We start from the raw sequence: 141,245 nt of genomic DNA, 5'->3' as shown, positions 1-141,245 counted from the left end.
CCTGAAGACCTTCCAGGCATCCTACAAAAGCTAGTTGTGTAACAGATTTGGGCTGGAAGATGGATGGGATGCCCCTGGCAGCCAGTATGTTTCCAGAGCATTTTCATTTGTATCATTACCCAGGTAAAGTAAAATGCTGCTTGCATTTGTTCTTTGCAAGTGGCTGCCTGGTGGAGTTTATTTGCGTAGTGGTATTTTTGTCACTGGTCAGTTAATTTAAAATCTATTTTGTTTTAGAGAGCTCAGACCTTTTAAATGAGCTCACTGTTTTCCTATGTTAAATCCAGCTAAAACAGCCTAGAATGAACTGGAGCACTGGCCTAGAAAGGAAAGACTTCGCAGCCCATTACTGATCCCCTGAGCCATCTCATCCCCTTTACTGTTGTGTAATGTTTGTTTAATGTAAAATTTCCATATAAAGCCAAACAAAATAAAACCCGAAATGCCGAACAGCAGCTCTTTTCCATTCAGATACTAAAATGTGAAGGTAATGAAAATGAGATTTCGTTTCATAACTGCATTAGTGACCGTAGGGGAACCCTCAGTAGGGAAATGCCACAGTGGTGAGAAAAGGCTTAGCTCAGAGGAGAAGGTGGATGAGCCTCTTTTGACACCATTGGCTGGAGTCATTGGGGAGTTTTGTTTTCAGCTTCAAGGGAGAGGAGGCCCTTGTGGGAGCCTGCAAGGACCTCCAAAATCAGTGCTCTCAGCCAGGCTGTCACTGTGCATGTTACCAAGTATATCTGGGCAGGAGTGTGTCACTGACTGAGGATTGCTGCACATATCGAATGCATTGCTGTCATTTCATGAGTCACTGAGGATTTCGATGCATGAGTGACTGTTTCTCTGCTCGGATATGAACAAATAACACTCAGAGCCTCTAGTCATTCTTAAAAGGTTTAATCAAGGCTATTAAATAACTGGATTGTCAAAAAACATAACTTGCTGCATTTATTCATGAGGTTTCAGGGACTAAAGTAAATTCAGCATCCCAGCAGTTTCTCCTGGGTCTTTTAAAGTTCCCAGAAAGATCAAAGGAAGACCTCTAATTAAGATCTTTGAAAATGTGAAGCCCAAATGGGATCACTTGTGTGAAAGGTGGAAGTGATGTGTTCAGAGTGCTGTGCACATTTCCCCTCTTGTGGGATGCTTTCAAGCTCAACAAGTGCCTCTGTGGTCACTGGTGGATCTGTCAAGTTTTGCACAGCAGCGGGTGTTGACTGCAACATTCATCCATCAGTGAGCTGGGGATTGAAGGTACTTGGCAATGAGGAGAGAGCGTGTAAAATGGGAAAGACAGCCTGAACGTACTTGCTGAAGGTGCTGGGAGAAGGGAAGGGACAGAATTTTGGAGCTTCCTCATTGAACATAAGGTAAAGGTACACATTTTCACATGGACCTGCTGAGTCTGGCACTTTCAGCAAGACACTCACCTGGGCTGCCCCTGCGTCCCACTGCCCCCACTGTCACCCTGGCCTCACCCTACCTCTGCTCCATGCTGGCACCCAGGGGAACATTTGTGTTACAGCCTCCCCCCCTTGCAGGTCTGCTGCCACACCCCCGGTGGGGCACAAACGAAGGCAAATGAGGTGAGTGTGTCGTTCTCTGAATGAATATAAAGACATTCCAGGAATGCTATGGAGTTACCAGGACTTTTCTAAAAGGCTATTTTTTTCACCACGAAGTTGGTGAATGAGCCTGAGTTTGACCTTGAGAAGGTCTTGAACAGAATGGGGCAATGGTCCTTGTTAGATAGTGGTACAATTTCTTCATTTCACAGTTGGACAGTCACAACCATAAGGAGTCTCAGGGAATATCTGTGCCCTGCATCTCTTAAAGAGCAGTGGAAGCACTGGAAAGTTGTTCTGAAAGAAAGCTAGAGAAATTACACATTCTTCCCTCTGATTAACCCAATCTGCCATTACATCAGACTTCTCTGGATTCAGCTTCAACAGTTGCTCTTCAGCCTGGTGCTGATCTCACCCAAACGGGTGGGTATGTAGCAGATAGCATTGTTTGCATCTGAGGTGAAGTGGATGTAAAGTTTGGAGTGATTTTTAATTGCTGATATTTTATCCTTGCTGTGTAGCAATGCCCACCAGAGGCTCACAACAAATGCAGTGTGATACAGCCCATCTAAGAACAGAGCTGGAGCCAAGGTGCTAAAATAAAAGCAGTTATTGGAAGCTAGTCAAATATTATCCTCAGAGAGTTTGTTTCCCTATCTCTGTTGTGCAGCTACCCCTCTTGTGGAGCAATTGCAGCTCATAAATAGGGAGTGGGAGTACTACAGAAATCCTTGGGAAAGAAGGATGAGGAGATAAATGCAGGCAAACATAAACTACAATTATCCAGCTTGGAAATAGGTTGCTACACAGCTCTTACTGCCTTTCCTTTGAGGAATTTTGCAGACACAGACTTTCCACTTTCATCCTGTGATAGAAGGTGGCACCTTCCATAGTCTCATACACATTAGGAGCCCTCACAAGTTTTTGTTCATTATGAACTGAAAGACAGCATCCTTGCTGCCCACTCGATCACTGACGGGCAAGGCTGCAAGGTTTGCCCTGGTGGAGGCTTGTTGGCAATTGATGGATAAGAAAAGCCTCTTGGCCAGCCCTAGGTAATCCTGGAGTGTCCCCCCTGTGTCTGGCTCTTACAGGGCAGGCTGTAGGGATGTCCTGGCTGGGCAGCTGCTGGAGCTGGTGGTGGCTGTGACATATCTCTTGGCTCACATTCTGGTGTCTGTCCTGAGCTTGTGGGAGTTGACTGTTACCTTGTTTCTGGTCCTCAGAGATACATCCTTGCTCCAGCCCTTGGCCCTAACAAGTGGACAAGTGGACAAGGACCTTGAGATGAGCCAAGATGGTTGCACAGCTTAAGGTCGGCTCTTCAATCCCCTCTCAGCCCACATATCACAGGGTTGTAGTCCCTGGTCCCTTGTTGGTCAGAATTGTTGGCCTGCACACCTAATCTTTTTTCTGTGTTTTTGGCACTTGCCTTTCCTCTTGTAGTTTTTCATACCTTTCATGCTGTTTCGGAGCTGCTTCCTATAAACTGGAGAAAAAGTAAAATTGCAGTCCTTATTATGCCAGAAATTCAAATTGCTAAATATCTCATATTAGTATTATTTTGCTTTGAAATAGGATCTCGTTCAACAAAAGTGAGCAAAATAAAACTGTGAGAGGAGGGGGAGCAGGAGGGGAGAGAAGGAAGTCCCAAGAATATTCTAGGTGGTTTAGTGCAGTATGGCTGTAACACATTCCCTGGTGTGGTTACACCTGTAAAACTGTATAGTGCAGGAAAAGCTTGTGTAGCTTAAAGAGAGAACCCCAGCTATGCTTTTTGGCTCTTTACCTGGCCATCTGTGGGGAATCAGCAGTCAGAACAGGTAAGCTGAGAGAAGATATCACAAAGGATTACTACACACAGTTACAGGAAAGGCAGTGACTTTGGGTAGGGCTGAAATGCTGGGTTGAAACCATGAGCAGAGAAATTTGGGGAAAGGAGATTCCCATGAACACAGATGGAATCAAGGTTTTTGTGGATACAATATTGCTGTTAGCAAGAATTTCTCTTGCTTCTTTCCCGTCCCGTGAGATATTTTTCTCTCTCACGAAGATAATAGCAGAGTTCTATAAACTATGAACACCGGCGACCTTGCAAACCTTTGTTTATGGTACAGTAGGAAAATATTTTGACAATGGATGTTTTAGGATTTTAGCCAATCACCCCAAGGGGTGGCTGATCCTTTGACCAATTAGACGATGAAGAAAAAAGTCTATAAAAGAGTTTGTAAAATAATTAAATAACTCAATCTTGCTGCACAATTCCTGCCTGTTGGATCTCTCCTCTCCTCCCTACAGCTGCGGGATACTGTAATAGGTTTTGTACGAAGTTTGTGGATAAAAAGGAGTGAAAATTCTTTCATCAATTTTTCCTAATTTCATGAAAGTTACAGGGTATGTTGAACTTTGAGCTTCCTAAAAGGGCCTGGATTTGCTACTGATTGCCCAGTTATGCTGGATTCATCTGTCTGGCTATAAAATAACTGATTCAGCAGACAAATGAAAGCTGGCATGCTGGTGTAACCTGTGGGCATTAATTAATAGAATATCTGTGCATATGCATAATATTATTTAGCAGACGAAGTTCATTTGATGGAAGATATGAAATCTTACATTAAGGCTAATATTTGGTATAAGAATTAAGAGAACTTTGCCTGCATAAAGTATGTTGCAATTTTCATGGGAAATACAATAGAAATGTAAAACAATCAGAGTTGGTTTTTTACTCTACACAAAGTAGCCATAATAAGTTCAAAAATTTTATATGGTATATTTTTATCACTTTCCTCTAGATACAACATAAAAATGGATTTTGTCAGGCCTAGTAATCTAGTTAGAATACTCAGAGTAGTTGAAAATTGGACTATGATTCATGTAGTATAAAAAAATAACTTTCTACACGAGCAGAAAGTCATCTGTTTGGTAGAGATACTCAGTGTATTGCAGTGTCCAAGTGTAAGCCACAGTACAGTGATTTCCTTATACAGTACTTGTGTGCAATTATTAAGAATATTTAACATATTTTGTCTTTATTCTCCCAACATAATTCTTTTTTCAGTTTGACAGTCTGCTTCTCTAATGTTAATTAACATCAATGCTGCTAACAAAAAGTGAGATGAGGACAGTTGTGGATAAAACATGAAGTAAATATTAATTGTGGAATTCTTTATTTAAAAATTAATTTAAAGTACAGTGACATATAAACTCTATATCTAGAAGATTGGCATGTAATATTTCCATGAAGTAATTGAATTGGGTTTCTTTCCTTTTGCAGTATTTGTCCTGCAAGCTTCTAGTATTTCAATAAACTGTAGCTGGTTATGAGGATAGCCTGCAACTGGTGCTAATTGAATGTTCCTGGATTGTTAGGTTTGATCTGTGATGAAGTTTCCATGGTGACATCTGCAGATGATACTATGGCCACTACAATTTATTTGTGCTGATGTGATTCTGAAGTGCCCACCTAGCTGAGGATGAAATCCCAGCTCTGCTGAATCAGTGTGAGTTTGCTGTTGACTTCAGTGAATTTTGTGTTGTCTCTATCGTGACTGGGTCTGGAAACCACTCTGGAATCATACAGGTCACAAGTGAAGGCAGTCTGTAGTCAAGATAATACTTCTGGTTTCAACTGTTCACTGTGTTGCTTGAAACCAGATGGGATTTGCTGGCATTCAAACCCACTCCCAGACTGACCATCCCTCCACATTAAATAAGCTATGCAAGCCATTTCCCTCACAACTTAAGCCCTCTGGGATAATTTGATTCAGTTGCATGGAAGCCCTCTGAATGGAGTGGGACAATATGGTGTAATGGATCATGAAAGTACAGAAGATGGTTCTCTTTTCAAAGAGCTTGCATCTTGATATGGATGGGCTTCTGAGAAAGACTGGGAAAGAAGAGGGAAAGGAGAATTGGCAGCGATCAAAGCAAATCGGTTGCCTGGCTACATTGAGGTTGATATGTTGCCAGTTGAATAATTGACACTGGTTTTAAGGAGGCTTTTGAAGGAAGACAAAAGGATTTGCTCTTCTGTGTGAAGCAGGTGGAAGAAAGCGTGGCAGTGCTTTTTGGGAATTGAGCAGGCAGAGGGTGGCACGGTGGGTGAGGATGCAGCAGTGGCAAACTTGAGAGGGATTGCAGTGCTCATTTTAAGGGGAAGTTGGAAGCAAAAGTATGGCATGAACAATAAGGAAGAGCTAGTGGATGAATATAGAGAAACGGAGGAAAGGGGCCAAGATAAGATGATGATCTCATTTTAACAGTACTCTGAATTGGCCTAAACATGGCAAGTGCCAGGACAAGACAAAAGGAAGCTGATGAGATGGGTGATGAAGCTATATGACATGGGTGAAGCTCCTGTTAGGACATGAGATGGGTTCCTAGGTAAGACTTTTAATGTGCAAGTGTGGTTAAGAAAGTCTATCATTTTCAAGACATTATGTGAAAAGAAATAGCAAGTTTTGGAAGTAATCAGGGTAAGAGAATCTTTGAAGTAAAAAACAGTTTTCAAACTTTTCTACCTTCTTATTCCAGTGAGACAGTCTTGGATCAGATAACAGTAGGTAAGAAGCATTTTTGTAATATTTCAACAGTCTTTTGAAGTTGAGAACAAGACAAGGGACAAGATTGATTGTTGAAGGTCAAAAGATCTCTTAAGGAAGGATGCGAGCTGTGATTTGTACTATCTCTTTTTTTGGACTGATAAGTAGCTGTTTCTCCTAGCAAGAAAAATGTCCCAAACAATATCCCCTTCCTTGATCCCTGTGTTAAAGCTGAACTATGAGCGTGTAGAAAGGTTCAAGAAAGACATTTAAGGAAAGTGAGAAAAGATGTATTAAAGGCACATATTTTTTTAAATTGCTTTGAATTTACTTGATTTTTTTTTTTTTTTAATAAAGAAAGCAAACTATCTCAGTTGTGTCAGTTTTATGCTCAGTTCTATAACTCCTGAAAATATTGGGTAAATCCAGTACATAAGTGAAGACAATTTTTCTCCTAGACTGCAGAGAAAGGGTTCTCATGGAGCAAGGATGACCTCTTGTGGTTAGTTCCCTGGTAAGGATTCAGACTTGGCCCATGCCTAAAGGAGTTTGGATTCTATTGAATGAGGGAGAGTTACAACATACACTAACTATTCCTATAGCAATCTTTTATTTAAGTGGGGAGTATGAACATACTGTCAGAGAGGGTGGTTTTGCCTCTTTGCTGGAATTTCAGTCATGTTGAGGTTAATGTTCCAAGCTGAAATGGCTTTTTTTTTTAATAATCCATAAAAATGAAACAAAAAAGTAAATAAACTTTGTGTAATTAAAGCCTTCCAGGTAAATGTTCCTGTCAGTCTAAATGGGTACAACACAGAAGTTGTGGCACTGTAGTGCTATACAGGAAAGTATCATATTTTCACTGTTTATGCTGAGGGAGAGACTAAATATTCTGCATCAGCTGGAGAAAAATTTATTTCTAAAATGTCTTGCTTATAAGTAATCTAATTTGCTTTCACACTGGCTAGTGTTTTCAATGATACTGCATGCTGAAAAGGTTCTTCTAAAGTTACCACTATCTCTAGTCATGTAAAAACTTAAAGGTTGTATTGTTTATGTTTGACCATAGTCTGGAAATTCAAAATCTATTGACTGACCTGCTTGCGCGTTTGAGAGAGGGAACAATTTGTCTTTTGTAGAACATCAAAATCTTTGCTAGACCTCCTTTTTGCTTCTGCTAGGTAGTGCAGAATGCTGTGAAATGTGATGTGCAAGAAGTCCTCAGTGCCTGTGGACAAACCTGTGGTTTGTTGCTCTCTTTGGGTATGTGTTGCCAATGTTACTGTCAAATCTGTATCTTGAAGATTGGGAAGTCAGTACAAAAAAAATTTCTAAACTCACTATATCAGTGAAGGAGCACATCTAAACTTCTCAATAACCTTGGGAAGGCTTGATTAAAAACAGAGAGACTTCATTACCATGAGATGTCATTGTAACTGAGAGTCTTGGAAAACTCAGAGACTGCAGTGTGAGGTGTTTCAGGCTGCGTTCATCTGATGGTTGATGTTAGCACAAAGCAAAGATCTTACGCTTTGGTATCTAAGCCAGTCATTTCTGGCAGGCAGTGTAGTATGAGCTGGAGGCAGTAATGGGAGGAAAAATCAAGTGCTTCCTTGTGCTGAGGGATTGGCTAGTGTTGTGGTTTGACACTGGCCAAATGCCAGGCACCCACGAAAGCTGCTCACTCACCCTCCCCTGCCACAGCTGGGCAGAGGAGAGAAAAAAAATAACAAAGAGTCCATGAGTTGAGATAAGGACCAGGAGAAAACACTCCAAGGGCAAAACAGGCTCAGCTTAGAGGTACAAAGTGAATTTATTACTAACAGAGTCAGAGGAGGATAATGAGAAGTAAAATAAGCCCTTAAGAAAACACCTTTTTTCCCCCAACCCCTCCCTCCTTCCCACCAACAGTGCAGGGAGATGGGGTGTGGGTGTTTGGTCAGTTCATCACCTGAGTTCTTCCGCTACTGCTGAGGGAGAGGAGTCCTTCCCCTGTGAGACTGTGGGGTGCCTCCCCCGGGACACAGTTCTCTGTGAACTTCTCCATCGTGGGTCCACTCTCACGAGCAGCAGTCCTCCCAAAACTGCTGCAATGTGAATTCCCCCCCATGGGCAAACAGTCCTCCCAAAACTGCTGCGCCATGGGTCTCTCTTTCCACGGGGTGCAGTGCTCCAAGGACAGGCTGCTCCAGCCTGGAAGCAGGACCCTCTCCCTCCACTGTGACTCCCACTGGATCACAGGCTCCTCCAGGCATCCACCCGCTCCGGCACGGGCACCTCCCCCATGGGCTGCAGGTGGATCTCTGCATCCCCCATGGATCCATGGGCTGCAGGGGCACAGCTGCTGCACCATGGTCTGCACCACGGCCTGCAGGGAAATCTCAGCTCCAGTGTCTGGAGCACCTCCTCCCCCTCCTTCTTCACTGACCTTGGTGTCTCCATGTTGTTTCCCTCACATGTTCTCACCTCCTCCTCTTCTCTGACTAGAAAAAAACTGTGCCCCACTTCATTTTGATTTTCTTCTTAAATATGTCATCACAGAGGCGTTACCAACCTCTCTCATTGGCCCAGTTCTGGCCAGCAGAGTGTCCATCTTTCAGAGCCATCGGAGACTGACTCTGCTGGACATGGTGGAAGCTTCCAGGAGCTTCTGACAGAAGCCACCTCTGTGGCCCCACCTCTACCAAAAACCAGGCCATGCAAAACCAATACAGCTACCTACCAAGTACCACAGACTGTCTTAAAAGTTTTAAATATAAATAATTAAGTAAATAACTAAATAAATAAATAAAGTTTTTCATATGCTTACAGAGGAAATAGAGCATTTTCTTTTTGGTATGCTTTCTCTTTCTGCTTTAAAAAAGAGAAGGAAGATGCAGGTGATACCTGCTCCAAGAGAGGCCACTTACCCAGAAGACCTTTCAGCAACATGAGAGGTGCCCAATTAATCTCCTGTTCCTCAACGATGATGATGATGATAAAAATAAGAATAGCTATTATTATTAATAAAAACAGAACATTAGCAGAAAAACACAAGTATATATATCTATCTCTGTAAAAATTGCATGCAAACATATGGATTTCCAATCACAGGATCTTCCACCACTCTCAAGAGTGGAAAGTAATGTTTCTCAGCCACAGCCTTCCTTCCCTTCTGTAGTGCAGAGCCCTGACTTGTCCCCACGTGGTGAGGAGAGGAGGCTGGAGGCTTCTCCTGCCTCAAGATGGAGAGGAAGTCCCTGTGCTTTCTCTGACTTCTCTGGATGTCCTAACAAGATAAAGGGGTGAGGGCTTCATGAAAAATAATTTCAGCCTTTTGTCTTCAAAAACTTGCCTGAAGGCTGCTTTTCTAAAACCTAGAAGGCTTGACAGTAAAATATTTCTCTTAGAACTCTCTGGACTATTTGGAAGCAAGAAGGCATTTGGGGAGAAAACTTCTTGTTGGCTAACATGCAGCAGGACAGGTAGCTGTCACTAGTACTAAACCAAGCACTCTGTTTAGAACTGAAGTATTTAAGGTAGAGAAACCAGAACAAGGCTATGCTGTGCCTAGAGAAAAGAACAAGAGTTTTTTACTAAAGGCATGTTTTGCATGTGTGTCTACTTCTTGTAATCACAGTACAGGTGGGGCAGCTTTGCCACCTACTGAAATATCTTGCTAGTTTTTATTGATGGTGCGGATAGCAGGAGGAAAGTGATTTATAGTGGAAGTAAGTTTTTCTATGTTCGTGGGTAGCTTAGGAGTCAACTAATGAATTTCTGCAAACTTACTTTGAAGATCAAAAATTAGTTTGCAAAATTTGAGAAGCATAGTGAAATATAAACCTCTATATACATTCTTGAGATGCAAACATGTTGAAAATTTACCTTTTTTTTTTTCTTAATGCCTCATAAAACATGGAGCTAGGAATGACACCTGATATTAAAAACAATGTTAACAGTTTAAATGTTAATAACATCATTAGCGTTGTAGGAAATCAGAGTAGGTGATCATAATGGACTCTCTTACAGGAACCCTAATTAGTCTTTGCTATCTGTAGCAAAAACAAACAAACCCTTACTGACTCCAAAAAAGCCTTTTCTTCTCCCAAGGCGATGTTATAATGAACCATTACATTGACTCATATGACAACAAAACTTTCAGTCTCTTCACAAAAAGCAGCTTTTAGACAAGATATTGACTAAGGCATATGCCAAATAAAGGTGTAATGTAATAAAGGGATTTGAGTAATTTAACTCTGTCAGACAAACAGCAATGTTACTGCAAACTGCTGTGCTCAATCCTTTATTTAAAAAAAGGTCCACATCAGAGATTAGAACTAGAACTTGAATAGCAAACTTCCTTGAATGACTTATTTGCTGAAAGTGTACTTATAAATCATTCATCAGTTCTTCCCCTGCATGGGCCATTTCTCTGTCACTCCAGCATGGACCATTTCTCTGGCACTGTAATTGTTGCGCTAAACAGTTTATAAATGTATGAGGTAAGAGGAGGCAATACAAAGTATAAGGCTATTATCTAAACCCAAAATGCAGTGTCTGAAGTATCTGAGTGATGAGTTCAGAACACTTACTTTTGAAAACTAGCCTTACAGGAGGGCAGAAATCTAAAGCACAAAGAGGATGAGAAGTGGCAATAGCCCAAAATCAAAAATCTGAGCTCTATCAATTTTTAAGTAAACACTCTGCACGCTTTTTCCTTTAATTCAGTTCAAAGTCTCCGTAGGCTGTAGTCTGAGCCACAGTCCAGGTAAAAAAATACCCTTCCACATAATTTAAAGAAAGATCCGAGGAAGGAAATAAGAAAATGAGACAGCAAAATCGTAGGCTCTCATTTTTTTCATGGGCTTGGCATCCCTAGGATTCAGAGCCATTTTCATTCAAACTGGTGGTAAAAATACCATTTGAAGAGGAATTTTAATATCTACATATGAAAGTGCTTCCCTTGAGCAGTAGCACTGCTTCTAAGAACCTGTTCAGTCATAGCTCTGACCAGCAAACAATCTTTAATAGCATATGTGGGAACATCATAAATTATGCTTAATGTGCCACAGCATTTTGGCCATAACCTACAGATGTGAAAGTCTGGAAGTACAGAGCTTGTAAAACTCTCTGTGACAGCACCGTCTGGTGTCTTCCAATAAGGCTATTTATGCTGTTTTTAGGGGAAGGAAAGAAATATCCTTACAACCTTTAAAGCTAAATTTGGATATAGAAAAAGGGGATTTCCTGGATCATCTAGTCCAAACCTTGCTATTGCATGCAATCATTTAATAATTCTTTCACATCAGTTTATCACATCATCTTTAATTCCAGTTAGGTAATGAGAAAATTTCACAGCTTTCCTCTTTTTCTTTTCTTCTGTATCCATTTATATATGATTAACTTGCAGTCTTTTTCTTAAGGGCCAAGTCCTAAACTGGTGTTTTCCTTCCACTGCATTTAGTCTTCCTGATATGCCAACAGAGAGTATCAAATCCTGTTCAGTTTTCCCCTTGTTGTCAAGATTTTAACTTTCTCATAAATAGTTCTTTACTCCCTCAGTCTCCTACCTGCCCTTTTCTGCATCTTCTACAAGGGTAGCTCCAGGTGGGTTTTCTTGAGGCCTCACGTGAAAAGGTTTGCATGCCCCCCATCACTGCTGATCCTGTCTGCTAATGCATTTTAAGGCCACATTTGAAGGGGGAGGGGGTGTTAATGGGATCTTTGTGACATTGTCGTCTTCATGAACCAGTATCCCAACCAAGAAGCTTCCAGTTAAGAGCAGAAATATGTGTTTTCAGTCTGTAAATTTATGACCTGGCATTATGCGCTATTGAATTTCATCACATCTCTCTCGGTTGGATCAATAAGGTTTTCCTGTATTCCATACACACCTTTCTATTGCCAATGGCACCTTATTTTATGTTGTCAATTAATTTTCCATTTTGTTTGTAGGCACAGTGGTCATTTACAATCATGTCAACGGTGATCAGTCCCACGAATCTCTCTTGGGAAAATCTGTTAGTAACCTCACACATCTGTTTTCAGGAGAACGTATTACTGTCTTCCACTTGGCCAAGTGTCTGTGACACTGTTTAAATCCTCTGTTTAAGGTCATAAGCAGACTTAGTACAGAATGCCCAATTAATTCAGGTATATGCTTCCTGTTTCTCAAGCAAGACCAGGAATGTCTGCATATATTTGAACTGCCCCATAAAATCCTTCCCACCATTATCCTGGATACACCTATTTTTCATTTTTGCATTCAGAGGCTTGTTGGTCATTGCTTAAGGGGCCAGATGCAGGATGTCTGTTGAGCAAGTAGCTTTGTCTGTGTGACTAGTGTCCTACAGCATATTCACTGATATGTTTCAACAAAAATAGTGCAAAGCACGATTCTGCCACTAATTTGAAAACTGCAGTAATATTTAATATATATTGTCCACAATAGACAGTGTGGTTTTTCTGCACAGAGACTCAGTTCTGTGTTTGTTTTAGGCATTAGAGAATTGCATGAAGCTGGCAACCTCTGTTTCCAAGATTTATCATTGTACTACCACCTAATGAGCACTTAGCATGACCCTCTTCTTTTCAGATCCCATGAACTTCCAGCATGATCATCTCTAATCACACATTTCTCTGCAGCTTCTGCAGCAGGTTCTACTCATTACACAGTCTTGATTAATACATTTCCAATTTGTCTGTTTTTTACAAAAGAATCTCTTTTATTGGTTACATTTTGGTTTAGGTTCTTCACAATATTTCCCCTGGAAGATGATTAAAACACTAGAAACTGCCACCATTTTGGAGCTGTGTGTTAAGATATTCTGCCTCAGCAGGACTGTGCTTCACTCTCTTTGTGTCTGTCAGCACCAGAGCAGTCAGCATAGATTCAGAAATATAAATTTGAGCACCATTCCACACTTAAGCTAAGCGCTGTCTTCAGATGGTCAGGGTGACTGTTTAAGGGAGATGCTCATCACAGTAGTTCCCTCATTTTCTTTCATGCTGTGGACTGTGGAAGATGTTAAGCTTAATAACAGAAGCTTGGGGGGTCCTGGTCAACCTTTGATATTTTTGATTACACATGCTCTGCCTTAGAGGGAGACAAGTAGGAAAGGAGCAGTACGTAAGGTGAGAACTTATAATCAAGTTCCTTGTGTCCTGCAGGAGAAACCACCTGGCCGGGATGGCAGGAAGTGCCACCTTGGCTGCCCTGCAGACCTGGGTCTGTTCACCTTTTCTGTGAGACATTTAAATACCTCTCTTTATAGGAGAGCAAGGGAAATAATCTAATAACAGGAGAAAACTAACATTTTGATATTTTTACATTGCAAAGGAAAAGACAATATTTTGACTAAGGGCTGAATAAGCCTCTAGATGAGATTAATGAGAAATGTGGAAAATGCTGAAAATTTAAGGGAGCTGAATGAGCTATCACAAAGAGAAAGAAATAGCAGAAAGGTGACTGTTTCTTTCAAATGCTGTATATTTTTAGGAAGCTACAACAGTATAAGGAACAGGCAGAAAAGTGTTCATCAGTAGCCATCTCCTGGGGTGTTGTACTTCACCAAAAAAGTCTCTAATGAAAGCAAGACACTAAACAAATATGATGAGACATGGCAGGTTTTGCCTTTGGAACACAGGGAGCACTATCTCACTATGAAAACCTAATAGAGATCTAAGAAGTTAAGGCTCCTTTAAACTCTTTTCATAGTTTCTAAATGAAAATATCACTTTCCCTATAAATGCTATTGAAGTTTTCCTATAGCTCCAGTGAGCAGTTTATTTTGGCTGTAACACAGATCTTTTTTTTCTGGGACTTTACTCGGAAACTTTGTTTAGAGTGTCAAAGCATTCTCAAGAACACTTCAAATTTACCTAAGTAAATGAAACCATAACTACAGTAGCAACTGTAGTAATTCAGAGAATATTACAGTAGAATGAAGCAGAATCCCAATCTAAGGCAAGATTCTGGAATAAAGTGACAGGTAATACAGCTATTAGCATATGAATAGGAAGATGGATGGAGTATTATCAGTGTCAGTTAGGACAAGAAAAGATATATTGCTCAATTAACTCTCTAAATGAACTGACACAGTGGGGTTTGTAACTCAGAGCACAGTATTGGCAGCAAATGGGTGAGGGGATGGTACTGCTTTATCCTTTGCATTGTCTCCCAATGTTAACATCTACTCTTCTCCAGTAAAAAAATAATCAATTTCAGTCTCATAGCCAGGGAAGGCAAAAGAACTTCTTTTCCTGAGCACCTGCAAAGAGATCATATTTCAGTCAGCTTTCCTGCTGTCCATCAGCATCAAGAAACCTTCAGGCTGCACTGAAGTTAGCACTAACCCCAAGCCTCTCCCAGTCACACCTGCTAGGCCCCTAACCGCGTGGGGACTGTCACACCCAAGACAGAGGGAACTGACCGGAACCTCCTGAGAGGAGCGAGAGGAGGGACTTCTCACCTACCCTGTGGTGTGTATTTTCCATAAATTTTGCTATGCCCAGTTCAACACAGAATCACTGACTCTATTTTGGGACTATATAGGTCCTATATACAATAAGGCATCAAGTTTGCACGCTCTGTATTGCTGCCTGGATTATCTTCCCTCTAGTGATAAAGAGAGCCAACACACCTAATACAGGCTTTTTCAATATCCTGCAATGCCACCTTCAGTATTCTTCTGGATAAAGAATCCTAAATTCCAGGTAAACTGCTAATTCACCGGAATTTAGGCAGCCTAGTCTTTTAATGCCTACTTTTTAAACCTTTTGCCATTTTACCTCTTGGTGATGACTGTGCCAAGAAGCTCAGATAGAGGTCCACAAAACACTATGGGATTCCATAACAGAGGGGCTTAGTAACCTGGTGGAGATTCCTCACTTTAACTGAAGAAATTTCTGCTATTTCCTTTGAGATCATTTGGGATTTGGTACAGGCACACAATCCAGCACAATGTAAGCATAGAAAAAAGGGTATAAACCAAAAAGGGTATAAACTAACAAATTTTACATTGTGAAAGGGCAAACTGTTGTGGCATATGCTAGAGGTAGTCATGCAGTGAATTTCAATGTGTCCTTTGCTCATTATCAGCTGTTGCCTAAATCCAGCTTCTGAGTTTCTATATATCAAGAATCTGGAGCTGGAGTTCCCCACGTGCCACTTCCGTTCTACTTATTAACCCTATTTCACACACTCAAGTTTGAATATGATGGTCTTGTAGCTTTCTGCAAGGTATAGTTCAGCTGGAGTTATTGTCACTTCAGAAACATGGAAAATGGGGAGGAGAATTTGTAATATGTTGTTAAAGTCATAGATAACATTCCAAATCCAGAAACACACCCCTCATACCAATGCTACTGATACTGTAAAATTATTTTCAGTAGCACATAAAAGTAGAGATTGTGCTTTTCTCTGTGTTCAGGCAACGAGATTTGTGACAATGCCTTGTATGCTTCTATGGGTTTGGGTTCTTTTGAAGGAGAGAACATAGGGTAGAGTGGTGGCAAATGTCTGGCTGGCCTGATGTCCTGGGTTGCAGTGTATTCTATTACCATCCTCATGAGCCATTGAATTCAGGTGGGGCAGTGTTTCCTTGCCTCCTGGCCCCAGACTATCTTTCTGTTAATTGCCCATCATTGTCCTGCCACATGACTCAGAGATAACTCCCTCCGGACTATCTTCTGTTAATGAGCCTAATCAACACTTGGCCTCATGACTCATTACCCCATTGTGAGATGCTCCACCCAGAAGAGGGAGGAATCAAGCATTCCATCGTGGATATAAACTGAGACTCTGAACACCAGAGGCAACCTTCCCACTGGATTTCCAGAGGACAGGAGCGACACAGCCACCACTGGACCTTCTGAGGAAGAGCAGACCCTTTTTCTACAGGATCACCGCTTCAGGAGGACTGCAGCCACCATTCTACCCGACTGCTACCACCACTCTAACAGGGTGTCAAGTTGTATCTTGACTCTCAGTTTAACCCAGTGTTATCCACCTTTATTTTTTTTCCCCCCTCCTTTTATTTCCCTATTAAATTGTTATTCTGACTTGGTGTCTCCCACTAGTTTGTTTTCAAACTAGTACACCTGAGAAGAAACATTTACAGCTGTTCTTGAAAGCATAGTTTTCTTGTGCCAGGACCAGAACAGAACTCTGGGGAACCTCAGGTATTTCCATGAACAGAAACAACATGGGAAGAACCACCATCAACTATGACACCACACTGGGTGATTTTAAGGCAAAGCACTGACCTAGTTAATTGTAGTTCAGCTTTCAGCAACAAAAGTAATCAAGTATTCTTGGGGTTTTTATTCAGAAGTATTTTCAAGGTGAGACGTGATCACTAGATTGATTGTGAAGAATTTCACATCTTGCACATGAAGCATGCTTTCGATCGGTGTTAGTTTGTTTAATTTGAATGTAAGAGCAGTTTGTCTTTCACTTCCCAGGACCATCTCACTTCTGAATTTTCTCCCGTAGACAAGTACTGTTTAATCAGCTACTTTTTCTCTGAGCTACACTGTCTAGTTTAAACTTTGTTTCCTGTTATGTTTTATCCACTAGCTTAAAGAGCCTATTAGTACCTGCTGTTACATCCCTGTGATGGTACTTACACAACATAATCACATCACCTCTTTTCTTGAAAAGCTGGATAGATTGGGCACCTGAAATCTCTCCCCAGAGAGGAACTACTTCAAATTATTTCTAGGGTTCCTTTCTTAACCTTCTCAAGCATTTCAATATCTTTTTTTAAAATGCAGATACCAAAACTGGACAGCTTTCAATATTTGTTTCACTGCTGTTTCAGGGAGAGCAAAAATCTACTACTTCCTACTTGTTGCTCCTCTGAAACATCCAAGGATAGCTGTATCCTCTTTAGGCCCCTTTTCCCTAGGAATATAGGACATTTCTTTCCTACTCTGACTCCCAAACCCTTCCCTGTGTGCAGAGTAAACCACGCACTCTCCAGTACTGCTCCAAAGTGGCTGGCACTTTGTCACCTGGAGATGTGTTTTTACATTAAGCTCTATTAAAGCACATTCTGTTTCAACTAAGTTCATCTTATCTGGTCCCTAATAGGTTACAGTGTAATGAGAACATATCATTTAATAGCACACTTTTCAAAAACTTGTTATGGACATGGCTGTGTAACTTTACTAACCACACTGATAACTTCCTCACAAAAACATGAATCATGTTTGCTTGGCAGGCCACTTCCCATAAAAACACTTTGTCCATACATTGGATTTTTTTCTCTCTTGTTTTTCTTGGGGTTGGTTCATGTCAGCCTAATCAGCCTGCAACTAACTGGTCGCCATAATTAGTTTTTCTGGATCTTATCAGGAAACTGAACACTAAATCTTTCAAGATTTTCCTGTTATGCCAATATTTACTTAAAGTAGTGTCAGAAAGATAGCTACTCTCTAAGTCTTCCTGCTGATGCCTTTTCCTGGTCTTAAAATCAAGAATCAAACGTGACTAGAAGGGAGAATGGGGATTTACCTCTATTTATTCTAAGGATCCTCAGGTGTGCCACATCCAGGTGGAATGCGCCAAAATGCGCACTCACAACAGATCGGGTATAACATTATAGGTCTTACTAATTAGCATATCTCTCAAAGATTCCCCAGTGAGAGGTTTGAGTGACCCCCCCCCCCCCCCCCCCCCCCAAAGAACCTTCCCCTCAATGGTTCTATCTTAGTTAACAAAAAGTGTTCTGGAGAGGACCTTGGTGTCTGGGGCTTTCTGATCCCTAACTACAAGATGTTTAGTCTCCTAGCTTGACAAATAAGTCTAAGAATGTAGGCTAAAAACCACTAAGAATACAAAGAGTTATAAAAAGGTATATAAAAGGGGTATAAAAGAAAAGGCAAAAAATCATCATGGCCCATTCTTTTGGTATTGTATTGGTACATGTGTGCCATTTTTCTGGGTCTGCTGTTTTTCATATGTCCCTAGGAGATGCTTCTTCTGAGTCCATTATCTAGCAAACATGTCCTCCCTTTCTTTCCAAATACAATCCTGAAGCATTTATTAAAAATATGTACTTTTGTCCTGGGTTGCAGTGTATTCTATTACCATCCTCATGAGCCATTGAATTCAGGTGGGGCAGTGTTTCCTTGCCTCCTGGCCCCAGACTATCTTTCTGTTAATGGCCCATCATTGTCCTGCCACATGACTCAGAGATAACTCCCTCCGGACTATCTTCTGTTAATGAGCCTAATCAACACTTGGCCTCATGACTCATTACCCCATTGTGAGATGCTCCACCCAGAAGAGGGAGGAATCAAGCATTCCATCGTGGATATAAACTGAGACTCTGAACACCAGAGGCAACCTTCCCACTGGATTTCCAGAGGACAGGAGCTACACAGCCACCACTGGACCTTCTGAGGAAGAGCAGACCCTTTTTCTACAGGATCACCACTTCAGAAGACTGCAGCCACCATTCTATCGGACTGCTACCACCACCCTGATTAACAGAGAGTCAAGTTGTATCTTGACTCTGTCAGTTTGAACCAGTGTTTTCTGCCTTTATTTTTGTTTTCCTATTAAATTGTTATTCTGACTTTGTGTCTCCCACTAGCTTGTTTTCAAACTAGTACAACTTTTTTTAGCCTTCTCTTCTAATAATACTCCTTACACTTCTAAGTATACAAATGCTTTATTGCCCATAGCCCTTCCAGGCATGGATTTTCCCCTTAGGGTTTTTGCTTCCCAGATGAAATCTCAACACTTCCTAATAAATGTTGATTGCAATCTACTTTTGCCTTTCAATGTTAGTTCTACATGGTAATATTTTCTTCTCATTTGCTGACTTTGCTTTTTCAAGAATGGGCTTTCAAGGAAAGTTTTCCTCTTGCTTGATGTAAAATTACCGTATTTCCCTGTAAACTTCTCTCTTTTTTTTCCCCTATTCACATTTTTCTCCCAAATGCACTTTTTTTCAGCTTTGGGGAATTAACTTTTTCAAAGCAGCAGGTGTGTGTGTAAAACATGGTTAAGGCTTGTTTGCTTGAATCATGGGCAGCTATGAACATAAACTGGAAAGAGGCAAATATTGACGCCAGTGAGATACTCAGGTACAATTGAATGAAAGTGAATGGCATTTCCAGCGGCAGGTTTTACTCACGGGCTAAAATAGGCACTACCTATAAACCTTGTAAGAAATTCTTCTGTTACTGAACAGAAGTGATAGAAACATAGTGATAGGAAAGTGGAATTTTGGCCATCATTTGCACTAGTATGGACAGACATAGAGTCCAGCTGTGTTTTGATCCTTCTGAAAGGTGTCAAGTCATGGCCAAAATTCTTTTGGGGTGTTTCATACACTAAAAATCCCCAAGTCTGGGCTTTCACCGAACCAAAATTAAACACATAGTTTAACTGCCTCCAGGGAGCAGCTCCATCGTTCTTTGAGGCTTTCTGTGCTCCTGTCAGTCACACCTGATTTTATTAAACGCGCCTGTCCTTTCCATTCCGGAAAGTACAGCCGGAAACGCACTGGGTGTGTATTTAAAAACCTCTGTATAAGCGAGCACCCCTCTGAGCCGCGCCCCATAGTTACACTCTAACACTGACATTTGCAAATTCCTTAGCGTCGCCTGCAGCACTCAGGAAAAGTGGGAAAACCAGAGCAAAACAGTTGAAGCGGGCGCTCACAGGTGCCAGGCTGCGCTCCTGGGAGATGCCGGGATCCCGGCACGGGCGGCCCTGGGACCGGCCCCCGTGCTCCCGCCAGGTGGCGCCGCCGCGCCGCTCCCGCCGCCGGCGCTTCCCCCTCCGCGGGGCCGGGCAGTGCAGCCCCTCCGCCAGGAGCCCCCTCCGCCAGGAGCCCCCTCCGCCAGGAACACCCTCCGCCGGGAGCCCCTTCTGCCAGGAACCCTCACCGCCGGCAGCCCCTCCACAAGGCCGGGGAGGGCAGCCCCTTCCGCCGGGAACCCCCTCCGCCGGCAGCGCGTCTGTCCGTGGGGCCGGGCCGGGACCGAGTCCGTATTGGGAACCGCGCCACCGTGTGCGCGTCTGAACCTCCCCCCGCACCGCGCCGCCCCCTCCGCGCCGTCCCCGGCCGCGCTGCCAGCAGCGGGGGAGGCAGCTGTGCGAGCAGGCCGAGGGAGGGGAGGAAGGGGCAGGAGGGAGGAGGGAGAGGGGAGGGCGGAGACGGGGCCAGCCCGAGGAAATCAAACGGCCCCGACATGAATTAGGCAGCGGCTGCAGAGGGGAGGGCCCCCTCCCCCCTCGTTCGCTGGTCCCCGCACGGTGCCGGCGGGAGCAGCGCCGCCCCGCTCAGAGCGGCGGCTCGGGGCACGCACACACACACGGACCGGCGGCGGCCGGGCGGGGGGGCCGGCAGATGAAGATGGCAATGTCTGTGATCCAAGCGTGCCGCAGCCTGGCGCTCTCAACATGGCTGCTGTCCTTTTGTTTCGTGCATCTGCTGTGCCTGGACTTCACTGTGGCCGAGAAGGAAGAGTGGTACACGGCCTTCGTCAACATCACCTACGCCGACCCGGCGGCCGGCAGCGCCGAGCTCCGCAGCGAGAAGAGCGAGTGCGGGCGCTACGGCGAACAGTCGCCCAAGCAGGACGCCCGCGGGCAGGTGGCCCTCTCCGCCTCGCCCGCAGATCGCTACGCCTGCGACCCCGGCACCCGCTTCAACGCCCCGGCGCCGGGCAAGAGCTGGGTGGCCCTAATCCCGCGGGGAAACTGCACCTACAAGGACAAGATCCGCCACGCCGCCGCCCAGAACGCCTCCGCCGTCGTCATCTATAACTTGGGCTCCAGCAACGCCAACGAGACCATCACCATGCCTCACGCAGGTGAGCCGCGCCACCCCCAGGGGTGTGCTGAGGGGCAGACAGATGGACCCTGTTTTCCAGCCCGCTCTGCCGTCCCACATTCTTGGGGTGGGAGCTACTGCGGGAAGCTGTCCTCGCACCTCCTGACAGGGAGCGGATGGGCTGTAGGCGTCACTGAGTGGTGGGTGCCCATTGTGGAGGACATGGAGCTCCTCTCCATGCGGCTGTGGCAAAGGATGGATGTGCTAGCAGCACATCCATAGCAATGCACGCCGGTGCTCCAGGGGTGAAAAGTTTGGAATATGTAAAGTTTGGGTCTAGAATGGGATGCTGATCCCACTGTGAAGCACCGGTGTTTCATTGTTTCCTGAGAGTCCTCTGGCAGGTGCCGTGTGGGATCGAGTGTGATTGAGGGCTTCGGAAGAGGAGAAGTTGTAATGTTGTGGTGCAGGCTTATCAGGAGGTGCAGTAAAGTAGAGAACACGGTGTCCACAGTCTTGGCTGCGATAGTGTAAAAGCTGTGAGATCAAGTAGGAATGTCGAGTATCTGATTTGGTGAGAACATGAGATATGTCGTCCAGGACTGGGATGGGGACAGTGTTTCACTCTCCCAGGTGAATGTTCTGGTGGAGTTTGTGCTTGCAGTGTCAGCACATGCGTGGTCGGGTCCCAATACTGCTTGTCAACTAGGACCCAGTCAAAATCCAGTCATTTGAAACAGCCTAAACCTTGGCTTATGACCACAAAAAAACCCCCACTGCTTTTGTACCAGCGCTTGATCTGAAAAAACGTCTTAAAAACAGTTCGCCAGATTTATATTTAGGGACAGTGTTTTTTGCCAGGGGTCACTTGTCTTTTATACCAGCTCTCTATGCCATGAAGATAAAATGCCACCTATTGTGAAATCTCAGTTTGGTTTCTCTCCAGTAACTAATCATGCCCAGCTGTTTCATGCCAGTAGAATCTTAGTAGAGTTGGAGTAAACTGAAACACAGAAATGCTGCAAAACAGGATGTTATTCTAATGACATGTAAAATTTCCACAGTAAACTAGCTGGCTTGGATGTGCTGAGAAGCAATTTGTTGCCTAACTATAATGCTAAAATACTGCTGATGCAAAAGCAGGACTTTTGGAAGCTCTTATGTCCAGCCTGTTTCAGAGTTTAACCATTTGTATTGAGCAAATTAGTGTTTCTTTGGTAGGGTTGGTGGAAGCTGGGGTTTTTTGTATTGTTTTCCTTTGGTTTTGTGAGACAAGCAACTCATAAGCTCTTGAGCTTCTTAAAACTGTGCTTTATTATCTGCCCATGGTTTAGCAGTATTCAGATTACACTTCTTCCTACTTTAGGTATCACAGATTATATACTAAACAGTATAAAGCAGGAGGAGCTTGGCATACTTATGCACCCTCAAAGTAAAGCTCAGGCTGTTTTAAAACTTAAGATGCAGCATAGTTTATTCTTCTCTAGTAATTTTCTCTAAAACTGCCAACATGTTGGATCAATTAATGGTTTGGCTGTTTTTAAAGTATGCACTAAGCTGTTTTCCCACACAAATGGTGTTTTATTAAGAAACAGTGGGAGTAAAAAATGTGTCTAACCTTTTCAAATGTTAGAGTTTTAGTTTGTTTTAAAGTCTAAGATGAAGTAGGGAAGGTGACTTTCTTACTAAAGTGGCCTCCGATTTAAAAAATATACTATCAGTTGTCCTGGGAGCAGCTTCTTTTATGTCATATGACTCCAAAGGATTTGTTCTGAGAATCCTTTCTGAGTACTGAATTGATACCTAGCAGTGGGTTTGTACAGCACCGGAGGCTGAAATGAAAGGAAACTTGCAGAAATTAATCTGTACTTGTGGAACATGATCAGTGAAACTGACGGACTTTGCTCATTGATTTGAGGAGGTTGTCCTCATTCTAAGGATTTTTGTTCAGCGAAGTTGAATAATGGTTGTTGGGCTTACCTTAGAGAAGACCTGTCCTCTGCACATAGTCAAAACTGAGAGGAGTTTTAGAGCACAAGTCTGATGGAACAGAAGGAAAAATAATTATTCTTAGGTATTTAGCAATCTAGCAGGGATTCAGAACTTTACTCTCCCTCTGGTACGACTCTTACTCTGGGACAAAGCAAATGTTCAAGCTGTGTAAAATTGTGGCTGCAAATTTCTAACTTGCAGCCTTTGACATTTGCTTGTTCCTAGTCTAAATGATAGCACAAGATTCAAGGAAAAAATGAATCAGTTTCTTGGTTTCTGAGTTCAGCAGCATCTGCAGTGCTCTGCCCACGCCAAATCCTGGAGTGGGAAGAAGAAAATTCCATCCTGGAAAATACTTGGAGGTTGAGAGAGGAGGGTGAAATATGACCAAAAAAGCAATTTAAAAGTCAAAAGAAATATGATGTTACTCACTTTTTTATTTTCCTCCCACAGATTTTTTTGAGGTTTCATAGATGCTTAAACAAACTCTTCCTATACAGAAAAGTGTATCCTGTTGCATAACAATGTGGCTTCTGCCCTTACTAAATAACTGTTACTCCTAAGAGTAATACTACCCCTAAGACAGTTTTTTTTCCCTTACATATGTTCTTCTCTTCTGTATGCTTTGCCTTCTTTCTCTTATTGTCACTTTACCTCTTTGTGCTGCTTTTTCTGCTCCTCTCACCCTTGTTTCTTCATCTCTACCCCTGTGCTTCATTCCCTGCCTTAATCACGTTACTTTGCCATTTCATAGTGCTTTGCCCTTGCCACTTTCTTCCCCATGGTGTCTTTCTCCTGCCAAAGAACTTACCTCATGGCTCTGTGTTTAATTATATTTCCTGTTTTCTGCTACAGTGCATGCCAATGACCCTTTGCTCATGTGGTGCCTCCTGATTTTAAAATCTATAGGCAACTCTAGCAAGATACTGTGCATGAAGTTGAAGGAGGGTCCATAGATCTCCCTCCCACCACCCCCAGATCAAAACCAGGGTAGTATTATATCAAGGCTTGTTGCGGAAATCTTAAAATATGACTCTGCAGGATTTATTTATAGAGCCCCATACAACACAAAGTGTGCAATTTGAACCAGTTCCATCACCCCATGGAAAGCCTTTGCTTTCAGGGAGCTTGTACTGAGGTCACTGCTTGCACACCCAGAAGGGTGAGGTGGAGTTCTGACATCTGCATTCACAGGGAATGCGGAGCTCTGGGATTCCCCTGCTGGGATGTCCCTAGCTTGTATATCATTTGCTACAGCCTGTGCAAACTGGCATCTTTATTTCTGTTGGCTTGAAGGATGGTGTAGGAGCTGTGAGTATGACTTCGTTTGCTTTTTGACTAAGTAGGATCCAACCAGAGAAGGAACAAAAGCATCTAGTATTTCTATTTCATGTGCTTTGCACTTCTACAATATCAACTTCCCTAGCAGAAAAGTACTCTAATAATATAGAGGATGTTCTTTTTTCTTCAGAAGAATAATCCATGGTGTTGGCTGGAGTTTCTCATTGAAGTTTTTTCTTATTCAGACCAAATTAGCTATTATCTAGGTTTGAAAAGGCCCTAGTCACTGTGTCTACATTTATTAACTTAGTATTAATTTGAAGTAGTCTTACTACCTGTTGTAGCATGTCCTAACATTTCCTCTGAGCTCTGAATAGAGACAGTAAGAGAGCCTTCCAGAAAGTGATTCAAGGTGAGAAATTCCTTCTCTACAGTTCATATTTGAGGGAACCTACATGGACCACTTCTAGCCTGGGAACCTGTCAGGTGCTTGGGGTGAGGGAAGAATGTTAACTGTGACGGTACATGATTCATGTATGGGTAAAAATCAAATCTATAATATTCTACGTAGTTTGTAACATTCAGTTGGAATTCTGAGGTGCATCAGATTATCTCACAGAATGGATACTGTTAATATGTGAAGTAAATTGCATCCTATGTATTTTCCACCAGGAACATGCGTTAGTCAGGCAGTTTTGCATTCTCTGTATTCTGCTTCTCCAGTGCATCCCATGAAAAATTTTAAGTCACGTGCCTCACCTATGACAGCCCCTTAAGGGCAGATGCCTCATTTTTTTGTAATGGCTCATATACACAGCAGCAAGTAGCAGCTGTACCTTTGAGACATGAATCTCATAAGTGGTCTAAGATGATTCTGACTTCTCCCCTCCCTCTCTGGCCCTCAGGTGCAGTGTGTGCGTCCTAGACTGCATGAGGAAGGCATGGCCATCCCACTGCAAATTCAGATGTGTCCTTCCACATGTGCTGTGAAGGGGCCAGCCTCAACCTGGGAGCATTCAGCTCAATAAGAGTTTCTTCCTTTGTACTCAGATTTTTGTTCCTTGATCAGTGACTAGTCTTACCTTTTACATATTTTAAGATGGTAATAGTTTGGGCTTTGGGCTACCCTGTAGATTTGTAGTGATGTGCAAATTAAACACCAGAGTTGAAGATTTCTCTCTTTACAAACTTGATTCAGTACTGTAGCTACATTACATTTGTTTCCTTATTAAAACAATTGTTTTCCTAAACTTCTGTGGAATTCTAATGAGGAAAATGTGCTGAGAGCATTCACACTGAATTTACATATGGATAAGTGTGAATTAATTGAGGGCTGGAGATTTCAGCCTTCCAGAGTCTGCCATAATTTTTTTCTGTTCCAGGCACCCAAGATTGATTCCTAATAGAAACTCAGTGAGGGAGGGAGATGGAGATTAGTGCATCTCTGAGCCCTATCCATTGAGGCATTGCTGGGATGTGCTGCCATCCTCAGGAACTAGAAGGGCTCCTGGATCCATCATGTAGGCCTGGCTTTCTGCAGTTTTTGAAAACCTAGTTCTCTGTGTTTATCAAAATTCAGGATTTATAGCTGACAGGCTGTCCCACTGCATTCCCTAGTGAGCCACACTTCTGCTTGCTAGTTCTGCTCTGGTGAGGTTCTAGACTGCTTTACTGCCCATGTGTTCAGGTATGCCAGGTGGAGGGGACACTTGCTGTTAGGTAACTAGTTTAGCTTAAACTGAATTGAAAGGAATGAATTTGACCTTCACGGACTAGAACAACAAAATACCATTAGTCCCTGGTACTACTTGGGACAGCCACTTCAGCTGGGGCACTGAGTTTTGTCATTAGATGAGATGCTTTTTTGTCATGTTGAGTCTACCATCTTTCACCCTCATGGCTGGGTCATGTACCTCCTTCGGAGCCCACTGCAGACAGTGGGAAGAAAGATAGTGGAAGGACACAGAGTCCACTGAGCTTTGGATCAAGTCATAAAGTACAGCTTTCCCTACAAAGAGGTGAAGTATTGATTCATTGAAGATTTCATTGATCCTCCAAGCTTATTGATTGCAAAAGCAGTTAGATTTCTGCTTTGGTTATCGGCAACATTTGTATACAGTGGCATTCATACAAATGCTGTCCTTAGATCTCTGCAGTAAGAAGTGACACAGCAAGAAGAAAATCTTCCTCAGGAACAAAACTGTGTCCATATCCACACTAACTGCTGACTGGTGATCTGGAGCACCTCCTTTTGATATATAGTCCTTAGGAGAATGGCTTGCTTTTGAGAAAGCAGTGGTTTGTCCTAGTTCCATTGGTATTTTGTCTTTAAAATGGTAATGTTAGCTTGGGTTATTAGAATATTGTGGCAGTCTGTGGCTTAGTGTAACACATTAATTGATGCAGATATATTTCTGTGCTACCTCCCTTCACTCCACATCACAGAGGACAGGAACATTTTCAGCAAAAAGGGAGAGAAAACTAACTAGTTCAGTGTTGGCACTCCTAAGAGTCTTTTCCTGGTGAGAGAGGAGGACACTTTCTACTTTTCTCATGTAAGCAAAGGCCTAAAAGAACCCATTATTGTGCAGCACTTGTTTGATGGAGCTCATGGTGCTTTGTCATGTGAGATGACTGAGTTTCAAGTGACGTCTGCCTCCGTACACCACGAGCCAGGCTGGTGAAGAGTTAGGCATTTATGAAGAGATAGGCCAACAACTTCTTCACTTCCCAATAATTTCTACATAGCTAACCTGCACAGAAACAGCATTCATTTCAAGAGAAGCCCCACTTCTGCCCTTTCAGCTACATTTGAGTAACAGTCACTTGATGACTCCTTTGGTGCAGAAGGGAGTGAACAATACAATCATTGACTCACAGAAATCAGATATGGAAAAGATTGAGTAGTCCATGTAATCTGCCACCTTACTAATGCAGGGCTGCTTCCTATAGTGTTACCATCCAGTATCATCACAGTGCTTTTTGCTTAGCATCTTGCAAAGGAAAGAATTTCGGGGTGCTTCAGAAACAAATGCAGTCTGTGTAAGGAGAATGGTTCTGAGGCAAGCGATACAAAATGTAGGAAAATGTTAATGAGTAATTCTATACCTTGCAGTAATATTAAATTCTCATACCTTCTACAAAGGCATAGCTGCTAAAGGATAAATAAGGTTTAAAGCCAACTGTATCCATTGTGCCGCACAGTCTAGGGGAGTTATATGGCAATTGTAAGAAGAAGGAAGTGGCAAAATATTTTGCAACTGGTTGTGTCCAAACAGGCTTTACAGTGCTATGTCTTGATTCCTCAGTGGGATGTGATCCTGGACTTTGTTCATGACCAGCGCTCTCCTCATTTCACTGTGTGGTGTTTTGGTTTCTCTGGAAAAGAAATCTGGATGGTTCAGCGTCTGGTCAGGCACTGCACAGTTTGACCAGGTCCTCGATGTGGATGAGCAGGGATCAAGGACCCCTCAGAGTATCCTGCTTTTCATGAGTGCATTTGGATGTAGTATCTCAGAATGTAATTCTCTTGAGAACTACAATTTCTGTTACCTGGAGAAGAAAACCCAAACCTGTTAGGTGAAACCTTAACTTAAAAAATTCACCATATTAAATCTACCAGCTCTATATCTACTATCTGATGCACTGGCCATATTAGTGTAATCAGAAGTAATTCTTCAGCCAGGCTAGGCTGAAAATTACTGAGTTAGATTCTTACCACCTGCTGGAAACAATGGTTTTTAGTTTAAAAACGGATGGGAGGGAAACACCTTTTACCAGTTCTAATAGATAGGTTATAAATATCGTTTGCATATGAAACAACAATACTATGCAGCTGTGTTTTACAGGAGAGGCCTAACAAGGGCATTCTTTACTTTCTGACTCCTATAGATTATTTGAAATAACCCTTAGAAAACTGAACTCAGTAGAAATGAAGGAGACAATGAAAAAATTAAACTGTTTTATTGCTATTCCACACTGAAATATGAAAAGCTAGCATACTTTATTTTGTGTTACTCAAAGATAATAGCTTTAAGGAATAATTGTTCATTTCTTTTCCCTCTCAAGAGTGGCCAATAAATAATGTCAATGAATTTAAATGCCTGTTCGTTTGCCTCTGACAGTATAATCATAGTGATATTCAATTATACTGCTAGACCTGAGGGTCTTGTCAGAACTTTGGTCTTGAATTTGATGTGTTTAACTGTGTTTATGTACATAAATTGCTGTAAATTGGAGAGGTACTTTCAGCTTGAGACAAAATTAAAAGGAAAAAAATGTTTGTCTTTTTAGTTCCCAAACCCCAGAAACGAAAATTACAGCCTTGTAACTCCATAGAGTCCTGGATTGAGTATGTCTTGCATACTTCTTAAACCCAGATAGAAGCAACATAGATACATCTGCACAGGAATGCAGTTCCTCCAGGGATACATGGAAGAGGGTGGGTTGGCAAATGCTCTCCTGTGCTACACACTTAGTGAGACATAGCTTTTTAAAATTAATTTGTATTCCATAGTATTGTGAGCTTTTATCCTGAGAGAGGACCTCAGCAGTGGGATGCTCCATTACAAAGCAGTTCTTGTTGTATAGTTTTCTGCCAAGACAACCCCTTACTACTGACATATTTGTCTACAAACCATCATCGTTTGTCACTGAAATGGACTTAATGATACAGGATTTTACTCTTCCTCGTAATTTGTTCTGTATCTTGGGCTTCCTCCCTTCTTATATGCTCTTTGGTTTGCTTCTCACTGTTCCAGACTCTGCTTACAAGCCATCTTTTTTCTGAAAGTCATTGTAAGAATATCTCACCAGATAATATATGTATTTTAAAGGGAATTATACATCACATTAATCTCTGGCTTCCAGCTTTATAAATCACACATCGTTAAACTGTGCTCCTCTATTTGTTGTTTTCATCTTGCAGTCCATGTCAAAAAATTCTTATTTTTTTTAGCATGGCCACTGTTATGTTACACTGAATGTGCCTGACATTACACAGCCGTGTTCAGAATGGACTCCAGACCCTAGTGGGTAATTTAATCTTTAATTAACGTATATGCCTAATCTTAAGATTGCTGTAAAATGTGTCAGCATTAGCTGAATATGTGTTGTGGGTTGCCTGGTTTCAGACCCAGCACGATAAGCTCTATGGTTTTATTGTTTTGGTTAAATTGATTTTGGAGCACTTCAGAAGCTTTTGCACCTAATTGTTATTCTCATAGCAGCAGAGCATTTCCAGGTCCTCAGGATCGAAGCTCTGGGTGTCTAACAAGTTTCACTATGAAAGATTTCTTGCATTTTCTAATTAGGCAGGAGTTCTCTATCAGTATCTGATAAAGATCTCTCTGGTGTTACATCCTGTGATGCTAGCTAAAATGTTCCTATTCTTTTTCCTTTTCCATTTCAGTAGTTTCTGTTAGAAGACAGAAATTGTTTCTGCTTTTCCTTTGCCCTTTTGAAAATCTCTGTGTTAGAGAATCTTAAATCTTCGGCCATATTTCTAGTACATGTCACTGTTTGTACTCAAAAATAAATCAGTCTTTAAAACAGGACAGTCTGATGCTGCAGTCACATTCATGATTGCTTTTTACACTTGCACGGAGTATGCTTTCCCCTCTTGTGCCTTTTTAAGCTTTTGCTATATGCTTGCTGTCTCCTAGTTTTACCTGCCACTATCATGCTCCTTGACAGAGGCAGCTTTTGCAAGATTACACAATCTCTGTGCCTGGTCTCTTATTGTTCTTCATGTGTCCATGTGTTTGGAAGTACCATCTGGTTGTCCATCAAATTCATACCTTTACTAAACACTTTATCAAAATTTCTCATGCCGGAAAATGAGGAGCTGTCTGAGTAAAATACATTATGTCTTTTTATAGTGCTGCCTTTGATATATTTGCCTTGCCTTATCTTTCCTTCAATCATATACCCTCTTTATTTTCTGCCTAATTTTTTCTCTCCTTTGGTTTGTTGGGTTTTTTTGTTTATTATCCCTGCTTCCTGTAAATCTTTTCCATGGACTTCTCACCCTTTTTTTTTTTCTTGCCTTCTTCCCTTTCCCTTTATGTGCTCTGCACCTGTTTTTCATCTCTTCTATTTTGAATTTTTTTTTTTCCTTTCTGCCCACTCCTTACCAGGTTGACAAAAGGAGCCAAATGCTATTTGCTTTGCAAAAACCTTGACTGTAAGAGGAAGCAGTGCAGGATTATGCTCTTTGGGTGGTTTTTCCTTTGCAGCTGACTCTGGTTTTAAAGAGCATCTGCTGTCTGCTGCTCAGGGTGGGCTCAGAGGAGTGGGACACCAGCAACTGGGAAGTCATCAAAAGAGGGACAGGCATAGCACATTTGTTGTGCATAGAAGCATTTGTGCTGAGCACTCCTAAGTCTTTTTCATGAATTCTTAATGGACTGAATTATGGTCCCCTTTCTTTCATGCTTTTATGGAAGAAGATTAAGTTCCCCCTCTCCGGATGCTAGAAAAACTGATGGGATTTTTTTCTATCAGAACTGTTTTTCTTAGGTAGTGAAATGGATTTTCAACAGAAAACTGTTTTGGAAAGTTTTTGTTCTCTGGAAAAGATCTTACAGGTCTGGTTTGAATAAAAATTTTATTTTAGTAAATATTTTATGTTTCTGAATTTCAGTTTCAGAAGCAGTTTGGTTTCCCTTTTCCTTTTTTTGATGATACATTACATTTTAATCAGCTTCTACCAGCTTTAGATACTAGTTCCAATCCAGAGCACAGACCTGACTTTTTCCCAACTCACTTTTCTCCAGGAATCAATGCATGCATCTGATCATCATCAGTTTTATTTAAAGATACTGACCTCAGGTTTGCAGTGCTGAATTTCTTTTCCCTGTGACTGTGTGACAGCAGCTTTCTGTCTTCTCACAGTGCAGTCCCTAAGCTGTGTAGAGTCTTTAGCCCTTGCTTTGTGTCTTCACTAGCAGATTTCAGCACTGTGTCTAGATGCACACGGGAACAACACTCAGTGTGAGATAAAGATTGCTCTCACAAAGGCATAACAGGGATCAGTAGCTGTCAATGGAAGTGAGATAAATTCAGGCTTGTAGTATGATGCAATTTCCTAAATGGTTGCCCATACCTTAATGTTATTTGCATGGGACTGGATAGTTCTCTAAATGTCAAATCCTGGGAAAAATACCCCATTCTCTGGGAAAATTATGGTGGCATCTGTACAAGGAAGGTTAGAGAAGGTGTTCATAGTAGTTCTTACGGTTTTAGGATACTTCTCTGGAACTATGACCCAGCTCTCTTCCACGCTTGGAGACTCAAAACTGCTCTGGCAGAAGCTCTGCACTGTGGGCAAAGATAAACCCTCTGGAGTGAAACATCAGCTTTTCACAACAGGATCTCTGCAAAGCCCTTAGCTGGGTGACAGTGATGAACCAAAGTCAGCTTGATATTTCTTTGTGACTGTTGCTCATAGAGGAGGAAACTGCAAGAAAAGGCACTTGCAATAAAAACAGTCCAAGCCACTTCTATTTTTTGTGTCTGAAGATAGCTAACAAATGCAGAGAGGTGTCCATAAGCCTCCACCAACTGACCAAGCTTGTCTTGCAGCATGAGAGATGTGAAAGCCTTTATATTCTAAAACTTTTATTTAACTGTTTAATGCCAGCACAAGGGAATATTGTGATGGAATGCAACCTAGAGCAGCAAAACTATCACAGGTGAGGATGAAATAGTTCAAAAGACAGTAGTACCATCATTTGCTTTGCCAGAGAAACAGCTGAAATAGCCATTAGATAAAAGTCATGTGGATGAACCTGAATCCTGGAGAGGTGAATTCATGTTGATAAGAAAAGACGTTAAAATAGGTGGTGACCCCTGTGGTCTCCCCATCATGTGGGAAGTTTTCCTCTCAGAGACTGTGAAATGTCTTTGACTAACCCATATATCTTAAACCTCATTTCAGTTCTGCACTGATTCCCATTTCTCACTGGCAACCACTGTCATGATCTTTGACATTTTCTTGTCTGCTGCCTCACTGCTGTTTGTTCCAGTCCTTGCTTGCTGGCTTCACAGGTGGTGGGATCATTCCTTGAGATGACGAGGTTCTTGGTCAGCTCTGGTTTGAGCTTGTATGTTTTTCTCTCGTTGCCATTAGCAGTTTGGGAATGGCGGGTTGCACTGCTCCCAGAGTGCTGCCCAGTTGGATCCACAGGTGAATTAGATACGGAAAGCTACCAAACAGCTGAAGTGCAGGTGAAAGCCATGAGCTCTGTCTAAGGCAGCCGGGATCATCTAGTGCACATTGATTCTTCAGGGAGCTCCTCTGTCATCTTTACTCCCCTGACCTACTGACCCCTGCTTAAGAAGATACATAGGAACATTTCTTTGTTCAGTGTTAGTGGGGTTTTGGTTTGGGTTTTTTTTTTCACCTAGAAACATTCTCTTTTCTTTATTGAATACCCAGACAGCCTTTTTTCTCCCCCCTTTTTTTTTCCTGTCCTGGTCTACTAACCAGAACTTATCGAGATGCAAGTTATGAGAGTCCACAGACAATTTTTAAAACAAAAATATGACTGCATAACTATTTATTTCCAAAATTATGCTTTCTAAGGGTTGTTAGTTCGAAGAAATTTTTGGTGCCAGAGAGTTTATGTTATCTGGTTTCTAAATATGCATGACATCACTTCTTTCTGCAATAATTAAGGGCTTCATTCCCATTAACTAATTTATGTAGCCATCTTTCTTCTGTTAGACTTGCAGAAAATAACAAAGCAAGCACTGAACTTTTAGTGTAGAACATCTCCTGTTGAGTACCTTGGACATTTGAAGTGTAGAATCTATTCTTAGTTCTTAACCAATGTTGTGTTGAATTAGCACAATGATTACTGTTGTCTTTTCATTTTCTAGCTGCAGACCAGGAGTATTTCTTGCCAGTGCAAAGACAGCTCTACAAATTCTATCACAAAGCTGTTGTCTTTGGCTCTGACTAGCCAAATCTGTTGTGGGTTAGCCCACAAAACAGGAGCTACTGTGCGTATGTAAAGCAATAGACTCCTTGGTAGTAATAGCAAGGAGGCAATTTTAATGGGGTCTCAACTGGACTGATACAGCAACTCCTAAAATGTCTTCCTTGCAAATGAGACCAATACTTAAAAACCACTTCTCACTTTGCTAAGGTAGTGATTTGGCTGTCTTAAAACTCAGTAGTAGGTATTTTTAAATTATTTCTTATGTATACATTACATTAAATTAATTCGGAGAACAGTTCATGTCCCAGTTGAGGAAAATGTTTGCACAAATGGTTATAGTTAAGCTCACATTTAGTTCTTGCTGAGAATGGACTAGAAGTTGAGCACCTTGACTAAATGTCACTGAAAATGGTTCTGTGAGGAAATGTCATCTGTGAAAGATGTAGAAGTGTCTGACATAGCCCAGAGGCTTTTTATTAAGAATGTTACTGTGGTCACCTCAGGTGCAGCTTATGCCCTCCTATAGCACTGTGAATACTCAAGATCCTTACAATAAGCACTTCTATTTGGAATTGTAAAAATAAGATACATACACTTTATATATTTAATAAAAGAGATGCTTAATAAATACCTATTAAAAGAGATGATTTAATTATTTTTCCTTTTTCCACATAGTTTGACTAAGAAGCAAAGGTGCCTCTTAACTTCCAGTGAACACTGTGCCCCTCCCATCTGTGGAAAAGCTGGGTACCCAAACCCTTTAAAACCCAGCTGCTGTCTGTTCTCCACTGTGTTTTACTTGTTGTGTGTCACCATTGCATGCAGAGGAACAATCACAGCTGTGGGAAGCGTGGACAGCTGTTTAGATATTTGCAGATGGCTTAAAGATGTGTATCAACCAGTCATTTGTACTTGCTAGGTGAGCTAGGGGAGTTTATGTAATTTAGAATAGCCACACAGCATTTCTTTGCCAATCAGGGAGTTGCCTAATTTGGAAATACATATATATCTGAGGCCAATCTGATACACAGCAGCTCCTTACCTTACACCCATTCCAGTTTGGGAATAATAATGGTAATGTTTTTCAGATTTGGTTCCAGGAGATAAAATTTTGCATCCTCCCTTGTGGCCTTATCAGTCTGTCAGCTTCATTTTGTTTTGAGAAATTCAGGAGAGGTTTCCTTAATGTTCCCAGTGGTACATATCAATTTTGGATAGGAGTTTTAGCCATTTAGACAGTTGTTTGGGTTATGTTGAGATGATGGGAAACTGTAACCAAGGAGGAGGGAAGTGTAAAATTAACAGATGTTCCTCCTTTAGACATTCCTAAAAAGCTAACTGCCATATTTAGTTAAAGGGCTCTACCTGGAAATAATGCAATTATTACTTTTAATAACCTTTAAGTACATACGGGTGCCCCACAACAACTGTGTTAATGTCACAGAAAGACTTGCTAGACCAGGCAAATATTAATGTAGGATACACAAGTACTAATGAATACCTGAGGTGACTCAGTTGTTGCTGCCTGTTACGAGCTTCCCCTCCCCCCTCCCAAAGACATGTGCTCTGAGCTCCTTTGTTCCAAGCACGGGCAAAACCAAATGTAACTCAGACTCTTTAGCAGTGTCTGATTGGCCGCTCACCCCGGGTCCGCCCCCAGTCCTCCCCTTTCCCCTTCTCCTAAGAAAGATGGTCGAGGGGAGGCAAACGCCGTCTCTCAGCTCAGCGACTTTCCTGTGAACATCTCTGGTCGTCTGTCTCATTTGAAAGCTTCTAACTGCAGGGAATTGAGTGAGCAGGGAGCTATATTTCTCCCTCTTTGCTTCTGCTGATGGTATTTGCTCTGCAGCTGATTCAGGTACCGATTTTAGAGCTACCAAAGTGCTAGATCGCCTGTGCTACCTCTCAAGGCTGCTCGAGGCTTTCTAAGGCATTGAAATACAAGCGCTAGCCGGTATAAAGCTGAAAAGATACCTTCCACATTTGGCGCCCAATGAAAAGATACCTTCCACACTCAGTAGTGTCTTGAGTGCTTTGCAAACCTGTATTTATCACCACAAACCTCAAAGATGTTTCATAATCCATAAAGTGAATGGCCTGCATTGTGAGTGGAGGTGATTAGTATCTGTTTGTGAATGCTGTGCTCTTCACGGGCCTGGGCCCTACTTTACCTTCTCCTGTGTCTCCTTGTTTAATAAAACAGAATTGGAATCCATCCATCAGTGAATTACTGCAGGTTTGATTAATTTGTAAATAAACCTGATGTTCATGCTGTTACCCAACAGTTGTCTCCACTTGTGGGCAAGAGTTTCAGGATCTGAGAAAATGCATTAAGTCTTTATTCATAAAGTTCATGATATTAAGTCAACTTAAAAAAAAAAAAATTACATTTTTATTTTCGTTTCCATCTTTAATAATGAGAATGTCCCTGTCACTGAAATGGATAATACTCACAGCCTGCAAGCACCTCCAGACTCTAGCACTGAAGAGATTGTACCTTGTTTTGGGAAAGGGTGCTGCTCTGTACAGCCTTGGTAGCATGAAAACTGAAAGAATTTATGAAATTTTAAATAGGTTGGTGAATTTTAGGTCCGCTTTCCTTGATACTTTGAAGAAGCACATAAATGACTTGGCTGGAAAAGTCACAAGAAGTTCATAGGAAGGAAAAATTTCTCCACCCACGATATTCTGATCTCAGTAGTTCATACATGGAGAATTGGGATTAGACCGGGCTCTAAGCTGACTTTTCACAGGCCATACTTTCCATATGCAGACTGCTTTCAGACAAGCTCAGGTGCTGATTTCTGAACTTTGAGGTTAGTCACTATTTAAGGGTCTCCAACGTTCCCATTTAATTTAATTATATTTTTGCATGTTATGAAAAGAATTCCAATAACTGTCCTGTAAATTCCAACTCCCTAATCTTTCCCTTAGAAAAAGCATTCTGAGATTCTGGCTGATTTCCAGAAATGCACTTACCTATGCCACTAATTTGTAGCCTCACTTCTGAAATCCTAACCATGCTGAAGTCAATGCCAAAACTTCCTAAGGATTTCATCGCCAAATAGTTAAATCAGGAAAATAAATACCTGAACTCATTGTAATATCTCCTGCTGCCCTCATAGTATTTAACACTTTGTCAAGTACAGAAGAGCCACCAGCAAACATAATACCAGGCTTTCACCAGCATTGCCAGTGAAGTATCAACAGCCAGCATTTCATATGAATTGTACATATCTGTTGGATTCCATCCAGGCAAAACAGTAGACAACACCAGGGCTTCATTAAGATTATTTTGTAATTGAGTAAAATGATGGGTCAGCCTTGAACCTGTAAATATTAAGTGGCAGTAGTTCTCCAGCACATTTTAAAAAGGGTCCACCTGGCATCAAGTGAATGTATAAAATAGGTAGTCATTGTTATATTTATTATATAGGTAGAAGTTAATTTTCTTACATTTTGAAGAGCTTGAGAATAGTAGGTCATGTCTTCTGTGTATTTCTGACAGTGGGCTTCAAAACATTTTTTTCTGAAATCTACTGACAGCTAAAATTTGGTACCTACAAGGCTTATGGCTTTCGTATGAAGTGAAAGGAATTGGGTGGTGTGGTACTGTTAGAGCTGTGTTTGGAAGAGGCTGAGAAGCTTGGTGTGCAAGATGCACATCCCTGCTAGCTTGTCTCCAAGGGCAGGGAGAGAGGGTGCTGCCTGACAAAAGTCATAGTAAAGATAAAATCTCCTGAATCTCAAGCAGGTACTGGCTGGAAGCACTGCAAAAATACCTGCTCTAAATTTGGAGAGAGAGAACAGTATGGTTTTCACACCTTTCTTCACTAACTGGTATACTAAGAAGGAATGGCAATGATGACAGCCTCATCACGAGGGGACTGCTTCCGTGCTGGTTGTTAGGAGAGTGCTCAAAATTAGCATTCACAGTCTCCAGTGAAGGAGTGGAATCTGCGTTTTATGCCATCCATCTATATACCAAATAAATGTGGACAGTTGTCATAGAAATAGTTACAGAGACAACGTCTCTCCACAATGAGCCTAGCAGAGGTCATTTCTAAACTGTTTCCTGTCTGACCAAGTTGAGATGGCATTCAATATGGGCTGAATTTGTTCCAGACAGAGGATTAGTTATTAGATCTTCAAATACATGGCTGGTTGGTAATCTTTTTTTTTTCTTTTTTTCCTTAAGTTTTCTGGAAATACCATTCAGCTGAAGACACCACGATGTAGGCAATACCACATGGTGATTTCAGTGCCTTCATCCTGGCACACATACTGTGTTTTGAGTGATGCCGATCTGTTTTGAGAGCTTGTGGGATTTTCAAAACCACTGCTATGTTAATCTCATTTGGGTTCTCTAACATGCTTCAGATCACCCTCTCTTTTTCAGGGTCTGATTACAAGATACTGAAGGATGTTTTGTACTGAAAATGAGTTGTTTTCAGTTTTCACTACACCTTCATTTTGGAAATCTGTAACTGTTTAACCTCTCTGTAAGTCTTCAGCATGCCATATTACAGTGAAATTCTCTGCTAATCAAGGTGGTTGCTAATGAGAGACTCTCGCTCTGTAGAGGCACTGCTGTATCCTAAAGACATCTTGCCTTTTGATCTTCTTGATCCAGATTAATTGTAGGAGGCTGAATTCAGACAGAAATACCAAATGCACAGCAATGCTTAACAGAAATGTTACAATTACATAAAACTATGAGAAATCAAAGGAGGGTTTCAGATAGGTGATTGAGCATGGAAATAACAGGGTAGCTGAAGTTCATTATTTCAGCTTGTAGTTCTGATCTGCTCATATGTAGACACTGAGTCATCCAAGACAGAAAAGTAAATGAGGAGAGAGAACATAAGCCGTCATACAAGAACCAAGGTAAATAGAATTACCTGCCTTTTATGTCCTCTCACATATGGGCTGAATTCATCTCTGATGCAATCCAAACACAGAAATACATGAGCAGCACTAATATTACCAGCAGAGAAAAATTTTCAATAGTTATGACTAGCATTCCTCCCTGGGAGCCAGCATGTGTTTTGTTTGTTGTTGGGCTTTATTGGGTGTTTTTGGTTTGGTGGGTTTTTTTGTTGGGTTTGGTGGTTTTGGTTTTTCAGTTGGTTTGGTTCGGTTTGTTTTTTTAACATGAGAGGAAACAGGCATGTGAAATAGCATGTAAGTATCTGAAACTGCATGATGCAACATCTGATACATCAGGGAATAACTAGAAGCTACCATTGAAGATTGGCTTAAAACAAACCTTGCTTTGGAATCAACTGTGCAACTTAAAAATATGCCTTGATATCTTCAGCTCTGTCTTGTATACTAAAACTTGGTAAATTTGGGGCAAGATGTAGTTTCTGAACATCTTAGATCTGAAATGTTTCATATTAAATTCTTGTTTCAAGTCATTTAAAGAGTTAGGAAATTCATATTCAAACTCTGAACCTTCTGGCTCTGGTATATGTTCAGATAATGAGATTTCAGTAGGGAAATACAGCCTTTGCCTTATCTATTGCAGATAGATCCAGCATGGAAAACTCTTATAATCAGTAGGTACTGTAAAAAGATCTGCATGGGTATTCATTTGAGCATTAAAAAGCAAGAATCTATTAGCAATGGACTATGGTATCAGCATTAGGTTAAGTGCTTTTGTTTTCATCATCCTCAAAGCATGCCTAAATCTCGGAGAGAAATGAGGAAAACGATATAATCAGCCATAAAATCAGTAACAGCTGTACAAAATGTAGTGTGGGCAAAAATGTACTCTTTGGTGAAGCCTGAAAATACTGACAGGTAACTCTGACAAAAGCTTTGTTGTAGAAATGTGAGCACGTGCAACACACGCTGAAGAGATTGTTTCAGCAGAGTATCATGAATTTGCCTGAGAAGTATGTGCTAAGAGGAATGTATTTCTGACTGAAGAGGAATTTATTTCTGAATTTATTTCTACATTGCCATGTTCTTGTAAAAGTACAGAGGAAGGACTCTGCCTGTTTAAAGCAGATTTGGACTCATTGATGCATATGACTCCCATGCAGGCATCTAAATACCTTTACTTAGGGGTAGATAGCATGAATCCTTTGCCTGTGGGTACAGATGTTTGTCTGTGTGTCCTTATTCACATACATGTATCTAAAAAAATGGTAACTTCCTTCAGGGAGATCAGCTACAGCAGGTAACCCACACCTGGTATTGAACTCACAGAAGAGCCAAGGGTGTAGAGATCCCATGTCATTATTTGGCCAATGAATGATCTACATAGACATAAACAGCCCTATTTTTGAGTGCACATGGCATGGTGGTAGTACTTTTGCTGGTTTGCTTTGGGGTTCATTTCAGTTGCAGTTCTGGAGGACGTGAAAAAAAAAAAAGAAAGAAAAAGAGCTTTTAAAAATGTCTAGAGAGTTCTAAGAAACCCCTCTTCTGTGCAATTCTCTGATTTGGGGGGACTCAGGAGAGAGGGAGGAAAAAAATTGTGTCTCAGCCAACTCGAGTCCTTAACCTTTCAGGTATTATAATGCAAATAAAATGCGTTGTCCTGAAATGTAAATAAAATATTTGATACAGACAAGTCATAATGCAATCCTGCAGCTTGTATATGCACAGGTGTAACAGATTGGGGACAGGAACTTGTCTTCTACTCATTAGCTTTTCAGAATACTAAAAGCAAGAGATTCCATCTGGAGAAGAGTTTCTAAGTTTCTGAGAAGAAAAATGAAATAAATGTTGTTCCCATTTTGTTCCAACTGCTTGAATAGAAATGAGTCAGAGAGCAATCTCTGTTCTTCTTTGTCTGGACATGTGTACTCCCTAGTAAACTCAGATATGAAATTTAAAAATTCTGTTAGACGTGTTTAGATCCTTAGCTAAAATCCTCATCTAAAAGGACAAGGTTCCTTGTAGGAAAACAAGAGAGTAGTTTTACAGTTGTAGGCCGTCATGCTGAAAATACTTACGCGGGCAAGTACCATGGATGTAATGAATTTGCTTGATCTATTTATAGCTTTACTCAGTGTATGTTTTTACCCAGGTGGTGCTCCTTAAATTTCACTGGACTGTGTGTTTGAGCAGCAGTTCACACTAAAGATCACAGTGCAGGACAAGAGTCCAGGTAACAAACAAATATACTTAATTAAGTAGACATTTCACAATTAATACAATACTTACGACCTTTTTATGGTGTCTCTCTGCAAGAAGGATTTGTAACTTTCAAAATTGCTAGTAATAGCTATTTTGTTTTTGTTTTGAATAGTTTTCTTTACAAGGATAAATAAATAACATTCAATTTTGAGAATGGAGAAACATGCAAAAAGGGTGGAGTAGCCAAACCTTACCGTGTGCCAGGAGTGAATTCCAACCTTCCAGCGTCTTCTTCACTCTGTAGGAATAGATCCTTCCCATCCCTACAGCACGTTGCTCCTCCAGGCTTCCTATTTGCTAGTTTTGGTTCCATATGTTTACTCATTTCATATGCTTGAACTCCCACCAAGACTGGTTTGGTTTGGTTTTCTTTTCTAATAAGACTGAAATTTTCCTCCATTTTCAACTGAAGTCCATTTGTATTCACTTCTTTCATGAGCTATTCTTGTAATTTAATATTTTAAATGTTATCATTTTCATATACATTCTGAAATTCTGCTTTAATCTACCAATTCATAGTTTTGTAAATCTCAAAAAAAAAAAAGGAAAACATACCTCTGAAGGGGGAGAATAATCCAGGCAATTACATTAAACATGCTTATATCAAACTGTAGTTGGACCAAATGTTGTTCCCTGTGCCCCTTCCCTCCTAGTGAAATAATAGATTTCATGTTAAATACAATATTTTAATAAAACTTTTTTTTTTTTTTTACATCCCCAGCCACTGAATGGTGTTTCACCTGCTGATATCCTGATACTTGTGCAATTTATCTGGTACACATGAACTCACCTAGGATGGCTAATTTTAAGGCCGGCTGGGACAGAGATCATGACTGAGTGTGAGGATGCCTCCAGGTCTCTTTGGGAGGGTTATAAATGAAAGCTCAATAAGTCCAGGTTAAAAGTACAGGGGTTTTTTGGTTTGGTTTGGTTTTGTTTTCCTCTGCAGCAAGTGTTAGGAAGCTGGCTTCCCATGTGCAGTTTGTTACTTTAAAAGCATTTGAAAATACAAATGCAATGATTTAATTGGGCTCAATGATTACAAAGTATTTTCTGTGACTTGTAACAGGTTCAATTACTAGATTGGGATCACATCAAAGGAACTGCAGGATTATTAGCGTTACGAATCTGCTTCCTGATCAGAACTACTCAGCCCATTGAGTTTAAGGAGGGGAGATTAATATATTTCTGTAATGTGAATGAAACCACCTCAGGTGCCTCTCGTGCACTTCATAAAACTTCCCTCTATAAGGAGCCAGGTGCTGTGAGGTGCTGATTGTCAGTTTTAAGCTAATGGTTCTAACTTTGGAGGCTCTACAGAGAAGCAGTGAAGATGGTAATAGTGCCCCATTCTCTCTTGTTCTCTTCCTTCCTTGTCTTTCTTCAAGCTACTTGTTTCCCACTCCCATCTTGCTGTTTTCTTCCCTTTTAGCTCTTCCAAAATGAGTTGGGCTTCAAAAAGACTCTTTTAAAATTAAAAAAGAAACTAGTCTTGTTTGTTTTCTAGACCCTATCAGACCTGATACACCTTGCAGTTCAATAGTTCCATGCTGGCCTAGCTGAAGGCTTGATGAGTGGCAGTGCTGTGGCAGAAATGGCATCCCTTGGTGAGGAGGGCCAAAACTCTGTAAAATGGCCTTGTTCCCGAAAAAAAGCGGAGGGTGGAACTGCATATGGATTAAGTCTTATGTTGAGCATCAAGTGCAGCTGTTTTTATTACACCATCTGCAAAATAGAGCAAGCAGTGTGCAGGCAAAGCTCAAAAGCCCCTTAGCAGCTTCCTAATCTGAGGTCAGATGAGAAAGGATTCCCATTCCTGGGTTCAACTTCCAGTTTAGAGGAAGGGCCTGTACCTAAATCCTCTGTACACTGAAATGTTGTTTGAAATGGTTTGGGCTAAAGAAAACCATCTGATGTCTTTGTTAGAGGACCAAGGGCCTGGAATTAATGTAAATAACTTACATGTGGGAGCGGGATTGTCATTGTAATGTGTGTGCCCCAGCTTTCCAGCCTCAGACTGTTGACACAGTCCTTTCCTGCCATACATCCTTAGGCTGTTTATACTGGTTTTTTACAGCACTTCTGTCACATCAGCTGCAGCTTCCCACTCTCCAGGTCTTGGCATGCCCTGTGGATTGGCTGGCCCAATGATATTCCCTGTTCCCACAGAGCCATTTCTTCCTGTAGAATAGCTATCATATCCTTGATGACTTCCTGTCCTGTTAGCAGTTCACCCTCACTTTGTCTCTTTCCTCTCTCTTCTGACTGTGATTTCAAGTCATGTCACAGCCACACTGTTCCAGGGCATGCATTTTCTCTTTCTTAGCTATGTGCTTGCCTGATCATGTTTAATTAGTGGTTTTCCTAAGGGTGCTCTCTGGTCTTCTTGCACAGTTTCATTAGCTGCATCTTCTTGAAACTGCTGTAATATTCTGACATGTGGTGGAACTAAATGTAGAATGTCCGTCTCTCTATCCAAAATGTTTTAAGGGGCAGGGGAGGATTCTCAAAGAAAGACAGCTGAGGTCAGGGAAGAACAGTTACTTACACTGGAAAATCTGTGAACACATGTTGGGTAAATCTGCCTGTGGCTTCTTTGTGGTGGTGAGGATGTTCATAATTCTCAGGAGCACATACAAAGTTCATGCTCATTCTTCATGCGACAGCTGCATGACTGGTCATCTCCTGTCAGATGTGAAGGAGCTAGATGTGCAAGTCTTCTCAAGGAAGCTTTTCTCATCAAGGCTAGAAGCTGCATCTTTCTCTCTATGCATCTTCCTTCTGTACTTTATGACTTCAATGAAAAATCAGAAACAGGCTTTTTCGACATTTCTTTTGTGTACATAATTACCTACTTCACCATTGTAGCTTCAAAGAACCATTATGCTTTTCTGCTCCACCCTCCTATAGTCACAAGGCTTTCAGATCATCAGATGCTCTTCAGACCTAATCACAGAAACTGAACATTGCAAATCATGTCCAAATTGTGAAGAGCTTGAAACTCAAAGTCCAGGTTAGTACTAACCTGGAATTGTTAGCTTTCTCTTCTGCAAAGACCCAAGCAGGTATAGTTCAGTCTTTAAGATAAAGGTAGACCTTGTTTTATGGAGTTCTATCTGATAAGTCTAGTTTATGAGTACCCAACTGCACATCTCTCAATGGCAATGAATTATCTAATTAAGTTTCCATTTGTTTCACACTGTCTAGGCTGTGGACAGCATCTTCTTATCATTTTTCACATCTCTGTGTATTTTCTTGTACCTTAATGGAACTGATATTAAATCATTGCAAACAAATAGGAACTCAAACCTAAAGTAGTTACCCAACTTTGAATATGACTTCTTTGAATAAGACTTGGTGAATAAACCTGTCTGTGTTAGGATTCTGGACATTTTTAATCCTGTGTTGTCTCCCTGTCACAGTTGTATTGTAATTCATTAATAGCTAATTATTTGTAGCAGACTTGGCAAAGGTGAAGATTGTAGCAGTTGGGAGATAAAATGAGAAGGTATTCACTGATTGCAGTAAGAATGGGAAAGCATTTTTCTCAGCAAATGAAAAGGTTTTTATTCTATTTTGTAGACGGGAGATGGAATATGCTAAAAATGGAACTTAATATGCTTCCACATCTCATTTGAATAGTCATCAAGCAAAACAGAAGATCTGTGTGGCATCAGAGTACTTGGTCTTAGTATTGCATAAACATGGATTGTTATTTCTTTGGCTGTTTGGGTCTCTCACAGAATCCAGTACATATTTCAGATTTAAAATATGTGCTCATATTGCATTTAAGAAGGGACCTTTTTGTACTCAGAAAACTTACACAAAGGTCTGTAATGGACAATGGAGAACAGCAGACATCTTCATTAAATATTGCTTTTAATACATCAGATGTTACAGAGTGGGATGAGATGCCTTTTAGGTCAGTGAAGATGGATGAGGAGTTAAAAAGCTGGTAATACAGTCTCTAATATCAGTATAGGCTTATTGTGAGGCTCTCCATCACCAGCTGGAAAGCAGTGTTAGTAAAAAAAAAGGCATAGTGTACAGCTCAGGTATCTACTTGTCAGAGAACAATTTATGGCTCAGTTTATGACAGTTGTTTATTTTGTTTGTTTAAACTTAATGAGGAGTGCAGTTTACTGTCCAATACACATACCTTGGCTTGGGATGGCTCCCTCTGGAACGGGATTGAAATGGTCCTGCCTCAAGTCAAAGACAACTTGTTTCTAAGGCTGGGCATAAGACAAGTCAAGCTGGTCACTGATCAAGTGCACTACTGTGTGAGGGCCTTTGACAAGAAGCCTTCAGAAGGAGGCTAATAACAAGTTTCCAGGTTTCCTCATTGTGTAGCACATTGTCTCAGAATTACATGTGCTGTGCCATCATTTCACACAGTTTCATTGACTCATCAGAGGCTGGTTGCCAACACTGTGCTTCGTCTGTTAATGCCAGGAGAACAATCTCTTGGAAAGGCAGGCGTGCATGTTCTGGAGCTATTCAGAGCTCCGAACAGGATGAGTGCTGCAGAAGAGGAAATAGAAATGACAAAAAGCTACAGATGTTTGGAAAGCCAGAAGACTAGTGCAGGAGCTGCAAAAGAAAGAACACATAACAGGAAAAAGAAGTGGATGAGAAATACAGGAGTGTGAGATGTGGGAGAAAACGTTATGAAGGGAAAAAACTTGCAATATTTGTCAATACAGGAATCATCACCAGACCATGAGTAGATTATGGTATTTCTTGAGGTCTTTTCTGTTTCACCACGATTTAATTATTTGATTTTATTTGATAGGGTAATTTTACTTCTGTTCATTCTTATTTTCCCACTGAATGCTTGTGATCTAGCAAAAATATCATAGGTTTATAGCCTCATATAGGTCTATCTCACTGTAATGTTTGATAATGTTCAGTAGAAAAGGAAAGCTGATGGTCTAGAGTAGCTGAAATATAATTTGTGGTAAGTATTTGCTACAAGTATTTTGAGTGGTATTTTTATCAATATTTTTAAAAGAAGTACCTGTTCATTCCTTAGACCTGTGTAATGAAGTTCTGCTCTGTGGGTACAGATGTTAACATTGTATAATCAATACGCAGTGACAAATCAGGGCCAAGCTTCCTCCCACAAGCCAAGGAGCGCTTAGCTAGAAAAGAGAGGTGTGCTTTTAACACAAGTAATGCAACTCTGCGTTGTGGATCCTGTCTATGGTGTTTTTCCTTCTGCATTGTCAGTTCTCTCCATGCCGCAGGAGAATCTTGTCTAGCTCCCACTGAAGTCTTCACTGAGGACTGTGGTGCAGTCAGGTCCTCACAAAAAAACCTTTGGAAGGCAGGCATTGTCCTCAATGAGGGAAAAAATGGTTCAAGTTGCATTTCCATGAAGTGAAAGCAGAATCCTAAATAGCAGCTTCTCTATGTAAAATACCAGAGTAGGGCAATGTCAAACTCCTCATTTTCTGCAGTGCTTGTAAATACAACATCATGCACTTGTTAGTAAGATGAAAATGAGATTGAATTTCCCTGTGAAATACAAAATGAAGGTAATAACACAATAGCGCAGAGGTGGAGGGCTCTGAGATGTGTTCTAATGTTACAGCTGTCAGCATCTCTGTACATGCAGATGTCATACTGTCAGAATTTAACAGGGTGAAATAGGTTTTCATTTTAGATGAACAAGAACTCCAATTATAACCTCTTACAATTCCAATTAGTGTACTCTGGGTGAGTGTGTTTAACATCAATTCAGCCTGTGGCACAAAACTCCTTTGCACGTTGCCTGGAATGACAGTGTTAGTTGCAACACTGTGCTATCTGTGCAATAGGGTGGACAAGAGACTTCCATAAATCCCCCTGTATTTGGTTTTTGTAACTTTTTAAAATGTGTCTTTTAAGCTTCAAGTTGTCACTGTCAGTCCAGAACTCAATTTCTCTTGATGATGGGTGAAGGTCCCACCTGGCTAATTTAGAGCTCTATGATTGTTTAGAAATGATGGTTTATGATTAGCTAAAGAAAAATAGTCTTGTTCCATGTATTAACTTTTCTGAAATACATGAGATCAGAGTAGTGAGTATCATGGAAGAATTGTGGTAGCTCTAATTGTAGGAATAAAATTTCAGTTGGCATTTTTCTTGTGTTTCTGAAGGCAATTATTTGCTGAAAAAATTATGTAGCTGGTGGCAAAGTCAGTAAACTTTTCTACATTGTATATGTGACCCTGAAAAAGTCTGTTTTGCAAATAGGTCCTCACAAGAGAATGTTCATGCACTGAAGTTTAAAAAAACGCTGCCAGGTCTTATGTATCTGTTTTAGTATTGAGATAAAAACACAATCAAAATATTTTAAACAATATAGTTTCTAAAAAGAAAGTATTTCCATTATAATTCCCTGTTGTAATAATTTGGAATCACAATTGAATTCCATTATCTTTTTATATTTATGACCTCATGCAACTTCCTGTATTATTGTGCAAAAACTTTGCTTTTTTAGCCAGATGTGCTAATTTGTTACATTCAAATCTATGCAATTTAAAGATACAAAGTTTTTATCTTGAAATCTGTGCATTTGAATATATTTTCTATCCCCATTTGATCATAGTCCTGAGCTTTACAAACTGTGGCTCAGTCCCAGGAACACACTGGTGCCTGGAGTGCAGGGTTCGCTGTCAGATAGGCAGAGGAAGTATTTAATTTGCTTTTCAGAGGAAATCTCTGTTGTGTGAAGCTGCTTTGCTGCAATATCTTTTATTAATGACATCTTCCCTGTATACAGTCAAATTAAGTCATGCCTATTGTGGTTTTCTGCAAGGATCTGGAAAGCTAACACAGAGGTATTAATTGTCTGTTAGTACTAAGCTCACTTGTGGCTGCCTGTGTGCTTAAGTCCATGTCTGTTATAGTGGTAGTGAGCAGTTGTCCTTTGAAGCCTCATGTAAAGATGAAAGAATACTGAAGGTGCACCAAGACTTAACAGCTAGAGCAGTGCTCACCTCATTCTTTGGCTTATTTGCTAAATGTGACATCACAGAATTTTTCTTACAGATTAAGAATATTTGATATGCAAGTTATTGAAAAGAACTAGTTAAAGCTTCATCTGTCTCTCCTCTCTGAAAGCGCCTTGCAGAATAAAGCTGTCTGTAAAAAAAAGTCAGTCACTGCAGTTGGAAATGTTAGTATTAGCATTAGGATATATTTCTGTTGTAATAACCAAAAAAAGCAATTTATTTTGCAATCTCATCTGCCTACTATGGCATATACATTTCTATAGCCTTGCAGTCTTTTGTTCATGCAAGTGTATGGTTTGCCAAGCATTTTCTATTAAAAAAAATTTTAAATATGTGTAGATTAAATCAACACAGTTTATTGCATATATCTCCATCTTCTGATCTACTTTTTGAAAAATACATGAGATGTAATACCTACAAAATAATACATAGCTCTAATAGATTAAAGTATGTAAGAGTATTATTTATGAGACATTTCGTCAAATCCAGACCTGAAAAAATAATCCATATCTGGGCTCTGTGATAAAAATAACAGTCGGATATATTTTGATCATGAACTAAAATGAAATTCAGCTGTCTGACAGCACTGTTGATCTTTTCCTGTGTGCCATTTAATCTGGTAATGAAAGATGCGCTATCTCCCTCCCCCATATGTTTAACTGGAACAATTTTTTCAGGTGCTAAGCACCTGTGGCTCCAAATCAAACTAAGTGCTTTGTGTAGCATAAATTGAGAATTCTGTTTCAACACAAAATGCTCTTCAACAGGTCCTTTTTATTGCTGAGATGACTGTCTGCCCTTGTAAGCTCTTGACAGTGCTATTTTGGGATGGTTTCACTAGTGAGCTCTGGAATGATCAGAACACAACAGCAGCAAAAAATCTGATGCAAAACAAGTGCACTTAACTCTAGCTCTGACATTCTGGTAGATGATTCAAAATCGTATTATATTTGCTTCAGGGGAAAAACCTTTAGAGAAAATAATGTGAATGAGCAGTGGAAGTGGCATTTAAGGCACGCTTGCGGAGTTTAATTCCAGATTAAGCTTCGCTGTCTGAATGCCAGTGCACTCACTCCCTTGCCATAAAAAGATCCTGTCTATCTCTTCACTTTAGTTGATTGCTAGAATGTAGAGAAAATGCTCACTGATGGAGTGAGATACAAAATTCAGTGCTTCAGATTAGTGCAGTCAGAATTTGAAGTGCATGGTGACTTCTGTCTCTGAGAAATGGTCCTTTCGGGCATTTAAAACAGAGCTTGGGGCGGAGAAACTGCTTTTTCATTTTGTTTACTTAATGACAAATAGTATTTTATTGATAGAGAAATATATTTGAGAGCAGGATATGTTTTTCACAAAACGAGTTTTTGCCGTGTCCCATAGTAATCAGTGCTTGGCTTGACTGTGTTGTCTCTCTAAAATTACTGGGAAAAATGCAAGTGAAGTTGAGGGCAGAACCTGCTGAAGATTTACAATCCTTCTTACACCCCCAACTGGGGCTCTCAAGAAATGAATATACTAGAAGAATTTGAACAAAAAATAGTAAAGAAAGAGCCAGTCAAATGTAGAATGTGTCACAGAAAGTTACTGGCGATGTCTTTTAAGAATAGCTGAAATAACAGTGAGTTATGTTCAGCACAGAGAGCTTCAGGAGGAAAAAAAAACCTCCCAAAGCTGTATCATATACTTAATGACATAAATTTGTGTTTTCTAGTTATACTGTAGGTTCTTGTAAGTGCTGTTCCTCACCAAAACCCATGGAAGCAAGAATTTATTCTTGAATCTCCTAGAGAATGGGGATAGTTTGACAGGGCATACTGTTCCCAATGCAGTGCTCCTTGGTTATCCCTTAGAAGGGGAAGTAAGATGCATGCAGCACACATTATCACCACAGGTGACGGAATGGTACATTTTGGGGGCTGAACCTGCTTATGCTAATAATAAGTGTTATTTTTGTTCAGTGCTGAACTGAATCATCATGAACACCCTCTTTGCTGAACTGCTCTGTCCTATGGAACTGCAGTCAAGTAATGAGGTGTTTGAATTACCTTGGTTTTGGTGTGGCCAAGTTCAGCTAAAAGTTTGGTAGTTCTCTCTGTTTGTTCAATGCTGGTTTAAAAGAAAAAAATAAATGCAACAAACTTTACACTTTAATGACACGTCCTTTTGCATAGGTGGCAATCTTTATTTGCTTACTTTAACCTTGTTGTAAATTTGTTTCATTGCATATCACTGCTGCAGATTGTGTCCCTTTTGGTGACAAGATTTACTTCATTATGCAAACTCCAATTTGATATGAAAAGTTGCAAATAGTTAATGGCTATGGCCTTCAGGGATTTAACTTTGGTCTTTTTTGAGGAATGCTAAGCACCTGCAACTCTTCCATTAGCAGTAACAGTGGCTACTCAGGACCTCTGAAAGGCACATCAAAAATCTGTCTGTTTGAGAATAGCCCTGATCCTCAGAAGCCCATATCTTGGCGTATTTCAGAGCTATTAAGAAAGGTTATCTCTGGCCAAATTAAGTGTATAATTTAGGCCATAGTTTTGAGTGTTTCAACAGTCAGAATGATTTTGACCCTGAAATATGCTATAGCATATTCCCAGGCTGCCTTCTCCTGGAAAGCATCACATGAAGTTTATTAAAATCAAACCTTGAGCAACAAAAGCATTTTAAATTTGAAGTTTTTCTAGCAGGTCCTTTGTGCTGTTTGGGTTGAACGTCACCTTTTCCCCATCCCTGTTCGTGTTTTTCCTTAGCACTACTTACCTACTATACTATAACACTACTATAGTGATGTACTCACTGATTCAGGCCTATTAAGCAGGTTATTACAGCAATGGAATCATTTTCACTTGAACCTACTGTCTTGGTTTGAAAGACAGGTGCCTGCCAAGGAAGGCGGGAACTTCCTTTGAAATGGAAAATATGACCCTCTCCCCTAAAAATTATTATAACTTTGAAATTACAGAGCTTTCAGGCAAAGATATGGGAAAAGGAATAACAGTTCTTTACTAAAATATACATACTTACATACATACATATACATATACATACATACATATATATATATATAAAACAAGGCAAACAAAAACAACAACAGCAGCAGCAGCAAGCAGAACCAGAAGCCAGTGCCAGCCTCTCTCGGCCGCGGGCCCTTTCCCCTTGGGTGCAGTTCCGCTCACAGCCGGCAGGGGCGCTGGTGGCTCCCGGCCGGGCAGGGCAGCTGCGATGATTCCCCCGCGCCTGCAGGGGGCGCTGTGGTGCGAGTTTCGGCCGTCTCTCTCCACATGGCAATGGCAGCTCTGCCACTGGGAGGGGAGAGACAGAGAGAGAGAGAAGGGGCTTTCCTTTGCAAACCCACAGGAAGCAGCCAGTCTCAGTGCCCCTCTGGGTCATGAAGTGGACTGTAGCAGGAACTTTGGAGCAGCAGGCTGGAATGGCAGAGGCAAGAACAGCCAGGGTGGCAAACACAGTGTAGGGAAAACACCAAAGCCGTGTCAGGAGCCACGGGGGTCGGGGGGACATGGGATGTCAGGTTAAAGTGTAGCAAAATGCCCGAAGCAGCAGCAGAAACAGCGGGGCTGGGCAGCAGCAGCCGGGCTCCTGCAAGCGACCAGGAGACATTCCCTCTGCAGGGGGTCGGGGTCCTGGATTTTCCCCTGAGGCACCCAAGCAGATGGTGAGGGTCCTTCCCAGTGAGGTCAGGTGTTGAAAAGGTCCCAGTACAATGGCTGTTCTTACGAGCAAACAGCCTTTCCCAAGAGAAAGCCTCCCATCTAAGAGACTGCAGCCAGGTGCACCACCTCCCCCCATCTTGGCCACATCATTTGTCTCTCTTAAATATTCGTTGTTCCGGTCTCTTAGGCAACAAATGGGAGAAAAATTCTCTAAGAGAAAGAAAATTAAAAAAAGGAACAAATCCTAACCTCCAACACCTACTCAGAGGTGAATGCAGATACCTATAAATAAGCAAAACTCACTTTCTTCCTCTGTCATTGCAGAAGCGTCTAAAAAAATATATCAACAAGAGTTGATGATAGCAGATAAACGATGGTTATGTTTACTTAAGTTTAAAAAAAAAAAAAAAAAGAGAGTGCAGTTAACAGTAGACCAGAATGGGGATAGAAAGCTGGAAAATGAACTTGACTAGGTGCATGTCATTATTGGAAAAGTTTCTGTAATCACCAAGTCATGGATTGTTTGAGTCCTTGCGTTGTCCCTTCTCTTTAATATTGACCAAATATGCTTTAGCAGGTCCATGGAATGTGCAGTGCCTATTCTGTCTGTGAGAGCCGTTATTTAAGATGCAGCAAGGCTTGTTTGTATGGAGGCCTGGGTACCAAGAGCACTTGTCAGATCATAGCAGTTGTAATGAATTGACCTGCATTCCCTTCCCAGTGGAGCGAATACCAAGAGCTTCCCAATACTTACTGATCTCTTTTTGGAGAGTTTCCAGTGGAATAACTTCGTTCCATTTTCAGAGTACTTTCTGTTGCATACTGAGGATTTGAGTAACATGTAAAGTGCCTGAGTTATCGCAAGCCCCCAGAGGGATAAACTTAAGACTGAGCTTCCTCGTGAGATATACTTCGTAATATTAAGGATGAATATGGAAAAGATTATCAGCAGGACCAGACACAGATGAGATGAGAACTTGGACAAGAGATGTATTGATGGTCAGGAATAATTGGTTTTGGTGTATTAATAATCTGGTTTTGTAACACCCTTTAAACATTATTAAACTGGATATATAGAAGTAAATGATCTAGCGTGTTCCATATAAACATGGAAGGCATGCTGTCAGGTTTTAACTGGTGGGTAATTTGTCTGATTGCAGTGTTGGATCCTCAATATGCTCAATGGATTAATTTTGCACTTTGATAATTTCTCTGAAGAGTTTCAGTAGTGCAGCAGCAACCTGTAATCAGAAGCTCACGAAGCAACAAAAATCAAGGAGATTGTTCTCAGGATAGCCAGTATTCCTTACTTGGAGTTGTACTCCACACGCTCCCCAGCTGCAAGTAGGGAGTGTACAGTTGCCAGTGGTGATAACTGGGTGGAAAATCAGACACATACTTTTATTTATTAACACTCAAGTTTAAAAAAAAAAAAAGTCACTCCATTATCTCTATTAGTGGGAAATGTGCTGCATGTGGATCCGTTGGAAGTCCTGAGTGCTGCATAGCTCATGGGAACTTAGTACTTCAGGAGGATGCGCAGAGAACAAGACATTTCAGGCTGTAGTTCTGGTAAGTACCCAGATTTTGAGTCCAAAAATACAATTTAGATTATGTTGGTGAAGTGGTATCTCTCATCCTGGACCTCTGTTTTCATGTCACAGCTCACAGACTTCCACAGAGCTTCTGGTGCAATCAGGAGGCTTTCCTGGCAGACTGTGATGTGCAACTGCGACAATAGACTCAGATACTGGCTGTGGTTTGTCTCTGTGTTTGTGCTGTTGGGAAATGTTTGAATTTCATTGTCTATTCAGCAGTTCAATAGTAGGGTTACTGGAATGTTTCAGTAGGTATCCTTTGACAATCTTTTTTTTGGGTTTTACTTTTCTACTGTTCTGAAAGTAGATAAAGTATTTCTAACCAAGTCTGAATTCTAAATTGTGATGAAGATGACTGTGGTCAAAAAAGATGTTGCATATTTCTTGGAAAGGCATTTACGTTGAGTGAGGGTTTAATCTGAGTTGATGGAATTAAAGAGAGATTATTTGGTACTGCTTAACAAGCAAAGATTGATTGGTCAGGTATAACAATACTCTTCCTTTCTCTGAAAGCCTGTTTCAGATTGAATTCCTATTTCAGTGTCAAAGATAACTTGATCAGCTTGTAGTGAGCTGTGGCTGAATTGTACATAGTGAGACAGAGATTTGTGTGATGGGAGCATCTGTATGTGTATGAGCAAGAGGGGAAGAAGGGAGGGATTTTAGCTTGTTTAGAAAATAAAATGCATCAGTAATCTAAATATGACAGTAGCATAAGCTGTGAGGACTGTCTTCCAGACAGCATGCCATGAGCCTGCTTTTTCTGCTGCTCTGCCAGCTGCACTCACATTTTTGCCTAACTTGCTGGTTCGTTTTCCTGGCGCTTAGATGAAATGACCACTGCCTCTGCCAGAAAAAAGCATCATGGGGAAACACTGCCTGAAAAACAGCAACTGAAAGAATGATCTGCTCAGATGCAGTGTAGTGGGAATGAAGGGGCAGAGAAGAAAGATGCCGGTTCATCACTGTTCCCTAAATCTGAACACCAGGGAGAGGCTTCGTGTCCTGTGCCTGGAGTCTTTGAGATGTGCATGTTCAGGAGTGATGTGTCAAAGCTAATGGAAGAAAAGGACTTGATGAGAAAAATCTGTGTGCAAAAGCTGGGTTTGTTTCATTTTTATTCCTTGTTAGGAGTGATCACCTTTCTGTTTTGCTTCCCTTCTTCAAAAGCTAAATGCAAAGGGAGTTACAGGACAGAATATGAATACTTAATCATTTCATGTATTTGTCACCACACTGCTTTGCATATGTGGTAGTTTTCTCTCTTCCTTGAATAGATGTTTCTCCTTTAAACACTCTGCAAGTGTTTCTTTTTGTGGGATTTGTTGTTTGTTGTTTATTTTAAATAACAAAAAGGTCAAGGGCAAGTGAGTGCAGGAGCTAACAAATGTAAAGCAAACAGCAATTATGAATAAGAAATGCATTGAAAAATAAGCAATATGTGTGCAGAAAATTTTTACATAAACTGAATATAAATGCAGTAGAAGCAGAAGAGGCTGAACTGGTGCCAGCAGGATAATTATATAATTGATGTGCTTGTCTATGAAACTGCTTTTTCTGTGCTTTGATATATAGCTTCACTAATGAGGTGAGTCTCAGTCCCAGAATTTGGTCTCTGTTCCTTGTGTAATATTGTTCACATATATAGCTCTATGAGGAGCATGCCTGCAGCCTTTTGGAAATAAAACACAGCCCTTCTAGGTAACACTCCTTGTGTCTGACTGGTTTCTGGGCCACGCTTTTTGCGTTCCCATCTAGGGGAACATGGTGGTGGGAGTTGGTACAAACGGAAGATTAGAGTCATGTAGTGCACACAACAATTCACCTCTCCCACAGCAGTCACATTTATTTAGATGTATTTTCCTGATTGCTTTTGTGACTGAGTTCTCATTGACCCTACCTTTGCTTATTAATCATACTCTTGTGCTTAAGCAGAAAGTGATCTGGTGGGCAGATTGATGTGCTGATGAATCCCGTGAAGGTCAGGAAAAAGGATGAGGCTGATGGGTGTGTGACTGGAAGAATCAGGTTGTCTTGCTGTTCACACCGAAGTACTGCTGTTTTGAAAAATAACTGAGTCTAAGCTGAATATTGCATTACCTGGGACCAGGGAGATGACTCGGGGTGAAAATTGATTTTACTGCTTTGTTTCATTTGAAGATTATCAGATTTTTTTTTCCTTGCTCTCTTTTAATTTTCTGTCTGAATTCTTCTCATGTCTTTGAGCTGTCCTTGTAACTTTGCTCCCTCCTCATGCGTCCACACACATATTGAGAAATCTCCAAGTTCCAGAGCTCCATGGTTTTCTTTTAGAGGGGCATAAAGATGAGAGATTCTGAGGCTTTCTGTCTCCTCCTTTGCCGCTATTTCCATCTTTCCATTTCTTGTCCCCTAAAAAGAATCCCACAGAGCAGTATTTCTTTTCTTGGAGTTGCTGCTTTTGCTGAAGACACTGGTGTTGCAGGAGCCTGCTGATGAGTGGCTGTCTCTGACCCCCATTCCACATCTCCACCACAGTCCCAGGGCTTAACACTGACGGGCACATTTTGATGAGTTTTTTTCTGTACTCCTTAAGAGAATAATAATTAATAGCAAGACTCCAACATACTGCTGTTTCCTTGCATTCTGTCTCTTTAATCCCTGTATATTTGTGTGGTAATACGTTCTCAAGTAGAAATGAGGAGGCTTCAAATCTGGAAATGCTGCGTTTTAATAGGTAAGTTTAGAATAATTAAAAGTGTTTTGCTATTGGTATGCTTTAGATAAAAGCATGAAGGAGACGAAAGATACAGACCAGAAGTTCCAGATGCATATCCCAGAGTTACACATGATTGTGCAATATGTACCCGCAAAAGAGATCCCAATGAGATGGGACAGCATCTGTTCACTGAACCAAAAGGATCCGCTCTTCTGCTCTGCCTCAGAGAGAATTTATGCATCAAAGCTGGCATTTAAACCTTTACTGGAGGTATGATTCCATAGCTTTGAAAAGGCACCTTGAAAAAACAGGTGACAAACCATTTAAAGGACATGATATTGCCAGAAAACATGTGATTTATGCACACAACCTCAAATGGGAAGCATGCCACCAGGGTATCATACGTGTCTGCTGTCCAGAGCAAAAAAAACCTGACTTTGGGAGCGGGATTCAGTCACTTAAACAGAGATTTCCAGTACCCTTGTAGGCATTGTAGCATACCCTGGGCTCCCAGAGGTCCTGCATTGTATCTGCAGGATACAACCTGAGCAGGTTCCTCACGTACTCTGAGGAGCAGAAAGTGGCACAGCACACCTCTCTTCAGGCCATTGAACTTGTTGGCAGGAGGAAGTGTCTTGGGAGACTATTGGAAAAAATGCCAGGAGCGTTAGACAGCAGAAGAACAGCCAGAGCACATGATAAGGGAGATGTGAATGAGGCATATAATGAGTGTAGGTCCTTTGAGCAGGCAGGTAATTAAAGAAACTTAAAATATAAGAGCCTGGTTTTTATACACTGGCATGTGCTTCTTGACAGAAAATCACATTAGCAACTTCCTCCTGCTGTAGCAGAAAAGTAGTTCAGGCTGGATTTGTCTTTCCATAGATCCTTTAATGTATAAAATACATTGATGTTCTGTAGGTTGGACTTGACAAAATTCTTCTCCAAAGGGTTCACAGTCTGCAAACTCACTTATTTGTCAATACTGCAGGTGACTAATATGAACCAAATTGATGGTTCGCAATTGTTTTGAAGTAGATTGGTCTTGGCATGAGGAGATATTTTCGAGGAAGTAGGAAGCCCAAAAATAAGGGTAAAGAAAATATATGCAGCAGAACCGTGACTGGAGAGTCATTAGCAATGATATCACTAACTAGGCCAGACTTAAAACCAAATGGGAAGAAATGTGGCCTTTGTGTGCTGCAGCGGGAAGCAGTATCTGAATAAGCCACGGAGGAATGCCAGTTTTATGAATTTAAACAAAAAGTTCATGCATTTAAAAATCTGGCTGTAGACAGACTGACTTGGGAGTGAGTCAGCCTGGTGGCCAGGAGCTGGCTGGGAATGCTGCTCAGGATAGAGCTGAGCCAAGCACCACTGCTGGGCAAACCTGCACTCTGTGGCAGCCTAGCCTGGGCACGGGTCCTCCAAAGAAGGGGGCAAGGAGGGAGCAGGGGAAAACCAAAAGATGGGGAGCCTGGAGAGAATGGTTTGCAGGACTGTGTCTCTACAGTGGCTGCAGAGCTACGTGCTCCGAGTCCTGGCACTGCACCAGCAGCTGGCTGGGCTCTGTCCTGCCCTGACCTAAAGCTGTCTCCGGCATCTGCCTGATCTGTCTAAGCTTGGAGCTGGCTCCAAGTTACGCAGTGAAGTACTCACTATTATTCTTAATGAGTTATCAAGAGCTCAGATCTTAGCCAGTAACATGTGGTCAGTACATTTGGATTGTTATTTTTAACTTGGTAAAGAAAGATAACAGTTGATTATATTGTTTAAGCTGTGTTTCTTCTAAACCGGAATTTCCTTTTTAGCACTGCCATATCCCTTAGCGTCTCCTTTACCTCTTTCATAGTTTTTAGTTGCAGCATCAACTACAAAATAATGTCTTCAAGTAAAAAATATCAGACATTTTAGCTGACAGTGCAGTATATGCCTGTACAAGGTCCAGGGGTCGTTGTCTTTCTTTTCTTAGCTCTGAATGGCAAAGTTGACAGGACACAATTACATACCTGGAACAGGTGTGATAAAGGCTGTTATTAGCAAAGTACCATGGCTTAAGGATAATTAAGACTTTGCCTTAAGAAAGGTGGATTAAAACTTCTGCAGTTAATAAGATTGATTGCTTAACACATTAAATCTGCATGCAGTCATGGTCCATAAATAGCTGTATCACAAAACTTACTGAGCTCACAGGAAAAATATAATATCGGAAATACTGTCTGGGAATATAAGGGCACTATGACTGAGTTTTAAATCTTCCTTTCAAGGATAGCTTTGATATTGTTGAGTGCTGTTATTTCTTGACAAAAAGGTATATTAGATGGTGTCTAATATTTGTGTGTCAGTGACATATGTGATATAAAAATCTCGATCTACTTAATGTAATAACTTTTAAAAAAGAAAACTATTTCCTTAAATTTGTTATAATGTTATTCTTTCATTTATCAACATATCCTATATACTAAGAGTTTTTTCACGTGAATCTTTACCAACATTGTCCTGAGCTGGAAGGAAGAGGGAGAGATCCACCTGCTAGAAGAAAGACATGCCTGGTTCATGTTGTAATTAACCATAGGAAAGAAAACAAACAAACAAACAAACAATGAATACAAATGATAGCCAGGTATGAAAGCAGGTTAATTAAATATTGAGCTCTCCATTTCCACTGCCAGTGGCATAAATTTTCGTTTTGCTTTCCTTTTTTTTTTTTTTTTTCCTAGTTAATATGTTGGCGGTTTTGTTCAGTTTTTAAAAATATGCTGTTTTCTTATTGTTTTGAACTTTCATTTCAGTGCTTTACAGAAGCCCTTTTTCACCATCAGCACTGCTAAGGGAAGCTGCTATTAGGGGACTTTTTAAGAAACTACTATCAGTGTTACAGAGGCCAAAACTTGCAGTTGTCCTCTGAATTTTTGTGTTGAATAATCTCCCAAAATGGAAGAAGTAGTGATGTTAATTAATCCTCCTTATAATATATTGAGAGCTCTGGTTCCTGTGTAGTTAAATTTCTTTAAATAAAGAAAAAAATGTAAGAGATACAATTTTAATTAAATATGAGTAAGACTGCTGTTCTTAATGACTCTTCTTATGTAGCATTGCTTATGCCCGGAGAATGACTGCAACTGTGTCAGAAAGTAAAAGGAGAAAAGTTGAAAACCATATTTTTAATGTTCCTCTCCCTTACCCACCATGAGTACTGCATTCCTCTGCTATGAATTTTGTTGTATTTCAAAGTACTCTTTTTACCTACACTAATGTAGTTCATCCTCACATATTTCATTGCAGGCCTCCAACCCTCATCATTCAAATTTCCATCAGTTAAGTTCTTCTTTCTAACCTGTTTTTCCAACCTGTCAGTTTTTCCAAATGAGACCATAAAGTGCTGTAGGTTTCCTCTTTGTCACTTTTCTGTGTGAAACTTGGAAGTGTAATCATTTTAAGTTCCCACTTTTTTTTTTGTTAAGGCTTTTTTTGTTTTTTATTCCCCAAAAAAGCTATGAGGTCTAGAAACAAGGAAATGTGAGGTTCATGCAGAGTTACTTACTTTTCCTTCCTCCTCTCTTTCCCTTAGTACTTCTGCTTGATATTCAGATCATTTTTATATGAGGACTTGTTTCTGGAAAAAAGAGGGATAGCTTCTCCTCAGTCTCACCGCTGCCTTTGGACAAGCCTAGCACCCCCACTCTTTTAAGACGTTGCTGGAGCATGCCACACTGGGAACATCCCACAGTTGTTGAGTGCTTTGTGGCGACCCAGAGCTTCAGCAAGGTGTGAGGATGTGCAGCTTCTGCAGCAGGATCCCGAACAGGTGGGGTTTTGTTTCAGGAAAGACTTGGAGAGCTGTGTGTTTTCCAGTCTGCTTTGTAGTGACATTTGCGGGTGGGAGGGACAGGCACATAGCAAAGTCAGTAGGGAGAGGCAAAGCTACCAACTTTCTAAGTGCTTCTGTGAGGTTTCCAGCCCAAATCAGAGCCCCCATCACAGTCAGGTTTTTCAGTTATGTTTATGAGAAGTTAATCGAGCCCAATACATTAATTTCTGGGTACATTTAAGATTTTCATTATATTTCCACAGTATGATTCAAGGTCTTAAGATTAGCTATGCTTGTTACAGAATTCCCACAGAAATATAAGATACCACCTGTACTGTTCATTGTCTTTTCCCTCTGTGCTGTTATGAATATGCATGTACTTAGAGGAGCAGGTTTTATTCTGAAAACTCAGTCTTTTACACTTTGTACATGATAGGAGAAAGCTCTTGTACCTTTTCCCTCTTTTCTTTCACTCACCCATTAATGAATTATTCATCCAAAAGTCTCAGAAGACAAAGCATGGAAGAGTACCTGAATTCCCTGAGATTTTCATTTTGTGCTGCTTTTCAGTAAAAAAGTGCTGAAGTGATACCTACATCTGGGTCTCTGAAAAGGCACTGTGGAATATATAATATGTTGTTGGGGTTTTAGGAGCTCTCCTGGTTTGTTTTTTTTTCTCTTAAAGGAATTTTCCCCATACATGTTACTAGGGGGACAAATTGCTGGGTACTTACGAAAAACAAAAGAGGTGGCTATGGGGTGGGATGCATCTGGCTATTCTTTTTTTTCATCTGGGTGTGCGGACAGTCAGTCCCTGAACGCCGGAGAGGGAGGCTGTTTTTCATCAGCTGCTTTTCCTTCTGCCGGAGAAACCCCAGGATCCCCAGCCCACCTTCCCTGCCCCGCTGGGAGCCGGGCCATGGCCGGGCCCCTATTGTTGCTTCGAGCCTTTGCTACGTTGTAGCCCTGCTCACCCTGCCTGCCCAGACCTCCGGGGGGTTCCCTGTTTGGATACATATCGTCCGCCACCCGGGATTTGTGCTCGTCCCTGCCGTTCTAGCCTGCCGTTCCAACCTGCCGTTCCAGCCTGCTGTTCCAGTCTGCTGTTCCAGTCTGCTGTTCCAGTCTGCTGTTCCTGAGGGTCCGGCTGGATACTGGGATCGGCTGCCCAGGGGTTTCTGAAGCTTTTGTTCCATCCCTTCCCAGTATCCCAGGGCACCAGTGCCGCGTGCTCCCCGAGCTCGCTCCGGAGCGCCCCCTGCAGCCGCGGGGGAACCATCGCACCTGCCCTGCTCACCGGGAGCCGCCAGCGCCCCTGCCGGCTGTGAGCGGAACTGCACCCGAGGGGAAAGGGCCTGACAGCCAAGAAGGCTGGGACTGGGTTTGTGATTGTTTGCTGTTACTGCCATAGTTATTGTTGTTTGTTTGACTGGTTATATATATATAATAGTAAAGAACTGTTATTCCTATTTCCCACATCTTTGCCTAAAAGCCCCCTTGATTTCAAAATTATAATAAATCAGAGGGAAAGGGGGTCGCATCTGCCATTCCAAGGGAGGCTTTTCTGCCTTCCTTAGTAGACACCTGTCTTTCGAACCGAGATATATTTGATCCTTGAAGATCCAGATGTGTTTAAGTGAAGGATCCACTGACTTCAAAAACACAGCTACTTGTAATAAGTATTCCATCTTAACCCTCATGTTTTGAATTGAAAAGGGACGATTCTGTGAACAGAAGCTAGGTTTTTCACCTTTGCCAACTTACAGTTTTCTTTTCCCTTGATTTATTCCCTTGTCTTTTTTCTTTTTTTTTATTCCTTGCTTTGTGGTGCTTGCTTGTAGAAACCTGTAATAGTTAATGATGTAATGGATAGCGAGTAATAGAAAGACAATAACTCTGCATACTTAAAATCTCTCTGTGGTCCTCCTGGTACAACACTTCTCATCCAGCATTAATTTCAGAAGAGCTTGCTTGATGATGGAGAATTTGAGACTTCATGCTTGGTTGTGTCACAGATTATACTAATGGTTCTAAGACCTTGTTAAAACTGGGAAGTCAGGAAATATGGAGGGGAAAAAAAAGGATTTAAAAGAGTTTAAAGATTTTCTCTCTCTTGTTTTAAAATATGTGTGATGGTAGCATGACTTCTTTAAGTATATAGAGCTATTGTGGAAGAAAATTCCTAAATAAAAATAAAATAAATAGTAAGGTTTTTGTCTTGATGCAAGATTCACATGTGATGTTTAGGCAATTGTCAACTTTTACCACCCTGCTTTCTTTTTTTTTTTTCTTTAATGTGCTTCAGAAATTAAAATAAAGGCATGGAGAAATTTATTTCTAACAGAGAAAAAAACCCTGTGAAATCCTCTCAGCTCATAAATGATACATTTGGCCTCTTCAATTTTATGGCTCTTAACTATTATTCAAGATGATCATGAAGAAAATTTTTAGTATCTGAGAGGGAGTCCTGTTGCTCTTGAATTCCACTGCAAATGACCATGCCTGGCTGCTTTCTTTTTTCCTGCTGAAAAAATGCACTGCAGTAGGTGTAAAATTATTGGCACAGGACTTGGTTCTAGACAGTGCAGAAAGTTATTTCTTTCTGCGTGTAATTTTACAATAAAAACCTTCTCTTTCTCATCTTATGAGTTCTGTTTGCTCCATCTTTTCTGAGTATTTCAGTTACTACACTCAAGATTCAGGAGAGATCTTCTGTCATTAGAGCATAATGTGATGAACCATTAGAATATTACTTCGTATATTTAATATTGTTCACAATATGTGTTCATTGTGATTAGTGATCTTTGTCATTAGAATCAGTTGTACAGTTCCCATAGTAGTTTTCTTTGGATCCACTCCTTGTTTGTGTGTCGTGCACTCTGAAAAGCCCCATCTGAGCTGATGTTAAAAGGCCATGTTTTGCTGCATCTTATACTGAAGGCTAAATGATTGAGAAGAGGTGAACGAATGTTCTGTTAATCTAGAAATGGAAAAGATTTTGATTTCAGGCTTTTTTTACATGAAAAAGCAGTATACATCAAATTTGGAAAGGAAGATGTATGGAAATGGAAAAACATTTCATAAAAATTTTTGCAGAAAATTTAATTTTTACATTTTCCACCAATATTATATTAATATTTTTTATAGAAATTAAATGTTGATTTTTTTTTTCATTCTGTACTTACATGGATAACTCATTCTACAGGGAGTAACTTTTTAGTTGTATGATCTGTCATCAGGTCCATGAATCCTCACACCAGTTGTTTCTGCTCCTATATTTTAGCTGCTTTTTAGTTAGAGAAGAAATAATACTGTTCTCAGAAAAAACACTACAATGATGATGATGATAAAAGTTCTAAACAATTTTATGAGATGAGCCGTAACACAGTTACTCATGTCTAAATGCAGAATGAGAATACACATCAAAGAGAAGTAAATATACTAATACTTGAAATCTGCTTAGGAGAAAAAAAATGTTGGTTTTACTAAAATATACCTATATTTTACATTACTATAGAATGTGATTCTAATATAATGTAAGCTGATCTAAGGTAATTGGCTGCATGTATACCATGTGTACCAGTAGCTGGATTAGAGGTTGCTTCCTGTCATTGTAATAATGCCCACAAAATGATGCTTTTTTTTCTTCTGTATTCCTTTATGGATGCAGTAAGACTTGGTTTATAAATGAACTACAGAAAAAAATCCTGGATGGTACAGAATGTTTGGTTTGTGCTTTGTCCCAAGAGGGAGAACTGGCTTTTTAAGTCCATCTTACTAATAACAGGATGGTGAGATGAAAGTAGGCAGACAAATGAGAATTAAAAGTTTTCTTTGTTCATTGTTTACTGGACATTAGAAAGCTGATTTCTGTTGTTCAGTAAATCTGGGATAATAAATGTGTACAGAACTATCTTCCATTACTCAGTAATAGCATAGCAGAGAAACACAAAGGTAGGACAAATTCATTCTTGTTAGTCATAAAAAAAATCATATTTTACTGCCTCATTCTCAGTAGTTATTCATTCAGTCAGGTTTCTCCTGGAGCATAGAATACAGGGCACAAAATTTGAATGACACCCTTATGCTTTCTTTAGCTGCAACATTATGGTTTAAATGGAAGATGATCCATCTGGTATTTTCGTCCTACATCCAAGGCTCTTTCTTGAAAACTGTTTGTTATGAGAAAGAATAATTAGACTGTCTAGTTTAGTACAGGCTATTCAAATTGAAAACTTCACCAAATACCAATGTAGTTATGGGAAACAGGTCTACTGACAGCCTTCCATTTCCTGATTTTACCATAACTTCATTTATTGATGTCAAACTTCTGTGTGGTAGTCGTGGGCACAGAAGGAACAACTTCTGGGGTTTCTTTGTCCTGCTTCATGCATTTGCTTTCTTGAAATGCATTACAAAGTGATTCACAAAAGACGAAAACCTAAAGCATTTTGTACAAGGTGCGGTCCCAATCCTTTGTCAGTCCAGCTGCTTGCAGTCTAATTACCTCCTTTGTCCTATTAGAGTGTTCAGGCAGGAGAAGCAATCTGAAGGGTTAGGTTGAGAAGCTGAATAGATGGCCCCCAATTTTCTGTTCTGTCGAACCAAGGCCCTGAGAGTGAGGAACTTAAACACTTTGCCTAAATACTCATTAACTGGGACATGGTTCTTTGATATTAGGTTTTGAATCTCCCTTTGTCAGTTACCTACAAGGAGTCTCAGTGCTGAAAAGGTTAAGGAAAGGTAACTTTTATATAGAATCGTAGAGCCATAGAATGGTTTAGGTTGGAAGGGACCTTCAGAGATCATTGAGTTCCAGCCCCTCTGCCATGGGCAGGTACACCTTCCACTAGACCAGGTTTCTCAAAGCCCCATTGAACCTGGCCTTGAACAATTCCAGGGATGGGGCATCCACAGCTTCTCTGGGCAACCTCTTCCATTGCCTCACCACTCTCATAAATCTCTAGCTTAGAAGAGAGAAGGATGGCAGGTTTTCTATCTATGGTGGTCCTGATTTCAGTGTGGGTGCTTTGGCTGGGTAATCACTTGATAAATAGTTTATATGTAGTTTAACCAGATTTGAGGTATCTGAGAAGGTGCATGCTGATGTTTTGAAGAAAAACTACTCTAGAATGTGATGACCACACACATACACACATTGGCAACTTGATCTTTTTGGTAATGGCAATGGATCCTCAAATGCAGAATGTCTGAGGCCTTGTGCCTGAGGCATGGTATGTGCCATGGCAGCAGTTCGCAAAGGATTTCTCCCAGCTTAGACTGAAATTAGCATAAAAATGTTTCTTGAGTGAGAAGAGGCTGGACTACAGCCCCAGCTAAAATTTTGGAGGTCTACAGATTTGTCTAAAATTATGTAAGAACATCTTGACTACAGGAGACATTTAATCATAATAATGACTCTTTTGGACTAGCTTTTAAAATCAGTTTAGAGGAATCTCTGGAAATTTGTCCTTGTAGGTGGTATCTCCCCTTCCTGCTTAGATAAAGACTTAATCCTCAGAGGCTGATTGTGTTCAGACTCAAGCATTTGGCTCAGAATCCATATTGGTGCAAAAGTGCAGGAACCATGGAGGTACTTTGCAGCCATGAACTAAGCTATAAGTTTATGAAGAACTCAGCTAGGCTCCTGCTAGTTAAACAGCAGTGGAAGAAAAGCTCACACGTGGAATTTGACTGTTTCCATTGGAGTTAAGGCATTTTCATTCCAAGAAGAATAGGATCTGGTTTGTTTTTCTTTTGACACTGGAAGTGAGTCTCTCCAATTTTTGAACTCTGAGAAGCATTATTAGAGATTTTTTTTCATTTAGTATAATCATTGCTTCCACTTCTGAATCTTTTTCTTTGGTTGGTCAAAATTGTTATTGGCATCGTTAGAAAAAACATATGTGCTACTCTGGGCAGGGTGGTGGTTAATTTTTAAAGAGTTATTTAGTAGCCGGACATAATTGCAAGTGTACATTTCTATATCACTAAAAGCATTGCACAGAAAGTCATTTACCCAAGTTAAGCTAGAACTCAAGAGAATGTTTTTGTGATTTCAGAGTTGGTTTTATGACAGTATAAATTTCATTACTTCCCTACTAAAAAAAAAATCTGGAACTGTACTGTTTCATTCTATGTTGCCTGTAGTCTGTGTGTGACAAAGAACCAAAACATCCAGAGAAGCTGTATGTTTGGTTTTTTATTAGCAAGCTGTTGGCTAAATAAATTTCCATTGTTAAGTGACTAAGGCAGTCAAATATTTATGATACAGACATAGGGCAGTTTCTTTTAAAGGCTGTGTAAGAAACATCTGGCCAAATGACTGAACATCTTTCACAAATGGAAATTTCTGGGATTAATGGTCAAGGATCCTGATTGCAGGCACTAACTCTTAATGAGTGCCAAATGTGCACCTGTTCTCCCCTCTCCACAAATGTGTTGCGTGGACAACATTGTGATGGGTGCTTGTTTGTACTGTAACTTGAAGATCACTTTTCCTGCAGCTCCGTTTTATTTGACACATCTAGGCACATCATGCGCACAACAGGATGTCAGTGCTGTTATTCAGCTGTGATCCAGTGGCCCTATACATACGCACTAAATCAGTCCCTTAGGCTGCACTTAAAAATTCTTCTTGTAACTATTGCTCTGTATTAAACAACATAGTTGTTTAATTCTTTTTGTCAGAATTTGTCAGTTCTTCATAATTTCAGCAATTCTGAGATGCTTCCATGCCCTCCAGCATAACATTGCAGCCTAAACAAAGGCAGCAGAGTGCACTGGCAATGTAGTGTCTGGATTGATACTTTTTTAGCTTTGGATGGATTTAACGCCTCTGCAGGGAAGTGAGCTCAGGAAGGAGGTGCTCTACAAATCAGTCTGTGTCTGGCAAAGAAATTTGCAGAATATAGGCCTCAGATAACCCTTCCCAGGCCAGCCATCGCATTGCTCCTCTAATCTGCCATGGTGCAGTGATTGGTGAGGTACCTGTGCTAAGCCATGCCTTTGCCCTCAAGGTACTAAACAGGCTTACAGAGTGAAAATCCCTTGTCTGCACAGTCCCTAAGGACCAGGTTCGTCCAAGGCTGTCCTAGATGTTTGGGAAAGTTCCAGCAAGTATTAAGGCTGGGTTGTGACTTTCAGAACCAGGTATCTCCTAGTACGTATGTGCACATCTCCTTTCCTCTTTGCAGTGAGCAATGTACTTTACTTACCTTAGTGTAGTGTATAATACTTGCAAAATACTTAAAGTCGCACAGAATAATGGTTCAGTTTTGAAGCCCAGACAAAGTAAATTCTTAGAACCTGTGTAAATGTGAAAAAATTATACAGAGGATACACAGGTCCTGATTTTGAAAAATTCCCAAATATTGCTGTGATGTTGTTAGCTTGTTGCTGTCCAGCTGCTCAAAAAAGCAGCAGCTGCTGTTTCTCACTGCCTGCTTCTTTCCTGGTAAGTGCTTTATGATTTAAATCAGTTCTTTGGGTGGAGAAAAGCGGATCTCTCTAATTCAGCAACAGCCATTTACATGGACTTGACAGCAAGAAATAAAACCATTTGAAAAGGATCACTGCCAGGATAGAGGAGAATAGGCCTGACTAATTAAAAGCTGCTGGAAGCAAAAGAAAAAGAAGACATACTATGGGGGTTTAACTCTCTGCTTAGGAACATAAAAAACATACATGAAATTTTATGCATTTAAAAGTAAAGTGTTGTTAGATGATGTTTATTTGTCATTTTAAAGGCAGGTTTTCATAATATGCATTGCTTATAGTTCTAGAATAGTATCTTATCTCAGCAGCTTCAATGCTCTGTGTGGGCATTTTAAGCAGAGAGTAGGCTGTCACCACATGAAATCCTTTGCCTTTTTTGACTGGAGAAGAAATGCTTCCAAACTCTGTGCAAAGACAAAAGAAAGACCAGACTGTGCTATTAATATTTGTGACTCTTTATACCCTGTGCTTTTAGGAGAGTGTGGCTTGGCTAGTGGGGAGCTTCCCCCCTCAAATCAGATTATCTAACAGTTAATCTGTGTTGTTGATGTGCTGAACAACAGCAGCTTGTTCAGGAGCAGACTCGGGGCAGGAGGGGGGAGCTCTTCTGAGAGCAAGCTGTTTCAACCAAACATTTTCCTTTTAGTGATTCGTAGGATTAAATTTCAGGCTGTTGCCTATGGAACTTGGCATTAACAGCCAACATATTCATCACATTAGCTTTTCTCCTCAACTTCCCTTATGGAAAAAAAGTAGAGCCATAGTTTCTCCATCAGTCTCCCTTGACCAGCTTCTGTGGTGTGATTACAAAATGTGATTACATTTTTCATCACTTTTTAATACTGACCAGACCCTGGGTGGTTAAGCTCACAGTCCCATCACCTATTTTCTTTTCAGAACATACAGAATAGTCCTGAAATGAGCTGAAATCAATCTATGCTACTGTTAGCCTCCTTTGTTTATAGACAGATTATTATTATTTCTCAGTGTATGTGTGGGAACCATCCATATGTAGCAAGACTGTTTCCTTTTCACCTAGAGGACAGATGGGAATGGGGGTGCATTTATTGCACTGTCTTTTCTTGTTTTGGTTAAGTCCAGTAGATCTTGCTATGGCTCCTGAGTTCCAGTTTATATAGTACTTGGTAGGTTGCAGGTCTGAGTGGTGAAGCCTCTTGTGTCCATCTTCCTCACTTTTCCTGACATACAGGGGGGCAGGGAAGACATAAGTCTAATTAGAGTGAATGAATCTGTGTCTTGCACGTGCTGCTCAGAGGCTTTGCTGTCTCTTATCCACATTACTGCCACAGCCAAAGAGCACATCCCAAGGGCACCCTGGTGCAGACCCCGAGTGCTTTATTTGTATAGATTACTGCAGTGTGTTCGTGCAGGGTGAATCCAGACTCTGCAGCTCCAGCTTTCACAAAGCCTCTTCGCAGGGGAAAACAAATTACGCTGGCTAGCACGCTGCATTTGCTAGGAGGTGAAAGCCTAATGAAATCAAGAAAATGTTCTCACAAGTTGCAGTGAGTGCGATGGGGGTGCTGAGAAACAGTCAAAGGCTTGTAACAGGCACTAAAACTACAGATAATCTTGCCTTTTCAGGACTGCATTTTGCTTTACTCTGTGAAAATGATGTAAGAACATATTTTGACATCACAGATACGAGATTTCACCCAGTACAGACAGGGCTGAACTAATAATAGAGTATGGGACAAGACAAGAACTAGACAACCCTGTGCCTTCAGCTCAAAGCTCCTCCACAGCTTGCTTCCAAACAGGTTGAATGATGTAGGGAAACTCACTTTTCAATTCTGTGTCTTGATGCAATATGGGGTTTTTACCTGTTCCTGTAAGCTCAGATGTGAGTGTCTCTGGTATATGTCTAGCTGTCATGCAATGAGGGTAGGAGTAAGAGATTTTAAAATCTGTGTATTCTCCCTGGAGGTATTCAGACGATGTGTAGATGTGGCACTTAGAGCCATGGTTTAGTCTTGGACTTGGTAGTGCTGGTTAAATGGTTGGACTCAAAAATCTTTTCCAACCTAAATAATTCTATGATAACAAGAAACCTCAGTGTGAAGTCACAGGGTCATAGTTTGTGTATATCTTTTGGGAATGTTGTGTTTGCTTAGCTGGACTTGCTAAACTTGAACTAACAACTGTGGGGAAGCATCCTGTCTCATTATATACCCATGTTATTGCTACCTGGATATTTCTGTCCATGGAGAGTGTATAAATGGCATGGCAGGGCTGTGTGTAATCTGGAAGATGCCATAGTCAGAAGAGAGTCTCTTTGGGCTACTGCATCAATACAGGTGGAATTTTAGCTTCTAGACAAATAGCTAGAAGGGTCGTGGATAAACCTCAGAGTGTCATCATAGGTGGTGGTCCTCTCCATTCCATTTCCAAAGGATGGCAAGCAACCATGTCTGGGGCAGCCCGGGTTCTTGAATCATCTGTTCATCTGTTTGCTCTGAGTTTGCTCTTTTCCAATGTTATTCTTTGGGTCTGCCCTATGTACAGCTAGACTCCTGTCCCTTAGTCCTGTTGTAACTGTAACCTTTTTAGTCTTCTTTGATTATCATGGTCAGTCAGTCTGTTTCTAAGTCAGCATCCCATTCCTCCCTCATCCCATTCTGGGGGATTTGATGTGGAGAGACATCTTGTCCTGTGCCACAGGGTGTTCAATCCCAGCCCTCCTATTCAGCAAGCAGCTCTGAAGCACCACCAAAACTAAGCACCCCTTGGACTCCATGTGGTTCAGGCACCAATTTTATTTAATTTTGTAGCCCAGGGTCAGTCTGCCTTGGCCCAAGACACATGATACAAAAGTCATTACAGTTCCAGGTTTCTGCCTCTTTTGGATCAGTTTCTGACTCCTTTGGGCCAGTACCTTCTAAGTAGGCTTGTGAAACTCCAATAAAACCAGCAAGGTTTTGCCTTCAGAGCATTTGACTAATACTGTATGCCAAGCAAAGACATTTTGAAGATTAGCTGCGTGCCTGTCATGAGTATGAAAATACATACTATTTGCTTATGTAACAGGTTTGTTTAAGTGGTGACTTTTGACAGCTACAGTTTAATTTTACCAACTCTTTCTTTCTAAAAATGAGGAAACAATTGTATTTGATGATCTCAGAGGTTTTTTCCAACCTTGATAATTCTGTCATTCTATGAAAATATAGAATAGCAAGAGCAGAAATGAATTTTGTGAAAATACAAGATAGCAAGAGCAGAAATTATACTTTTTAATGTAAACAACTTGGTTGCAGGGAGTTAATGAATGAAGCAACTACTGAAAAATGAAAAGCATTGTATTATTGACTAGAAATGTGAAGTGTCATGTATAATTCAAAACTAAGTCCCCCAGGAAGAGTTCACGTAATGTACATGAACTGCTGAGCAGTTTAATAAACAAGGAGACGAAAAAGGGCAGCATTTGCTGTAATCCAGACATCTATTTAATGCATACAGATATTTGCAGCCAAATAAAAAACGGGTTTTAACACTGAAATGTTTCTTGGTGAGAGGAGTTGATAATACCACTGTGGTTAAGCAGATTAGAGCAATACAGTTGTCTTTTTCTCTTAAAATGCATGAAAATTTTATCAAACCTTTGAAACTTTTGGGGATTTGCTTTCCCAGTCAGGGGTAATGATACAGGAATTTCTAAACTGAACATCTCTGCTTGCTATTTTCCAGCAGTATTATGGGTTGGTAACTACTGAAGCCATTACCAATTGTCTTAGGTTACAATGTAAGATGTAACCAAAAGTATGTATTCTGTCACCATCTGTTAAAACCAGGTGGGGCAGTGTTCTCTGTCTTTTCCATGACACATCCCTGATAACTCCCTCCTGAGTGACATCTTCTGTTAATGGGCTATCAAGCCTCACTGCCTGACCCATAAAGTTACATCATTCCATTCCGCCCAGGGGGAGCAACCAAGCATTCCTACCTGGATATCATCTGAAGTTTGAAACACCACAGGCAGCTCTTATCTACTGGGTTCCCAGAGGACAAGAGCTACGTAACCACCACTGGACCCTCAGAGGAAGACCAGATCCTTCTACAGGATCACCGCTTCAACAGAACCACATCCACCACTTCAGGAGGACTGCAGCCACCATTTAATCAGACTGCTACCATCACCCTGACCAACAGGGTGTCAGGTTGTACTCTGACTCTGTCAGGGTTTCTGTACTATTGCATTTATTTTAATTTTCCTATTAAATTTTAATTCTGACTTGGGATCTCTCACTGGTTTGCTTTCAAACTAGTACACCAGTTTATACAACCTGGCAGCATTTGCCTCATTTTCAGCCAGCGTTGCAGATAACTCAGTGATATGAGAGCTTTAGTTCCTTCTGTGGTAATCTTTTTCATGAGGTCTTGACACTATGGTGATCTCTAAAAACTTGACGTTGTAATGAAAGCTTGGGTGAACTAAACTTTGCTCAAAGTTGAAAAAGAGTGTTGCCATTGATCCATGGAAGTCACTTTGCATCACTTAGCCCGGATGCTACTTTCTTTTTTTGGGAAATCTGAAATGGGAATTGCCATCCCAGCAAAAGCCACTGATGTCTATCTTCAGTGGGGTAGCTGAACTGCTCACTTTCCCTGAAGGGCCCTACTGCCCTTTAGCATTTTGAGTAGCACTCTTGGTCAAACTAGCACCAGCTTGCATAGGCTGCATGTTCCTGTCAGCAGCAGGACTCTCTGCCTTGGAATGACAATGACTGCAGTTTCTCTGAGGCTAGATGGAAGCCAGCTTTTGTTTGTCTTTGTGTGCTCTGTTTTGTATTGTTTAATCTGCCTGACATGGGAGAACTGATGCGAAAGCTGCAAACAGTATTTCCTACTAAAATGAAGTCTGAAGAAATCAGACTGAAGAGAACCTTTTATTTTTGCATGCTGTTTTTTTCCGTGTTTCTGGATGGCTAATCCCTCACACATGGGGAATGAGAATATCATGGAGTGACAGATTTCAAACCTCTAGGTCAGTGCAGCCCACTGTAGTAATTGCCTAGTGACCTCCCTTTTGGATCCTTGGCAAAGCCTGTCTTTTTAACAATGTGTGCTTCTGCTATGATCTCTGATTATGGATAGTAAAAAAAGTATTCCATTCTTGACTTTTCTCTCGCTTCTTGTAAACAAATAGGTGTTGGTTTGTGTGGCCATTATTCCCCTGCGGGCTTTCTCCAACCACTTTTCAACTGAGATTAAACTGAGATGAACAGCTTTGTGGTTTGGGGCAGCCTTCAGAGTGTGGAATAGAGTTCTTTGGTCTCCCACAGATTTGTCCAATGGCAGTGGGTGGATTGCTTTGGAAGGCATTCATCCTGGCTTTTTTTAACACAAGTTACCTGAAAATGAGACTACTAGTCTGAAGGAGGTGGGTAAGCTCCATCTATTGTTGTAGAGAGCAAGGCATCTGCACAGGATGAATTTCTCATCCTTTTTTGACTGTAGGAAGAGCCTGAGGCATCCCATGTTCAAAGTGTTAGGTTTAATTTTTCTGTGGGTTTTTTCTTATCTTTCTTACAACATTTAGATTGCCGTATTTTGAGATGAAGCTCAGAAACAACTGATCCACAGCAATGTCTCAAGCGTTATTTCAACGGGGCTTTTCAGAACCTTTTTTTCTTCTTCTTTTGCATGTAAATTTCTACTAAATATTTTTAGGAACCACCATGATGTAGCATGTAAGTGCTACAAACTAATAACTGAGGGAATCGTGTCAAAATAGCGTTAGAAGGGACCTTAAAAAGGCCAGTGCTCTATTCTTCACAGTAAAGCAACTTTTGTTACGGGGCACAAAGGTTTGGTTTGCATCTTTATAAACCTGAATGCTCTTACTCACTCTGCCCTTTCTGTACTGACTTAAATGTTTTCCACAATGCTGCAGGATTCTTTAAAAGGCCCACCTTTTATTAAGCTAGGTGCATTTTGTTTGTAGATGGGATAAATACTGTCTGAAATGGCTGTGCTGTATGCATGGGACTGAACCTTGCATTGTTGGTAACCAGACAGAACTTTATAGACCAAAGTGCTTGTCCTCTGCAGGAGGGAAAAAATACCTAAAGGAATGCACTAACAAACCTGAAATCTTTCTTGATAGATACTTTGTCTGTATCTTTGCAGAAAAAGCATTTAAAAAATCACCACCAAAATCCTGGATAAGAGAAGAATTTCATTCAATTTTGGGTCCTTTTTTTGTTCTTTCTCATTTGCCTTCTGGAAGTGACTGTCCAGGTTTAAGTGTCAGAAAGAATATTTTTGGCATATGTGTTGACTTTTAATGTGCCAATCTTTGAGACTGCCAGCCTCACCTTCCAGGGAAATGTTACTTAATTGAACTGTCACATAAAGTGTGTTGCTTTTTGACTAAATTCCTCTAAAGTCTTTGGTATTTCCCTCTTTTATTTCTGAAGTTCCTTCATTTAATGTCTTAAATAACACTAACCTTGCTGAACCCTTGCCTATGAATTGCTTCAAGACTGGATGAACACAAACACAAAGAGAAGTGAAAAATTTATTCAAACTTGACATTAATGCAAGCAAGTGGCACTTAGAGGTTTTGCCCGTGATAGCAGGAACCCCAAAACATCTACAAGAATCAGGAAACTGATGTTTAACTGCTTTAAAGCCAGAATCAGAAAAATTAGCAGGGAAGACCAAAGGTCATGACACAGAGATATAAACACCCAAGCATGTAGATAGCAGCGTTATTGTTAAAAGTGTACATAATGCAGTAACTTTGCATTAAAAACAAAATCTGTATCATTGTCCTGGTTTGAAAGACAGGTGCCTGCCAAGGAAGGTGGGAACTTCCCTTGAAATGGAAAATATGACCCTCTTACCTGCAAATTATTACAACTTTGAAATTACGGGACTTTCAGGCACAGATATGGAAAAAGGAGTAACAGTTTTTTACTAGTTTGTACATGTATAACAAGGCAAACAACAACAACAGCAGCAGCAGCAGCAAGCAGAACCAGAAGCCAGTGCCAGCCTCTCTCGGCCGCGGGCCCTTTCCCCTTGGGTGCAGTTCCGCTCACAGCCGGCAGGGGCGCTGGTGGCTCCCGGCCGGGCAGGGCAGCTGCAATGATTCCCCTGCACCTGCAGGGGGCGCTGTGGTGCGAGTTTCGGCCGTCTCTCTCCACATGGCAATGGCGGGCGGGCCGGTGGGAGAAAGAGAGAGAGAAGGGGCTTTCCTTTGCAAACTCATGGTGGGGCAGCCGATGAAAGTGCCCCTCCGGATGGCAAAATGGACTATAGCAGGAAGTTCGGAGTAACGGGTGGACCGGCAGAGGCGAGCAGACCCAGGGTGGCAGACAAAGTATAGTGAAAACTCCGAAGCCATAGCAGGAGCTATGGGGGTCCAGGCAGGCACGGGGTGGGTGTCAGCTTAAAGTGTAGCAAAAAAGCCCTGAAGCAGCAGCAGAAAACAGTGGGGCTGGGCAGTGGCAGATGGGCTGCCGCAGGCAGCCAGTAGACACTCCCTCCAGGAAGGGGGAGGGTGCCAGAGTCCCCTTTCCAGTGAGGTCAGGTGTTGGAAATACCCCAGTTCAACAGCTGCTCTTCTGAGCAAAGGCTCACCCACGGTACGAGAAGCAGTGAGAGGACAAAAGCTCCGTAGTGGCAGCGAATCCTCTGGGCAGCAACAGTCCGGCACCAAATCCCACCTGTCTCCATTCTGATCCTGGGAGAGAGAGATCGAGGGCAGAGCCCAGCCCCTCACGCCCCAGCTAAAATCTTGTGGTATCTCTGCACTTCCAAAGAGAAAGCCCCCCAGCTAAGAGACTGCACCCAGCTGCACCCCTCCCCCATCTAGGCCACATCTTTTGTCTCTCTTAAGTATCCTCATTACCATCTCTTAGGCAACAAATTGGAGAAAATTCTCTGAGAGAAAGGAAAAAAAAAAGGAAAAATCCTAACCTCCAACAAACCTTATATTCTCAGATTTGTCAGCCTTTAGGAATGTGTGCTCTCAGGAAATCCGTGAGTTTCTGTTGGGGTCCCTCCCCTGCCGTGTAGCCCTGGGAGAGGGGCCCTGAGGGCACAGACACGGGGTTTCCCTGCCCCTGCTCAGCCTTGTTCCCATTGGTTGGTTTGTGTTCCCTGCGTGGGCAGAAGGACCCTTGGTCCCGTGACTGTGACAGTTCCTGGGCAGAGCTCCGGCCATGTGGCTGGAGAAATAAACATCTCTGAAACAGCTATCAAGAATCTGTCTGTCCATATATATTTCCTTTCCACGGGACTCCTGGTTTGGTATATGCATGTTGCAGGATCCCCACTGCTACATAATGGTGGAGAATTGTGAGCAGAACGATCCCCGATCCCTAAGCGACTGATTTGTGTGAGTAAACCCTGGAAACTTTGGATTCCTCTTCTTGGTTTTGCTTTGCTATTCCGTATCTAAACTATGGAGGAACGGTGGGAAGACTCTTGGCTCTCAGAGCCGCATATGGACATTTATCTTAAACTTAAAATGATTCTTGAACAACGATTTGTAAATTTTAGCTTGATTCAAGCTCAAAAAGAACTGAAACACTTCCTGGCATGATTGTTTAAGAACTTTTTCTATGTTTCTTGGGATTTAATTCTTACCAAGGGCTTTTGGAAAAACGTTTGGACACAGTTAACACTGGAGTCAAAATACATGCCGATGGAAGAATATTTTCGTGAATATTATTTAGTTACCGAGACTGTTGAGCAATGTCAGCTGTGTCCTGGCGAAGGGAAGCCTGGCGCAGGGACCGTGCGGCCCAGGCCACGTGCACCGAGCGCTCTGCGAGCAGCAGCGAGGCAGTTCCCGCACGCGGGTGGAGCCAAGCGAGCCGCAGTGTCGGGGGCGGAGCGAGGCGCGGCAGGAGCGGCGGGACCCGGCAGTGCCTGCCCAGCCCAGCGCAGCGCGTGGTGGAGCGAGCCCCGTGAACGCCCAACCGAGAGGGGCGGCGCGCGGGCGGTGGCGGGTGGCGGTGGCGGTGGAGCGGAGCCGTGCCCAGCCGAGACACACGCTGGAGCAGGGCGCGGGGGAGTCGTCGCTCGGGGGCCCGGCCGAGACGTGGGTGCAGCGCCTGGCAGCGGCAGCGAAGCTGCGACCAGAAGAGGCGACGCACGGAGAACTGAGCGGCACGGCCCGGCCCGGCCCGCGCAGCCCCGAACGCGACCCCGGGAAGAGCGCGCAGGCACCAGCAGCCCCGACAATTCCAACACGGGAGCGACCAAAGGAGAGAGCAAAGACGCAGCGAGACAGAAAACAGCAACCACTCGGAAAAAGGAAAAGATCATAGTAACTAAGACCTTAGGGATAGTAAAATGGTATAATGTTAAGCAAAATTATGGTTTTATAACAAGGTGTGACAACCAGCAAGACATATTCGTGCATAGAACTGCTATTAAAAAGAATAACCCTGAAAAATGCATCCCAAGCTTGGGAGATGGAGAGGTGGTGGAATTTAATATTATACTAGGGAGAAAAGGGTTACAAGCATCGCAGGTCACTGGGCCTGATGGTGTTTCTGTAAAAGGCAGTATATATGCAAAAAATCGTAGTCATGTTAGACAATATCTCCATTGTAAGCCCCCCCTACAGTTTCCCTTTCCTAATCCCACCTTTCCCTTTTACCCTATGTCCTATTACCCCCAGTGTATTCCCAATCCGTTTTTTCATCCATGGTTTCCCTCACAAAACCATGCTTTTGCCAATTGTTTCCCCAAAAATCCCTTTCCAATGCCGAGTGGGGGATGAAAAGGGGGAGGGAAGAAGTTAAACCCTCTCCTGCCTCAGTTTCCCCACAAAGCATGCTCAGAGAATTCTGTCTCCCTTCTGTCAGCCCTAAGATGTTCCAGAGAATCTGTTTGGACATTTAAAGACTCAGGAGGGTGGCTTGTTTTGTCTTGAAACGGTTCTTGTTATGTTTATCCCGTTGTTTTCATTCTCCTTTTATTAAAATAAAACGGGTGAGGTGTTGGGGTCCCTCCCCTGCCGTGTAGCCCTGGGAGAGGGGCCCTGAGGGCACAGACACGGGGTTTACCTGTCCCTGCTCAGCCTCGTTCCCATTGGTTGGTTTGTGTTCCCTGCGCGGGCAGAAGGACCCTTGGTCCCGTGACTGTGACAGTTCCTGGGCAGAGCTCCGGCCATGCGGCTGGAGAAATAAACATCTCTCTGAAACAGCTATCAAGAATCTGTCTGTCCATATATATTTCCTTTCCACGGGACTCCTGGTTTGATATATGCGTGTTGCAGTATCCCCACTGCAACAAGTTTCGACTCTTTGCACAGGCACAGCTTTTACGGAAAGTGACCACACACTCCAGGGTTGCTGCTGCCCTTGCCTTGAGCCACCACTTGAGTACCCACTGAGTCCTGCTTTTTGGCAGAACTGTGCTCCCGTGCCTTCTGCAGGTGCAGAATGATGCCAGAGAAGCCACAGAACCCTATTTTTGAGCCTTTTGCATTAATTGCCAGAATAATGTCATGTCTTTTTGCAGCGCACTATTGCAAACTTTATTTTACATTTCCAACTGAAGTATAGGCAAAACAGCTGCATTCTTGGAGGATCTTGTATCTCTTCAAGCTCTGCAGGAGGACTCTGTGTGGTAGTGACTGTTCCCATGAAACCTGGCTAATCCCTGGGTAATAGATAGGAGTGATGCAGTAATTGCTCATTAGAGCAGAGAACCTCCCACGGGGCAGGTAACACTGTCTTAGTTCTTGATTTCATTTGCAGCCTTTGCTTAGTAAATGTCTTGAGAGCTTGTGAATAAAGGTAATTCCAGGAGAAATGGACTGGAAGTGTTTGCAATGAAAAACACCTGAAATAAAAATTTTGGCTGATATTTTCACTGAAGATCAGTCTTACCTGCCCTGGTGTTCTAAAAGAGTGGTTTTAAGAAACCCAAGATTTTCTTTGTCCAATGTAGCATATATCAACAGAAATATGGAATGGTGTGTATATCTTGCATATTCTGCATATTCTAATGTGGTCAGAGATATCTCAACTTGATTTGAATTGTGTCTTTTCTTAAGTCATTTCCCATGCGAATACTTGAAAGTCTGAGAAGCATTAACAATAAGAATAAAGATTTATTTCCCTGTATCATTCAATTATGAAGCATACAGCTCTGTAGAATTTGGTAATAGTGACGTAAAAATAATGGCAGCTTTAAAGAAGTACAGACCTTACATCTGAAAGGCACATCAGAGCTACAACCCTTCCTGCATATTCAAAACATTTTCAGGCTCAATGTGTAGTTTTTCAGGCTCCCTGTGTTTAGCTTAGGCTGGGTGTATCTTGCAGAGCTTGAGGTTTGGTGAGCACTGCCAGCTGTTTCTGGGTTTACACAGTTCAGTCGTCTCATAGAAGCCTGAAAAAACACTTCTCCTGTGTTTCACTTGTGGAGTTTTTCTTTTCCTTTTTTTTTCCCAGTATGTTTTTGTTTGGTTTCTTGTTTTGAATTAGGCTTTCTGCTCTTGAGCTCAAGTTGGAACATCACCTTATGAAAGATCATTTGTGTTTGGTAATGTGCAGCTTGTGGTGCCTCTCCAGTCTCTCTCCTGGAGCGAAGGATGACCAGCTCAATAGTAAACATTAAGGAATTCATTAGTGAGACTCATGTGTGAACAGCAGCCTCTGGTGATCTGAAACATCCTGTCAGATAATCTCATTTCATCACTCGGGTTCCTGCTACAGTGGGGATACTATAACACGATGTATCAAACAACAGGCCCGTGGAAGAGAAATATATATGGAGCGATTCTTGATAGATGTTTCAGAGATGTTTATTTCTCCAGCTGCATGGCCGGGATCTGCCGATGAACTGATACAGTCACGGGACCCGAGGGTCCTTGCCCGCGCAGGGGAACACAACCAATGGGGAACGAGGCTGACCAGGGACAGGGAAACCCCGTGTCTCCTGCCTGGGGCCCCTCTCCCAGGGCTACATGGCGGGGGGGAGGGACCCTGACAGGTTCCTTTAAGCCCAAATGCAAGTGGGAGTTGCAGTTGCCAAGATTAGTTTTGGTGACTCTACTTAAGTGAACACACACACGTATGCATCCTTGCTGAACCCTTGTTTGGACTTCTGTCCATGTGAAAGAGACACAGAAAAGTTCATATTTTGTAAAATTCTCAGCTGAATGTGCTTGACATAAGACCACGGAAGTTTACCATCTCTGTTTCAAAGCTTCTGAGGAGCTGGGGTGCACATCTAAAAAATCACAGAAGGATTTTTGCATTTTTCTAATCTGATCAGTTTACAAAGTATAATCCAAATTTCAGTCAGCATGCTCCTCCCAAAAAATAACCTTTCCCTGTCTAATCACTCTCACAGTTTAAAACTCCATTGTTCATTTGTGGTTTAGTTCTGATTTGAAAAGGCTACCTTAAGACTTTAGCTAAGCATTTTCCAGTGTATACAAAGACCCTTTCATTCAGAGCATATGTGCGTATATGTAGATGTAGATACAGATATGTATCTATATACACATTATATGTGTATACAAATAATCAAGTCATCTCCTGGTTCTGTTTTCAATAAAGCTCCTGAAATCCTTCAGATCTCTCCAAAACACCTTCTCCACAGCCACGATCATTTGCATTATTGTTTCTTTCAGTTCTTTTCTGCTTGTGCTCATTGTTTCCTGTTTACAAATCCCAGGATTGTACTTTTCTTTGGCACTAGGTTACCTCTGAACTCCACCCTGATATGGCAGATTTTATTTTGGTTTGCTATTCTGCCAGCCTTTCCAGTTTTCTGTCTCTTTTTTCCCCATTTCTGTTTGGTTGGGGTTTTTTTTGTTTGGTTTTTGTTGGGGGGGGGAGGGACAGCTTGGTCTTTTCTTTTTAGCCCCTTGTTTGTTTGACTAGTTTGACTTCCTTGTTCCTAGAAACACCACCTTGTTTGTAGGAGTGCATTAGGAAATGTGCTGGGGTGCAGATGATCCCTGGCATCCCTCCTCTGCCACTCATTCTGCTTTATTGCACTATTTTTGTAAGAAGCAGGCTCTGTTGTGGGAAATGGCTGGGCTGAGTTTTCCTCAGGAACATTACTAGGTATGTGTTGGGAGTTAACGAAAGCAAATGTAAGAACTGAAGTGTGAGAAAATATTCCTTACATTCCTCAACTCTCTTGAGTCCTCAGAGAGTTGGATTATTCTCTCCTGTGTTTTAATGGAGCCAAAAAGTTGGACTTGTAGACATGGGTGAGTTGGGGAGACCAGAGCTGTGTTTTCCTTGCTTTTTCTCTGTGACTTGGACATTTTGCCTCACTCTCAACTGATAATATTTACCCACCATTACAGCCACTTGAGAGAGATGATGGTGGTGTTGCAGCAGCAGAGAATAACATCCAGCCTTTTGGTGGGATTGGCCTTGAAAATTTCCAGGGATGGGGTATCCACAGCTTGCCTGGGCAGCCTGTGCTCAGCACAATCCATGGTGCCAGCCAGGTTAGTTCAGCTTGCTGGTGCTGCTAGAGTGGCATAGAGAGAGCTCAGGGGCTGTGATGGTGAAGAGAGAATTTTAGCTGCTTCCACCATTCTTTTTCTATAGAAGTCAGGGCTTAGGTTGGTTATTTAGTTAGACTAAGGAGCAGCAGACAAAGTTAAATCTAATTACACTTACTACAGAGCTGATAGTTGAATCAGTCAGTCAGAGGAATATTATCTAACACCAAGATAGTTCATTTGGATAAAAGAAACCCCAAGAAAACCAAAAATCTAATTAAGAAAACCCTCCACCACCCCAAACCAATGTTTTTTGGTGGCTTGTTCTAAATTTTGTCTCGACTCTTCTTAATTATGTCTCTATTCATATTATTCTGTGTTGTTTTTATCACATTAACCAACAAGTTGCTAAATTTTGTGTGTAGATAACCCTGACACGATAGTTAAAAAGGAGTTTATTACCCCCCAGACCTTTTTCCATTGTGTACAGAGAGACCAGTAATGTACTAAGAGTTATATTTTACTCTAAAAGCTCTCATAGTCTCTGAAGTTGAGGCTCTTAAAAATTATTCTGATCTGTTTGCACTGGTGTAGGTAATTAACTATGTCAGTGTGTTCATCATATAGGAAAGGCTTAATATTTATCTCCTGCTTGATTTTCTTTCTTTTTTATTAGACATTTTAAGTATTGCTTACTCTAAGGGATTGTAGGGACAGCTAGAAAATTGCAAAGCTGACAGTCCAAGAGACTAATAAAATAAAACTTGATTTCTTGACAAAGGAGATGAGTTTTATTACCTGCACAATATATTTTTGCCCTGATTTTTGTCTGATTTATGCTGATTCTGTTCTTTTTTATTTCAGTGTATGGAATAGGTCCCCAGTTTTATGCAGCTTTTAACCATAATGCCTGAAAATGAAGGCCAAAGATTGAGCAGCCCTGCCCCATCCTCAAAATGGAAGGTTTCCCCGACAAGGTTCTTGAGCAAACAAGATTTCTCCAACAAAAGCCAAGAGAGACTTTGTTATTCATGTTTATATCTGAGGTGAAATGAACTAAGGTAGGGCCCCTGTTGCTTAACCCATACGAGTGTGTGTTTTTCCAAGAGCTGGGAAGATATCAATAAAAGGGTTGCTTGAACTGAAAAGTAATTTCAGTATTTCTTCGTAGTTTTCAGAATGATTTTGTTATCACTGATTAAAGCAAATGGGCTAACTACTACGTGAAAACTTGACTGCTGCTTTTCCAGAAGGTGCAAAGACTTGTGGCATCAGTCATCCCTGTGACACCAACAGGAGGTGACAAAGAAGGTAGATCAGGCCTGTGGCTTGTGGCCACAACTTATGCTGAGCATGAACAACTGAGCCGTTTTTTCTTCCTGGAGAAGTCTTTCAGGTGGCAGCAACTACAAAAAAATGTTGGCAAACGTGCCACTGTTAATCAAACCTATCTGACCCCTATATGGAAAAGTATGTTCTAAGGTATGGAATGGCTTCCATATGAGGAATGTCTGAGTAAGACAGGGATTACTCAGCTTGGGAAAGAGAGAGCTAATGGCACATATTGTAGAAGTCTAGAAAACTCTCATAGAAATCTAATGGCACTGAGGGATGTTCAGTGATGTTGGAGGGTTTGGAAGTGTGTTGGTGATATGCTGCCTCATCTTTGGATTATTTCACTCTGCTGATGTGTTCCTCACCTTCTGCCTGAGATGTGACTTACTTATGCTTCTGTTTTGCTTTTTACCATTTATTTTCCCTCTTTTCTTTCTTTTGCTCCATTTTAATTCATTGTTCTTATCACAGACTGATAAAAGCAGTTTTTGCACCTCTGGAGAAGTTTTCCCAAGTGAGGAAAGAGGAAAATCCCTGAAGTAATTTTACAGAATTTCTGGATTATTGCTCTGGGTCTGTTTCTTGTCCAGCTAATTCAGGGTCAGTTGAACTGGAGTATGCCCAGCGATGTTGCCTAAAGCTGCAGCAGATGTGCCATGCTCTTTTCTAGCTCTTTACTCTTTCAGTCTGTGCTTTTTCTGAACCACAAACCACTCCAGCCCACACAGAGCTGCCAGAGCTGTGTGTGGCTTCAACCAGAGTTGTCTTAATCTCTTGGTCTGGGGATATTCGTTCATCTTCTCTGGAAGAGAAAAACAGATGCCCTGCAAGGCTGCTGTGAGGGGCAAGTTTGATGGTGCAGGAGGAAGATGTGCATAGTCCTGCCTCTCCAAGCAGGAGACAGCATCCCTTATTCCCTTATCTCCAGTCTGCAGCCTGTGGTGTCCCATCCTTGAGTCACTGTGGAAGTGAGGATCTCAGGAAAGCCAGGGTAGACTTGAGCTGTTCCTGGACAATAACTGGAGTGCTGAGGTGACAGATCTCTGCTAACTGGTGCGCTGACCTGCTGTGCCTAGGAGGTGCTGGGAGAGCCCTCACCAGCCTGCAGGTGCCACAGCACCTTTGAAACTTGTTGGACTTGCACTGGGAACTGATACAGTTCCAGTCTTTGGACCAGTGATGAGAACCAGTGATTGGAACACAGGCATTTTTGTTGAAATTATGTTTTTGCATACATGCCGCCTTCTCTTTTTTCTTGTTTTAATGGCTTGGAAATTTCCTAATGATTCTCTGCTCTCCAGGGGCAAATGTTTATTTTGCATACGTCACTAATATTTTTTTCACACTTGCTCTTGTGTTATGAGTAAGTGAGCAGGATTGGTCATTACATGAAAAAAAATCACCAATTCTGTGTCTTAAGTTTAGATTAAAAGCTTCATAATAATGCATGTAGAAATAATGATCAATCTCCATAATAATGGCAGCATTTTTTCTGTGTAGAGTATATATATTTACACCTTTCTAAGAGCATCAGGTGTGTTAACTGGTTTGTGTTTGCATTGTACTCTACCCTGACTACATAAGATGCTATTTAAGGCATATTTTCTTTTGGCACAATTCCACTGAAGATAGGAAAGCAGCTTCTGCTTTAGACAGTGGGTGTATTTTGCCACAACTCTGAAAAGGTTGTATTTTACTAATAAATTATCCCTGTAGCATATTTTGCTCTGAGTTGGAGCATAGCTGAGCGGTAAGGCCTGCATGAAGGAGTTTTTCTGGCCCCCTGGTACATGAAAAAAAAAGTCATAAAGCACCCCAGTGCAAATTCCAAAACAGAATACAAGAGGCATATGCTATTAGCAGTGTATATATGGTTTAGAAACCAAGGAAAAATTCTAGGGAGGTCTTCAGTACAAAGGATTAGCAATTGTAATGAAGTTCTATCCTGGTTAAGATAACAGTGTCTCAGCAATTTGTGCCTTAGGTTGGGTTGGGATCTAAGAAAACCTCTTGAAGAACAGCCTGTTTTCTGTAATTAAGTATGAGTAAGTATCACTACATTGGTTCATTAGTATTGGTTAGTTCAGCAGACTGATGAGCTGACACTGTGGGAAAGAAGCCAAGGAAAAATGCAGCTATCATGCTGAATTTGATTTTGTGAGCTTTGTAGCTGTTTACTTCTTTTTCCTTTGCTGCAGTTGCTGCATAAAATTTAGAGAAAGTCAATATATTCTGAGCTCTTACAGCCTTGGCAAGATCAGCACTGATTACAAAAACACAATCAGAAATTTCTTTGTCCCTAAGGAGCAATAAAGTGTCTGAAGGTGCTTTTCACAGGAAAGATCACAGTCAGAAGCATCTTGCCTCTCCTGGATTTAGGATCAAAAGAAATGAACCAAGAACAGCTCTGCTGGAGGTTGTTGTTGTCCATTTCAGGACAGAATAGCAAACTTTTATATCCCTTTCTTAAATACTGTAGTCAGTCATTTACATCAGTACCTCCTTTTTCTCTATGTGTCACTTAATTATCCTAGTAGATACTTATCCTTCTGCAATGACAGGTGTTTCATAGCAATAAGATTGTCTAAGGAAAAAAAATAAGTTTGCCTAAAAGAATTTCCTTCTTTTGCAAATAGGTAAGTGCTGTAGGGAAAAGGTGTCGCTCCTCTCTCCATGGTTGCTGCATTTGCCTTTTAAAGGAAACCTGATTTATAGTTAAATGTTTTGGAAGATGGGCAAAGGACCAAGGTGAGTGCTAGCAGTGCCAAGGAGAAGCGGGAAATGAGTGAGAGGGTAAGTTGAAGGAAATATCTCTCTGCTTTATAACAGAGAAGGAAAAAAAAATCAGAAATGTGGGTGAGAGGAGATCAAAGCACCTACATCATCGCAAAGCAAGGGCTCTAGAGTAAAAAAAGAAAAAAATATTATATGGTGAAGTCTTGTGTTCTGATAACTTCAGTAGTTGTATTTTCAGTAGTTTTTGATATCCACAAAAACAGGGCTTCGTGCTGCGAGGCTGTCTTTGCTTCTGGCCTTCCCCTGCATTTTTTTCTTCACAGGCTGGACACCCTGGAAGGGCATTAACTCTGCCTGCCTGGTGTGTCTCAGTTTTAGCAGTGGGAACAGAGAACAGCAGCATTCCTGCTTTGCTGTTCTGCTGGCATCTCTCCTCCTCCACCCAACAGGGTGTGAGGGCAGAGTGGCAGCTGCATGGGGGTACCTAGGCGATGGTAGTGCCTGTGGGTCCCAGAAATGGGTGGACAAAGACTTCTGCATCCTGCTCTGCAGCTTTCCCACACCACAGGCTGAAGTCCTGCCTAAAACCTCCTCAGTCCCTTGCCCTTGGTGATAGTAACGCCTTTCTGGGATGGGCACTGAGAGGGGAGGTGTCCAGGCCCATCTGCAGGACCCAAGTGTGAAGTTCTGCATAAGGGTTGATGGAGAATGCAGTCACCTCAGGTGTTGCTGCTGGTTTCCTCTGCTTTATGCTGTGTTCATACCTCTGTGGGGGAAGCGGACACTTGGTGTTCACATATGTGGTGCAGAGCTCAGAGCCACCAGCCCACCCTCCTGCCTATGCATCAGAAATGCACCCTTCTGCCTTTAGTCAGTCCCTCACTGGGGCTTTGAGAAGCAAGAGGCACTGACTGCCTCAGTCCCAGTCCTTCCTTGTTCATCACTGGTCTCAGAAACATGTATGGTTTCCCTATTTCAGCTTATAGAGAGACTGCCGGGTATAATCAGACTTCTGACTTTGGCCCTGTTGTTTTGGTGTCACGACTTGAATTAATCTTTCTTCTCTCCAGGGAGTTAAAACTTTCAGTTCCCAGTTAGTGTCAAAACAAAACTATGGTTTGAGACCAAAGGTCCATCTGTCTCAGATGGTGTTTCTCATAATGGTGAACAGCAGCTGCCTGGGGAAGAGGATAAGCACAGGATGAACATTGAATCCTGCCTCTCCAGAATGGCTCTCCCAGCTTCCAACAGTTTGTGGTCCGTGGGAGGTTTTTTTTCCTAGTTGCTCTTGGATGTTTTGAACACCTAGATCCAGTGTTTTAATCCTGTATGTTGTCATGTGAGGCCCTTCCTATTTTATTCAGAACCTCCTTTTTGGCTTAAGAGTCTTAGGTGAGGAACCTCACTGAATTCCTTTGGACAAGCTGGTCTGTAGCTGCCCATATCTGTTATGAAACCTCATTAGAAATTTGGTGTCCTTTCTAGTCCCCTGGCATTGAGACAGTTTATGCAAGACATTATAGATGACAGTTCATAGTCATTCACGTGTGACATATGATGTGTTGACTATGTATTACTGCCACTTACTGTATATCGCTCTTCTGCCAATTTTTTTCCTATAGTATCATTTATTAATAGTTTACTTTGAGACCAATGCCTTGAATGCCCAGTAGGGAAAAGTTCCTTCCGGGAACAATCCTTTTACCCAGTTTGAATTCTTACCAGTAATGTAATGCTTCCCCTACGTAAGTGTCTAGAACGTTGTTTAAACAATCTTATGCTTCTTCTGCCACAAACTGGGTGAAGCTCAGAAATCAGATTTTTTAAAATACTGCTTTGATTTTCAAATGTTATTTTTGAGTTCACAAAAACATAATGTAAGGCTATGTTGTTGGGTTTTTCTAAGGAGAAAAATAGGTAGCAGCTGTTATTCTGATCAACTTATAATTGCACCATACAGGATAGAAGAACTGAGATTGATCTCTCAGTGGATGGTCTTAAAGACTTGGAACCCTTGTTGCAATTATGAAAATAGTAGTTCAAGGGCACGTTTTGCAACTAAGATAGTAGTTCAAGGGGCCCTGAGCAACCTGATCTAATGAATGGCATCCCTATCCATGGCAGCGGGGTTGGAACTAGGTGATCTTTAAGATCCTTTCCAACCCAGACTTTTCTGTGATTCTGTGATATTAGGACAACTTACATGGCATTCTCATTAGCCTATATACCATGTCTCATGTAACTTCTTTGGAAAGAAACTAAACACAAATATAAAGCAATACTCTTTAAAGAGAGCAAGGTCTGCAAGAGAAGGTAGTATCTTCTGATGGCCATGGCTATAGCTTAGACAATCACTACAGCACATCACCATGGAGTCCTCTTCATTCTCTTCAGCAGTAATTTTTCAGCTGAGTTGCTGTTCTAGAGAGAAGAAAAGAGTATTTTTTAACAAATGTCTGTTCTTTGCTCCGAATTTGCTTTAAAATGTTACCCATCATCCAGACCATAGTGTAAAATCCATTCACAGGGATGCAGGCAGCAGCACGAGCTGTGGTAGGAGAGCTCTGGCGTGGTTGGCAGCACAGTGAGTCCCTGTGCAGGAGCACTGCTGAGCTCCCAGGAAGCATCACCACCACCACTGAATTCCCTGACACTGCCTGGGGCTGGCATGGACTGCAGGCTGAGCCTGGATGGGATGTGGAATCGGTTAGATTTGCGGCTGTTTTACTTCCTTACAATAGCTGCGGGTTAGTGAAATGGATTCCTAAAAATGAAATAGTTTCTTCAAGAAGTAAGGAAGAGTTGCTTAGGCTCTTGCATCTTCATGTAAGGTTTCTGTTCCTGGGCTCTGAGCTGGACTTAACACTGTCAGGGCAATTTCTGCTCTCAAAATAGTGTTTGGCTTTTCACTGACAAAATCTGTAAAAGTAAGCACTTTAGTACTTGATTTTGATCTACAATATAAGACAAATCTTTATTTATATCTTGATAGGATATCTCAGAGAGAAGACTCTGTATGCCTCTCAAATTGAAATTCTATTCAAATAGTTCAATTAACTTCTCTGACTGACTTCTAGCTGTTGCCAAGCATGAAGAATTAAACTGACTATTCTAAAATGTGTCAGAAAGACCACATTTTAGAGCCTCCATCAAAAACTGACAAAGCATTAAAGGAGCAGCCCGCCAGTGCTGGGCCTGACTGCTAATGAGGAGAAGAGAGGACTGTGCTCAGTGCCACCTCTGAAGCTCCCAGAGCAAAATCAAGGAATATCACAGGTTTGTAAGCGCAGCCTGCAGCCAAGGTGTAGAATTTATGTACATCTTCTGGATTGAAAACCTGTTCATTTCTTCTACAAAAGCCACTGTTACGGCACTGAAGTCTTTCATTTCCTCTGTCACTAGTGAATAGATGGTTACCCTTGAAGTTTGCAGGTTTTGCATAAAAGCATACCTGCTGAAATGTATTTCCATAGCCAAGTACTGCAGAAGGGGTGGGTTTGGAGAGGGTCTTCTGGATCTTTTTCCAAAGCATGCATTTTCTCCACCCAGAAATACTCGATTAGGCAGATATATTTCAGCAAGTTAAAATGATTTAAATCATCCCAAATGCCTCTACTTTCTACCTTACTTGTTTGGTTATTGGCTCATTAGGAGAGAACACTGATATGTTAAATGTTTCCTTAGCCAAAAAAAAAAGAAGAAAAATAAAATCCATTCACTGCAGCCTGAATACCTTTGATTTATGAATCTCTGATTCATCCTGACAGATACTTAAAAATTCATGTCAAACTCTGCATTAAAGTTGGCCAGAAAAGGAAAATAAATGTGTTAGGGAACAAGAATGCCACAAAACGCAGTCCCCACTGTGGGTGTGTTTAATGAAAGGCAATGGTAGCATTTAACTTGCCAGGGAAGCATCAGTCCATGTTACTAGATACTTTTCTCTTTTATAATTCTGTTGAACAAATATGTACTTGGGCATAAGAATGCACCTCTAATACTGATGTCTCATTATGTTATTTCCCTTCTTTAATTAGCATACCTTTTATGTATGTTGGAGCTTATGTGAAGCTGAGATAATACATTTTGTTTAAAAAGGGAGAAAATACAAGTAAATTACTTTTTCTTTTATTTTCTTCCTAATATTGAACATATTTGAGATTAAAAACATATCTTAATAAAATGATTGATAAATAGCATTCTCTATAGTGTCTTGGAGAAATTATCATAAACTCAGTAAAACATTATAAAAAAATCTGATTATTATTTGTCACTGCTTGGGTTATTTTTTCCAACAGTGCTTCATTACAAGCGGTAATGTTTTCCAAGAAAATAACCAGGTAGCCTGAAATTTAATATATTAAGGGTTTGAGTAAATAAAAGCAGCTGCTTTCCTCTTGGAATAATTGTGTGTTCTACTTTGCATTTTGAAACAGAGTTTTATTTAGTATATATGCATGGTAATTTGCTTAGCATCCTGTGTCCAGAAATATTAAAGCTATATTAAACATAATTAACCATAATTTAATTAAACATAATTAAACACATTGTTAAAGTTTTTATAGACATGCAAGATTCAAGATAATTAAATAGTTAAGATACTACCTGTATTTTCTACTGGAAATGGGTTTGTGTCTATCTTCATTTCTGTAGGCTTTCAGGTGATATCCATGCAGTGTCCTAGGTAGTATTGATGATGATGTTAAAGGTCAGTACTGGATAAGTCGGTGGGACAGAGTGGTGGCTTCTGAGGGCAGTTGATTAAATTCAGTGGTTTTGGCTGTGGGAATTTTCACCCTGGGTTCTTTTTGGCTATGCATGAAATTGGTGCTTTGGTTTTCCTGTAGAATGAATTTTAAATTTTTATTTTTTTTAAAGACAGGGATAAGAACAGAGGAAGCCATGTGGACAGCTAAGCCCTGCTCCAGATAATTTTTCTTACTGACTGCAGGAAAATTACTGGCATGACACCAGTGCCCTTCTCAGCCACTTTGAGACTTGGCAAATTCTCCCTAGGCCATTAGGGTAATGTTTGCATTAGCATTTTGTAAGAAACAGGTATCAGAACAATTGCAAGGCTAGATTCATCTTGACTGCTGATGGTGGACTCTTGGTAGAAAAAAGAAAGGGAAATAGCTGAAAAATAGTAATGCTTTATAGAAGAGTATCAGCAGGAAGGTTACATTTCCAGTCATGGATATCTAAAACTCCTGACTCATCCAAACTGTTGATCCCCTCTATTCATTGAGTGGCCTGTTCATAATCAGGGAAGTGTTATGATGGAAAGTCTCATGAGAGGAAGAGGGGTAGTGTTTGCACTTCTGCTCTGAGACTTGAGAGAGGGTTCAGTTCCCAGCTTCATAGCAGATTTTTGTGAGTAGCAGCAGTCTGCCACAGCTATTTCAGTACCTCCAGATGATCCAGACACCCAGCAGAATTTTCTAAAGTTTCCACCACAATTAGTGTTTTCTGCTGAACACCACACCCCTGCGTATATCCAAAGTCCTGCCAAACACCTCATGGTCTTCAGCGTCCAGATCCATTTGAAAACCTGGTTTATACCTCCCAGGGTCTTTTAGCGAAGAAGTGTCTGAACTGGACTATGAAGACCAGGATACAGTGCTGCACTGGTGAAGCTCACTTTGGATACCAGCTTGGGGGGAGAGGGATGCTGTTGAAAATGCAAGTCACCCTCCCATGCCTCCATCTGCGGCCGAGTGATCCCTTCCCATTTCCATGAATGTCCCAACCACAATGAAAATACAGATAGCCATGGGATTAACAACATATCAGCCAGCTTCCTGGGATTTCTTCTGAAATTCTGAGGCCCCACCCCAGCCTTGCTCTTTGAGTTCAGGCACCCCCAGTTTGTACCTTTCTAAATGCCAGTTTGCGATTGTTTCATTTGCTGTTGTTTCTAGCCCATTTTTACATTGCAATACACCCTGTCTGTCCTTAGCTACTTAGAACAATTGACTATTGCAAAACATAGTTTAGGCGTAAAAATAGTCTACATGCTTGTTTCATGAAATGAAAGGACAGAATATCCCTAATATTAAACCATAAAGCAGTGATAGTTTATTTGTGAGGCCATAAAAGGCATTTAACAACCTGGCGAATCCCAGATAATTTTAGACCATATATTTCATATACACAGGGGACGTAAAATTGAAAAGAAGGGAAAATAGTTTCAGCAATGTGTGTTGCAAGGAACATCAAACAGTGCTGTACAGGAAGGAAAACTGGTGCAGAGTTGAGGATAGCTAGATTGTGGTGGAAGGCCCAGTTCACAGGATCATGGCAGAAGGCTTGGCAGGACTGTAGGAAGTCCCTGCTTCATCCCATTAGTGGGATTTTGCTGCTTCAGCTGTGCTGACTTGCATCCTTGTGGAGCCATGCTGCAGACTGTGTCAGGGGCTGCAGAGGCAATTTTTTGTGGAATTAAACAGTGCTCTTGACTTCAAACTTGTATCAGTTGGAGCATCAAGCTGCCAGCAGAGAGTCCCACATGTGTGGGCTTAGGCTGTGGGGAGCCACTGGGAACATGTTGAGCTGCTCTTTGGTTGCTAGCCTGGTGTGAGAGTGTAGCAGTGGGGATCCTGCAACATGCATATACCAAACCAGGAGTCCCGTGGAAAGGAAATATATATGGACAAACAGATTCTTGATAGCTGTTTCAGAGATGTTTATTTCTCCAGCCACATGGCCGGAGCTCTGCCGAGGAACTGCTACAGTCACGGGACCAAGGGTCCTTCTGCCCGCGCAGGGAACACAAACCAACCAATGGGAACGAGGCTGAGCAGGGGCAGGGAAACCCCGCGCCTGTCCCCTCAGGGCCCCTCTCCCAGGGCTACACGGCAGGAGAGGGACCCCAACATGAGAGCAGTGATACTTTGGCACATTCTGGTTGTGAAACCATGTGGAAATCTGTGACTGAAAGTGTTTCTGGTCTGAATGCAGAATTTGGAGGGGCTTCTCTGACAGACTCATGACCCTGTAAAACAGACTGTGATAAATGTATATGGAGTGTTGAATGCAGTGTGCCTCCCTTTCTGCAGTGTTTACAGCAATATCATCCAGATAAGTCTCAGTAGTGCTGGAAATCTGTGTTTATGTCAACCCATGGAACACATTTTACATATCTCTCCAAGATTAGTATATAGAAACACACCGTGTAACTAGTTTCAGTTGAAACCTTCACCAGATCCATCTGACTTCTCTCTTGGTAAGCAGGAGGGAAGAGCAGAAGAAAGCACAGCTTTCTTGTTACTGTTTTGCCAAAGCTGGACAAATCAGAGGGCTGGGCAATCACCTACCATATGAAGTTCAGCAAGGGCAAGTGCCAGATTCTGCACCTGGGATGGGGCAACCCTGGATGTATGGACAGACTAGGGAATGAGAGGCTGGAGAGCAGCGCTGTGGAAAGGGACCTGGGGGTCCTGGCTGATGGAAAGTTGAATGTGAGTCAGCGGTGCCCTGGCAGCCAAGAGGGCCAGCTGTGTCCTGGGGGCATCAGGCACAGCATCGACAGCTGGGCAAGAGAGGGGATTGTCCCGCTCTGCTCTGCACTGGGGCGGCCTCACCTCACCTCCAGAACAGTTTTGGGTGCCACAATATAAAAAAGATATTAAGCCATTAGAGAGGGTCCAAAGAAGGGGTCTGGAGGGAAAGCCATATGAGGAATGGCTGAGGTCACTTGGTCTGTTCAGCCTGAGAAGAGGAGACTGAGGAGTGACCTCATCGCAGTTACAACTTCGTCAGGAAGGGAAGCAAAGCGGCAAGCACTGATCTCTCCAGTGGGCAGAGACAGGACCTGAAGAAATGGCATGAAGCTGTGTCAGGGGAGATTTAGGTTGGATATTAAGAAAAGATTCTTCACCCAAGGGGTGGTTGAGCAGGTTGAACAGGCTCCCCGGGAAAGTGGTCACAGAACCAAGCCTGACAGAGTTCAAGAACCATTTGGACAAAGTTCTCAGGCACATGGTAGAATTTTTGGGATGTCCTGTGCAGGGCCAGGAGTTGGACTTCAGTGATCTTTGTGAGTGCCTTCCAACTCAGGATACTCTGATTCTGATTGCCTTTTGAGATCACTTGCTTTACTTAAGGTTCATTTTCTCTCTCTGTCTGATAGGCTTAGAAGATGTTGTAGCAATAATGATTCCTGAACCCAAAGGAAAAGAAATAGTGAGCCTCCTGGAAAGGAACATTACTGTGATGATGTACATAACCATTGGAACACGCAACCTGCAGAAGTACGTCAGCCGGACCTCAGTGGTGTTTGTCTCCATCTCCTTCATTGTGCTGATGATCATCTCCCTGGCATGGCTGGTCTTCTACTACATCCAGAGATTCCGCTATGCAAATGCCAGAGACAGAAATCAGGTGAGTAAGGCTGGAGTAACAGTTTGTGTTTCCAAAAAATCACCAGGGATTTAGCATAGAAGTAAAAGAAATTGTCAATGTGTAGTAAAATCAGAAAACCAGAAGAAAACCCAAGCAAGTGAAAAGAATGGGAATATAAAAATGACTGTGTTTGGGAAAAGCCAAGACTTCTGTCAATATAGATGAGATCCAAGAGAAAAAAGAAATTAATAGTGTATATATATTATGGGGGTTTTTTTCCTTATGCAAAACACACAAAAAATAGACAGAAAGTTGATGTTTATTTGTGAAAAGATTGTTTTGGTATATATAGCCAAGTGTCATAGCAAGGTATATAGCTAAGGACCCTTGAGATCAAAATGCTGACTAAAACACTGTGAGGTATGTGTGTGTGAAGCAATGGTTCATGATAACTGAAGAAAGAAAAAAAACCAAGTATTCTCATTTTAATGCTTCCTTAGAAGGGTCTTGGGTTTGAAAGACAAACATGTCCCTCTTCATTTGACAATGATCACTGAACAGGACTGTAATGGTAGCCACCAATGTTATTAAACCATTGCTATTGGTTTTTGCATCTTGTCCAAACCCCTTGAAAGAGCTGAAGAGAAGTCAGCAGCAGTGGATTTATAAAGCACTGTCCATCTTTATGGTAGTTCAGCAGTGAATAATAATAACAATAATAATAAATTTAATATTTTCTTGTCTGGATGCAACTATCTCAGCAGAACTAGGAAGCTGAGGCTTCTACATTTCATTCTAATGGTACAGGTAGAAAATGTTATCAATGTATGAAATCTGAGGAGATTAACTATTTTACTGCAGGAAAAAAAATGCACTGTAATTCAGAGAGGTTTCTGAGCCCTCAATAAATTACTGTCAGGGCCAGGAGGGTTGCCTTGCTTATTCTGCAGAAAAGGTAAATTTGAGAGTATGAATAATCATCTTGTAGAGAAAAGTGCTGCTACACACTCTGTAACAAATACTTGATGTGTAGGAATCCCTTGCCTTCCCCCACTGAAATTCAGGCATCCTCTGAAATAGAGAGCAGCTGCTCTGTATTTACAGACAGAAAGAATATATTTTCCTTTTAAATATACAGTCTGAAATTTTGGATAGCAAGAATGAGAGTATCCCAGCTGGAATTTGAACATCATTGGCAGCAGATTCACTGTGACTGCAACGGCTGTGATAATTTTTAGATGCTTTGTCTGCAAAAGCACATGCATGACTAATTTGTGTGTGTAAGTGTGCTTTCAATCAAGCAATTATACAGGCAGATTAGCAGTGTAAATAGACATACCTAAACATGAAACTCAGCAAAATAAGAAGCTCATTCAGGTAATATGTTATAGTTTGAAACTGATGTGTTTATATGTTTAAACATATTTTCTTCTCAGTATTTTCTTTCCAAAGTTTGAATGAGATCAACATGTACACAAGCAGTTGTCCTATGGAGAGGTTTTGATAACTTGGTTATGATACTAGTTCTGTTCTTCAGAAGAATTAGAAAGTGTGCCTCCTAAGCAAATTACATATTATTATTTTGAGGGGGCAAAACTGAGCAGTAATAAGGGGGAAACTAGAAAGTCTTCATGCACTTTTCTTCATACAGTTTTGTCTGACGTCTAATCTCTTTATTAGCTCTTTTCACATGATAAATGGTAGCAGTATACAGACAAAACTCTATGATTTGTGTTAATGGGTTGCTGTGGCTGTTTAGTTTTGTTCCTTTTAGTCCAGGCTATGGAATATAATGATGTAGGTCGTTCAGAAGAGCTCAGGTTGCTCTTACCCTTCTCATGAGTGTTCCTCTCCATTTTCCATAAAGTTCTGGGTTTTTTTTTTCTTTGACACATTTTCTTGTAGCTCAAGGATGGGATCACAAATTTCTGGTTAAAATCATAGTGTCCTTTTGTCAAGCCTCATAAACACTTTTGTCTAGTCCTTCTGTATATGGTGACTCTCCTTTCCAGGTCTGCTTCCCTTCTTTCACTCAACAAAGTTTCCGAGCAAGCAGCAAATCCAAAAAGAACTGATTCAGTTATTCATCAAGAAAGCAATGAATCCAGCTATTGAGAGAGGCAGCTAGAAAGACCTCCTGGAATCATTTCCTGTGACTCCACAGTGAGATGAAACCCGGACATAGTCCGTCTACATCTTCAGCCACCACTCTTCCTCACCATATGTGCAAAATCCAAGTTCACATGCCAGAAAGAAGATACAGCTTACTCCAATTAGGTGCCTGATTTTGATGAGTGGAGAATCAGGATTTCAAAGATTCTCACTGAATGCCAGGGCCTATTCACCCCAGCTTGGCTGGGCATTAATGTAGTAGAGCACAGAATCGTCTTCCACTATGGGCTTGTGCACCTACAGCCAGGGTGTCAACTACAAACATGATGAGGTATCCATTTTTATTTTAATACATTTAATTTTTAAGAATACCTCTATGTCGGGGTATCCCGCAGTGGTAGGGAGGAGAAGAGAGATCCAGCAGGCAGGATTTGTGCAGCAAGATTGATTTATTTAATTATTTTACAACTCTTTTATAGACTTTTTTCTTCATAGTCTAATTGGTCAAAGGATCAGCCACCTGTTGGGGTGATTGGCTAAAATCCTAAAACCTCCATTGTCAAAATATTTTCCTACTGTACTATAAACAAAGGTTTGCAAGGTCACAGGTGTTCATAGTTTATAGAACTCAGTAATATCTTCCGTGAGAGAGAAAAATATCTAAATATCTCACGGGACTGGAAAGAAGCAAGAGAAATTCTTGCTAGCTGCATATTTGTATCCACACCTCTAGCACCAACAACTGTACACTACATATGGAAGTAGAAGTTAGGTAGTAATATTCACATGATTGAACCTTTTTTTCCCACCTAACAAGATGACCAGGAAGTAGGTGGTTGCCCTGATGATAAATACTTTTGATATGAAGAGGATAAATTTGTGTAAGAAAATCTGTTTTCTCAGCAACTTGTTCCTGGAGTGCTCCTGACAATGAGAGATTTGAGAGACTTTGTAAAAGGCTGTGGGAATTGTTTGCATCAAGAAACATCACATTGCAGAGCTAATTAGAAGCAATTTGGAATTACATGACAAGTTAAGTTCCAGAGAATAATACAGCAAAGTGGGACCTGATGTCACAGCCCTGTAATAGCCAGGACACAGACTTAAAAGCAGCAACAAACCAACCCTGTCAGTGTGTCAGATTGCATATTTCACCAGTAATAGTAGAGTTCCCTTTTTATTGTTTGTGAGATGGGAAAATGACAAGGGGATGATGTTTCAGCACCAGACTTGTTTACCACATTTCTTCCATGTCCCTTCTTTCCATTGGCTTCTTGTTCAGAGGAAGTTTTCTACAAAGTCATTTTGAAACTGCTTGGGCTCCTTCAGTTTTGCAGGATAGCGAAAGCCAAAGCAGGTAGTGATTGCACTAGAGTTGAGGAGGATCTTGCGTGTCCTGGGTTAATCTTCAGTATGTGACTCTCAGCATGTGGAGCATTTATCTGAGGAGGAGGACTGGTGGCTGTGGCTTGGAATGAGAGTTTTGGACCACTGAATAGAGATGTCAATCTCTGAAGCAGTTTGGGAAGACGCTTGCCTGTAGCGGGGGGTGTCCCGGGAGCAGGGGAATCCAGCCAGAGTCACGATATGAACACCGATACGATTTGAGCATCGTGCTCCAGTTTTTTTATTCGGTTACCCCAAGTTATACTTTTTCCAAAGTTCACGCCCCTTTTCCATGAGAAAGCCTCTAAGCAGCGGGGGAGCTGACCAGTGTATACCTTTTCCCAAGGCTGTTCAAGGCTGCCGGCTAGCAGGTGCCTTGCAAGCCTGCTTTCAGCCTGAGGCCCCGTCAGGGGTACTTCTGCAACAGCCCTGGGATGCCCAAGCCCTCCTGGGGTATCCTATATTCCACAAGGAATCCCTCTACACTTGCCATGATGGAGTCTGCAAACTGTGGATAGATGTGTCCAACACCTCATCCTGATGATGTGTCTTATTCTGCGCAAGGCACAAGGTGATCTCCCTGCAAAGGTGGTAGTTTAGTAAGGCCATTAAGGGAGAATCACTTACTGTAACTTCTCTTCCACAGCATTTACGGTCATTTACTTTCTCAGAAACACGTAAGTGGTGCTTTCCATGCGACTGTCCTTCCTTTTTAATGAGCACTGCCATCTCCTCAAGACCACTGCATCTGATATGCTTAACTCCTTCCAGTCCAGTACTGAATGTTGCAGCCTTGCTAATGAGATTATGAGATTTATGACTGTAAATCTCTAAGCCTCACTTTAAAGCCTTAAACTGCTGTAATACTTCTTATCTTTTAGGAAAAATCATTGGTTATTGATAGCATGCCTTGCATTCAAATGGGAGAATTCTTTGAAAGTTTGACTTTAGTCCAAGAAATTCCTGTTCTTTCAAAAACTGAATTACTCTCATTTGCATGTAAGTTATGAACTTATCTGTTTATGATAGATAAGAGAAAGCAAACATGGAAGCAGGCAGATCAAAGATGTACATGAGTTTTTAATCTTGTCCTTCACCTTCAAGAACATGCAAAAAAGAACTGAGACATTGCATTCATTAAAGTAATAATAGTGATAAAAAGGGATCACAAGCACTTTCTGAAGCAGGACATAATGGCTCTTGTCTTGCTGTATGTTACCAGTCTGTCTTTGATTTACATTAAAGAACCAAATAGCTGACAAGAAATGTTTCCAACTCTCATTCGATTCTTTTATTTAAAGGAGACTGTGAGAAAAATGGACCACAGAAAGAGATGTATAACTACAAGATACTCCTTCACATTCAATAATTAAGTTGCTGGAAAGCTCATATGTAAATCTCCTGATACCCAAGATTGTTTTCATGTCTTTAGCCAGATCTGAAATTGCACTTTGCTTTCAGTATTGCGTGTGTTTTGTCAGCCTTTCCAATCCAATAAGCTTACTCTCTAAATTTAACCCAGTGATTTTAATTGAATCTGAAGACCAAAGTGGAAACTTACTGGTCATATCTGTGTGGTGATTAGGTCTCAACTTATAAACTACCTCGAGCTTCCTTCCATTTTTGGCCTCATGCTCTCATCCCATCCAGCTGGAAACCCTTCCTGCTGACAGGCCCCTCTGAACTCTGGCACAGGAGTTTCCCAGCTCGCAAAGTTGAATGTCTTCTGAGTCACCAAAGGCTCTAAGTCTCTCTCCTCTCTAACAACGCATGGCTGGAAATGTGGTTTGGGAGGGGAGGTGAAGGGAAGAGTTCATGTCATTTATTGGTGGCAAATTCGAACACACTCTATCATGAACTGTTATAAAGCAGACAAGAAGACACTGGAGTGGGCGTTGCTGCATGAAACCATGTGAGAGAGGCGTGGAAAAAATGGGGAGTGCCCAAAGGAGGGTCACCAGTATGGTCTGGGGGTAGAAGCACATGGCATCTTAGGAAGGGTGAAGGGAGCTTGCTAAGCTGGGTGGGGAGCAGAGGAGGAGGAAGGGCTCTGCTTCCAGCTGTAAAAAGGGTGGTTGGAGAGGAGTCAGAATCAGCCTCTTCCTGGAAGTGCACAGGGTAATGGTCACAAATTACCAGCAAGGGAAATTCCATTAGTATGTTTAGAGAAGAAAAAAGACTGAGATTGGTTAAGCATTGGAACAAATTATCCACAGAGGTTGTGAAATTTCCTTTCCTGGAGATATTCAAAACTTGACTAACACAGCTCTGACTTTGAAGTTGACCCAGCCTTGAGCAGGGGGTGGGAGTACATGACCTCCCAAAGACTTTCCAGCCTGTGAGTCTGTCTACAGACCGACTGCCTTGTTGCTGGATTAGCACAAGTGAGCAGCCAAGTCCTTGGAGCACTGATACAGGAACAAGCTCCATAGCACAGGGTGCTGAGCAGCGTTTGTGTGAACTACCCCACAATGTTTGCAGGCTCTTGCAAGGGGCAGATATGTCTGTCTCCAGTGTCTGAGGACAGGGTGTTTTGCGTCAGGCTGTTATTACATACTTTAATCCTGGTGGCTGTGACCCTGCCAGCACAGTAACAGTGTTTTGGAAATATGGGAGAACAGTCAGAAACATCATGTGGTAATTACTTTATGGTCCACTGGAGGGAAACATAGAAAGGCAAAGCATGAGCAAATGGTTATGTATGGACAGGATGTTACTGCAGGACTATGTAGTGCTTTACCTGTAAGAAACTGCAGGTGCTTCCACCTCATTTTTTTAAGGTAGACAACTCTGTATTGCAGGAAAAAAGACAGGAGAGATATTCAGAGTTTTCATGGTTAAAAAATTAACAGCTCACTTTCAGAAGTTGTATCCTGCTGAAGATCATGAACTAGTTATGGAACAAAGTAAGAATAAAGTTCAGTGTTCACTTTGATAACTGCCCAGTATATTTTTTTAACAAGTGTCATTAAAAAAAGAGAGGGAAGAAGTAGGATACCCAAATAGTGGACTTGTTACCTACATTGGTACTCGCTGCTGCAGTGTAGTGCACCTACTGTGCCCTTATTATGAATTATTATGTTTATATTTATACACTACCCTGTTCCATGTGCTTAAAATTATTAAGAAGCCTAGGGAGAAAAAGTTTTGATTTCTGCATGAAGAGTTACTGTTTGCTTAAGAGCAAATTTTGTATTTCAGCGCCGGCTTGGAGATGCCGCGAAGAAAGCAATCAGCAAGCTGCAAGTCAGGACGATCAGGAAAGGTGACAAGGTAATTTTTCAAAATGCTTGTTACTATATGAAACTTTGTGCCGAGGATTCCTTCAGGCCTCTGGGACAATGAGGCAGAGCAGAAATGCCAATTGCTTATTTAGCTACTGTGTCCTTCAGGTGGGGGAGGAGTGCTGGTAAGTGAGTTACGGATGGAATAAAGTGGGCAGAGAGAGTGATTCAGTTAAAGATGCAGAAAATCCTGAAAGTTAAAACATCTTAAATAAATCTGCATGCTTCCCAGTACAAGTTTCCAACTGGAAACATGTCAGAAAACCTGACTTGCTGGTTTTGAAATGCATTACTGGATTTGCAGTCTTCTTCAGTGACTGTTTTACTTTGTCATGTAGGCTCTTAAATGAAGAGATTAGCTAACAAAATAAAAAAATGAATATGATGAATATTCTCTTTCCTGTAGGAGACTGAGCCAGACTTTGATAACTGTGCTGTTTGTATCGAAGGCTACAAGCCCAATGATGTTGTCAGGATATTGCCTTGCAGGTAAATTGAAGGTGCTTTTAGCTCTAATAATCTCTACTTCAGGACAGTCTCTGCTCTCAGTTTCACGCTGATGAGATTACCTGAGAACTTGGGGAGGGAAGGGTGAGTTTATTATTTTGGCCTGTTTAAAATCTCTTGGTAAAGATATCTGAAATGCCTCTTTATTCAATGTGAAGTGAAACTAGTGTTGATGGTGGTGAGACCCTGAGGGTTTAGTATGGTAGTCAGAAATTTTGTCTGACCTGGTCCTACAACAAAGTCTTCAGTGGGATTTTTAAACTAAAGTTTTGATTCATCTGTTTTCCTCACTGTTTTTTTTTAATCAGCCCAGAATAAATGCCTTAGGAGAATTTACCTCTGACTTGAAGGTGAGCCCTGGCCACAGCAGCCTGGGATAGAGCAGGCTCCTGCTCCCAATAGAGCTACTTCTTTCGCTGTCCTGGGCTTGAGAAAAGGATGACTTTTGTCAAAAAAGATCCCCAGCCATAGAAAGAGATGCACTGAGTAAAACATGCCTCATGAGAAGATGCCCTGTGCAGCAAGTCCACCCACAGTGATGTGACACAGGAGTGCAGCCTCTTGCCATCTCTAACAGCTGTATTCATCTTTGTGCTATTGTATTGTCATTTGTGAATTGTTACCTAATGGAGGATTTCTCTGAGGAAATCAATTTCTTAGGAAATTTCCTAGGATCAGTTGCCCCTAGGAGAGGAACAGCAAGTGTTTGATTTCCCTAGAAATACCAATCTGAACTGCTGCACATACAGAGCAGAGATTTTATTTTTTTCAATAGAACTTCTTTCTTCTCCTGTGTAATACTCACTGGCTTGAGAAACCAAAATACTTGATTATTTTCCAGCTATGTTGTACCCTAGTAGATATTTGAATGTTACAAGCTGTCCATTTCTGTTAGTTCATGTGACTCATTAAATCTGTTTACTGCCATCACTAAATGGCTAACACAAAGCAACAGATTAATCATAAATTAATCATAAATTTGACCTACTGTAAATCTCCCACAAATTGCATGTGAACTCTTTTTTTTTTTTTTTTTCTACAAGCAGACACAAACACATCACTTCATGAAGCAGAAATACAGAAAAATGAGAAATTACCAGAAAATGTGGACCTTGGTTTGGCATCAAGCCTGTTTGCACAGAAGCAGAATAAAGCTTGGAAAATTTGCATGACAGAGACAGGCAGTGTTTGGAAGTAGATCTACAACAGCTTAAATATATGTTTAAGCTTTAGCTTTCACTTGTGTCTCACCTCATAATTCAGTGAGCCTTTGTCATCCACGGCGTTGGGTCAAGCACAGTGAATAGGAAACACAGAGTTAACAGGTGGTATTTAGTTCTTGGCTGACTTGAAAGGTCGCCCAGAAAATGACTCATGCTAAAAGGGTAGGAGTAGCAGAACTGTCTTGTAAAATACCCACAGACCGAGCCTCAGCAGTCTGGAATTATAAAAACCCAAAGATCTTTCTCAAGTAGCTATTTCACCAACCCTGGCTGTCCTGCTACACAAACTGCGAGGGGAGTGTTTTACATACTCACATGGGTTTGAATTTCTGAAACATGAAATGGTACTCATGATTCTTTCTGCTGTTTTCAGTCTCATCTCTTCATCTAAAACAAAAAAGAAAGTGGATTAATTTCTGTTTCTGTGAAGTGAGTAGGAGTGTGTTATATCTTGATAAAGACCTACAGACTGTAGTTTTCCCACTCTGGCATCCTCAGTTAAGCCATGTGCAGTTTCTAACATGGGAACCTCATTAAGCCGCCAGTATAGCAGTAGATGAGCTCAGGAGTCAAATAGATACATGTTTACTAGGATTTGGCTGTTTTCCCAAATGTCCTCTCTTTTCTGCTGGCTCTGGGATAGCTGTTTTTATGTACCCCACTCTGGAAAGCTCAGAGGAGAATTCCAAATGAACTTGTGCTTCTTCCTCTCTGTCTTCATCAGGCAGTTCCCACAACTGACTGTATTAATAAATTTCAGTCTACAGAGTGTATTAAATAAATAAGGAATGACACTTGGTAAAAGTAAAAAGCGTTGACTTGCAGCCGGTTTTATATTTAATGGTAGCAAACATCTCTGAAGTTTGAGGGCATTGACACAAGATCAAATGAAACCAAGTTCGTCATTCCCAGAGTGACATCTCTTGTCACAGCCCTACTTCATTCTGCTTGTCTTCCATCTCCAGCTTCAAAACACCATTGTCTTTTCTGCTCTAGCTTTGGAGAAGGTACTGGTGCTGCTGCTCCCGGTGTGCCCTTAACTAAACTTTTACTAACTTTACTAAACTACAGAGAGGCAAGACATTTCTTTCAACCTTATCTCTGCTGAGTGCCTCATAAGTTCTTTTTTTTGCCATTTCATTTCTTTCTCCAATAAACACATTCTCTTACTTTGTTCCACCTCATTCTTTTCCCCTGAACCTTCACTCTATGAACAACTGTGAGTTCAGAGAGTTTTCACTCCTGCTTTTTCTTTTTATTAGCTTCCTATGAAAATTATTTCATCACACACATTCTTCCCTTTGATTCCTCCTCTCACCCTCAATGTCATCTTCTTGTGTCCTCCTCAGAAGTAAATGATACTGTACAGGCACCCCCTAAAATCTCAAACCTTCTTGTTGGACACTACAGTGCTACAGTCTCTCACAAAAATTCTTAATCCTTTACTTCAGCCCTATGTCTAATCCAGGCAACTGATGCTCTTACTTAGGGTTATCAGGGATGTGCCTCTCTTTTTGCATAGGTGAGACTAGGAATGGAAGGTGGGAGAAGAACAGTTTCCCTTAATCTTGAAAAAAAGCCTCTCAAAATTGTTGGCAAGCTGAAAGCTTTACAATAGTTGTAGTACAGTCACATTTTTATTATTATTATAATTTTGGCTGAGTGCGACATGGTTTTTTTCCTTGTATGATTAAAATTGCAGCTTTAAAGAAAACAAGTACGTTACAAACAAAAGCAATCTCTAGTTAAAAAATGTGAAGTGCTATTTAGATAATAGTAAATGGAATGCTCTGGGACTCTGAGGTTCTTTTGCTTTGTGTTTTGTGAGCTTTGCACAGCCACGTGCAGTCACAGGAGAGTGCGGGAGGGATCTCAGGAGGCCACCACCTCTGGAACAGCACAGGGGCACTGGCACGCATGTGTCGTTTTTGGCAGCTTTTTCCAACACAATCTGCAGTCTCCCAGGATGAAGACTGCAAATTCCCCTGATAATTTATTGCAGTGCTTCGTTACCTTGACTGTGGCGAAGCCTTTCTTATTGTGTAACCTGGATCTCGCTTGCTGCAGTTTAAACAACACCATTGTGCCTCTTATCCCTGGGAGAGGTGGAGAACAGTTGTTTCCTTCCCCTTATGAAAACCTTTTTTTATGAGGTTGTGACATCTCGCCTTCCTCTCTGTCAACTAATCAGTTGCAGTTCTTTTGAGAAACTTTCCAACCCATCCAAATCAACATGGTTTTGCAATGAATGTGGTTGCACACAACAGGGAAAAAAACCTGTATTTTTTTTTTCTAGCTTTGACTTTAATTGTGAAAGCCATGTCCTGAGCCTGAGCTTGAAACACCTCTTACTGTCTCCCTGTATGGGTCATTACTTCTGAAATCATCCATGATGGCTCTATCCTCTCCTTCAATTTAAAATTTGCATCATTCAGAACTGCAAAGGGAGTTTGTTGCAGTTGATCTTTTTACATCTTTGTCTTACCATGTGACAGTGAAATACTGCAGTTGCTCTCTCATCTTACTTTGTGCTGACCCTTCTTTTGCGTGAATTTGGAACATGAAACAATTGGCAATTTGTTGAATGCCATAAGCATGTACACAGTGCTATACCTAATAAACTTTCAAATCCAGATCTGCAAAGCCTGCCACCTTGCTTCCTGCACAAATGTTTACATGTTCAAAACAGATATTATAAGAGCTCATTGTATAATGCAGTACAAAAATTTTAAAAGGCAAATCTTTATCTGATTTTCAGTACCATTCCATTATTCTGTGTATTTATGTCAAATAATCAAGTTCCTTCTGTAGTGTATATTAAATCTGAAATTAATGGAGTCATAATACATTGTGCTAAATTAGTATTGAGAAGTGGAAAGTGACAGGATCTGTCATGTATTTAAATTACTTGGCATTGTTAGGATTTATTTTAGAATATTGTTTTTGAACCCAACTTTAGGAACACTGAATTTCAGATTTTAAGGTCTTTAAGGCATGAAAGTGTTCCAAGCTTTTGATGATGAGGAAACATCATGAAATTCTCTAATATGAATCCCAGTTTGACTGAGGCTTTCAAAGCTGGAGATTGAAAACAAAAGGGGATTTTCTGGTCTATGGTAAAATGTCTTGGTGGAAACTATGTATTTTTTATTCAAAACAGATTTTGGAAATCTGTTTTGTTTTCTGAGAGATTAATAAATATCTCCGGTTTTGTAAATGGACAGATTATTTTGGCACAAACGTGTTTGCCAATAAGCATATTTGTTTATGAATTTGATTATATAATTAAAGAAAACCAATCGCTGACAAGAATTTCATCGTTATTTCATGTAGCTGAAAGGCAAGACATAGACTTTCAGTATCCTCCATGAATTAACAAACTCAAGAAAATCTGTTCGTTAGAATTTTAAATGTAAAATTACACATGCCTAAGAACTGTATCTTTATGCTTTCACCAATTCAGAATGCTTGTCTGATGATGTGCTGAATATGCCCCTCCTAAGATAGAAGGAAGGAAGGAAATGTTAAGCAGGACAGAGACCAAAATCTGGTTCATTTGTTGTTATCCATTAGGTCAGGTCGTCTTTGAAAGGCCAGCTGTGAACTTTAGTAGCCTTAGTAAAGTAGTGGCTCAAACTTTAAATATCACAATGCTTCATTTGATTAATCACGTTGACATGCAGGATCAAATGAGGTTTGATACCCCAGCCAACTGATATAATTAGACTAGATCAAACTTCCAAGAACGTTTGCTCTTTCCCATAGTTGTATGAAGTGATACAAAGCACAGGAATGCAATAATTTGCCGTGTGGTGACACAGTACGTCTGCTGACCCATTCAGCTGAATAAGTAGCTGTTAAATATCTAGAGTTACTTTGGTACATTAAGTGACTCTGGCGCTCTCAGAGATTGCATTTCCTCATAGAGGCTGGTATGGGCCATGCTCCAGGCAGAGCCTTGGGATCATACAGATATTTAGGTGTTTCAAGTCCAACAACAGACCCAGCACTGCCAAGCCCGCCACTAAGGCAAGTCCCCAAATGCCACATCCACACGTCTTTTAAGTGCTTTCAGATACCACTTCCCTGGGCAGCATGTTCCAATGCCTGACCACCCTTTGGGTGAAGAAATGTTTCATAGTATTCCAAGTAACAGAATATGCTCTCAAGAGAGAGTACAGTCAGTCAGGTACACGCACTAAAGATCTCTACAGTCTTTATCAGTTTGCATCAGGCAAAGCTAAACAAGAAACTTTCAGTTCCTCCACCTGATTAATGTCTAGGAAAAGTGCTGCCCAGCAGCTGTGGAGCTCAGGTAGTTGCTTAGTGGTCGCTTCAGACTCAGAACAGGATTAGCAACAATTCCTTCAGGGAATTGTGTAGGAGCTCTCTCTGATGGGCAGCTTCTAAAGAGCAGGGAAGTCAGAGAGAATATTTTAAAAAGCATTGTACTGGTTTTTCTGTTTAAATGAAAAGTATATATTTTTTTTTCTAATTCATTTTATTTCTTTATGCCTCTATCCCGAAAAATGCTAGACCCTCAATGGCTTCACATTTAAATTATGTGTAATCAGGTTTGTATGTAGAACCATTAAGAAAAACTAACATGATTTTTACCTTTACCAGCAAGCAGCTTTTGTTTACTGACAGCCTTTAACATTTAAAGAATATGGGGTTTGCTAATGCATTTTGTATATTTTCCCTAAGTCTCTAATTATGTAGATCTTCTATTCCAAACACACTGAAATGTGCACATCTATTTGAGTTGCTGCAGGAATCATTTTAGCCTTGTGTGCATAGGACCTAGTTTTGCAGTCCTTGCAGAGGTCACAAACTGCACGAGTTGAAATACTCTCACTTAACTGAATTCAGTATCATCTGGTACTAAGTGGTAAATTGTGCTGTGGTGCATTTGAACTAAGATATCCTGGTTTTCTTTGCAGGCATCTTTTCCACAAGTCCTGTGTTGACCCCTGGCTGCTAGACCATCGTACCTGCCCCATGTGTAAAATGAATATTCTAAAAGCTCTAGGGATTCCGGTAAGCACTTTGCACAGCAGCCCATTGGGGCAGAAGGGAAACACCAGCCACCTGGGTATATCCCTAGCCTTTGCCTGTCTGTTCCCATCTTACTCTTTTTGCCATGTTATTGAATAATTAATTGATTTATAAAGGGAAGTACAATTGGAAATGTCTGACTCTACCTCTCTCCTGCACCCCACTTGTATTAGCAAGGAAGACTGTGTGTATGAGGGTTGGTTGGGTGTTGTGATGTGCATGTCTTGTTGCCTGCTTGGTGGAGCAGAAGATTGTTCACTGGTGTTATGGTGGTTTTATAGAATCTTTCACATAGCTTTCAGAACTGGATTTATTTTTTTAATCATGCGCTCGGTTCAAATATGAAAGCAGGAAGTCTGGAAATAAAATTTTCTCTGCTATACTTGTCAAGGACAACTGATTGCTTGTTCTGGGGAAGGAAGTCCTTTTCTGTCAGGTTTCTCCTAAAGTCTATCTGGAGCAAGATCTGCATTCCTAACTCCAGTTAAGGGCCATTTCTCCCAGTTACTAAGCATGTGGTGGAGCACATGACATACAAGAAATTGTTAAGCTCTTCATTATTTGGAACATTCAAATGTGGTTAGAAACTGCCAAAGTAATTGATCTTTCTAAGTCACATCTTTGCATTCAGATAGTGTTTGTCCAGTCTGCCATACAGTTTCCCAACTGGAACTATCGCAAAGCTCAGGGGCTTCACCAGGAAGGAGTGAGTCACTCTCCCCCACTATGCAAGGCTTGTGAAGTTCAATAATGAAACACCTCCAGCTGATGCATTAACAGGTGCTGTAAATACCCCGCCCCGAGCTTCAGTCAGTGATGCACCAGTTCACATTTGAAAGAGCTATATAAAGTAAAACAGCTCACGTGAACGTTCTGGGGAGCTGGTATAGCCAGTCCCAGAGAACTCCGTTTCATGGAGACTAGGAAGCAGGTTGTAGGCAGATATGTTAATAAACCTAATATAATCCAAACAAAAAACATGCAAAGGGGAAAAAGAAGCAGGGCATTGTAGCTAGGGTAACACATCGAAACGCAACTGTTAAAATCAGCATTTGAGATGAAAAACCAGAATGAAGGCTATCTCTGTCATTCAGCATCTCTGCACCTCGACTTAAATACGGAAATATTTCCCCAGGTTCCATGTCTTAGCTCACAGGCCTGCCACGAGCAGTTACACAGGGTTCTGACACCTCTTCTCCCTGCCTGTATTGTTCCATGGCTTCCTTGTGCATCTGACAGCACCATACCATTTTTGCTCTCACACTGGCCCATTCAGATTTTTGTCCAAGCACTTCATTAACTTGCTCTTTATCCAGCTTCATAATCAGGAGATACAGACAAACCAGACCAATGCTTTCTGGAGAGCTGCAGTGAGATATTAAAGGCGTCCCAGAAAGTTTAGTGCTGTTAGAATTTACATCCAGAACACAGTTCTCACTGGCTTCACTGGCTGCTGCTGAAGGCTAAGCATGTCCACAGGCTGTTTGAGGCTGGGCACAGCTAGTGGAACAAAAAACATGCCCAGAGGCCATTTGTAGAAGTTTTGGTTTACATGGCTGGATTTCACTGCATATGAACAGCTCTGTAGTGGCAGGTGTAGAAGTACCTAATTGCCAGGAACAATTGAAGCACCATTCACTTTCCACAGCCATTGTTTCCCTTCTTGTAGCTCCCTGTCTTCTCTGTACTGCACAGCAGAATGGGCATCCATCCTGCTCTCCTCACTGAGAGCTTTCTGCATGGAGCTTCTGTGGAAATAATTGTACTGGGCATGTAATTAAAGATGCTGCTGTAACCTACATGAACAACTGGTTCAAGTTAAGATTTCCGAATCAGCTTTAGTGTTGGTCTGTCTTAACACTAAAAATAAAGCACTTGGATGTTAATGTTCCGCTAGCAAAGTTTTTTTAGGGGATTTTATTGTATGAATTTCTGTAAAAATTTCCTTCAGGTTGTTCTAAGACAAGCTGAAAACAGTCCTCTCTTGGAGGAGGCATACTGGCATACATGGATCATTGGATAGGTTCATGAAGGGAGAGCCTTATCCCTCAAAGTGACTTACAGTAAGAGCTGCTGTCCGTGGGAAATTGGAGTAGATGGTAGCCTTTGTGTCAGGTCTCCTCTGGCTGACAGCAAAGGAAGTGGAGGTCTAAGAGCATCTGGTAGCTTGACAGTTAAAAATTCCTATACTGGTATCAGTTGCTCCTCTTCCTCTCTTTTTTCTACCTTCTCTTTCTAAAATACACCTCAGCTCATGCTTATCGCTTTCCTACCTTATGCTCTCTCCTGCTTCTCCTCTGCATAACCCCTCCTGCCCAACCTGTGTCCTTTTGATCTCCTGCTCAGCTCACAGGACCTGTTTTCCATCTGCATAGAAATCATGTTGTCCTCACCCTTCTCACTGCCCAACACCAGCTGAGGGCAGCCTAGGGTGGACATCATTTCCTAAGGTGTGCTTTCTGGTGCTCCCATGAGCCAAAAAAGCCACCAGCACACATGAACTGGTGTTTTTAGAGACTCATCACTTAGCCAATTGTCCATAGGCTGCTGTGGGAAAAGATGTTGCCCTAAAAGAACCTGTAAAGTTCTAGGGCTTCTCAGTGAGAGGTGGCAAACATTTCTGTAGAGTGGATGAAGCAAAATGTCATTCCTTAGCCACATTCTTGGGTCTTGCTGAGCCCTCTTAGCTGAAATTTCCACACACAAAAGAAGGAAAAAGCCTTAGGCAGGCATCAGCCTCTGATGGAAATGAGGAAATCTTACCATGACAGGCTATGGGGTTTTTTTCCTGCCACATGCATGTTTGTCCTATGATTGTTATTAAAGACCTGGCTTGCGTGTCTGTGGATATATTGTGCTTCATTTAGCTGGAAGACTTGGGATTTTCCAGGAAAGGATTGGTTAAACCCCGAATATCTAAATGTTTCAATTCAATTCACAAGTAAACTCTGCATTTACTTTGTAATAGAGACTTCAAATATTATCTACCCTAAGCTCAGATTTCCCAGGCAGCCATGAGGCACCAAAACTCCTGCACTCATTTTCACAGTAGCTGGGCACCCCAACACCTCCACTTTTCTCCGCGGCACTCTGTAGCTCCATAGGATTATTAACTTACTACCTACCAGCAAATGGTTGGCCTGACCTTTTCCACTGTCTCTTTGCTGGCAAATCCAGCTCAGACTACACCTGCAATATTTGAAATGGATTACCAGTTGGAAGTGTCTTTCACTTTCAAAGAACTACATTGCTATTGGGACAATCATATCACATAAAATATTTTCCCTCTGCTTCTCTCCCTTTTCTGCAAACATCTGCTGGATATGCAGTCACATGCATTTTTGGCAGCGGATTGTATGACTTGAAGCTATTCACTAAGAGCCTTAGCCAAGCCCTCAGAAGTCAGTACAAAGCCTTCCCTTGACTTTAGTGGAATTGTGCTCTGAAAGCACTTACATGCAGGGCACGAGTGAAACCAATATAATTAAATGTAGCAAATGTATCTGGGTCACTCTGGCAGCCAAAGAAATAATGGTTTGGTGTTTTTTTCTGATCAATAATATTTTTTTAAAAATTTTATTACATAATAATAATTATGTAAGATATTATATCTATTATATCAACATAATTGTTATTATTATTATTATGTTTCATATAATTAGTTTTATAGCATGCTGCTTAGTTTGGGGCATTTTTTCCAACTAAAAAATTATTCAGGAGTAAAGGGATTAATAATATCAAGCAATACTATTTTTGCATCTTTAATGTTTGGTTTGGCTTTCAATTATAATCCCCCTCTTTAAAAGGTTTAAAAGTTTGTGATAAAACCCCATTCTAGGAATAACTGGAATCAGAACAAAGGATAGACAACTGATCCCCTGAAAAATTGAAATAGTTTTTACTATAGGAGAAAAATAGACCTTTTGTTTTTAATATATGCTGCCATCAAATGTAAATTAAATTAAAAATGAAATTATGAAAAAATTGTTTTATAATAGCTAAGAGTGAGGGAAAGGGTGATAGATCTAAGGGATAATTTTGGATCCCTGTCCTACAGATAAGTGATTGGTACTTCACTTGGAAAAGTACAAATTCAATGAGTTTCCTCATGCTATAGTTGAATGTTCCTTTTTTATCCCAATTCTGAGGCATTCTTGCTGCTTGTGGATTAGACTGGAGCCAGACAACAACAATTCTAGTTTTCATTCCAAACTTCAGTTTGTGGATACAAGACTACTCAAATTGCCTGTCTTTTTCATTAGGAACATTTGTGAAAAAAATATTTAAGAGGTGACAACAATCAGACAGGAAATGTGTGAAAAAAGAGAAAACGTGCTAAGTTCCTGAGTCTGAAAAAAAAAAAAAGGAGTAAACATATGGTAACCTTCTGTGCTTGAATTCAAGGGGATTTCTCTTGTGTTTAAAGTTAAATCTCTCTTTAAGCCTTTGCTGTATCATATTTTGCTTGGTGCCTCCTGTTGGAGATAGGCAGGTAGTGAGATTTTCTGAAGTGTCTTGGCATGTGAGACAACTAAGCATAGAATAAAAATCAGATCCACCAGAGTACACCTCCTCTGACAATGGCCATCTGGATGTTGGGTTTCCAGTCTAGCAGCTTGAGCCCTGTCTCTGGTTAGTGCTGAGCAGAGGGAAGGCAGAGGGAGCAATTCATACCTAGGGGTAGGGGATGAATCACACAGCAAAAATGTCTCAAACCACTGAAGTTAGAGGAAACCTAAGTGACTGATCCAGACTAGCTGTCTGGTTCCTGGAGAATAAAGATAAATGGAAACAAATCAATATTTCCTAACTTAACAAGGTGTCCACATATTGCAGCTCAGTCTTGCTATGTCTCTCTGTCACTGGTCTTGCTTCACATAGCAAGAAAGGCTGTGAATCGAATAATGCTCTTCAGTTTCCCGTTATAGTGTGTTTGTTTCTTTCCTCATAATTGTATTTTGTAGCAAATACAGTATTAGCAAAGGAAATGATCTTTTGATGTTTAGAAACTTGTCTTATAAACAGCTTTAGCTTCTAGTTTTGTACCACACGCATAGATGCACCCACAGGCAGGTCCCTTGAATTCTTATTCCTGTAAGCTCAGATATTGGCTCTGTAAAATGTATATTTCAGGAAAGGATAATCATTCCCCTTCAGCTCCTGCCTGTTTACATTTGTGATCTGATTGAGCAATATCCCTATGTTGAGCAGATCATACCAATAAGTGAGTTATTTTTTTTAATGTGCACATTCCCAAACTCTCTTAGAAGTATAAATAAGAATGTTTAGCAATTGTAGGTGATACAGTTTAATACTCAATGTTTCCATGGCATACTTTGGGTCTATCTTCCAACAGACTGTATTAAGTTTTAAGTACATGAAGGCAAACTCTGTGTGTTTATTCATTATATGTTGCCATTTTCAATACTGAAATCTGAAGAAGAAGAAAGAAGTAAATGTAATGTTTTTAGCAGATAGGAGCTCCATTTTTTTCCTTTTTTTTCCCATTAGCCAAATGCAGATTGCATGGATGATATACCTCCAGACTTGGAAGCATCCATAGGAGGACCACCAACCAACCAGATCACGGGAGCCAGCGACATAACCGTGAATGAGAGCTCAGTGGCCCTGGATCCCCCAGCCCAGACTGTGGGAGTGCTACAAGTCATCCAAGACGTAGACTCCTTTCCCCAGGCTGGCGAGGGTAACTTCACAACAAGCAGTAAGTTCCAATTTCTGGCAGGATTTGCACTGAAATAAATGTCTAGAAATCCCAACCACAAATCCATCTCTAGTGCATGGCCTTTGAGGGCTTTTCTCTGGAGCAATGGCCTTATTTTAAGGCCAGCAGGAATCTACAGGGTAAGTAAGTTTCATTATCATGCGTTCTGCTGTACTGGACTGATGGTCGGAGTTCCTGTACTTGAAAGCTTGAGTGCAGTGAAACAACACTGATGATTTGTACAAAAACAAAAGGAGAATTTTACAAGTTTTCAGTGTCTTTAGTTTTCACTTGTGTAAGGGGTGTAAGAGGTACCATTTGAATAAGTAATTCTCAAAATGTCTGCATGTCTCTCTGTTCCTAAAAATTATGTTCTCTGTTGAAAATCTGCTTCTGAGAGTTTAAAAGGAATGTTGTCAGCTGTTTTGAGTGAGGACTGTGCTAGTCTAAAATTCTCACTTGTAGGTAAAATAGCAGATCAGTAGAAAATACCTATGGGTTTGATACTAGTTGGTGTATTGACAAGACTATTTTAGAAAATCATCAGATATACTTGAAGGTAGGTAGAAGAATGTGCCAAAATACAGGTTTGTGTGTAGAGTTTGTGTAGACTCTGGAAAAAAATATACATTTTCAATGATTTCTAGGTACTGCTATGGGACTGGGAATGAAAAAGAAGACAAGTAATAATATGATGTGTAAAAGGTAGGAGAGACATGATGGAGCTAGGCTGAAATGATTTTATATTACTCTTCTTACTCTGTGGAGAGACTTGATATCCCATTTTCTCTCATATTGCAGCCAGTGTCATGGCAGTGAACATAACTTCTAGAAACACTGGACTTGTGACCTTAGATACAGGTGACCCAGAAATGGATTTTTACATTCTGTTTTGTGGATTAAGTTCTGGTTTCAGGTTTGGTCCTTTTATGGTCTAAGTTCTGGATCCAGCAAGGGGTGAGCAGCAAGGTTATAATCCCAGCCATCTTCCATGGCCAGCCCGTCAGCTGGGGGCATTCAGCTTTCTCAAGTCTCCTTGAGTGCTGGCAAGAGCTGTTCAGAACAAGATGGCATTTTGTTCCTTCCAGTAATTGTTTTTAAATGCATTTGAGGCTGATTTAAAAAACAAAGGAAAGATGGTACCACAACGTAATAAAGACTGGGCTAAGTGCTGGTCTCTGCTCTGCCCTTTAGCACTCCAGAAGCAAGTAATTCCTCTCACAGATAATGATCCTTGCCCCACAGTTCTCTGGAAGATCCACACTGTTAAGGCTGGGAAGGAGGGATGTGGGGTGGCCCTTAGGCACACAGCTGCATGACACATGCTGGGAAAAGCCTGCAGCCTGGTCCAAAGCCCAACATGAGGGGCAGTCTGTGCCCTTCATCACAGGATCTTGTCAGGCTGAGAAACAGCTCTTCTGCTTTCTCACCAGGGGTAACAATGGTGTTGAGGCTGCCAGGGAGCACAAGAGCTCAGCAACTCTCCAGGCACGCTCTTCCCTCCAGATTTGTTTCAAGAGTCTGCAGAAGGAACGAACACATTTGTAATTCATTTTCCAAGTTGCCAGCTAAGTTAAGTAACTGGGTGAAAAGCTTTCTCAGAGCCAGCAGGATACTGCAAGGCCTACAAAGATGCTTTATTTTGCCTTGGTGCCCTTTGTTTTCCACCTTATCCTCCATTTTTCCCCTTACCCTTGATAATATTGGACAGTAGACCTGAAGACTGGACAATCCTGAGGGCTGACAGCAGAGCCCATGGACAAGGAATTTGCACCAAGACCAGGCACACAGACAGCAAACTACGGAGCATCAGGAGATCTTCATCACCTGAAGAGACTGGCCATGCCTAGGGAAGGACTGTGAGATGGGTTTTGCCCTGGTTATGTGAGAGAGAGCAGGAGAAGAGAGCAGAGAGAGAAAACTGGCAGATGGCCTGAGCTCTGTGAAGGTTGTGAACCTCACACTGTCAGAGGGGTTGGCGGGGTAGCAGGCCTTTCCAGTTGTTTTGAGAGGAAAGAAGTCCTGAGGGAGGCTCGAAGCACCTTGGGACCTTCCAAATGCAGATGTATGCCTGCCTGTGCTGTGGTTGTCATATGGTCACTCAGGGAAATCTGGTTTAACGTTTAGTTAGCTGCTGTCATTCATTCATCATTGACATATAGACATGACTCTTCATCTGGATTTCTCATCTAGAGGGCAATGCAATACTTGAATGTTTGTCAGTGATGGATGTGCGAGTTTCCCTGCTGTCATCACCACATCCAGGGTGGTCCATTTTGTAGTAGTTTGTACTACTATGTAGTGGTCTATTTGTAGTAGAAAAGCCGCTTAGTCTCTTTTTGTAGCAGAGCTGCAGCAAAGAAGAGTCCTTTGGTTGGGAGTTAGGGGCTGAGTTCCAGCCGTTACGGGAATTTGAGTCTCTAGTTGCCTCATGTGAATTTGGAGGATTCAGGCAGTCTGAAAGGTAGAACTTAGCATTGTGGGCAACCTGAACTCTTAAGTCAGTGAAAGGGGAACATCCAGGACCTTATATGTAGTTGTGCTATGAATCCACATGCTAACTAAATCAGAGGGCAGCTGTAGGCTAAATTACTGGGTCATAGCTGTCAGAGTAGATGGAACTTTATAGGCATTGTGTCTGTTTATCGTATTTCTCATATCCAGAATGCTCAGTTACACAACTGCAGAGCTTGCTGAGCGTGCCCTTTCTGTGAACTAGTCTGCCTGGGAATTTTTAAGTGACGATGCTGATTGCTCCTAGAAATCTTTGCTGAAGTTGCTAGGTTCTGGCCTCTTTATATAGTATTAGTGACAGGAGCCTACTCCAAGGCTGAATCTGCACTACAACTTTTTTCTCCCCTGTTATTGAATCTGTTCAGACTCTGAGACTCCAGTGCAGACTTGACGTGGCCTCTTGCACCCAGCACAAGTCCTTGCATCCTTCCTTGTTCCTCACAAAGTTCAGTGGTCCAGGAGGTAAAGGACTTGCCACCTTCTTTCCACCCGCTTCTGCAACACTTTTCACTTCATTGTTGTTACATTCTTTTTTGTCTGTTGATTAATCATTCTGGTATTGTCTTGGTTTGGGCTTAATTTCTGTTCCTGTGGTTTTAGTGATTATTCAGAGCCAGAAGACCTCCCACAGTGTGTCTGGAGGGAGGGTATTCCCAGAATACTGTTCACATTGGGTAAAATTCTCTCTCCGTGGTGGCAAAGCTCCTGCTTACTTCAGTGGGGTCAGATATTAATTTCTGGAACTCAGCCAGTGCATTTCTTCTTATTTCTGTCTGTATGCTCAGCAGACATCTCGCCTTCTCTCCCTCTCTTTTGCTCCCCATGCTCCTGATATCTGTAGGACCCTCAGAAATCTAGTGTACTATGAACATCTGGATGGGAGTAAGCCCTAGGGTTCCTTGCTAAATGAAGCATCTCCTGTTTAGTAGCACTGAGCACTTAAAAATGGACCATCAGTTTCTCTCAGCTGCCTTTTACCAAGAGCCAAGCCTTCATCAGGTCGCTTGGGCATATCCACAGCCCAAAGTCTGTTTGGTGTTTAGTCTTAGTGACTGTTTTCTCTCTGTGGTGGGATATTGTGTAGGATCCTGGGATAGCATCTTGTACTATATTTCTGTAACTGGTTGCTGAAAAGGTATTGATGGAAAAAGTGAAAAACTGGAGTTTTGGAAAAAATAAAAGAAAGGGTGAGTGGAGGGGGAAAAATAGTGTGAAACAGATAGGAGTTCATGTCAGCTGAGTTTACTGCTCTTTTTCAGCTCTCCAGAGCATATGAAAGAAGACCACCTAAGGATCTTTTTCCACATAATGCATAATAACAATCTGTGGTGCCTAATTTTTAGAAATGAGTTATGCAAAATGTTAACATTTTTGTAAATCTCAGTGCAGGTGGAATTTCCTGCTCTACATATGATATGAGTGTGAGCTGGACTTGGCTAAGATCTGAACTTGAGGGAGCTCTGAGCTACACCAGCTTCAGAGGGTGGATTTAGGATTTGAGGAGGCCATTGCAATATTCTTTGGGTCAGGCTCAGCTGGGATTGAATGATACGGGTAAAAAAGGTAGTTTTCTGGGAAAGTGGCAGCTAGATATTCTAAACATATGGTGACACTTTTATTCTTTTATAGCACCCATGGTCATTTATGTCCCACAAGCACTTACTAATTTCTGCAGTAAATAATGTGCTGTCTTTGCCCTCCCTTCATAAATACTTCCAGTTTTTCAATTTAGACAAGCTTTTATATTCCATTCAGTGGGATGTCTCATCTCACTGCATAGGGCCTCAGAAATCCCACTAGTACTATCTCTGTAGTTGGAGGAAGATCCATAAGTAATTCTACTGCACACATGGGCAGGACTTTCAGTGTGAAAAACTACAAACCTTCCCCCAAGGTGTCATATCACCTGCAAAGTCCACAGAGTTCGGCACACTGTAAACAGTGTGGGCAGTCTAGACAATAGCAGTTCCTTTTCTGCCTCTCATTTTGTTCTTTCCATAAAACCCTGCCAACATACAGCTCATCATGACTGTTAGGACCCTTTCAAATCTCTCTGATAGCTCTTCATTAAATCTATTAATATAACTTTTCAGGTAATTATTTTGAGCTGTCTATTTCTAAAATGTCTTTGTGAAGAACTGTCAGCCTTTGGAAGTGGATGAAAGTGCATGATAAGAATCTGATCCACTGTTGTCTTGTAACCATTTGACTGTTCCTCCTTGCTATTAATAGTGGGGGTTTTTAGGCAGAATATAAATGGGGAGGAGAAGGTGGAAAAACTCCCTAGATACTAATTAGTACAGAAAGTTATTAACACTTGCATTAACAAGTCCTAATACTGTCCCAGAGAGAGAATACGGATGGCACCTAGTTAAAGACTGAGCAGATTGGCTCCCATGTGCCTGGCGTGTGACATAAGTCCTGGTGGCCCTATTAAAATCTTGTGTGGATGTTGCACTAAGTAATAATCATGGACTGAAGCTTCCAATGAGCTGAGTTCCTGGATTGTTTGGGACAAATACTGACACCAACATAGCATTGGTGGTTTGAAAGAGTCACCAAGTGAAACATAGCTGGCACTAAAAATGTGCTCTGGATTATTGCATACACCTACCAGACTCCTGCCAGACTCTGAATGGACAGGGAAGTTTTTCTGTTATAAATCTGTTCCTCCTTTCCATACATTGAGAAGTGAAATACAATGTATTTCTACACAGCAAATTGCAAAAAGTGATGTACAAAACTTCTGTGAATCAAGGAGGAAATTTAAATCTCATTTGTTTGTTTGTTTTCTGTTTCACATCTTCTGTGTCCATTGACACTGTGTACAGAGCAAGAATGAGGACATCAGATCAGTAATGCCCATTGTCCCCACTGAGCTGTGGTATGGCTCAGTCAAAGGGCATGGTAAGCACCCACAGCAGTCTGGACTAACCTAGGGTCCCAAAAAGGCAGCAGATGCCATGAAGGTTGCTTAATATTTGAGTCTAGGAAGAGATATAGAAGAAAGTGTTCACCTTCATTAGTGGAAGCTCCATTTATAAGTCCGCCTGTACATCTGAGGTCTGCGACAGTCTTTAGCTTGCCTCTGTCTGTCCCAAATTACATTCCTGCCTCCATGTTGCTTTTATGTTGTGTAGCTGCCTTGGAAGCCCAGTCCAGAAGCCAATCAATTTCTTCCTGGTGGTTTTGTTTCATTTGGATCAGTTCCCTGATCCAGAAGTTGTTGTGCCAGTACAATAGGAGGAAAGAAATGTGGAGCACAAGAGAAGAGAGGGACACAAAAGCCAGCTTTCACAACACTATTTCCAGAAGCAAGCACACTATCTCCATCACAACTGGACCCTACACAGCTGTCTGTTTTGCTCAGAAATCAGAATAAACAACTAGGCAAAGGAAGGATGAAGCTTCAAATCTCATTTGAATGCTCCTATCTGAGTATATACACATTTTATTAATATTCAGTGAATGCAAGAGACATAAGGGATTTATTGTCTATGACAATGAAACTAAGGAAGGAAAAGTGCTCCCGTAAAAACTGTATGTCTTTGGTTTGCTTGGGAAGGTTTTGGTAGCAGGGTGGCTACATGGGTGGCTTTTGTGAGGAGATGCCAGAGGCTTCCCATTTGTCCATTGGAGCCAATGCCAGCCAGCTCCAAGACACTGGAGCAGCCTGTACTTTCAGGACTGCACTCCATGGAAGCAACCCATGCTGGAGCAGTTAGTGAAAAACTGTGCCTGTGGAAAGGACGTACATTAGAGAAGTTTGGAGGCCTGTGTCCCATGGGAGTAGTCCCATGTCCCAGGGGAAGAGTATGAGGAGTCCTCCCCCTGACAAGGAAGGAGCGACAGAGGAAATGTGGTGAACTGACCCCAACCCCCACCCCCCTATGATGCTAGGGGGAAAAAAGGAGAGAATTTGGGAGTGAAGTTAAGCCCAGGAAGAAGGGAGGGGTGGAGAGAAGGTGGTTTTAAGATTTATTTCTCCCTACCCTACTCTGTTTTGATTGGTAATAAATTAAATTAATTATTTCTCCCCCAAGTCGAGTCCCTTTTGCGCCTGATGGTAATTGGTGAGTGATCTCTCCCTGTCCTTAGCTCGATCCACTTGCCTTTTGTTGTATTTTCTCTGCCCTGCCCAGGAGAGGAGGAGAGGGATAGAGCGACTTTGGTGGGCTCCTGGTGTGCAATCAGGGTCCAGCCACCACACTGTGTTGGCACAACAGTGTGTCCTTAGATGTGTCATTCCCAACTTCTCTGAACGTGTATTGCATGTGTGCAGGGAAAAAGGGGACCTGAGGACTGGCACCAGTGATAACATAGCTTGTATCTTTCTCTGTATTCCTCTGTCTTTAGCAGATAGCTGGATAAAACACTGAACAAAAAAGCTTTTAAAGCAAAATTGACAGCATAGAGTAAAATACAAATCTGAACTGCAGAGAGACCAGATGACTTCATACTAGCTGATCCCTTTGATTTACACTTGACAACGAAAGCCTTGCCTTGCAAGAGATGTTCAGTATCTTGCGTACAACTGACTTATTATTTAGGACTCGTGTTCACATCTGTATTGTCTGTGGAGATTTTATTCTCATCAGTTTTTACACAAAGGCCTCCACTGAAATGATCAGGAAGTTGCTGTTTAAGATACAGTGTGCTACTCTGATTCTGAATCTTTTTCTTATCAATTCAGGAACAAAACCAAATGGGAGGTACAAGGATCCAGTTTGGATCAGCGCCTGAAAATAAGAAGTATGGCAGAGCAGTGGTTCTGTAGTAAGGCAGGCAGTGGAAGGGGAGGATTCCAGGGTCAGTGCCTCTGGTTGCTGCTGTCATTTCAGATAGACAAGGCAAAAGTAGTGCTCACCTGTACTGTGCAGACCCCAGAGACCCCTACCAGGGTTAGGCTCTGCTGAATCAGTCAGTACATACACAGAGATGGACCCACTCCAGAAACCTCACAGGTAAGAGCAGATCACAGCAAGCAAACAGATCTCATAAATTTAGTGGGAAAGGAAAGACAATGAAAAGGCAGCTGTGCCTGTTAGAGAGTGAAAACAAGAGGCTGAGGCACTTAGAAAGTAGTGGCATTTCTGCAGCAGTCACTCTTGATTCTGCTTGCATGTATTTTGGTTTGGCTGCATTGCTTCATAATGAGTGTGTGTTTGCTATAGTGCTCCATAATGAAGGTAACTCAGATGAAAGAAGTCAGGCAAGAGCTCTGCTGATAAAATGTTTCCAGTCATTGGTACATAATGTTTTCTCCTTATTTATCCAGGTTGTGAGACTGTGAACATGGAAGAGAATCATTTGCACATAGAAGCTGACTGGTTTCTCACAAGAATTTAAAGGATTATGTGCATGCTTACACTTGTAGTTTTTGTGTTGCAACCAGCAGTTCTGATTTCTCAAAAAACATGAGAGAGTTGCATTTAGAAGAGATTAAGTAGAAGGGAGGGTGGAGTGTGCACATAACTGTGACAGTTTTATCTGTGGTAGAAAAACAGTCTTGCGGGAGATGTTTGGACTGGAAGAAGCATACAGAACTGCTCTGCTCTAAGTTTTCTCCAGACTCCTGTAGGGGCAATAGCTCAAACTTTCATATACAGTCTCTAAAACTCTATGATTTCAGACAAAAAAAAAATCAGTGGTATTTGCTCATAAAATACTAGTGAAGTCCTACTCATTTTTTCTATCACTTTCCTCCAACCCCTGCAGAAATAAGGGTGCTTCGGGGATCCTCCAGGGTTGCCACAGTAACCAGGTCACTTCACCTAGAAGCGAGACTTCTCACTAAATTCTTAGTACCTGAACCTTCTGTTGTTCTGGATGTGGGCAATTTGAATTAAAGATAGTGCCTGAAACTGATGCTTTGATACTGATAGGCCAAATGGAGAAACTGGCTTATGAGTGTTTATAGAAAATGGGAATGATTGGAAGAGAAGGAGTTAACAGGTCAAGCCCAATATCCAAGAGGAAATATCCAACTTTTGGCACACATGTTAGAGGATTTTCTCCTGCTTGAGAGCCTGGGAACAGGAGAGATGCATAAGCCCTCACATTTAGGGATGCTGAAAATAGGACCCACGTGGAAATATTCTTGCCCAGTTAGATGCCATCTCTGCCACTCTAGTGGCAAGGCTGATATCCTGGGGAATATACTCAGGCTGTAGTCAGCACAGTGCACACTAGCATCAGAATTAATTTTAGTAATTTTATTAATGAATATCCACCCAAATTGACCTTTTATTGTGACTGTCTTTTGCAAGTGCCAATACATTTGACTGTTCTTTTCATTGTAACTCATGTTAATATATCTGAGGCACTCAGGGAGTAGGCAAGAACGTATGGTCTGTTGTGTGGCAATAATTAATCCATTTATTAATATACACAATGTGCAAAACAACTTACCTGGAGATCTCTGTGAATTTTTGCTCTATTTTCCACTCTCTAGGTAGCATAGTGGTATAAGACAATGAAAAAACATACTCCTATAGAAAAAGTGCATAGAAAATATATAGAATAAGGGTGCCACTCGCAAAGTCAGAATATCAAAACCACTTAGCTGAAATAGCTTTATTAAATTTATTAAATTGTAGCATCTCAGTATGGGGGGAAAAATCACACAAAGAGGGTTTAAAATCTGTCAGTTCCTCACACAGGTAATTAAATAACACAACGTTTTCAGCTTCTAAGGTTTCTTTGGGAGACAGCCACCAAATGTGGTGTGTCACGTATGCATGAGAAACCTGACTTCAGATTTTGCCCCCGAGTGCACAGGATATTGAATTCAACTGAGGTGTTGCTAAACTTCATTACTTCCCTGTAACTGCATTTTGAAAAGGTAGTGGCACCAGCAAATTGTCTTTCTGCGCATGAATAGCTGTCAGTCTGTAAGACCAAAATAGTCTTAAAGAAGGAAATTTTAGAAAAGTGACCCTCTGCCAACCTGCTCTGGGGGATGGAACATGCTTTCAGCTGTGGAGAAACTTGCAGCCTAAAAGTGCACTTCCAAGGAAACAGTTTTGGAGAAAAGCTTTGGCAGAAAAGTTGTGGTTTTAATTGTTCACCCTCAAAAGTGCATTGTTAAACTACTATAATGGCTGCATATTCCACAGGGCAGAAACAATTACATTTGTTTGCAGTAATTTATTCCTTCTGTCTCTTTTTTTTTCCTAAATTAATCCTTCAGTTTTTGTTTGATTGTGACTGAAAGATGCAAGACTGCTTCCCTTGTAAAAACTGAAAATTCACTATAAATTTTTACTCAGCTTCTAAAAGCGCTTTTTTGAGAGTAGATATAAAATACACCAATATTTTAATATTTTGTTTTCTAAAGGCTCCTGGGGTCTAACTTGTTCTGGAACTGCTTGGGAACCTTCTGGAAACTACCACTTTTCAATGAGAGGAGTGGAAAGTGAAGAAACTTGAATAAAAAGGAATGACAAATGGGGTTAAAACTGAACTTAATGTCACAGAGTTTTGACTCTAACTTTACCGTAGTGTATCTAAGGGAAACAATAATGAACAGTGCAGAGACATTTACATTTTTTTAAGTTACATGATTGGTTTCCAGGTTTTTAGAGTGGTTTTGTTACTTTCATTTTTCTAGGGAGGTATCGGTATATAGGGTAATGACTATTTCTTCTGCCTCTCCAAGGAGTGTGAATGCTCAGAACACAAAAGAAGGTGGAACTGGAGTATATATTAACTTAAAAAATTGAAACAGAGACAAAAGGTTTTCATGCAGAGAAGCAGTGTTTTAAAATTACTCTGTTTCAACTTGAGTTTCACATGTAGAGTGGTAGTGAGATCTTGATGCTAGTGGTGGTGGCCAAGTGACCTAATGAACATATTTTCTAGTAAAATTCCAGCTGCAGTTTGTTGAAACTTAAATTGACCTTTCCCATCCACTGCTCTAAGAAACTCTGAAAATGGATGTCCTGGGTTTGGCCTTTCTCATGTTCCCATGAGTGTTTCAGCAAGCATCCCTGGTAAAAGCTGGGGTTTGGAGGGGATTTTCTGATGCCAGAAGTTGTTCAGTTGAAAGTACATTGTGACTGGAGGCTTACTTGAAAGGAAATGCTTAACGGCCCTAGATTTATATAGCCTAAAACCAGTTTCTGTTGATGTCCCTGCAGGATTTCCTACCAGCCAGACCCAGGCCTCCAAGGGCTCTTGGCAAGTGAGAAGTTATCCTCAGGTGCCCTTTAGGCAGCTTTAGTGGCCTCTACGTGAGATTGAGTTCCCTCTTCAGTGTTAGTTTTGCTGCTTGTTGTCCTGGGCCCCTCTCTGGGTTTTGGCACACCCAGCATTTTGCAATCCAGTAAATGAAACTCACGTTTTTTTGTCATGTTACTTGTGTGAACCATGAGCAAGGAAGCAAAAGAAGGTAGGTAAATGAAGAGGGAGTGTGTGTGCACTTTTGCTTTAGGCTGGAGAGACAAAAATCTTGGTTTCAGATCTTAGGTCAAGAAAAACTGCTGTTCTTTTTAATACGGGCTCATTTTGGACAGAAAGGGAGGCAGGCAGGAAGGAGACACAGGATCAGAAGAAGACTCACATTAAATTAGTTTAAACTCTTTAAATTGAAATTTTCAGTTTGGTTTCAGTTGTTGTAAAGGCTGATTGTCTTTTTTTTCTTCTTTACATAAAGCTATTTTCATAAATTTTTTTCAGAGAAAATTTGAATGTAGCAGCCCTGGCCTGGCACATCAGTTTTATTTTTAATGGGAAAAAAAATGTTGAGCTATTGCAGGATTGTCAAAAGAGTGTTCCAGTTAAAAGGTGATTGGCATCAACTGATTTAAGTTTTTGAAAATGAACATACAAGATAAACAGTTGACCTCTTCCTTTATGAGAGCTTTTTTTGATTGTTGTTCTGTACTCATGTGTTCTCTGTGAGTGTGCATTAATGTACACAGACAAGCTTGTTAGAATTTCATCTGGTGCACTAGCCCTGCCACAAGACACAAGTAATGTTTTGGACATCTCCGTTCCAAACAAACAGTGGTTCTGTACACCTCCTAGTCATATTTTAATCCTCATTTCATGTGCTAGTGATGGGTTTTAAATGTGCTTATTTTTCTTGCCTGTGGAATGCTTTTGATTAGGTAAAAAATATTGCTTAATCCTCTAAGTAAACTGTGGAAGCAATCTAAAGAAGATGCAAAGGACATCAGAAAGGTTTACTTTTCCAAAAGGAAAGGTTTTGCTATAATCTCTGAGTTTGGGGGGGGTTTATTTTTTCTAAACTAATGAAAAGAGACATGTTTCTCATAAAAACAACTACACCTGGACCAATTAAATCAGGGGGTTTTGCTTAAGTTTTCAGGAAGTCCTTGCAGCGATGTTTCTGATGGAAACTATGGGCTGTTTTGGACTGCAGAAATCTAGTACTCCTAGTACTCCATCCCAGTTATATGAGATTTATAGATTATATCAGCTGACAATGTCATCCCCTACCTGCCAATCCATAAATGCCAGCAGCAGTCTGAGTAATTTGCACCCCCTGCAAAAGGCTGACCCACAGACCTAGTGGCACACAAAGACCTTCTCAGTACACAGACTATCCAAATAGTGAGAAGTTACAAACTTCTAGGTATAAAAGTTAACATTTTGCTGTTGGGGGTCTTAGTTGGATTTGCTTCTCTATGGGGTATGCCCAGCCACTGCCCTGGAGGGGTGTCTGCTGAGATAAGGAGATTGAGCAATCTCCCAGCAGGACTCCCTGGAAAGGCAACTACTTTTGGGTCATGGCGAGGAAAGGCAGACCCCCAATCCTTTGGGAGACGCTATGCAGATCATTCTGTAACCCATTGGTCTGTCCCAGATCCTCTGTAATCCATTGGTCCCCTACTGATCCCCTGTATCCCTATAAAGGCAAGCTCCCTCGAGCCCCTTGGGAGAGAGAGCTTGTCCCTGGCCCTCCCCTTCGCCGGAGGGAACCCACAATAAAGCTACCTTCCTGCGGAACCAGCCACACGAGCCTTCTTGTCTCTCTCTGGTTTGGTTTGGCCTGGAGGCTGCCCTGCAGAGCTGAGCTGGAATCACGAGCTGATAATCACTAAAGAGCTGACAGCTTCTGCAAGGGCCCCTCTGCCAGCAGCTGAGAGGAAGACACCGGACCTCGGGAAGGCGATTCCTTTTGGGACCATCTCCCTGGACCGGTCATCTCTTCCTGGGTCGCAGCCTCGGACCCCATTACCAGCTGTAATACTTCTCAATCAGAGAGCTGGTCACAGCTGTAGGTATATTACTGATAGTGAAACTATTGAGTAGGCTGCAGGGAAGATCAGATCTGGAATAAAGCTGTTCAAAAGCTGCATAGTTACACTGGAATATAAAATGTGTTGCAAGGTTTGATAGCCTTGTGAGGTTTAAGAGAAAGCAGAGTTAGCAACTGAACTCATCTGTCACTGTAGGATGTTGAAAAAAAAAAAATTAAATCTCTGTGGTTCAGTGTTGCATGAAGGGCTCTTGAAAACCAGGTATTAGGGCTTTTAGCTGCCACTCATCTGCAGTTCTGCACTGGCACAGAGATCAGTGAAGTAGCTGGTGTAATGAATGTTGCTAATTACTAGCAAATCTGAAAGGGATTGTGTCATGCAGCCATTACAATTGTGGAGTGTAGACTCAACTACCCAGGACATCCGTTCCAGAGCAGGTCTCCTACAGCCTTCACTCTAAGTACAGAGTAATACTCCCTGTGTTAAAGGTACTGTTACACTGAAGCTGTGTCAAAGCCTGGTGTCTACACTTGTCTACCCTTTTTCCTGCTGTTGTTTTAAAACATCATCACATAAGGCTCCAGAGAAGAAAATCTGAGAATAGTGAAGTATTTGAGATTAATTATTTTAAATGAAAGGTTTTTGATAGCTTTAGAAGTTGGTAGTACCTCATCTTAAGTGTTGTCAGTGGTCAGTAAAGGTCAGAGCTGTCCTCTGTGTGTGTGTATGAGGGAGGATCATATACAAGTACCTACCAAGAGTATACCTGAACAGGGGGCACTAGAAATTAAGTGTACACTGTTTTCAGTTAGGATTAAAACTTCCTTCTCTAAGGATTCTGTGAAACTGGATGTTAAAGAAAGCTTCCTTGCAGAATTTTTAATTAGGGGCTTCAAAGAGGAAGTGTATGGATACTGTAAGAACCCCATAGGGAGGAGATTTAAATCAGTGGAATGCTTTGAAAGCACCTACAATTTATTTTTAAAAACAACTGCAATTTGAATGAAATTAAGGGGTGACACTTCACCTTGTCATGTTATTTTCCTTCATTGCTAACAGACATATAAACAGCAGAAATTATTTCTGCTGTATGGAAAACTGGATGTTCTTATTTAATTGATCAATCTATAATCTGTTTGCCTATGTGCCCATCTTGAAAGAGAGGAAATAGTAAAGCTATAGGGTATGTCTGTAGTGATCTGTTCAGGTTCTTACTTTGTTTTGATATATGCATGAGCCCTGTCCGCAGAATATTGTACTATTGCTGATGCCACACCATCAAGAAAGACTACATCTACAACCTGGTGGAGTCTGGGAGACTGAAAAGCATGTTCTTTGCTTTTAAACTAGGATTTTTTAGAGAGTCATTGAGAAATTGCTGAGGCACCATGATTCTGGGGGGTTTTTTCTGATGTTACAAATTTGTCTACAGCTGAATAATACTTAACTCAATCTTTGTCTCTTGAGCTACAGCAAGTAGATAAGCCATGTCCTGTGACAAAATATATAACTAAGCTGTCCAAATCAAATCAGGTTAGACAGTCTTGTAAGGTTGAAGAACATATTTTCTCTAAGTTGTTGTGCTGTTTCTGTCAAGTATTCTCTGTTTTTATGGACTTGCAAGAATTAATCTTTAGCCTAAGCAGTGTACTTTGGTCCAATGTCTCCCAGGTTTCTGGGGACATGTACCTGACAGTCCTGTGAGCATGAGGCAGGAGACTAAATGGTCAAATTCTGCAAGTCCACATGTGTGAGCTGGTGGGAGGGACACTGATTTCATTGTGAGGTGTCAGAGGGTAAAAAAAAAAGGTGTGATATACAATGTTAGGGTCTCTGCACATGAAACAACATGTCTGGTGTTTGTGGGCAGTGCTTGGGTAGTGTGGAGGACACTGAAGGGTGTGTGGATGGAATGCTGTCCTAATCTGCTCTGATTCGTCAGGCACAGTGGCCCTACAGCTGTGCCCTGCTTCAGGCAATGGAGCTGCTGCTGCAAGAGTCAAGCCCATTCTCAGGCCTGTTGTTTCCTTATACTGAACAAAAATGAAAGACTGTTCTTTCCTTAAAGTAAAAATTAAACTTGAAAGTTGGTAACTGTTAAAACTTGCATTTTGCTAGTGACGACAGTAAAAATTATTTATCTGATGTGCAGGTTCTTCCACCACCCCTGTGAGGTTTTTCTCTTTTGGCTTCATGACTGCATGTATTTTTTTTAATATCTAATGAGAAGACATCCCTGAGTGAAATTTTTATTATGGACTTTTCTAATGGAGTTGGATTTCAGCGAAGGATCACTGTCCCCAACGTGCATCATGAGGATGGAGTTCCTACCAACATGCACAGAATTAAAGCCCACAAAGTTCTGGGTTAATGACTTGCCCCTTTATCCTTCTTGGCATCTCAGGTGGAGCTCAGTGTTAGCAGCATTGGATAGGAAGTCACGATCATGTGTGAGAGAGAGGGAGAGGAGATGCACACACACTTCATTCAAGTAATTCCACCACTGCTGAGCTCTTCAGCCACCTCCTTGTGTATTTGCTCATTAAATCCTCTAATATATGCACAGGTATTTTTGTGACATCTTTGCTGAAGGATGTTTGGTGTAACTGCTCTTGGGAGTTCAGTATCTGATTCCTCAGTACTGTGCTTTTCTGGTGACCTGGGGTTTTTGAGAGCTTACGCAGTAGGAGGTATTTAAAGAGACAGATTGGAAAATCACGCACATGCTGCTATGACAGACAAACTCAGGCAGACTTATGCGAGCTTTTCCAACCCCCTCATTCAAAAATAAACAGGAGTTGTCTTTGAGGCAAGCTGTTCCCTGTTATAGCTGTGTGCATACTTGTAATTGAGGAAGCAGTTCATAGTGATTAGGCAGAAATATGGGGGGGTTGTTTGTCACAGCAGTCTTATGTTTTACATCAAGTTCTCAGAATTAATTTCTCCTGTGTGGATTTTTACTATCTAGTAGCCACCTTGTACATGACTTGAAGGAGTGAGAAGTTTCTATCATCCTATAAAAAGCTGCATGTCTACTTCCATGTCCTAGTCTCATTCTATGTCCATGATAGGTTGCTCTTCCGGGCACCAAATGCTTTCTTGCATTTCCCTGCAGTCCTGAGGAGGAGAAATCTCAGCTGGCTTTGTGCAGCTGCTTTCTGCCATGGAGCTCCCCAAGGAGAGGTCACAGCTCTGCAGCATGATCAGACCAGAGAAAAAGGTTTTGGAAACCACTGTCTTACATTGAGTCTTCTGGTTTGATATTGTATCCAGCTGGGGAGTCTTGCGATACCTCTGCAGCATGATTGCTCTGAGGGACTTGCTTGGTGTTGGCCGGTTCATCTCTAAATCACCCCTTCAAAGGATGTTCTTCCTGATGTTCCTTAGTTAGTAAACAGTAATGAGTATTTTGGACCAAACCACTACACTAAGGAACACGAGAACTGAAATTTCTCTCACCATTACACTCTTCCTCATTCAATCCAGTATCTGAGTGAGGCTGTTATTTCCTTTTTTCAGGCTTGCTAGAAGCAGAGCACTCTCCTGACACAGGTTTTTAAAATATAGATAAGAAGGTTCAGTCACAGTAGCAGTCCCCAGGATAGCCCATGGAAGCTGAGATGCACAGGATTAAATCTTGGGATTATACTGTTTGGATGTAAAAGTCTCTTTATTCTGCCAGCCTACCAATAGGCCATGTGTTGTACAACACACACTAGTAGATACAGCATTTAGCTCTGCTTTTGTCTCACACCTGCTGTCCCCTCAGAGTTTTGAATGGCTGCCAATGTGACTAAAGGTGTTTGCTCACTGCTCAAAGGGTGTTTATCTCTCCACATCTCACCTTGGCTACTGGGATAGTCCTTGCAAAATCCCGTACACACCATTAACATGACAAAGCATGATTTTTCTGTAACTTTATCACTTCATGCTCATTGTTTTGCAGTAACACCAAGGAGCCCTGGTCATTCAGCATCGGCTAAGAAAACCAAGTAAATAGTCCCCGTACCACACCTGATGTTTTAGACGTATAACAGCATGGTTACAGCAGGGACAGCTTGCAGGTGTTGAATGCAATAATATATTACCAAAGGCAGCTAAGGAACTTGAGAATCAAAACTGTCATGTACTTGCAGCCCTGTGCTTCAGTGGTTTTTAATCTTTTCCCTTCTTATTGGAGATGTCACTTTCTGATTTTCAGTCAAGTACATGAATAATTTTGCATGTTCTAAATAATAATAATTTGCACCAGTTGGTACATTGAATGAAATACTTTCACATTTATTTATGAAACTTCCTGTGGGATCAGGAGAACATGATGTCCTGACCAGAGGTGCACTTGGTGCAGTATTTGGGCACTGAGGATGGCCAGTGGTGAACAGTAAAGGAGGGTGTGCAGCAGCATCCCACTGTCCCTCTCTCCTTCTAGACAGTGGGAAGGCCTGGAGGGAGAAAGGATAGGCAGCTTTGCAAAGGTTTAAGAGGCTGGATGCCCCGTTTTGAAGGAAGTAGAGTGGTTCTTGTCTGTTGGTGAAATGAGGAGAGTGTGGGACTGAGGAATGGGGTCAAAGATGGAATAAAACACTTTGTAGTGAATAAAATCTGTTAGGTGGCATCCCTGCTTACAGCATGGGGCTGGAACTAGATGATCTTTAAGGTCCCTTCCAACCCAAGCCTCTCTATGATTCTGTGAAGACCAGATGTGCAGATAAACTGTGAAGGACCTTGAATATGGGGATGAGCTGATCCAAGAGCATGAAGTGCAAGAGACAGTGTGATGACTCCACTGACAGTTCTGGTAATCTTTGTGACCAAATTTTGACTGAGTTTAGAGTGGGAAAGAGGAAAGACTAGTCATGTAAAGAGAAAATGATGTTGCAGGATCTAGGCCACAGAAGGAGTTTCCCTGCTGGTCCCAGGGCAGGAGTATGATGAGCCTGTTACACATGAGAGTAAGGACAAAGAGGAAATTATACTGAAAGCAAAAATACTAGATTTTCTTGTGTCATACCTGGCAGAGGCATGTTTGTTGTATCACAGACAGGGTTGGCAGCTCCCCACTAAGACAGCTGATCAAAAGTTCCCAAAATGTCAGCCAGTCTCTCACAGCGAGGAGACTGATATCCAAAGTGTTGATTTCTACGATAATGTTAATATGTGCTGTGAATTTCAAAGGCTGAGTGTTCTGATTCCTGGGTAAAATCCCAAGGATTTAGTATATGCTCATTAAAGATAGACATATATATATATATAACACAATGGAAAAAAAAGTTTTACTTTTCCAGCCAGTTGGGCCAACTGCTTCCATACAATAACATCTGGTATGTGTTCTTCCCTTATTTTGCTCAGCTTTCTGCAAATGTGTTTGCTGTCTGCTCCCTGTGTTATATATCCTTATTTGGACGGATTTTTTTTCTTTCTTTTGGAGAAAGCATTTGGGTGCTGATATTTTCTGCGCTTTCTCTGAAAATGAGTTTATTGGTCTTGCCAAAGCACAAGGTGTCTTCTCAGGTAACTGGTGTTAAAGTTTATTGCTTAAGTACAACATGCTCCAAATTTACGCTTCAGAAAATTAGTTATATTACAAATAAATTCTCCATTTTGATGCTTGGCTTGAGATACTGGGGTGTGATTTGCAGATGATGATGATGATGTTAGCCCTTCATACTGCAGGATGTTTGAAGACAAGGAACTATGTCTTTGTCTATTTTCCATTAAGAGATGCTGTATGTTCTCCCAAACCACATATCCTAGTAAAAGATTAAAGAAAGAAATTTTGTTGCCTTTTTATTCAGTAGTAAGAAAAAAAAGACAAGTTTACTTTGGGAGAGTCTCTAGTGTTTTATGTCATATCCAGACCCATCTACCACATCTCTCAACCACTTAAGGGTTTGGTGCAGGTAAAGATATTTTTGAAATGTCGTCTTGAATTTATCTTGCCAGGTCATAGCATGTGGTTCTTTCCCTGTGTGCTGGTGTCTGGGTATTCTTTGCAAAATGTTTCAGACATCATCTGCTTTACCTCCTGGAAGAAGCTCTGTTGTCATTAGTACATTCAAAGAGCTCTGGCTTGTTATTTACAAAAAAGACTCTAACCTTTCCTTCCAAAAGCAGTTACCACATTCAAGTACTTGTTCCCTTTGCTGCTCAGATAAATCTCCCTCTGATGCTAGGGAACAGCAATAAAATATTCCCCAGTGCTCTGTTCTCAATTGTAGCCAGCCAAACTTAGTCATCCATTTTATTAGCCTCTGTGTACAGAAGGACTGCATTAGTAAGAAGGGGTTTTATAACCCTTTCTCCTCAGATATATCACCACTGTTTCTTTTGCATTAGAGATTTTATAGGCATTTTTAACATGTATTTTACTTTATGTTATGTTAGTGCAGTTTTTACCCGTTCTAAAGTGTTACAATTCTCAAGATTATATGGAAGAAATTTGAGACTTGTAAAATGATCCAAGGAGAAGTATGGGATGATTAATTTGAGAATTATTTTAACAATCAGTAATGTTTTTAAAAGAAGGGGTGTTAGTGATAAATTTAACTGGTATTGTTGTGGAAAGAGTTGCCATTTGAGGTAGTAATTTCATAAGATGCTCTTCCTCTTAAACCATGAACAGCAAAGTGATGCAGTGGCAAGGCTGCATTAGGAGGTAACAATAAACTCTGTCATGATGAAGTGCATTCTTAGGCAGACAAAAAAAACTAGAGGCCTCTAGATATGTCTCTCTCTTTCTCATGAATCAAATGTGATTAATTGTGTCCTGGTTGTTCTGATACTGGAAACAAAATCTGAATAGCACTGCTTGCATTGATATTCTTATGTGGTTTCAAGCTGAGCAGATTGTGCTTTGATAAAGATCCCATATCAATGCTTCTAATGACTTTGGATATATTTTCTGATCAGGTCCTCAAAGCTGTAGGAGATGGTCATATTTCTGGTTTCTTACGAAGCAAAATCCTTTTAGACACATCTGAATGTTTTCTTAGAAGAAGTGAGCCCCAGACTGGAATGAGGTTTATGGTAATGCCTGCATTTTAGATACTTGTCTAGATCTGGGAGCATAACTAACACTGGGAGGTTCATATCTTTGTTTAAATCTGTCTTCACAAACTGAAGAGTTCTGAAAGAAGGTGTATTTCACCACAGTGAGGATGTGAAATGAGTAGCAGTACTTCTCTGCTTATTCTCAAACGGGTGTAATAGCAGAGAGTTACCCAAAGGTCCGGAGAAGGAAAAAAGTGCCATCATAGACAAACTTTATATATATTTAATGCTGAGAAGCTTTTGTTGTTAACATTTTAGTGTGGTCTCATTTTTCTGCTGATTTCCTTGATGCAAATTGCTTTTGGACGTTTTAGCCCAGTTACAGGGTTTTACAGCCTTTACAGCTTGGTGAGCTTGGGGGAAATCTCAGCCTCTGAGGCAAGCCAGAGCAATTTTAGGAGAGCCCCATGGCATTGTCTGTGTCCTAGGGACATCAAAGGACAGTATGGGATATGGCCTCCTTGGAAGGAGCACAGTGGTGAGCAGAAGTGAGGCCCCCATGAGTGCAAAGTCCACCAGAGTTTCATCGGCTTGTTTCTCACGCTTGAGTGGGTCATTGCAAGTATATCTCAGCTGGTGCCCATGCCTGTATGATTGGCAGAGGAATGGGTTTGTAAATGCACTTTTCACTCACTGTTAAATGCTTAGGTCCCTCCCAAGCCTCTTGCAAACAGTATCAAATTCTTAGGAATGTCTTTCAGAATATTTATTAGTGTATAACAGCTACAGACTTAGACCAATGGTTGCGAATAGCAGCAGCAGTAGATAACTATTACTAGTGTGCAATCTTACTGTTTTACAAAGCATCAGTGTACTTAGCTATTTTCATCCTTGTTTGATTGCAGTAATATTCAAATGTAAGCATCACTTGAGGCAGTTTTCAAGAAGTAAGGGCTGTACCACCTTTATGTAGGCTACTTCCAAATCTACGTGGTGATACTCTTCCAGTGCTAGTGTAATTGACTTAAAATAATAATGGCTAGAGAACGAGTTTGGTTAATTTCACCTCTCAAACAAATGTGTGTCAGGAAATACGAGTGGAAAAAGTCTTTCTGGACAGGCAGTGTGCTGTGGTGTATTATGTTTCACTGACATGAGAGGAATGTGGGAGGGAGGTCTACAGTTCCCTGCTGTAGGCACTAACACTCCGGCTGGAAAGCAGCTTGGGATGTGCCTTTCACTTCATTAAGAAAAAGGCTTTCTGCCTGTGGCAGGAAGTGCTGTAAAACACAGTGGAAGTATTATAGTGTGTGTGGTTAGACAGGGTTGCCAATCTCAAGTATCTAAAATCACAAGTCAGATATTCCAGCATAAAATCTGTCTAGAAATTAGAGATTTAATTTTTTAAATTCTGTTTCCTTTTTGCCTCTTAAGCTTCATTTATTTTTAAGTGAAAGCTGAGATCTTCACTGAAAGTTGAGATCCTCATCTGACTTCAGGGCTTTAAAAACAGCAAAAAATTACAAAAAATTTGCAAAAGTCTCATAAAGGTTGTTAACAATGAGTCAGGCATCTTCTGTAGAAGCTGTGTGATTGTAAAAGCTTTGTCATTGTAAATAGGATCTAAAAGGCAGGGATGCAAAATGCAGGCTAAGCTCCTGGCATTTGCAGCGTAGTTGAGGTTTGCTTACCTTTAACAAGTAGCAGTAACTGTGCTGGCTTGTGTTACTGAGCAGCCAGCCGAAGAAAAACCCAACAAAACAAACCAGCACAGTCTGGCAAGCCTGTGTTGTGTGGGGGAGCCACAGTGAGGCAGTTTGTAGACCTTGCAGCCAGTTACCTACAGCTGATCCGTGTCTGGTATAACTTCTGCAGCCTCCCAGAGTTTCATTCTCTGTGTTTTGGGGTCAGCAGTAGGACTCCTGTTTACAGGAGCCAGCAGGTAATGCTGAGGGATGCATTAATTTCTTTATGTTGCCTACAGCTTCCAAGGAAATGTCAGTGCTTCTCTGAAAGGGAAGGTGTAAAGGATGGTGATGTCCGAGTTGTTCTCCCGACTCTGCCAAAGCTGTAACTTTAGGATTTTGAACGGCTGCACTGGTAGCAAGCAAGGAAGGTGGAGTGCTCCTGTTTCTAGGCATTATCACAGTGCTGGAAAAGCAATGCCAGAGCGTAGGCATGGGTGCTTTTAGGATCTTTCCTTTGTTCCTTGTTCCTGCTGACCTGCATTTCAGTTCCAAAGAAGACAAACAACAAAGCCCACACTTTGCAAAGACTAAAATCCAAGAATTTGAATAATTTTATAGGATTAGTAATGTAAAACTCGAGTTTGCTGGTTTGGAGAGTGGGTGCTGCTGTACCTCCATCAGACATTAGGTAGGTGAGCTGCAAATCTGGTCTTGTTCTATCTGCCTGTCTTGAACTCAGCTGAGATTTTTTTCTGCTGTGCAACCCTGGAAGAAACAACAATTCTTGAAATAACATTTCAGCACTATTAAACACTGCTTGTTTGATGCTCTGACATTTGGTGTTGGCAGCTTTGCCTGCCTCTTCAGCATGCATCTGGCTGTCACCATTCAGCCAGTCCTTTTCTTCTGCACAGCTAGGTCAGATGGAAAACACTTCTGCTCTCAAGAGTGCTCCAAGTGGCTGTTCAACATGGCTAAGCCTTAGGAACTCTGTCTTGCAAAAATAAACTTGCTGTTAAGCATAATTTTCATTGTTCTTAAGAATTCTATTAATTATAGAGGAAGATAAATAATCCAGTGGTCTGAAACCACATTATTCTGGCTCAGGGAGCTGTTAGCACTAAAGATGATGCTTTAGGTGTTGGAGGTATATGAGATGTTCTGATGTGCTCTAGGATCTAGCAGTTCACCTAAAGGTTCAATGTCATTGAAGCCCACTGAAGTCTGCAGAGGTTGTATCATTCAGCTTGTAAATACTTCCTCCACCTCCAGTGGAAACATTTATAGTCAGAAGCAAAGCCTTGAAATGTTTACTAATGTCATATTGAAAGGGCAAGAAAAGAAAGAGATGTAAAGATGTGTGCATTAATTATTTATCTTGCAATCAAGAAAGTATAAAAATAATCCAGGGTGAAAACTGGGAAGAATTGCGAAGGAAAACACTGACTCTTTCAGTTGAAATAATGCAGACCCCATTCAAGCTTTCTCCACAGAACATGAGGTCTAATCCCAGCACAAGTAAACACATGTGGGGGTGTTTTCTATAAAAGATTTAAAAATCATGATGCTCTTGAGAGGTGACTAATTGTGCTCACTTAGCTTCAAGTGAATAATTAAACTGTGAGGAGTTATTTTCTTGGCTCTTCTGTCATGTTTCTTACTAATTCTTAGATATTCAACTTCTAGACTTTTTAGCATCAATCAGGCTCTGCTTCTATTGTCTGAAAAATATGTAAAGAAAAAACTGCCACAGATTTAAATACATTGTATTGTTACAGTATAAATACCATCATTGTAATTAAACCACTTGAAAATATGAACCGTCAAATTTTTCTCTCAGGACTCAGCCTCCTGTGAGGGTTTTGTGCCTTTGAAAATCTCCCTAGTGTGCTTTGCTTCTCCTGATTGTTCTTGGAAGAAAATTAGCTTTTAGTCCTTTAAAATCTGTTGGCTTTATTTGCTGCTAAATACACACATGGTAAGTGCTGTGGGATCAAAACAAAAACAAGTTGCTCTTCCTATGCTTGTAGTTTTGATGTGATTTGCAGTTTGGCAGAAGTCAGTAACACAACTCTTAGTGTATTTGGGGTCATGGTGCATTAAGGTAGATCCCTTTGGCCTGAATCAAGAACCTGCAAAATATCTTCAAATCAGAGTAAGGAGTAAATTTAAAGAGACTAGAAGAGGATGAGAGAAGCCACTTTAGAAGGCAGGTAGCCTGGTCTAAAGTCCTGGATTTGTTTTGTCCTGGTCCAATTCCCACGTTGCTACTTCCAGACATTAGACTACTGCCCTCTTAAAAATGTCCTCTGAGATTCTGTCACTTAATGAGGGTTTGGGCAGATTTTTTCCTGTTAGGAATGTTTTCCTGATGACTGAGTTGCTCCACCAGGTGCCTGTGGCTTTGTCCTTAACTTGCCATCTTTGTGGGGAGAGTAGGATGATGCCAGGTTGATGAAGTAAAAAGGGAGGGAATTTCTCTGGTGGTGGGAAGAAGTTCATGAAGGACGTGAATGAAAAGCCCTGGGAGGATTAAGATAAGAAATCGTTACCCATCCAGGATCCTTTTCATCCTGTTTTTCACTATGAATGGCTTGAATTTTGTGATATTTTTGAAGTGTTTTAGACAGATACTGAGTAAGAGCACAGTTTGGAATCTAATCACAACCTCAGAGGTAGAGAGACCTGTGGGTTCCACCTGCAGAACTAAAACTTAGTAATACATTAACAGAAAGACATGACCTTTTCCTGTCTTTTCTACCCTCACAGATGAACAGGAGCCAGCAGTCAGCAGTGATTCAGATATTTCATTGATTATGGCAATGGAGGTTGGACTGTCCGATGTGGAGCTTTCCACTGATCAAGACTGTGAAGAGGTGAAATCCTGAAAAAGAAACAGAGATCCAACACTAAATGACAGGGGAAGGTCACAGGTAGGGACCGAGTCAGCTTTCTAGGATTTGGACCAGTCATGCACATGCCTCCAGAGCACTGTCACTCCTGCACACTCCATACTGAGATGGTCATGAAAAGCAATAGCAACAGTTGTGTCTGCCTGGATGCGGTTTCATCATCTACACACCTTCGTTTGGTTCACATGAGATATGCACACTTCCGGTTTACCCACGTGCTTGAGAGCAGTCATGGAACTCTTCAGGGGCTCATAAACATGCAACTGAAATGACAGCTTGAGTGTTTTCTACACTTGTTCAATCAAATGTTTGTTGAGTTCTTTTGAAAAGGCATATGTTTATTTTGTTTGTTTGTTTACAGTGTGTTATGGATGAACACTCTGTTTTTATTGACTGACCCCAGCTTTTTCAAGAGTTCAATCCAGAAATCTGAATTCCCGTTCACTGGTCACTTCATGATCTTACCAGGATTTATCATTGCCTTGTTGTTTCTGCATGAAGTAAATGTGGCTGGCTTCAGAAGGATGATGCACCAGCACCCTGCATTAATATTAAGCCTGCTTTCATTAATTGCAAGGCTTGGAAATGGTATATTCTGAAGGCCTTTACTTGTAAGAGAGCTCTGAGTTAGCAGAAATTTGGGTTAAAACTGCATTAGTTTGTCTTTTACTTAGGGCTCTGTTCTAGACAAGTATTGTACAGTGTGAAGGAGAGAAAGAAAAGCTTAAAGCGTCACTCTGTCCATGTAGTCCTGTCCTGTATTTTATGCTATTAGCAGGTGTCAGTACATTAGTGGCCTTCTTTCAAATGACAATTCACTAGCTGGAAAAAAAGATCTAGTATAACGTCAGGTTTTTTCTTAATTTTACAGACCAAAACCAGATCAGTGGGCTAAAGGAGCATCTGAGAGGTTTCCAGAGGCTGCTTATTAACAGTTCTGCGTTAAGTGGGTGACAGTATTCTTACAAAGGATCTGGAGATGCTGCTATCAGTGTCAGAAATTGCTAATGGAGCAAGAGGCAGCCGTTTGAAATGTTTAATTCCTGGTTTGCTTTGGGTCTTTTTCCCTTAGTGTGTTTCATTTCTTACATTTTGACAGCAGTTTCTGTCTGCTTGTTACCTAACACAAGAGTTCAGGTGGTTTGCTGCCCTCCAGAGTCCCTGTCAACGTTGACAGAAAAATAACAGAATATTTGCAATTTGTATACAGATACGTACACCAAAATATATTGGGGAGGGAATTTGGGGAGGGAATTTGAAAATAAAAGAACTAACATAAATCAAAACACCTAAATAATAATGACCTGACATAATAATTTAGTTTATCCTGAGCTCTGCTTTCCAGGTGAGAGCTCATTGTTAGTTGTTCAGTGCATGATTTGGTTTTTCAGTCAAAATACTGAACTGTGAAGTAGCTTACTGTTACACAAGAGTACATGGTTTCTGTTGAGAGTCAGATGATTTGAATCACATTACTGCCTCCTGAGTCAATCCAGAGAATCAACAATTCATCTTACATTGAAATTTCATGCAGAGGTCAAACATTTTGACTTGGCAGTGTCATGGCAGCATCTAAAAATGCAACTGTTGGGGCTCTTGCTGCATTTAATCTCCTTGTGGATTTACTTGTTAAATGTGAAAACCAGCTTCCAGCAAAAATTTGTGTTTGTTAGATTTTATTCAGGAACAAATGTGTTTAGAACAATCCCTAAAATTTTGTCTGACTTGCTTCTTTAGTACAGAAGGAAGGAAAAAATATTCTCCATGCTCTTTTGTCCATTTAGAACTAATTAAACATTTAGTTTAATTTTGTTTTATGTTCTTAGTCCTTAAATTGCAGGGTAGCCTTGAGGTAAAGGTTTTAAACTGAAAGAGGGCAGATTTCGATTAGATATTAGAAATAAATTATTACTGTGAGGGTGGTGAGGCACTGCCACAGGTTGCCCAGAGAAGCTGTGGATGCCCCGTCCCGGGAAGTGTTCAAGGCCAGGTTGGAAGGAGCTCTGAGCAGCCTGGTCTAGGGAAAGATGTCCCTGCCCATGGCAGAGGATTTGGAACTAGATGATCTTTAAGGTCCCTTCCAACCCAAGCCATTCTGTTATTCTATGAAAATGACCCATAAATGTGCTGTTACATCTTTAGAAGCCATTGGAATGAAAATCTTTTTTGAATTAATGAGATAGAGGCAGCTGGAAGTCTTGGTTAAAAAAGAAAGTTACGGGCTATTCCAGAGGTTACACTAGGCCAGTTTTGACAATATTTGTGGTTCTGTAATCTTGTTTTCCTTATTCTTTTATGTCTTCTCTATTCCTTGCTGCTATGGGAAATGCCTGACACATTAATGTTAAAATTGACTCCTACACAAGAGAGTTTGCACAAGGTACTGCATCAGCTCCACTTAAGCTCTGTAAATAATGCAGATTTAAGTGGTGATTACACCAATTTTGACCCAGGAATGAAATTCATTTCAGACGACTGCAGGGGAAGAAGTGAAGCTGGTTATATACAGTCAGGGCTCCTTATAGAAAGTCCACACACTGGTATAATTTCTTCTCCAGCACTGGAGCCTGGGTGCTACATATCACAGGAACATCATGAACACAATGTCTGAGTTGTCAGTGATCCTTTCACATATGCCCACTGGAGCTCGGCACACAGGCAGAGAACTCCTGGCCAAACTGCTTGGGTTTCTGAGGAGCTGTCACAAAGTGTTTTATGTCATGAACAGAATTAAGTTGATCTCAATGGATAGATTGACCAATTAGCTGTTACCATAGCAGAGCCACCCACGGCACAGCAGAACAAGCAAAGTCTGGAAAAGCAAGGCAGGAGGGGAAACTCCCAGCTGATAATGAGCTGGGTCCTTTGCCCAGCAAAATCATTAAAGGGAGCTGTTCTCAAAAAGGCATCACAGATTTGGTAATTGAGACCCTGCACATATTTGAGAGTTAATGAAGAACTTTTTGAGGTCTCGCACTATGCACACACTTTTCCTAAATATCCCATATTAGATCTGGTCCCTTAGGGTCCACAGGTGGCCACTGGCAGAGTGTCAGTCTGGGTGAGTGGTTTGACATACCACCAATTAGTGCTATGCCTTTTAGAAGAGGCATCCTAGCAAATCTGGGTCAGGAGTCTTTCTGCTTCTGTTTTCCCAGTTCTACTTGCAGGTTCACTCAGGGAAGATGTTGTTCCATCCCTGTCCTCAGGTGTTCTGCAGCTCTGAGCACTGTTAAGTGATGATGAGGGCAAAGCCAGGTTACACATCACTGAAGCCTGAAATTAGGAAAGCACTTAAGTAAATGTTTTATTCCGTCCTTCTTCAAAAAAACACTTATGACTAATTTTGGACTTGTACCAAAATCACGTTATTTTCAAGGTCTTCTATGAGCATAATTAAGCCCCTGTGTCAAAAGGAAATGTTTTCCTAAAGCTTGACCTGACTGACAGTATTCATTGCATATATAACCTGTGAACTGCCTTGAGAATTTGAGGTGCTTTATGAACATTAAGACCCCCTGATGTGTGTTTGTAACATGTATGAAAGCCTTAATTCTGCAGATCTGCATGTCCATGCACACCTTGGTACTGCTGCCCGCTAAGCTTGGGCATTAAGTACGTGGGGTTCAGCTGCTGGGGACACAGTACTGGCTGTTGAGAAGGGAGAGCAGCCTTTAGCTTGCAGCCAGGAAAGAACAAAATCCTCTAGAGCCCTCTGACAAGCAAGTGCTCATGGATACAATTCTGCAGGCTGGCACCATGACTGGGCGGGGGGGGCACCTCCTGCACGGGGCCAGTGGCCAGGGGATTGTGTGGCTCCCAGGAAAAGGCACTCTTGTTATTAAGCTGATCCTGTGCCTCTCCCAGCAATTCCTGTCTTGTCATCTGAAGCGCTTGTCTCTTTTTTCCATGAGCAAGTAGTAGGTGGGAGAAGCATTTGCCTTAGTGAGGCTCATCATCACTCCGGCTGGGTTGCAGGATAAAACTTGGTCAGACAGAAACTGCGCTCAGAGTATACTTGGATTTTCTTGGGTTTCACTAAGCTGCCTTCCCAAAGGTCTGTTCAATAGGTAGGATGCATAGAAGGTTATGCACGCAGAATTTTGCACTCACAACCAACCTGATGTGTGCATGCAGATGTGCGAGGCACCAGGTCTAAATTCCCTCCCCACAGCTCACCTGTTCTGGTGGGGATACAGATCTGGCACTTACTGAGGGTTTGGGGTTTTTTATTTTCTGACTGCTTTAGAGCCTCAAAACCAGGATCAGGACTATCATAGCACTGCAGTTCATTCTTTAAGTACTCTATAGAATTAAATTGACAGGTATGCATATAAAAGTGTGTTGATGTGAGTATGGAAACTGTACTGTAGTGAAATCAGAAGCACTTGTCGGTTTTAGGCCTTTTATTTGAGGGAGATTGTGGCACTAAAGAAAAAGGCTTTATAGAGGCAGTTTGGAAAAATAAATTATCGAAATTGCATATGATAAGTGATCCCTTGGATCTCACTAATGACCCCTGGATCAAATCCCAAGGAGGTCATTGCAAGAAGGGCATTGACGTTGGGGCACATCCATTTCACAGAACTAAAATGGCAGAGAAATCCAGCTTGTTCCTTCCCGGCCCATCTCACAAGTGTTTGCCCAAGTGTGAGCCTTTGTTGCAGGGGAAGGAGATCATGGGATCAAACTTGCACAGTGTTGATTCCTCCCCTGTTTTTTATGCTCCCACTACCTCTTGGAGCAGGTCAGAGAAGGGAAAGGAGCTGGCCTTCAATTCCAGGGCTTGGTGAAAAGCAGGCCATGGGCTTTCAGCAGGTTCGGGACAGCCAAGCTTCTTCATGGCCAGTGCTGACCCTGGGATTGGAACTTTGTTGATGAACATTGAGCCCATATGGACTCATTTGTTTTGTAGATGCAAAATGTGTATCTGGGGCAGGCAGCATGACAGCAGTGAATTGGCTTGGTTAGCACGAGTGGGAAACGCAATGTGGTATATTACAGGGCTGAGGGAAAACAAGGCTGGAGGTGTTGCTTTCACAGGCTTCTTAAATAGGGGTAATTGATCCAAAATAAGCACTTCTTTCATTTTACCAAGCTGTTACCTGAACTAATTGATAGTTTCAGAGAATGAGGAATGCCAGATGGACTGTTCAGGGAGGGTTTGTTTGTGAAGCAGATGGCAGCTGCGGGTTGGGACAGAGAGTGA

At 41.3% G+C, this 141,245-nt stretch overlaps 1 protein-coding gene and 1 long non-coding RNA gene across 2 annotated transcripts; both read left to right on the top strand.

The window, feature by feature from the left end:
• Positions 1-20,255: 20,255 nt before the first annotated feature.
• On the top strand, positions 20,256-136,310 carry RNF150 (ring finger protein 150). The gene is made up of 7 exons (XM_010412167.2): positions 20,256-20,926; positions 92,200-92,450; positions 99,111-99,182; positions 99,600-99,682; positions 105,867-105,963; positions 111,493-111,703; positions 135,894-136,310. Exons 1-7 carry the CDS (start codon positions 20,461-20,463, stop codon positions 136,010-136,012), a joined length of 1,299 nt encoding a protein of 432 aa, XP_010410469.2. The 5' UTR covers positions 20,256-20,460; the 3' UTR covers positions 136,013-136,310.
• Positions 50,480-54,237, top strand: LOC109146320. Its single transcript, XR_002048281.2, has 2 exons — positions 50,480-52,506; positions 52,599-54,237. It is a non-coding gene; the product is annotated as an uncharacterized LOC109146320 (long non-coding RNA).
• Positions 136,311-141,245: the final 4,935 nt, after the last annotated feature.

This window comes from Corvus cornix, chromosome 4 (genome assembly GCF_000738735.6).
Source record: "Corvus cornix cornix isolate S_Up_H32 chromosome 4, ASM73873v5, whole genome shotgun sequence".
Classification (NCBI taxonomy): domain Eukaryota; kingdom Metazoa; phylum Chordata; class Aves; order Passeriformes; family Corvidae; genus Corvus; species Corvus cornix.
The sequence above is the reverse complement of the archived record's forward strand: the minus strand, read 5'-3'. Positions and strand labels throughout refer to the sequence as shown.

Coding starts and splice junctions, on each gene's coding strand:
- RNF150 (XM_010412167.2), top strand. CDS start 20,461: ATGAAGATGGCAATGTCTGTGATCCAAGCGTGCCGCAGCCTGGCGCTC. Junction 99,683..105,866: donor GTCAGGATATTGCCTTGCAG/GTAAATTGAAGG, acceptor TTTTCTTTGCAG/GCATCTTTTCCACAAGTCCT. Junction 111,704..135,893: donor GGGTAACTTCACAACAAGCA/GTAAGTTCCAAT, acceptor CTACCCTCACAG/ATGAACAGGAGCCAGCAGTC.